The 104,659-nt window shown below is 34.7% G+C and overlaps 1 protein-coding gene across 1 annotated transcript; it reads right to left on the bottom strand.

Moving 5' to 3' along the window:
- Nucleotides 1–14,706: 14,706 nt before the first annotated feature.
- On the bottom strand, nt 14,707–104,365 carry PAWR (pro-apoptotic WT1 regulator). Its single transcript, XM_069490244.1, has 6 exons — nt 103,802–104,365; nt 46,355–46,486; nt 36,451–36,485; nt 18,528–18,675; nt 16,798–16,902; nt 14,707–15,049 (listed from the first exon to the last, which is right to left on the bottom strand). The coding sequence occupies exons 1-6, from the start codon at nt 104,309–104,311 to the stop codon at nt 14,963–14,965; spliced, it is 1,017 nt and encodes a 338-aa protein (XP_069346345.1). The 5' UTR covers nt 104,312–104,365; the 3' UTR covers nt 14,707–14,962.
- Between the last annotated feature and the right edge of the window lie 294 nt (nt 104,366–104,659).

Genomic DNA, 104,659 nt, shown 5'->3' on the forward strand with positions numbered 1-104,659 from the left:
TTTATAAAAGGAGAAAGAAAAAACACACCTGTGGTAATTACAGTACCAGGACAAAACAGTAAAAAAATTACAACTATCTTTCAGAAAAGGCAGTCTAGTCACCCATAGAAATCTATAAATTGGTCAGAGAAGATCTATTGAAAATATACACAATCCTTACAAATTAGGAAGAAACATATGAAGTGGGTAAGACAAAGCATATGTGAAAACGATACCAACAGTTCTGCACTTACTATGGGACACACACTGGTCAAGGCATTTTTAAATCTATTATCTTACTTAATCCTTACAAACGCTAGATCATTAAGAAATCTTGCAGGTTCTGTAGGGCTGCAGTCCCCAACCCCCAGGCTGCGGACCATCCTGGTGTGGCCTGCTAGGAATCAGCCACAACACAGGAGGTAGGTGAGGGGCGGCCACAGAAGCCTATAGCCACTCCCCATCACTGGCATGACCACCTGAGCTCTGTCTCCTGTTAGATCAGGAGGGAGGCATTAGTTGCAGGAAAACAAGCTCAGGGCTCCCACTGATTCTGCATTATGGTGAGTTGTATAATTATTTCATTATATATTACAATGTAATAATAACAGAAATAAAGTGCACAATAAATGTAATACGCTTGAATCATCCCCAAACCATTCCCCCACTCCGCCTCCCATCCATGGAAAAATGGTCTTCCACCAGTCCCTGGTGCCAAAACAGTTGGGACTGCTGCTAAGGAATTAATCTCCTCTTTCTCTATTGCTTGTTCACATTATGTCTATCCTTTACTTATATGTAAACTTACTGAAGACAGAAACAATCTGACTCACCTTAGTATTGCCTTGGGCATTTAACAGTGCCCTGCCCGAAAAATAGTTTAAACGATTTTCAAACTTTGGGTGTATAATTATCACCAGCAGACATTGTTAAAAGAGCAAATCCCTAGACCCTACACCCCAGAAGATTTGACTCAGTATGGATCTAGTGGTAAATTCAAATATTCAACATTTATTAAGTACCTTATGTGGTAGGTTATTATTGCACTGCACCTTCCACAGAGCTATAGGTATAGAGTTGGGGTAGGTAAGCATAGTAACCAAGGTCTCTCATTCATTCATTCTTGTATTCACTTATTCAACAGGTATCTGAATACCTCCTATGGACTTTCAAAAGGGAAATGCATTCAAACAACAAAAGCCAATTTCTGTACCACTGGCAGATAGTCCTGAAAGCTTCCCCCTAACAATGTAGCACTGGAGTAGACACCAGAAAGGGCGCAAATCAAGAAGAAAAAAGGGATGTTCTAGTTTTATTTCTAGAGATACCTGTATTTTAGGAATGGCTTTTTTCTTTGGACACTAAATCTTTTCCAAGGGCAAATCATATTTTAAAAGGTATCTTTTTAATGTCTTTTTCTGTTTAGTGGCTTAGTTGGTCATCTTTTAGCTGTTCAGAAAATCCATCTACCTCTTTAAATCTGTATTATCTTTGGTTAGTTGAACAGATTCTATTGCCCACTCTAATTTTCCTCTTCAACTTCACTCAAAGGGGATAGAAAGTCCCTACTATTTCTAAACTGTATTTACACAGAGATTAAACTTTATTTCTTATAATCCATAAATTTCATATACTCACAAGTAAATCACTCATGCGTAAGCTGTGCAGAATATTGTCCTATTTTTATCAGATATGTAAATGTGGTCTAAGAATGGACACATATAAGATCCAATACATTTGAAGAGAAAATACAACACACAGAAATTATCCTGTGTAATTTCAAATTAATACATATAATTGGACAAAAAATATCCACATTCGAGTTAAGAGTCTTTTTCTAGGTCATAAAACAAACACTACTTTTAAACTTGTGCAATTCAGCAGGAAAAATGTTTCATTCTAGACCCTTTCAGGTGCCCCTGTGGTCTTCTCCCACAATGATCAAAAAAAAAAAAAAAAAAAAAAAATCATCCTACTGCCAACAACTATAACTGCTGTCCTGTTTTGCTGCCTTAAGCACGCACACCAAAATCAATAAAAACTGCTTCTCATTATACAGGAGCAGATCAGTAGATGATCTCTTTTTTTGGTGTGTTTCCTATCTTCTGCTATCAGGACATACTGGTAACTAATAATCAGATTCACTGCAAAAACAAGAAAAGAAATAGAGAAAGAAATTGACTGTTGCCAGCCAAACTAATTCACCCTGTTTAGTTCCCGTGTCAGCTTGGTTAATGATAATGCCTCAGAATATATTTGTTCAGGAGTCCAGGCAGAGACATTTCTTACTAGGAAAACAGGCCCAGGTTTAGCCTGGAAATTTGAGAAAGAGAAACCTAACTGGGAAAAAACTCTGAGCTTCTCAAGTAAACTAACTCAAGAGGCTCTTTCTTTATAAAAGATGATGTCCTTTACCCAAGGCTTTGTTCAATGTTTCTTGAGTAGCTACAGTATTCCAGGGTTTGTAGAGATTACAATACATCTGTGTCAACACACACACTACATTCTTTTTTAGGATAGAGTTCCGATTTACTTCAACTGGGTTTCTAAAGACAGAGAGCCTTTCTAAACAAGAGGACCCTTAAGCCCAGATGGCAGTTTTATTAATAATCCAGTAGCTTCCTCATAAATATTTTTCTTTTAATTTCAGAAAAGACAACCATTGTATCTTCTCAACTTCTTTGTTGGTACAAACCACATTACCTGTGAACATGCATTATGTCACACAATTTACATGCATTATCCCATTTATTCCTCACAATGACCTAACCAAGTTAGGCATTACTTTGTCCTTCCTGTAGATGAGCAAACTGTAAAGCAACTTTTACAAGGTCACACAGCTGGTAGTGGCAGAACCAGGATTTGAATTCAAGTAGGTCTAACTTGGAAGCTATCACTTCTCTCAGTGCTTCTTGTATAGAAAGCCTTAAATGCAGCACTCAGGTGTAATACCATGGCTCATCAGATGTTGAATATGTTTTTTTAAATATTTCTACGACAGATACCAATCTTTACATCCCAATTCCTTCAAAGCTTGCCTTAGATGTTAGACGCTAAAGAAGTCTCCCTTCGTCCTTAAAGGAAGTGATATCTTCCATCTCTTTGCCTGTGCACATTCTACTCCTTAACTATATATAAGTTTTGAGAACAGAAAGAGTCTGATTCATTTGAGTGTACTTATGGAGTCCAAGGGATTCCTGATGCAGGGGTAGAAGGCCTATCACACTTAAAGAAACACGTCTCCAACTGTTGTAATACTGAACTGAAATCATAGAGTCAAAAATAATTATGAGTTTCTACTCTGTTCAAAAATAATTTTTATAACTTCTTTTATCTTATGGTTTTATAGTATTTTGTAATCTCTAATCTTTCTTCTAAACAGACCTGTGTTGCAGACACCTCAATTTTCAGGCACTGGCAGATACCTGATTCAGTTTATATCATCATGTGATCTCAAGGTAAATAAAAGAACTCCCTCAGCTTTGTTTCCCATCTATAAAGAGATAATCAGCTTTTTAAAAGTTAATGAAAAAGATGTCACAAACTCATTTGAGATCAAATAAGAGAAACTTCTCAAATATCCTGGGGAGGAGAAATATTTACAAACTTAAGAGTTTTAACAAATCAAAATATAAAAGGCTAAATGCTATTCTAAGTTAGTAAGTGAATCAGAGGTAAATCCCCCAAACTGGATCTAATTCCCACACTGATGTCCTTCCCAAGTGAAATAAATCTTTAGACAAAAATCACAGCAAAAGAATAAAGTGTCCTGATCACTCAATTCCCCGCCCCGCCAAAAATAAAAGGATGATGATCTCAATCATAGTGGGAGTGTTTCTCAAGTAACTAGATACCAAGAGTTTGTAAAGTACACTGTACTTAGTTCCACCTCAATTGCAGACGTCAGAAGGAAAGAAAAACATAGGAAAAAATATTTTTATTTAATCGTGAGTGACTTTGGGAATTCTATGAGCCATAGGAACACAGGCGTTTGGAAATCCATCACAAAATTAAGCACAGAAACTGTCTCTGAATAATTACAAATTCTTTAGATGATCAGAATGTACAGGAAAATGTGGGATTCTGACCACCCCCCCCCCATGAGGACTTAATAGCACTGGCCATTAAAGACATGACTTCTGGGCAAAAATACAATTCATACAACAAATGAAATGATTGGAAACACAAATTTGTGTTCCAAATCCCCAATCATACTCAATTTCTCAAGGGGAATAAATCTGTCTTTTCCAAACATTAGACCTATCAACATAATTTTTACAACACAAATTATGGCCTATGACATGTACTCATGCCACCTTTGTCAAAAAATAAGTGGAGCTCAGGCTGGATGTGGTGGCTCACATCTGTAATCCTAGCACTTTGGGAGGTTGAGGTAGGAGGATCCCTTGAGCCCAGGAGTTCAAGGTTGCAATGAGCTATGATGACACCACTGCACTCCAGCCTGTGTGACAAAGACCCTGTCTCAAAAATTAATAAGTGGAGTTCAATTTTTATCTTTTGGGGAGGGCCAAGGAACATTCTGAGGAACAACCACTCCTCAACCCCATGTGAAAACTCTTTCACTGGATCACTAAAAACTAAACTGCTATGAGCTGGAATTTGTCTTTTTATTCCCTACTATGTTCCTAGTACCTAGAAAAGAACACAAAGTAGGCACACAATAAGTATTTGTGAACCAATACAACAGACAAAATCCAAGGATTCTAGGCTACAGCTGCATTCCATATTTTGGAAGAAAACAGTGGATGGAGGTATTGGAGGGAGGAGGCGAAGGGTTCTGCCAATCTTACAAGGTGGAGTCCAAGGTGATGGCTGCCAGCAACTGGGCTTTATTCCAAGCACTACAAAGACTCTTAGTAGCTCCGTGAGTCAAAGGTTAACTTCACAACCTGCTTCGAGCCATCATCCAACACTCTTTCCTCACCAGGACTGTCTCACAACCAGCTATGAAAACTTACCCGTGACTGGCACCTCTGCATAGACCCTCACTCAGATGAGACTAGAGATGAAGTATCTAATCCCTAACTAAAATCATACTATGAATTTGGGTTAAATTTTAGTGGGGGGTTGTGGGAGCATAATTTGGGCACCACTTTTAATTATTTAACTTAATTGATACAGCTCTATGTCTTTTCACATCTAACTCAATGAATACCTGTATGTTTTTACATAGTTATATGGCTATATCCTAATTTGAACACGACTTTAAAGTGCTTTTAACTACTCAAAAAATTGACTTTTATAATCAATCTCTTGAAGTTCCCAACAGACATGAATAAATTTTTAAAGAAAAATCAAGATACAGTTATCTGTTGGTATCTGTGGGGGATTGGGTCCAAGACCCCCCCATGAATACCAAAATCTGCAGATGCCCAAGTCCCTTATGTAAAATGACATACTATTTGCATATAACCTATGCACACTCTCCTGTACCCTTTAAATCAGCTCTAGATTACTTATAATGACTAATACCATGTAAATGCTATGTAAATAGTTGTTATGCTATATTATTTAATTTGTATTTATAATTGTTGTATTGTTAAATTTTTTTTCCTAATATTTTCAATCCATGGTTGGTTGAATCCAGATTCAGAACCCACAGATAGGAAGGGCCAACTGTTTAAGATCTTCCCACCATTTGCACAGAAAACAAGTGAGAAAATAAATTAGAAAAGGCAAAGAAACAATCAGTTTTCTGTCATTGTCTTAAAAATTTTCAGTAAACATACAAGTTAAAAAATGTTTCAATGTCCTTACAGACTCTGGTTTTTATATCATCTAGTAATTTAGATGGCTATCAAGGCTTTAATTCTATACCAAAGAAGGTAGCTCTTAATTCCAGGTCCTGAAAATGATATGTACAAGATGAGACTAGAACATCTTATGCCAGAAAACAAGGAAGCTATTGATAACCAAAAGGATACAGGAGCCAACTTGCAGGGGCTTCCCCTGGCAAGGATAGGACAATCTAGGGCCTAAGGGGAGTGCTTGGATTTTGGGGGTCGATACCTTATAAATGGGTTGGTGCCATCCTCGCGGTAATGAGTTCTCCTTCTATTAGTTCCTGCGAGAGCTGGCTGCCCAGAGCCCCCACGTCGCTCCTCTTTCACCATGCGATCTCTGCACACTGGCTCCTCTTCTCTTTCTCCTTTCCCTTCTGCCATTAGTGGAAGCAGCCTGAAGCCCTCACCAGAAGATGCTGGAGCCATGCTTCTTGCACAGCCTGCAGAACCATGACCAAATAAACCTCTTTTTCTTTATAAACTATCCAGCCTTAGATATTCCTTTGTAGTCACACAAATGGACTAAGACAATTATGGATTAAGACTTCTTGGCCAATGACCCTCCTGTACACATTTTGACAGCTCTCCTGACCTCCTCTAGCTCCCTCCCGAATTTTCCTCACCAGTGTTTCCCCCCAGTGAATTTCACAAATGCTTGCTTCTCAGAAAACCCAAACTGAACAGATAATATTAAGGAATTAGCATTCATTTGCTCGGTATGATAGTATTGTGGCTATTTTCTTAAGTCCTTACTTTTAGAGATACATACTGAAATATGTACAGGTGAAATAATAGGACATTAGAATTTAACTTTAAAATACCTCAGAAAAAAAGAAAAAGACAGATAAACTTATATTGACAAGATATTGATAATGATTTTCTCTACTTTTGTGTGTATCTGACATATCCATAGTAAAGTGAAAAATACTGGACCAGTAATCAAAACTGCCAAAGGCATCAAAAACAAGGAAAGTCTGAGAAACTGTCACAGCCAAGTTAAGCCGAAGGAGACGTGACTACTAAATATAATGTACCCTGGATTGGACCCTGAACAGAAAAAGGATATTAGGGGAAAACTTAGGAAATCAGAATCAAGTAGGAACTTTAATAAATATGGAGGCACATGAGAACTCTCTGTACTATCTCCATAATAATTTCATAAATCTAAAAGTGTTCTAAAGTTTTTAAAAAGTAAAAAAAAAAAGTAAGCCTATTTAACTACTGCATCATATAAGAAAATAATGAGCCTGAATCAAAATAGTCTTTTATCTTTACTCACTGGGACACAACATTGTGGATTTCTCCCCACTGATCAATCAGCTAGAAAATGCTATTCTCTGAGCTGACAGAGAGTAAATTTTAAAGATTCAAATTCCTCAAGGGCCACCCCAGGGGCCATTCATGCAAAATAAAAACAAAAAAATTATAACTGATGAAACATAGATTTATTTGTTCCAATCAAGTTTTAAAATTTGACAAAAATGCATAATTGTTACCAAAAACCTTCAGGCAATAACAGAGATAAACCTTAACACAAAACAACAAAGACTTCATTCCACAGTCTCTTGGACTTTTGAAACTATCTGAGTTCCAGAGATAATACTAAATTAATGGGGTTATGTCAGGCTGCCAATGTCCATGCTGAGGCTTTTCCTGATACAATCTTTTGCAATGTAAGCAACAAAGATCAGGTTTTTTTTGTTTTTTTTTTTTTTTTTAAAAACAAGTCCATGTTATTTATACAACGTCCAAAAAGACCAAGATCTTCGCTTAAAAATAGAAATGCTTAGCACAGTGGTTTGAAAACTTAACCTGCATCAGAATTATATAAAGGGCTTGTTCAAACAGATTGCTGGGCCTCATCTTCAAAGTTTCTGATACAGGTGTTGGGTGGGGCCAAAGAATTTATATTTCTAACAGGTTAAGTGAAGCCATTGCTACTAGTGTGGGGAAAACACTTTGAGAACCACTGGGAAAATAACAGCACAATGACTATGTCATAAAAATGAGTATAACACAGCATAAAAAACGCTTTGCAGTCAGAATAGCTTTGGGACACTGGACAAATTACTCTCTGAAGCTGTACATTACAGAAGTTTTAAAGAACCAAATAATACATAAAGCACCTAAAACACTGCCTGGCACAGATGGCCACTGAATTACTAACGAATGTTACTATGCTGTAATAAATTAAAGTTATGCTCAAATTGTTACCTGACTTGCTAAGCTTAGCTGAATCTGAGGTATACTGATCTTATTAATAAGGAGGTTGCAAGAAACAAAATGTATAAAGGCATCCTATAACCATCTTTAGCATTTATAAAGCATCCATTTATTCGTCCCATTTAAAATTTTCACTGATTTACTGATTTAAATAATGGTTAAACATCACTGGAATAACTTTATAATTTTACTTTAAATTAATGATGTTGTCTATTGTCCTAAGCCACCCATAAATAGAATTTTCAATCTGCGAAGGAAAGCTAATATTTTTCTAACTTTTCTTAATACTATCAGATGAATGTATTCTTACCAAAAGTTATTTACATGTTCTTCAAATGCAGATTTCCTGTACCTCTGACTGACAGCTTTGTTTATACTTTTATACTACAGCAATGAACGAAATCATTTTTCTATTCATTTTTAATAATTTGCTTCTTTAGCTAAAGTGTCCACAGATGACATCATCTACCTTTGGTTAACCACAGTAAATAGTTCACATTTTAAAGGAATGCAAATACTTCTTTGGATAGAAGCCTGTAACAATGTAAAGACTGGAATTTCATGTCCCATAGTAAGTCTAAACAGGGATAGCAACAGATTATATAAGGATTAAAACTATATAGTGAGCAACTGAGTACATTTTAACATCAAAAACACTATATAGAAGTCAAAACTCGTATTGTTTTTCACATGTATAAAGTTCAATCTACATTTCATAACTGGCTCTAATTAATTTTTTTTATGTTGCTCAACTACCTGACAAAAAAAAAGAGCTTTTTCTTTTACCTAAAAGTATTTGGAGTCAGTCATAGGAGATTTTTGAGAGAGCAAAATTATGCATTAAGGATTAAGAGAGAAGTTTTGCTTTCTAGCTTCCTTTTTAACTTTTATCTGGTTAGACATCAAAATCAATGGATGCATTGTAAAGGATATTATAACCAGTCCTATCCCTTTAACATGAAGGTCCAACATTACATAATTATTTCCAAAAGTTGACCAGGAATGAAATGTAACCTCTTGTGGAGATGAAGAGAAACTGGAAGAATGAGATTAAGAAAATATGTGGGTAGTTTACAGCTCCTGACAGAATTGTGTGCACGCATGCATGCACAAACACAGAGTGAATCTAGAAGGGAAAAAAATAGGGATTTGATGAAGTCTAAGATAAAAGGTTCCAGTTTCAATTAAGACTGTAAGACCTTGCAAAATTTTTTCAGTAGGCTTGCTAGTGGAATATGTTCTTATATAAGGACTTGAGACATTTATCTAAACAGACTGAGTTAAGGATATTTACTCATTTGTTAGACATGTATGACATTACTGAGAAGATTAATTTAGAGTTCTGAGTAAAGAAGACTGACAAGCTTGTGTAGTTGTGTCAAGAAAGACACATTAGACAAAAGGTTACATAAACCACTTACTGAAAAAACAAAGATTTGCACATTCTCAGACCCCTAGTTACCGTTTTCAAATTATGAAGGACCTGATATTCTCTGAACATCATCAGATTTAGCTTATGATAGCTCCAATTTTGAATTAAGTAATTATTGATTCAGTCTTAAAACACAAAGACAAAATTTTCAGTCAGGTTGAACATATGTGTACTTATTCAAGAAGCCCTTGGCCGGGCGCGGTGGCTCACGCCTGTAATCCTAGCACTCTGGGAGGCCGAGGTGGGCGGATCGTTTGAGCTCAGGAGTTCGAGACCAGCCTGAGCAAGAGCGAGACCCCATCTCTACTAAAAATAGAAAGAAATTATATGGACAGCTAAAAAATATATATATATATATAGAAAAAATTAGCCGGGCATGGTGGTGCATGCCTGTAGTCCCAGCTACTCGGGAGGCTGAGACAGTAGGATCGCTTGAGCTCAGGAGTTTGAGGTTGCTGTGAGCTAGGCTGACGCCACGGCACTCACTCTAGCCTGGGCAACAGAGTGAGACTCTGTCTCAAAAAAAAAAAAAAAAAAGAAGCCCCATTAATGTATTCAGATCTTAACACTAAATTTTTGTTTCTTATAAAACAATATTCTTTCTAATATAATATACCAAATAAAGATTTTAAAAGTACTGTATACTGTTTCAGTAAGAGGCACATAAGCTAATTAGATTATTAGTATTATCCTTTAACTTCAGAAGTAAAACTCAGTCAGGATTTTTATTGATAGTACAGGAAGGGAAAAAAATAATTAACCAATGTTGAAAAATAAATGAAAATTTTTTTATTGAGTATTTATTTTTTTACATGCAAAGCATATTTATTAAAAGTGAATCTATATAGTCTATTCCACAATAAACACCTATACAGTGGAAATGATCAAAGCTGTCTACACAATACTAATTTGTTCAATAATTTATGCAGATGTTTTTCCACAAATATTTGGATTACCTGAATTAGCTGATTTTTTAACAAAACATTTAAGTTTTAGCTTTCATATGGTTTTTGCTGTTAGCAGCAGCCACCTGCTACTTAAATTTAGAAGAAAAACACAAGAATAAAAACCCTGAATAGCATACCCAAATCTTTCAAGAAACAAGTTCACCAAAAAAGTAAAATATACCTATTCAGTACCAAGAGGGGAAAACAATACAAAACACAAGCATTTAATCAATGTCTATCAGGTGATCATCACTAACGTTCTATTATTTCCAGAGCCACTGCCAATGTGAACTGTAGATCAAAATAGTCTTAAATACCTAAAAACAAACCAGTAATCAATAATGTATATAGAAATACTAACTTGAAATCACATTTAAATACCATCAACGGTTTGGTGTATCTGGCATACATTGAATTCTTTTCACTTCATACTGCTATAAATTTGCTAAAAATGTTCTTTTCCTAATGCATAATTATCTTTAAAAAATGGTAAGATATTTCCCAATATGCATCAGTTCTTTTACTCCACTGTTCAGTAAATGTTGCAACAAATTAAACAGTACCTATTAACTAGATCTAAAAGACAATGGTTAGATAATTAATACAAAAAAAGTACTTTTGAGTGAACTATTCAAATTAGACAGGATAATGATAAGAGTGTACTTTGTGCTATATAGATTGTACACTGCTAGATGGAAGGTTGGTCCATGTCTATTCATTTAAAATTTCTGTAATACCTGTAACATTATATCCAGTTGACTAATAAATACTTGCTCAAATAGGCATGAACATTTAATGCAACTCCCATATACATATTCCTCTCACATACACATAATTATTTTGGGGCCGATGAATATATGACTTTAACATGCTATGAGATTCTAGCTAGGTAAAATAAAAACAATTTGGGCTCAGGTATTCTTGGGTAATGGTTCAAGTTTTTAAATTGAGAATGAAACAACTAACTTTCATACATAAGGAAAAACAGCATGGGGACAGATGCCTTTATAGATGCACCTGAGAAGCAAACTGTTCGTTGTCTATTAGCATTGTGCTTTCAGTTTGATGGAACACAAGTGTCACATGAGTTCTCAGATAATATAAATTATAATTTTAATTGATGGGATATCTTTTCTTTATGAGAACATAGTTCCAATGCAAAAGTCAAGCTTCACTTTTACATATGAGAATAGGTTCAGATAAAAATATAAAAATGTTTAGCATTAACTTTAACATGTTAAAGTTCTCATTCCTGAATGCTAGCTCTTTCTCAATATACTCCCCCTCCCCAATGAAAAGCTTGTATGTCTGGTCTCTTATATTTCTAGAATCAAAATTATGTCTGAATCCTGTAAAACGTTATTAACAAAATCATGAAGTTATTAAACAAGTGCCAACACTGGATGGAACTTACTGGTCACCAATGCAAAATTATAAAGCTACCAAAAAAACCAAAAAAGAAACATGACGAATATTGTCCAGGACATCAGATCAATTATCAAATCCAAGGTCTTTGCTCTTTTGTCTTACACTGCTGAACATATAGATGTTTCTATTACACTGACTTGTACTGTTTTCAACAAAGTATTAAGCAGACTCAAAATATTACATTTTATTTTCTAATTATAAAAATCCAGATAAATCCAGAAAACATAAAACCACATATAACTGAGGTAGGTTTTCACTTTAAGAATACATTGCTTCTACCACAATTAAAAATTTTTAAAATTATCAAGAAAAAAAAGGAAAGACTACATTGCTTCATGTACCTGCTCCTGATACTTAATTTTCTGTTTAGAACTACTTAAACAAGTGTGCCAGTGCTATCTACTGTATTTAGTAAATCCCTTAGATTACTTAGAAATACATACTCAAAAGCCTTTCCTTTCCTCTCTAATGGTAACTGTCATGTGATAAAATTACCAACAATTCTAGAAAGATGAAATAAAGATTACTAATTTTTAAGTTAAATCATTTCAGAAATCAAGGAGGCAAGTCATGTTCATTTTAAAGATAATAAACTTATTGTTTTGAAAATGATCTCATAAACACATTAGAACTTTGGATGTACTTTATTATGCCACAAATTCCCAGGAGATATAAGAAATAATATTTCTGAAAAGGACTAATAATTTCACAAATAACTGCACTTTATTGACAACAGCCAAGTTTTCTAGAGTAGTGCACATGTACTTAAGCTACCTTTTTAAAATCTAAACACTTTTTACAAATGTTAGGGGGAAATTGTAGCAGATTCTAGTTTATTTTTCAATAGTTGGTGTAAAAATCTGTTTGTGAAATAAATACACATTTCAAGGAGATGGGGAAGGGCTGCATGTGAAATGCTTTGTCTAAGTTGTAAGGCTCTTGTATTTTTATTTGGTATCATTATGTTAAAAAAGCAAAAATCATGGCTGGAAATGTTCCAAATAAACTGAAAAAAATTTTAAACCTCTCAGTCTTTAGAAGCATTAAAATTGATATAATTTTAAAGTGAAATGACATGTTCTTTTATCTATATATTAAGTAGAAAATTCCAATTAATTCTTTTAATGAACAACCAATATACTAATATATCTTAAGGTTGGATACTGGCAGCATTTTCACAACATCCAAAGCGTGGATGAGGACCAAGGCAATAAGGACATTTTTGCCATGTGCCTAAGGGTAACTAAACTGAGTACCTCAGTGGTGAGGTACTGTGACTGGCATACCACCCTTACTTGTGGGCAGATCACTGTTCCCATGCAGAGCAAAAGTCTCCAAGAAGGAAGCCCTTATGTAGTAATTCTGCAACTACATCAAATTTGGTAATCTAACATTGAACTTTTTGTGAGCAGTGAATATATATAGAAATTATGGACATATGAGAACTGCCCCAGAGACCAGAATAATTATTAAATAAACTAAAAGGGCAAAACAAAAAGGCCAGGAGTTAAAATTATGCCAATTCTGGGTTTTCAATAGAAGATACCTCTGGGAATAAAGACACAACAGCAGCTGTTTCCAAAACTAGCTATGATTGGAATCATTAGACGATAAGCTTTAAAAATTCTAGAGTCTAGGGTCTCAACATAAACCTATCTAGGAGCTATAGCAAGGGAATTCTTTTTAACTTCCTCAAGTGATTCTGATGATCAGCCAAGTTTGAAACTTCTGAACTGGGGAGTGGGTAAAGCTAACCATTTACTCCACATTTTTTCCTAATTGTCTTACCTTCTCTATTTTTCTAAGAGTGAATAACAGCTAATGAAGGAAAAAGTCAGTAGCGTAGCCAAAATGGATTTTACTATGTTCAAGCCACTTTCATACATTAACTAGATAAAAGGATATTAGTGCTGCTGTTTGAGATTATGCTATCAGGCAAACATTTTATAATGTTTATTTGTTTTGTTTTGTTTTGGTGGGGGGGGAATGCTAACTCAACATGAAAATGTAATATAAAACAACCCTAAATACTAATGATAATTATTACAAGAGAAAATTTATATAATTCTTTAAAAATAATTGTTTTAAAAAATTCAATGTTAGGAAGAAAATCCTTTAAATTTGGGATAAGGGAATATGCTCTCATGTAAAAAATAGTTACAATGTTATCCAATTTAGAAATTAGGTGAAATATTTTAGAATTATCTCTGCTTATGTACTTTTTGTTAATATATGTGCAGGTGTTGTAAGTGTGGATAAAATATTTTGGTTTTGATTTTAATGCATATGGTAATATAATAAAAATATAATTTTTTTCTTATGCACTGAAATTGTACACATTTTCCAGGCCCAAAGAATAAACAACTTTTAAAATATCCCATGTTCACTAATAAACCTTACAACAATAAAAAAAAAAAAGATAGTACCTACATAAGAAATTTTACATTAAAATTACAATTGTATGTCTTTTAGAAGTAAAAGTTATTTTAAAGTTTTTTAATATTCAAACACAAAATAGTAAATTTTCATTTACTATACCACAATTCAAGTATTCTCTTAAATTTATATTTAGCTAACAAGAACATGATATTAAGTGACTTTTAAAATAGTTTTCTTTTAAAATATTGTTATACAAAGTAGTGTGACTATTACTCTAAATTGCTTAGAATAAGTGGAAAGAACAGTAGCCAAAAACCTTTATGAGCAAGTCATCAACATATAAAAGGTTGCACCCATCAGTAATAAGGCATTTACAAGTAACTCCCCAAAAGTATCTGAATTCATGTAAACAAAGACTATGTATATTCCTTCAGGGAGAGAATGTGCTACCAAAGATAAAATATATTTAAAGGGTTGTGACTTTAAATCATGTGTTATTTGAATACCACACAAATCCAAAAAGGTATTACCTATCATTTTAATAACTGAAAGATATTACTTATTTGTGAAATAAAAAGGGTAGATAGTTTTTTTGAAACTAATAAGGAAAATGAAATATTTTGAAAATAAACATCCATCCGTTTTCTAGAAATAAATATACATACTTCGTTATTTTAATGTATTGCAGCATAGGAATATCGTCCTAGCATTGACCATAACATTCAATCAGTAGTTTTAAAATATTTATTCCACATTGAGCCTTGAATCTTCTACCTTGTCAGCTGCCCAACAACTTTCAAAAGAGTTTTATTTTCCTGCTTTAGCTGTTCATTTTCATCTTCTATGTCATCTAGGTCCTTAAGGAAAAAAAGGAAAATAATACTTTAATACTTTAAAGATATTTAAATATATTCTAAGGGAGATAAAAAAAAAAAAAACCTTTAAAAATACACATTCAAAGATAATTCATCTAACCAATTAATTTTGAAATGAAGGTAAGTTCTGAAAATAACTTTAGATAGAATCTGTCCCACCTAAAGCAACTCCTGACTTCATTCTTATCACAAATATGTGGGCCAACTCTTGCTAGAACTTTCAGATTTTCAAAAAAAGGCAGAAGTCAGAATTTCTAAATTGTAAATCTTCCAATGATCATAAATAAGTTAATTTTTTTAGTTAAAACCAAACTCCATTCCCCCTCCCTAAAATGGAAGGCTGAACAAAACACATATGCTGGCCATAGGTGGTATAGGGCCCCAAGTTGCAACCTTGTGTCAAATTGGGCATCAAAAGGTACAAGTTCACTTTGTGTGATCTTTAAATGTATACACTTGGGGATGAGACCAGGGATACGAACTGAGGCATACAGAAAAGAGGATCTGGGGCATACAGAGTTGATCTGGTTCAACTAATATGTATGGGCTTCTTCATGACATTTTGAGGGAAAGGTTTTAGAGCCAAAAAATAATTCAAAGCCACTAAAGTAGGCATTCACTCTCCAGCTTTAAAAGTATATGATCCAGCTCTATGTTCCCTGTATTAATCCTAGTTCCAAATATACAACCACCTGGTTAAAAATAATTCACTAGAAGTTTTAGTTAAAAAATATTATTTCAAGGTCAACTAGTTACTAAATGTTAGAAAAGCAGACATTTATAGATTTATCCTTGCAGTCTAAAATAGTAAAACTTGATACAATCAATTTAAATCACTGCTATAGTATAGCAACATTCTGATAAATTTTGTATACTGCCTTTCGACAATTAGGTAAATGATTTCAAAATTCACAAAATCAGAATTTGCATTTATTAACAAAAGAAATGAATGGTAGAAAAATCTGTTGAAACAACAAAAATACGGGATTTCTAAAATTACAACTGAGATCTACCTAAGGTTTGGAATTAAAAGATAAAATACATTCCTGAATCATTACTAGATTATAAACTCTATAAGGGCAGGAGTTTCATCATTGTTTATTATGTCCATAGTGCCTAAGACAGTGCAAATACCTCATGGGCATCAAAAATATTTGTAGAATTTCTTAAATCAAATTCTAGTACCAATAGAGGAATACTTGTGTTTGAATCAAGATGAAAGGCAGTCCACAAAGAATGGACTACACTGAAGTAGAACTGTCAAATACTGGCTTAGTCAATCGCTAAACCTGAAGCTGAGGATGTATTAAGTACAAGGGAAGAAAAAAAGTGATGAAAATACACACAAAGACATCAGACATCTGGAATTTCTTATAGTGATGAAGTACCAAATTTTAGTTCTTTATTGGGGCAACTCTGTGCCAGTACCCTTTTACGTATGGTAGTCACCGAGTTGTCTCTCATCTCCAAACTCTAACAAAACACAGAAAAAAATCCATTCATCAGTCCATCTCCAAAAGAATAAAATTAAGTTTGTTAAACTGATAATTGCCCAGAGGAAATCAGTTTGTGGAATGAAATGATGGTTCTTACTACTACAAATTACCATCTCATTAACAAAAGAACAAAATAAATAAGGCAATGAAATTTCTTCATATTTACATATTTTCATCCAATTCTCAAAAAAAAAAAAAAGGAAACCCTAGAACTGAAATATGTGAAATACTTACTCTATTTAACAAGTCGATTTCGTCTTTGAGTTTTCCGATCATTTCCTCTTTATCTTGCATCAGTCTCACAAGTCTTAGGTTTTCTTGCCTTTCTCTTACTACTTCCTGGTAGATATAATTACAAAGCATTAACTGAGAAGAACTGGTTGTTTATAATCTTCATAAATGGCATACATCTACCAAGTTTAGTAAAGTATCTTAGCTATATGAAGATACCTAATGAATTCCTTAAGACACTTGGTGAAGGAATGCAGAATCCACCACAGGAAAGAATCATAGAGTAAGGGTAATACAGGAACTGTAAACACACGTTTACACAAGTCTTTAACAAATATTAACAGACTCTATGACTTACCTTCTTTAGCTTCTCACCACTATTAAGTCAGGAATTATCTGTTTTTATAGATAATTATCTTGTTTGAGGTAATTCAAAACTTTTATTAAAAATACAAAATTTAACAAAAGGAGAGAGCCCAACAGAAAATCAATGGTCCTCAATTTTAGTTCTGGCTCTGCCAGTTAACTGACAATGGATAAAATGAAGGAACCGAAGTACATTACTGATTTTTAAACTATTTTTCTGTAAATAATGCAACACCTCTTTCCAAGAAATCTTATTTAGAATCCAGGGCCGTGGGCTGAGTCAACCACCTTGGGAGCAAGAAAAGGCAAAGCTGAAAAGGTCTTGCCCAGAACTTGGCTTCTTTCCTACCAACCCTCAGAGAAAGCAGCCAGCCAGCCACATCAATCAGCTGCTGCCAACTATGAGCGACTCAGTCCAAACTCTTGTGGAACTCCAGAAGCCTTTTTGAGGAACTTCCTTGAAAACTATTGGACTATGTATTTTCTAAAGTTTTTAACCCTGTAAAATAATGATTCCAAATAGAAACTAGCATAACAGCTTAGATGTGACTTCAAAATAATCATAACGTTATAAAATAGAAACAATTTTTTAAATTAAATCTCTTTACATTACATATATAAATTAAACTTTATATCACAGGGAATAATTTCAGTTCAGTAAACCAGAACCTATTTTCAACAATCAGAAAGAAATTCAGCGCTATTATCAATTTTAGGGGTTGAACGTCTATGGAACAAACCTTAGAACCTATGGTTAATAAATTTATGCCAATATTCATTTGAGTTGTTCTGACAGATACTTTTAAACAGGTTTATTCTTACATAAAATTGTTTCAAACACCAAAGATGGACCTAACTCAGAATTACTCTTGAATTTGGAAAGTTACAAATGGCAATCTGTTCAGGCAATATAAGAAACACACAGTAGTATATATTGCCAACTTAGACTTCTAACCACTTCAAAGACTGTTTTTGATATATTAAAGATAACATGTGGCAGAATAAGAATGTACATTAAATATTAAGGAATGTAAGAATTGGCTTCATTTCTAAAGTTTTAACATCAACAAAACTATTATAGATAGGAAAGTACTACGAAAATTTTTAAAAATATCTAGCTATGTAGCTATGCATACAGAAACTATATACTATGTAAGACAGTGATTAAAAGCTATTTGACTACATATGGAAATACTGATTACCAGTGATGTTATCTCCCATTAGTGCCCCTCATTCTTTTCCATTTTTTGGCACTGTCTCTCCCCTACAAATTTCAACTTATTTCTTTTCTCATCTGCTATGAAACTGAAAAAAGAATCCTAATTATGTATTAATTCTATCAATCTTAAATAATTAGTAATTCATACCTTTTCAAGATCTTCAATTTTCTTTTCCAATGTGCTACTTGAGGCCAAATTACCTGAAACATTTACATCCCTGTTATATCTAGTGAACCCACTTCTATCTGTTCGCGGGTATCTACTTGAGATATCTTCTTCAGAGGCAGTGGTTGTACTGTGAAAATAAAAACACGTATTTTATAAAAATCCCTGGCACTCAGCAATAAAAATGCCAAGAATATTTTCTGTTCAATCTAAGCAATTAACATTCCCCAAAGACATATGGCTATAGTAGCAACTTGTTTACAACTACAGAAGGGAATCATTATTCCAACGCCATGAAAAAAATGTAAAAGGAATATTAATTCTTCCAACCAATATCTACTGAGCAGTTCCTAAGATGTAACAGCAAACATAGACATAGACTCTGCCCTTCATAGAGCTTTTAGTTTAACAGAGAATATAATCAATTGTAATAAAGCAAGATGATCATCACAATAAGGTCAGTGTAAGGTACTATGAGAACTCTGACAAGATAGATCCCCTAGACTATCCGTGGTAAAACACCATTTTCCTTTTTTCTTTTTAAAAATTCCAATCCCTCATGGATCAATACTTTTGTAAAATAAAATAAAAAGAAACTGCTAAAAACTTAAAGGAAAAAGGACCATATAAAATACAAGTCCAAGTGTTTTTTATTAGATTCAGACCCATAAAATTATAAATATAATTAGAATAGAAAAAAAAGAAAAAAATTACAGAAAGTTACAAATTTTTCATTGAAAGTATACATAAAGGCAACTAATACAGAAAAAACTATTACACTAATAACTTTTGTCATTCCCATGATTCTAATTTAACCAAAAGTTATGATTGAAACAGCAATTCCTCAATTAAACACCAATTCATATACTATGAACTAACAGCATATGTTAATAAAGTTTTTAATGTAACAAATAAGTTTGCTTCTTGTTTGCTCTATTAATTATTTATTACTGCACAAAAAATTATTCCAACACTTAGTGGCTTAAAACAACACAGTTATTATCTCAAAGCTTCTGTTGGTCAGGAATTCCGAAGCAGCTTAGCTGGGTGGTTATGATTCAGGGTTTCTCATGAACTTTTAGTCAAGATGTTGGTTAGGGCTACAGTCATCTGAAGACTCCATGGGGTTGGAGAATCTTTTAAGCTCACTGGTGTGACTGAAGACAAAAGACCTCCCTCAGTACCTTGTTATGTGGGCCTCCCCTCTGGGCTGTTTACCACATGGTAGCTGGCTTCCAAAGAGAAAATGACAGAGCAAACAAGACAGAAGCTGCAATGTCTGTTATAATCCAATCTCAGAAGTGATATACAATCACGTCTGACTTATTCTATGGGTCACACATATCAACCCCTGTGCAATGTGAGAGGGAATTACACAAACCTAAACATCAGGAGGTAGGGCTCATTAGGGCTGTCTTTGAGGCCAACTACCACACTTAATTTATCTAATCTAGGTTGGACTGATGACAATGCTACTCACAAGAGATAATGTGTATCTAAACCATTTCTATGCTTTGTTTTAATAGCACTCACAATTAGAGAAACTAGTCTCAAAGAACAGGAATAGAAGAGATTTTAATGCAATTTCAGCAAGCTCAGATATTTATTTTTTTTAAACTTTTATCCAAAATGCAGAAAATTTGCTTTTCAAAATTTATTTCAACCCCTCACTGGTAGCTAGCTCCAATAATTTATCCAGCAAAATTATAGTTAAATCTAAAATTACTTTTGATTAAAAAATGGATTCCTGATCTATAAATTTCCTACCCATGGATTTTCTTTTGATGTAAAATGAAATTCAAAGTGTCCTATCAAATATGTAAGGTATTTGATTATAACTTTTTCAAATGTGCAATATCAAGCTCACCTCCTACTTTACTGATAATTGTTACTATATTGCTGAACCCATCATAACAAGCTATAATAACTTTTCCCTCAAATTTCTTTCATTTTTGTCCTTTGATCTTATCTGCCACTAAAAAGCATTTGACATTCCTTCCTTGCATGGAAGGCTAAGATCATTTAAAAAAAAAAAAAAAAACAAACCAAAAAAAACGAATGAAGTTATCAGACAAATAAGTCTAACTCAAATATTTATTTTTATTTTTTATTTATTTATTTATTTATTTTTTTGAGACAGAGTCTCACTCTGTTGCCCGGGCTAGAGTGAGTGCCGTGGCTTCAGCCTAGCTCACAGCAACCTCAAACTCCTGGGCTCAAGCGATCCTCCTGCCTCAGCCTCCCGAGTAGCTGGGACTACAGGCATGCACCACCATGCCCGGCTTATTTTTTGTATGTATATATTTTAGTTGTCCATATAATTTCTTTCTATTTTTAGTAGAGACGGGGTCTCACTCTTGCTCAGGCTGGTCTCGAACTCCTGACCTCGAGCGATCCACCCGCCTCGGCCTCCCAGAGTGCTAGGATTACAGGCGTGAGCCACCGCGCCCGGCCTAACTCAAATATTTAAAAAGTTGAAAACCAAACTGGTTTATCTTGCAAAAACTCTAAGAGTTATCCCAAAGTTCTAATACTCTTGACTGAAAATTTACCTTTGAAAACCAATGTATTACACCTTAGCATATGAAAACAGTTGAGCAACTCAACTGATCCAATCAACTCCCAAACTGCACTATCATTTAATTTTTTAGAAATTCAAATATAATGAACTGGTGTTTAAAAATTCACACTTTTCATGAACTACTTTTAATTCAGCTGATATAGCAAGCATATTGTTTAGTTCAGCTGACATAGCAACACTTTCTCAGTGAAAGAAGCAAGACATTGATTTATACTCTGGCACATGTTCCAACATGTTTTTCTTGTTGGTGTCTCTGCCTAATTAGAATATACTCCTACAAAAGCAAAGCAAAACTCCAAACCACATTTGTTGATACTACAACACTTTAAAATGTTATATACTTCAGAGCAAGCTATACTTGTCAGCAATGAGGCTGAAAAATAAATTCTTACTTCCTATCATTGTCATGTTAACAAAATCAGTGTGGTCACCAAATTGTAACAAAAACTCCTTTGTTACCCTTATTTGTCTGAGAATTGCCCTTCTGTATCATTATTCCATTCTTAAATATATCAAACTATGGTGTTGCTGGAAAGTAGTACATGAACTACCTTCTTTGCTATGGATTCATCCAATGTTTCCAAGCAAACATATTTTGTCATTTGTATATACTTATTTTCATTATTATTTCAATAGATTTAGGGGGTAAAACTGTTTTTTATTACATGAACTGTATAATGCTGAAGTCAGTGTAACCATCACCAGAATAGTGTACGCTGTATCCGACACCCTCTTTTCTTAATTTCCAATATCCATCATACCATTTTATGAACATATATACCTATTGTTTAGCTGCCACTTATAAGTGAGAATATATCATATTTGTTTTGCCATTCCTGAGGTGCTTCACTTAGGATAATGGTCTCCAGGTCCATCCAAGTTGCTGCAAAAGACATTATATCATTCTTTTTAACAGCCGAGTAGTACTCCATGGGGTGCATACCATCCACTCCTCAGCTGATGGGCATTTAGGTTGGTTCCATATCTTTGTAATTGTGAATTGTGCTGCAATAAACATACCAGTGCACGTGTCTTTCTGCTATAATGACTTATTTTCCTTTAGGTAGATAGATACCCAATAAGGGGACTGCTGGATTGAATGGTCATTCTACTTTTAGTTTTTTGAGGAATCTCCATACTGTTTTCCATAGAGGTTGTAGCAATTTACATTCCTACCAATAGTATGTAAGTGTTCCCTTTTACTGCATCTGCACCAACATCTGTTTTTTTTTGGGGGGGGGGCATTTTAATAATGGCCATTCTGAGAGGGATAAGGTGGTATCTCACTGTGGTTTTAATTTGCATTTCCCTGATGATTAGTAATGTTGAGCATTTTTTCATGTTTTTTTTTTTTGGCCATTTGCGTATCTTCTTTTGAAAAATAACCTGTTTGTGTCTTTTGTCTACTTTTTAATGGTGTTATTTGTTTTTCCTTCCTTGTTTGTTTGGGTTTTTATAGATTCTGGATATTGGTCTTTTGTCAGATGTATAGTTTGTGAATGTTTTCTCCAATTCTGTGGGTTGTGTATCTGCTCTGTTGATTATTTCCTTTGCTGTGCAGAAATGCTTTAGTTTAATTAAGTCCCATTTATCTATTTATTTATTGTTGCTATATTTGCTTTTGTGGTCTTACAAGAAAGGAGAAGTATAAAACACTGATGAAAGAAATCAGAAATGACACAAATGGGAAAATATGCCATGTCCACATGGATTGAAACAATCAATATTATTAAAATGTGCATACTATCCCAAGTAATTTACAGATTGAATGCAATTCTCATCAAAATACCAATGTCATTTTTCACAGAACTAGAAAAAACAATCCAGAATTTCACATGGAATCAAAAAAGAGCCCAAATAGCCAAAGCAATCCTAAGCAAGAACAAATTTGGAAGCATCACATTACAGGACTTCAAATTATACTTCAAGGCTACAGTAACCAAAACAGTATGGTTCTGGCATAAAAGTAGACACATAGATCAATGGAACTGAATAGAAAGCCCAGAAATAAAATTGTATAGCTACAACAAACTGATTTTCAACAAAGGAGACAAAAATATACACTGGAGAAAGGATGCCCTAGTCAACAAATGGTGCTACGAAAATTGGAGAGCCACATGCAGAAGAATGAAACTGGATCCTTATCTATCACCATACACAAAAAGTAACTCAAGATAGATTAAAGACTTAACTGTAAGACCCAAAACCATAAAAATTCTAGAAGAAAATGTAGGAAAAAACTCTTCTGGACATTGGCTGAGGCAAAGAATTCATGACTAAGATGTCATTTGTATGTAAGTTTTTTAATGTTAAAAACCTCAAGTGAGACTTTATAAGAAACCCACAAAATCCTAATGATTATATGGTGAAATCTTAAACCTCTACTTCTGTCAGTTTTTTAATGTAATATTCTTTCTTTCAAATAATGAATTTGGTTTTGAACATACTTATGTCATGCATATAAATGCCAATTAAATTTTTATGGTTTTATTGTTTTATTAGCCAGTGTATCTCCACAAATAACTATGGTTTTAGCACATCCCTATCAATTATAGTTGAAAACTAAATTCAACATAAAACAGGTAATACTTCTCAGCAAACCTAGTATAAACTCTTTTGGTCTGCGTGTCTTTGAAATTATTTCCATCATCATCATTTGGTTTACCACTACTGTCACATTTAGAAAAAGTGTATGTTCTTTTCTCATCAGAAAGTCCAATAAAGCTTGTTTTGTCACCAGTAAATTAGGGTTAAAAATAAATAATATAAATTTTACTCCAGGATTTAGATAATTTTTAAAAACAGAAATTTAAAAGAATGAAAAAAGTTTATGCTTTATTTTTATCTAATTATTATATATTTACTTTTTAATTATTTTATTTATGGGACAAAAATAAATCTGATTAAAATTAATACAAGATTTTAAAAATAAATAAATGTATACATTTTCTTCAATTCTTATGCATTTTTGTGTTACAAATGACTAACTTGACTAATGACTTGGCATAATTAGCATGCAATTCACCATGGCACTTGGACTAGTCTGTATCCTGTTCACATAGTCCACTGATCATGCACTTGGATGAGATAATGACAACATCAAAACGCAATTCAAGTTTCTAAATGCTTACTCTCAAGTTCTTTTTTTATCTTGTCATGGAGTGTTAGCATACAGTTCAGGGACAATACTTTGAGTAGCACTATGCTAGAGAAGGTTAAAACATCAAAGTCCACTTAGACAAAAATTCAAATTACAGTATAGTGCAACATGCACAGAAAGTGAACAAAGCATGCTTCCCTCAGGATACCTTCAGCACCAAATGACTATTTGACATACAGAGCAAAGAAGGAATGACTAAATAACGATTACACAGTACTAGCTTTTAAATATAAATGTCCTAATATTTTTCAGATAAAAAAGTAACCATAAATAGAATTCTAATATTAGGTTATTAATACGAATTGTCCGATTTCCTTAAGTACTAAGTTTGACAGTTGATATCTCTGAAATTTCACTTTGATACTTCTTGTTTTATTTTTATTGTGAAGGTACATTCTCATTCTTTCAAATATATGGTTTGGCTTGTGATTATCTTTCAAAATTTTTTTTAGAGCAATTTTTGGGAAACCATGGATAAGTCAAAAATTCATGTTATTTTCGTATATGAGTTCCATTGTGGAACCAGTGCAGCACAGACAGCTCAAAATATCAATGAAGTGTTTGAGAAGGATGTGGCTAATGAACGCACAGTATGTCAGTGGTTTAAGATGTTCCTTTCTGGTGATTTTAATCTTGAAAATGAGTCGTGTGGGCAACCTGAGACCAACGTGGATAATGATGAGCTGAAAGCTGTAGTGGAAGTGAATCCATCTCAATCTATGCGTGAATTAGCAGCAAAGTTTGATGTTACTATTCCAACAACATTGGACCATTTAAAACAAATTAGCAAAGTAAAATGAGCTGTAGAGATGGGTTCTCTATGAATTAAATGAGACTCAGAAGAAAAATTGTCTCGAAGCTCATCTTTCTTTGCTGTCACAACATAAAGGCGAACCATTTCTACACTGTATTGTCATGTGTGATGAAAAATGGATTGTTTGACAATTGCAAGCATTTGGCACAATGGTTGGATAAAGATGATGTGCCAAAACACAGTCCAAAACCGAATATTAATCATAAAAAGCTAATGGTGCCTCCTTAGTGGTCCAGAGCTGGTATTATCCACTATAGCTTCATGGCACCTGGTCAATCGATTACAACAGATGTCTACTGCAACCAAATGGATGAAATGACGAGGATGCTTGTGATTAAGTGGCAGAGATTGGTCAATAGAGACAGGCCAATCCTCTTGCAAGACAACACTCAACAACAGGTTGCACAAACAACACTGTTCAAACTACATAGGCTGGACTCGGAAACTCTCTTGTCATCCACCACATTCACCAGAACTTGCACCAACTGACTACCACTTCTTCAAAGCTTTGGACCACTTCTTGTAAGGAAAAATATTTAATTCTCAACAAGCTTTTTTGATTTCGTCGCCATTTACTCTCCAGGCTTCTTCGCTGCTGGCATAAACAAGCTACCATTAAAATGGCAAAACTGTGTCAATAGTTTAGGCTCATACTTTGATTAATTGTACTACTTCTTGCTTGAGATATAATAAACTAAACTTTTGATTCAAAATCAGACATTTAATATTTAATGACATAATTTTTTTCCTCCTGTACTCTAGCAGATTATCTTATGCATTATTACACTTTGGAAACCAGTGCTTTAGACATCATTTAAAGGAAAACCATTAAAGCAGGAAAAGTAACAGGATCATTTTTACAAAATGCATAGAAGATAAGCCACACTGGAGGCAGGAAGGCCAGTTTGGAGGCTACTGTAATCATCTATGTAAGTTGTCCTAGACTGCTGTGGTATCAATGAGATGCTCAAGAGGTAAACTCAGTAAGACTTGGTGAATGACTGGATACGGGTGAGGTAGTGAGGGAAAAAAATAATTGTCATAAACAATAGCTAGGTTTCCAGCTTGAGCAAAAGTAGATGTTGATGCCAACTACTGAAATCCATAGGGTTTCACAAGTTTACTTTTGAACATCTTGAGTTTAGCATGCGTCTGAAATATCCAAAGCATTTAATAGTTGTTGGTTACACAGGTATGGAGCTAATGCTTTGGAGTCATCAGCATATGTATAGATAGTAACTGAAGTCATTGAAGTGAATCAAATTTCTAGCACAAATACACAGAACAAAAAGAGAATAAAGTCTGCAATAAAAAGCCAAGTAATACCAATACATAAAGAATAAGTACAGGAAAGGAAGAACTACAAAGACGACTGGGAAATACCAGCAAAGTGGTAGGAAGAAAATCAAGAGAATAAGGTATCACTAGAGTCATGCCATATTATAGAAGAGCATTAACAACCATTTTAAAGGACCCCCTTTTTCACTTAAAAAAAAAGTCCAACTTTTTGCATCAACCATAAGATTATTCAGGTAGAAACTATAATGCTGACAGCTACAAACGAACAAAACACCCAGCAATATGGGTATTCCTTAATATTCTTGTATTTGCTTGATGAACAAGTTTAAAACTATTTCAAAAAAGTTTAACCAATTAACAAGTTAAAAAATTCTTCACATTACGCTTGTCAATATATAAATGGTATCATTATGCTAATTTAAGCAAGGAATAATTATTAGTGAAAAACAAAATCAGTGCTTTATCCCCAGCACATACTATGTTTATAAGGACTATTGTCATAATTGTGAAGAACTGTGCTGCTTGATCCTATTGCCAAATATAGCTGTTTATTCTAAAAACAGAAATGTTTTTAACCTATTTTGAAGGCCAGATTTGCACTGTGCAAAATATTCAGACTAAAAGATTGTTTCATTAACTCTAAAAAGTTTGTAACAGCCTATTTAGGAATGTTAACACAAATCTCTAATATAATCCAAAAAGAATTCTCCTGTCCTTAACTACAAAGATATTAACTATAATGTTCAGAAAAGTGAAAACAATAAACAGTATAATCAAAGATAAATACCACACTTTACTGGAAATTTTTTCCCCTCTGGGAATTTTCACATCTTCTGTGGAAGGACCAGGGGATGTTGTGTTCAGGAAAATTACACTGTTATTCTAAAACTATCATGAGAATGAGATTGGCAGCATTAAGAGATTATAGCTAGAGGAATTTTCCACTAAAATAGACATTTTAAAGCTCAGCAATTAGAAAAAATACAAGATTCATGGGCAAAATCCCACACTTAGAATAGATATCAAATACTGAGAAGTATTGGCTATATTGTGAAATTCCTAAATAACCAACAAGTACATGATTGGCTTCTATACTTCCAGTATCATTTACTACCCTATTCTCTCCACCACCCAAAACAGTCCTTTGGCTCTATGTAGGGTTTCTCTCTCTTATTTCTTTAAATACAAATACATACATAAACACATGCATCAACAACTAAAACTCAAAATCCACTCTCAGACTTTATTAAAATTGTGATATCCATTGTGAAAAACAGAAAATATTAATGAGTATCACCAGTAATTCCACTAACCCAGAGATAACTACCATTAACATTTTATAACATATTAATAGTTTTTAACCTTTTTGGATCACAGATTTCTTTTAAAATCTGATGAAAAATACAAATCTATTCCTAGAAAAATGAACATTATATTCTTTTACATAGAATTTTATCAGTTCGTCACATCAATAGACCTCAGGTTAAGAATACTTTATATATATTATGATAGACTGTTTTGTATCATACTTTTTGTAATATACTCTCCCTCCTCCCCATTTAAGTAGGTAATAATTTTCCTATTAATTAATATTCTCCTATAGCATCATTTTAATGGTTGCATTATAACTTTTTATACCAATATGTTATAGTTTATAACCTATCTCACTGATAAAAATTTGATTGTTCCAGTTAGGGAGTATCATATCACACATGCTCATTTCTGGTGTAAAAAATATAGAGAATTATCCTAAAGAGATGAGCGATATCTGTTTGCTCAAATATCACTACCTGAAAGCTAGACAAAACAAATCAAGAGAAGAAAATATTCTTCCAAATGTAGTTCATTATATCCAGTAAGAACAGCTAAAATTAACTCTCCTCATTATTATCTTAATATGAGTCTCCTAAACAGGCAAGCAGAGTACCTTGCACCTCAGAACTATTCAATAAATAGCTGACATATAAATGTCCATTTTGCTGTTTTGGAAAAACCTTCGACTAAGCAATATGAAAAACTTCTGCGTACTAAGAATAAATCGGGCCGGGCGCGGTGGCTCACGCCTGTAATCCTAGCACTCTGGGAGGCCGAGGCGGGTGGATCGCTCGAGGTCAGGAGTTCAAGACCAGCCTGAGCAAGAGTGAGACCCCGTCTCTACTAAAAATAGAAAGAAATTATATGGACAACTAAAATATATATATACAAAAAATTAGCCGGACATGGTGGCGCATGCCTGTAGTCCCAGCTACTCGGGAGGCTGAGGCAGTAGGATCGCTTAAGCCCAGGAGTTTGAGGTTGCTGTGAGCTAGACTGACGCCACGGCACTCACTCTAGCCAGGGCAACAGAGTGAGACTCTGTCTCAAAAAAAAAAAAAAAAAAAAAGAATACATCGGTTCACACAAAAACTTGTACATGCATGTTCATTGCATAATATATATAACAATTCATAATAGCCAAAAAGTATAATAAATAGTCCAACATGTCCATTATGTTAATCCAAATGGTTAAACATAATGTGGTATAGCCGTGCATGCTACAATATGCATAAATCTTGAAAACATTATGCTAAGTGAAAGAAGACAGACACAAAAGGCCACATACTGTACAATAACATTCAAATGAAATATCTAGTGTAGACAAATCTATAAAGACAGAAAACAGATTACTGGTTGCTAGGGGCTTGGGAGAAGGGAAGAACAAAGACTGACTGCTTCATGGGTATAAGGTTTCCCTTTAGGGGAGGAAAACAAATTCTGGAACTAGAGAGTGGTGATGGTTGTTTAACACTGTGAATGCACTAAAAACTGAATTGTACACTTTACAAAGGTGTGTTTTACGGTATTTGAATTACATCTTAATAAAGCTCTTTAAAAAAGAGAATAGGAAATAGCATGTTCAGTTTAGTAATTTTCAAAAAAACTATACATAAAATGCACTTAAAATTACACCAAATATTATTACATAGTTTCTCTTTCATAATTATGAAGATACTTTACATCTTCTTAAACCTAAAGATCATAATTAAGAACAAAAGTTATTTTCTGCTACTGTACAATAGCTAGACAAAAGTAAAGAGAGCCCTGAAATTCAGAGCCATACATAGATAAGTTACTTTAAAAAAAAAATAAACAAAAAAAAACCTATGTAAACAGAAAAAAATTCAGTTACCGGTACCTTCCAGTTACTTGGAGTCTAAATAAGCTAATTAAATCAAATGTCCACATTGTACCCATTTGTCATCTATACTAGGCAAAATAATACCACCGTGAGGTGAAGTAACATATACTGACAAAATGTGCCTATTAATATACGCTTAATTTCACATGAGTGATTACATGTCACTGTGCCTCAATTTCCTTATTTGTAAAATGGGGATAATAAAAGCACCCCCTTCATAGGACTGTCAGAGAATTAACTGTGTGGCAAGTACTTTGAATAGTACCTGGTACATGGTAAATATAAAAATCTTAGCTAAGAATATTTACGACACAGGAAAGTTCACATATCCACCAGTCCACCAAATGTACCAGTATCCCATCTTACTTTAGAATATCATTTTGTGACTTCCATTTCCTTTTCCAAAATCCATTAACCAAAAGAGACACAGCTATTTCCATGCATGACAGCATTTGGTAAAATATAGAACATATGTCAATATAGAAATAATGGATCTTGAAAAGGCATAGATTTCTTAGAGAGTGTCACATGTAGCCCAAGAAAACTCTCTCTCTCCAACTACTGGGAGATACATTTGGTCCTCTTTAGTCTGGATTTCTCACTTTAAAGATTTTGGCTGATTTTTCTGGTGTGACCTTTAACCAACAAACCAAGGAAGTTTCTGTCTACTTGGTAGTTCTCAAAGCATATGTGCAAACAAGAACTACTGGTCTTAAAACAATATTATAAATAAAGTTCCATTTAGAAAAAAGTTGACATAATTGTGTTGCAAAATCTTAAATTAAAATTATGTTTCTAAATAAAGTAATTCTCTTTCTAAACTTAAATAGGTTCAATTCAATTACCTGTGAAAGAGCTTGAGAATCAAGTGAGAACTAAATGTCTAAACTTCTCTGCATACTAGTTCAAAAAGAACAGAGTTAAGATGATAATTTAAGATACAGTATCTAAGTTTTAAAAGTAATCCTTCTCTAAACAAAATGTAGAATATCAATACAATGAATGGAATATTATTCAGCCACAAAAAGAAATAAAGTCCTGATACATACTAGAATACGGACAAACCTTTAAAACATTATGCTAAGTAAAAGAAGTTAGACACAAAAGGCCAAATATTGCATGATTCCATTTATATGGACTGTCACAAATAGGCAAATCCATAGAGACAGAAAGTAGATTAGTGGTTGCCAGGGGGCTCGAGGAGGGTAAATACAGAGTGACTGATTTAAAAGGACAGGATTTACTTTTGGGGTGATGAAAAAGTTCTGGAACTAGACTGGTGAAAGTTATATATTAAGAACGTACTTAATACCACTGAATTGTGTACAATAAAATGGTTAGAATAATGCCCATTTTGCCATATTAAAAATTAAAAACATTTAAAAGGTGATCTTCTCACCATAGAATCCTGTCTAATTTAAAAGGTGATCTTCTCACCATAGAATCCTGTCTAATCTCAGCAGTGTCTGAATCAAGCTGGCCCTTTCACTCTCTCCACAGCTTACATCCTGTCAGAAACCACACCCATTATTCTGACACAGTGCCATCCTTTCCACCAGAAAGCATTCATCAATTGTCCCTCCATTTAATTCTTCCAGGTGATGGTGTCTCAAGTTAACCCTTACCTGGTTTCACATGCCTACATGTTAACATTAATGTGACTGTTGGCTTAGATAGGAACAGAGTGGGAAATAACCTATGCAGTGTTATCTGAGAATGTCATGACGTTTAATTTACCCCCAAATCTCTTCCTATTCTAACATTTGTATGATTAGAGCATTGCACAGTGTCTCAAATGAAATGCGATTCATGCTAAGTAGAAGTCTTCCCATTTACACAATGGCAAACCACCTACCCAGAGTTAGTTCTGCTAAAATATAACATATGTGTTATGCAAAATCACTCAATAAAAACACAGGGATTATAGGAGAAATTGGGCTAGGGGCACAATGCTCAAAAACTTCATCAGTGAGACAGTAAAGAAAAAAAATAGGAACCTAATAAAAAATGGCAGCACAGTTTTACCCATGTTAAACAGTTAAGACATAAATATGGCAATTTATCTTGAAGAAGAAGTGAAGTTCACTTTTGGAAGTTGGCTGGCATCAGAAGGGTTGCAGCTTGTAAGTTATTTTTAAGTGTGAGTAGGAAGGAGGGTTATCTGAAATCAGACTGGAAGCTGTAATATCACATGTGGAAGGAAGGCTCTGGCTCATACTTGGATAGCTGGTAGATGTTTGCAGTGTGTGCCTGAGAGCATTTTGTGCATTCCTATGTAGCTTGGTTGAGCTGGGTACAGCTTTCTACATCCACTTAGCGTTTCTTATAAACAAAATTGGGCATAAGCAAAGGCAAAATTTAAATGAGGGTCAAATTGTTCCCTAATGTATCAACTGGGACAAATTTGTATTTTCAAAACAAGTATTACTACAGAACTGACTGTGGAAGAGAAACCTGACCCTTAAGAAAAAGAATCATGGTCACATTTTATTCAAAGAAAGAAATTATTGGTCCCCAAAGAAGTGATAGTGAGGATCTCTGGTATATTTATGCTACACTTTATTGAAAAGGCAGAAATCCCTCAGTTGATATCAGCCATTGTTTAGAGAAATTAAAAGTTGAAGATGCCTATGTTACATTTGGTGAAAAGAAAACCAGAATGTGAAACTGTACATCTATAATGCTCACAGTTATATAAATAAAAAGCCCAGAAAAATAAATTGCAAGTAAAAAAGAAAAATAATGCCAATAGTATTTCACTTGGGTGGTCGGATTATGGGTGAGTTTTTCTAATCCTAATTTTCTATATTTCTCAAATTTTCAATGATTAGTATTATTTTAAAATAAAGGAAATAATTTTTAAATTGTATAAAATTTCTATCCTGATTATTTTCAGTAATTGAAAATATTATAAGAAAAGTCCTGATGAAGCTACGTGAATGATAGAACCACAATAATAATGTGAAACATTGCAGATTTGAAATAGGGTCTGCATCTGTATTTTGGCTAAGATAGGGTTAATTTTTTCTAACATTCACATCTTGATGTGTCCATGCTCTTTATAAAAAAAAAACTAGTAATATTTCCTCTCCTGTAACTCAATCAATTTCTGCTTTGACGGAATATGGCAAAAGAGTTCACTGAACTAAATCCTTATTTTCATCAGGGAGAGAAGATGCTGCCTGGCTGCTGTCTGATGAGGCTATTGTTGGGTAAGGTACGTGAAGGTTTTTTACAAAGTATTATATCTATTAAGGTTACTTGGGTAGGTGGGTGGGGAGTGCTGAGAAGCACTTATTACTTTGCATAAATGTTACTTAATAAAATAATCCTGATTTAAACATATTTGTGAAAACATAAGAATCAGTTAATTACTACGTGAGAATGATAACACTTAGTATTTGTCTTAACTTGTTTTCCCCATTCTTTACAAATGGTAAATTATATACCCTGGCTAATCTGGCCTTTTACAAGTCTTTAAGTATTGTCTTGCCTTCTTTTTTTTTTCTTTTTTTTTTTTAATTTTAACCAGTGCACTATAAACTTAACAAAGTAAACATCCTGTTAAGAAAATTACACATGGAGAAAAAAAAACTCACAAATATATGACACTGATTGATCTTTACTAAACTTTGAGTTTCAGAAATTTCATGACCCTTACCTCCAAATATTTCCCTTAAGTTATTCAAATACTTTTTAAAAAGGAAAACAGTGAATCTATAAAATATATTCTAAACAAGAGTCAATTCAGTTTTTAAAATATAGCATAACTAGATCGAGCACTTCATAGTCAGTGCTGGAAAAGTACATTGCTGATATTTGTGAGAAAAAATTAAAAACTAAATATAAATTCAATTCATAAGAACACGCATACAAACTAGTCTTCTGGGTGCTTGAATCCACTAATGACCTTTTAAAAGTTATTTCCAGCTGTATATATATCATAAGTCATTTGGTTTAATGAAAATATTTTCTAAGAAAATGATGCCAAATTTCTATCTTTTAGCCCATTTCTCTTTTTTAAATCTCCATTACTCAGCAGACACCATCAGCAAGAAGCATCCATTCTGTAGTCACTGCTACAACTTGCTGACAGATCAATGAAAATAATGAACTGTTGATATGAAGCATAACACATTTCTACTAGATAAGAAGTAGATAGTTTCAGATATAGATTCTAGGCTTTGGTATTTTATTATTTTTGTTTGTTAGTGTTCTCTCTCTCTTTTTTCTTTTTAGATGGCATTAAAACAGTTGCTGTGAATCAATGAAAAATGACTTGGGCCGGGCTTGTAATCCTAGTACTCTGGGAGGCCGAGGCGGGTGGATCGCCCAAGGTCAGGAGTTCAAGACCAGCCTGAGCAAGAGCGAGACCCCTGTCTCTACTAAAAACAGAAAGAAATTATTTGGACAGCTAAAAATATATATAGAAAAAATTAGCCGGGCATGGTGGTGCATGCCTGTAGTCCCAGCTACTTGGGAGGCTGAGGCAGAAGGATTGCTTGAGCCCAGGAGTTTGAGGTTGCTGTGAGCTAGGCAGACGCCACGGCACTCTAGCCAGGGCAACAGAGTGAGACTCAGTCTCAAAAAAAAAATGACTTGAAACTTTAAAATATTTGTAACAGTATTAAACGGGGCTAAACTTTTGAAAGCTGACAAGTAACAAACCACATGCTGTAGGCCAGCAGTCCCCAACCTTTTTGGTACCAGTTTGCACTAGGGACTGGTTTCTTGGAAAAGAAGTTTTCCATGGGTGGTGGGGGGTGCAGAGTTCAGGCAGTGATGCCAGCGATGGGGTGAGGCACTGTAAATACAGATGAAGCTTTGAAGCTTCGCTTGCTTGCTTGCCGCACAACTCCTACTGTGCCGTCCAGTTCCTAAATTTCACAAAAGACAATTTTTCCATGGGGGGTGGGGGTAGAAGCTCAGGCAGTGATGTGCACCCCGGTTCCTAACAGGCCTACTGAGCCACGGCCTGGGGGTTGGGGTCTGCTGCCCTATAAAAAATTAAAGTACACATATGCGAACATCTCATAAGTAAAACAATGGTCTCAAAAGCTTAAATATAAAAATTTATACAATTGGAAACAGTTTTCTTCCTGATTTAACAAAGTGACATGCAAATAAAGCCTCTAATCAGGATTTATAAGAAAATTATTCCTCTATTGATTCTAATTAAAATACACAAATCTGTAAAGTCCCATTCATAATTTTAGGCTTGTTAAATATTATATTATATTCAGTTTATTTAACAAGAACTGAATATCTAAGATTGATACAACAAACCTGGTAAGTTATCACAGTTTATCTTTACTCCCCAAACCAAAAACTGATGATAAAAATGTTTTTGGTGTAAGAAGTAGTCTGGGAACAGGCCAAATAGAGGCTATTTCACAATGATTTCTCGCAAAAGAAACAGGATTCTTTTCAGTTTAAACTATTCATGGTAAGAAAAATTATCAAGCAACATACAAATGTCAGATAAGCTTAAAAGAACAGGTGCCAGAAATGGTTTCAGACCTATTTACTCTTGGTGATTATCCTGGCTTCCTTATCTTTCTCTACTGTTAATAGATACTATGACCCATGATAAAAATAAAAATCTTATTTATATATGACTTAGTATTAAAATTAGTGTTCCTGTTAATTAATAAAAATTTTAAATGGAATATAATAACCAAAGTATTCTAAACTTTGACATATAAATAGATAAAAAACAAAAGCTTTATATCTATAAATCCAGGCAGATGATCTTGTATAGTTAGTAAGCATGTAACTTCTGGAGTCAGGCTGCAGTTCAAATCCTGATTCTGCTTGGACTAGGTTTGTAATCCCAGGGAAATTATTCTACTTCTTTAACCCCACTTCCCTCATCTATAAAATGGAAGTAAATATTGTTACCTAATTGAATGAAAGCTCTATGTAAAGCATCTTAGACATTATAAGCACTCAGTAAGATTTATCATTCTATGATTATTAGCAAAAGTATGACCACATGCTTCTGCAAACTTAATGGCCTCAACAGAAAAGGAATCTAATATCCCAGACAGCTTCACTGAAAAATTTCTCATGCCTAATTCTGATTTTCTTCCTATACATGTATACACACAGACACATTCTCCGGTAGGAATGTTACTCACTGTGCAGAGGTGGCACAATGGATTGAATTGTGTCTCCACTAAAATTCAGATGTTGAGGCCCTAACCCTCAGTATGATGGTATTGGGAGATGGGGCCTTTGGGAGATAATTACATTTAGATGAGGTCAAGAGGGTAAGGTCTTCATGATAGGATTAGTGCCCTTTATAAAAAGGAACATCAGATAGCTCACCCTCCCTCTGTCACTTTTTCTCTCTCTCCCCAACCCTCTCTGCCCTGTGAAGACATAGCAAGAAAGTGTCCATCTGTAAGCCAGGAAGAAAGTCCTCACCAGAAAGTGACCATGGTGGCACCGTGATCTTGGACTTGCAGCCTCCAGAACTGAGAGAAAATAAGTTCCTGTTGTTTAAGCCACCCAGTCTATGTATGGTATTTTGTTATAGCAACCAGAGCTGACTAATACAGGTAGTCTACTTGTATTTTCAATGTTTATACATGAGAAAAAGCAATTCTAAGTTTTTATTTTGCAAAGTTTATCAGACCCATGCAAATTCATGATGTGGACAGTTTTCACAAACTGCAGGGTGTATCAGAATAAGCCTTGTCAGACAGATATTACACTTTTGCATATAACATAATTTCTTTTTAAAAGCACAGTATTAACATTTCTTACTTTTCAAAGAGCTGCTTTAAACAGTTCTAGTTAAGTCATGGTCAGACAGATATCATATTCATGTCTACAATATGCCGCAAATCATAATGTAAGGATTCTTACCTCTTGTATCTGCCTGAAACTGTTCTGGATGACTCCTGTAAAGTAAAAATAATGACAAGTCAGTTGGTTGTATATGTACACAATTTCTGATTATATAAAACAGTTGATAAAGAATATTCCATTTTGAAAGAACCAACTTAAAGCAATTGTTATTTTTAAAAATTCACATTGCTTGTTAAAAAAAAAAAAAGGCTCTGCATTAGGTTTTTCAGCCCAAACCAATCACTTTCTTACAATTTTTTTTAATATGGAAGTATTTTAAAAGCTTGGAAAATGGGCAAGGAGGGAATCGTTCATTAACCAGTCAGCTTAAATCCTTTTGGAAGTCAATCGGCATTAAAAAATACAACCATTATATTCTTTATGTAGCCCCTTTGTCTTTTTTTTTTTAACACCCTCAATTTTAAAAAAGCTACAATTCACATACACATAGTGCCTAATGCTTATCTTTAAAGACTATATGCACAGCTAAAAGTGAAAAGAGAGAAAGTATGTTTCATTGTGCTATTCTAAGCTACCAAAAAAAAAAAATTGCTGAAAGCTAGCATTAACCATTGGGGTGGAAAAAGTATTACTTTGCAACTAAAACTAACTAGGTAGTCGTTTTTCTTTTCAGTCTTCTGATAGTCTGGGCTCTACAAATATTTTTGTATTTTTATCTTAATAAAACAGGTCAAACTCAAATGATGAGTCTTTAAAAACTGATAGTAACCTTTTTTCCTAGTTAATCATTAAGTCTCTAAGAGAGATCTTACAATTAAAGAATTTCTGATCTGGTTAAAATGAAATTACACAAAAGTTCTAACCAGACAGGCTACTCAGTGGCTGTAAGTCTGTGGGTTAAACTTCTATCAGTCTCTGTCGCCTCATCTCTAAAACAGAATAACAGTGCTTATTTTATTGAGTTACTGTGGAGATTAAATGTCATAAGTAAGTAAAACAATCAGCATAACCCCTTCACAACAGGCTTTCAATTTAATTTGACAGCTAATACAACAACAAAACCTAACTGGGATATGGAATTTTAATAAGTCTATTCCAAGTCAATAAATTCCCATTATAATAGCCTAAATCACTTAGTTTAATATATCTAATTTTTTCATGTATGTGTTTTATGTTCTAAGTAAAATATAAACTTATGGCAGACAAGGAGCCCCCCCTTTGATTTCTTTCCTCCCAAAACCCCCAGGTCACCTGGTATGCAATATATATTGAAAACTTAGGGAAATAACTTCCTTAGTAATCTACAGTTACAGAAAAAGCACCACTTGGGAAATAACCAGTTGCTGGAAGTAACCAGGTGACAGGATACTAGAGGGTCCACATGTGTGGGCTTGACCTTGCAAACAGGATCACCTCTAGGGAAGCCAAGCTTTGACAGTTTATTTTAACTCTCCCTGGTCATCCACTATTCTTATAGCAGGGACAACAAAACCTAGTTAGTAAACTTTAAATAGATTTTTTTTACCTACTTGTGATTAAGGAGGTATCCCCTAAATGATGAGGAGGCAGATGAATCTTTGTACTTTGTGTACCAAACACGTAATACAGATCCCCCATTTATTAAAATATAGTGTGTCTAGCGAATAAGAGCTAAGAATATATTTTATAAAATCTAGTTTTTAAATTATTCTTGAAAGCTTAACAGCTAATATGTTTAATTAATGGTGATTTAGATAAAGCAAAAAGAAATATTAAGCTTCTGTATATTTACTCAAAGTACATTTTATTAAATGTAGATGACAATGATTTCATATGGAACTTTTTCTCCTAGAGTTTCCCAAATAGTATTTCAATTAACATTTTACAGAGATTTTCTTTTACAAAATTCCCTAATATTATGCAATATGAACTAAAACTAACGCATACTAAAAAAAAAAAAAAAAAAGAACTAGGGTATATATCTTAAATGATGTCTGTTTATGCATAAGAAAAAATGCTAATAATGCCAGAATCTCCAAAACATCCTCTCTCTCTCATTTTGGTTATATCTGAAATATTTCTGAACATGCCATAGCAGCTTGATTGCCCATATCAGCAGAATTGATAAATGAGAGAAGCCGTTACTGGACTGACTGATTTTCATTATCAATTAATATGGTATGAATACCTGGCAATGAACACTTCTGATGCTTGAAATAGGTTATTTTCCGTAACATGGTAAAACTTAGACTAATACAAACGTACAGCAGGATTTTAACAAATATAGATATATGAAACAAAGGGCATTTTCAGCAACACTAAACTATAGTGGCATTATACAAATTTACACATTGACCTAACTATAAATGACTTAAAGACAGTATCAGACAAGTTTCGAGTTAAGTATACTAACAGAAAGTTATGTAATAATATCAGATTTCTACATTTTACCGTTTTTTTTTTTTTAAACAACTAGTCATTTAAACATGCCTTTATTAAGTTTTATACAGTATTTCTACACAGCTGACTTGGTGCAGCTGATAAAATTAGAACTCTGACACAGTTGATCAAATCACTCCATGTCATGTCTGAGATATATAAACAATGAGAACTTAAGCTACACTTATTTCAATAGTTAAAATTCTAAAGCAGGCAGACAACACTTAAGTTTATTCTTTATTGGTAGATTGGAACATGCTCTTTTATTAGAGACTATGCATTTTGTAGCTAAAGAATCTACTAATCAAATTATAAACCTTAACAATGGAATGTTCCCCAGCTTGGATAACCAATATTATATGAGTATTACACATGCTTCTCATGTATATCCAAAATTGACAATTACAGATGTAAAGTGATCTCTATATCTCTGCCAAAAAGATAAAACTAAGCATGTCTGAAATTAGAAATATTAGTAGAAAAACCAAAATTATCCCATATAGTGCATCAAAAGAGTCCCTTATATTTTTATTTTAGTTTTATTTTATTTTTAATTGACAAATAATAATCGTGTATATTTATGGAATGTAAACAGATGTTTTGAAACATGTATACAGTGTGGAATGATCAAATTAAATCAGAGTAATTAGCATTCCATCACTTCAAATATTTATCATTCCTTTGTGGTGAGAACATTTAAAATCTCCTCTTTTAGCTATTTTGAAATATACATTATTAATTATTGTCACCTTGCTGTGCAATAGAACAGAATTTATTCCTGTCTAACTGCAACTCCTGTCTAACTGCAACTCTGTACCCATTGACCAACACTTCTCCTTTCCCCATGTACCCACATCCCAGCCACCATTCTACTCTCTAGTTCTGAGTTTGACATTTTTTAGATTCCACATACAAGATCATTTGTGACAACATGGATGAACCTAGAGGACATTATGTTAAGTGAAATATAATTTTAAGGTAGAAAGTGACATTCCACAAAACTCTACACAAATATAAACTCTACCTTAGATTTATTAACTGGAAACCTCTATATTTCTGTGGCCACAAAAATTTCTAAGCAAAAGAACTTCACTATATAATTACTTGAGACTTTAATAATTACTATAACTGTTAAAGCTGACAATTCCATTCTAAATGTAGAAAAAATGAAGAAATACAGTAGTCCCTCCCCCCTTATCCAAGGTTTCGCTTTCTGTGGTTTCAGTTACCTGTGGTCAACCTCACTATGAAAATACTAAATGGGAAACTCCAGAAATAATTCATAAGTTATAAGCTGTGAACCACTGTGAGTAGCATGATGAAGTCTGGTACCATCCTGCCCAGGACATGAATCATCCCTTTGTCCAGCAGATCTGTGGTGGATACGTTCCCCGTCCCTTAATCTCCTAGCAGCCATCTTGGTTATCAGATCAACTGTTGTGGTATCCCAGTGATGGAGTTCAAGTAACTCTTATTTTACTTAATAATGGCCCCAAAGCACAAGAGCAGTGATTCTGGCAATTCGGATATGACAAAGAAAAGCCGTAAAGTGTTCCTTTAAGTTAGAAGGTAAAAGTTCTCAATTTAATAAGGAAAGAAAAAAATCATATGCGTAGGTTGCTAAGATCTATGGTAAGAACTAATCCATTCAAGAAATTGTAAAGAAGGACAAAGAAACTGATGCATAGTATATATAGAGTCCAGGGGAGATATGGGATTTCAGGCATCCACTGGGGATCTTAGAACATATCTCCCTTGGAAAAGGGGAACTGCTATACCAGTATCACTGAAACTGCTTGTAAAAAGTACAACAGTTAAGACTGACACTGGTCATAAAAGTTTCAATGACTATGTAATTAGATCTTCCAATAACCCTGAGTCTGTTATACAACTGATTTTAAACACACTTTTCCTGAAATAATCTTCCTTGCAATGGGATGGTTTATATTACTGAAGGAAAAGGGAAAGACCTATGTAAAGCTCAGAAAATGTTGGCAAAGCACACAATGTTTTGTGTAAGATCAAATAAAACATTCTGTTTTATTCAAGCTTATAATGGTCAATAAGGAAATCCCATGAACATTGTCTTTACAGGTGCAGCAGATCAGAGCTTGTAACGTATAAACAAATATAATAGCATATGTGAAACAAGATCAAATACAAGCCCAGTAGAACATAGCAAAATAATACTGAAGTTATTCAAATAAACTAGCAACAAAGCTATAACCCTCAGTAAAATTACAGCATAATATGCTAACTGGCCTTCAGGACTAACTTAAAATATTTATATTGGTATGCATAATTTATCATGTTACCTTGTTGAAGATGGCTACAGAACAAAATTTCTATAATGTATAATTGATGAAATAACTAGGAAAATAAAAAATAAAACAAGAACTTTATCAAATTAACAAAGATTTTAAAAGGAAAAACTCGTCTTTCCCCTTCCTTTCCTGAATAAATCAATCCTAAAGCCATTAGGTGGGGCAGAGAAGGTGGGGAGGAAACAGTGGCTCAGACCAGGGTATCACCAAAATACTGGAATCCTACATAAAGAACAGCTGCTTGGCATAGACAGAGTTCAAACTGGGGAGACTGCTCATACAGCAGAAGGACTTGGCCTGGCCTAGGCAACCTAAGCAGAATGAGGAGGGTGACTAGGGGAGAGAAGGCCTCATTCTTGGGGCAATGTCAGAGAGGGAGTCCCATGAATGGTCAGCCAGAGTCCCAAGTGATGTGTGATCCACTCAGGAGGGTGGCTCAGAATGCAGCATTAGAGCTATAGAAGGGTAAAGAATATGTACCCTTAGAGAAGCAGCCTGGCATGGGGTGTTCTATGCCAGAGCTCAGGCGGATGAAGCGAATTGAATGTCCACCTGGAGTGGCAGTCTGGTCTGGAGATGTCAAAACCTAAATCAAACTGAGGAGGGTTCCCCATGGAGGAGCAATCCAGTATGAGGTCTCAGAGTCTGAGCAGGAACAAAGAGAGGCCCTAGGGAAGAGCAGCTTGTCAAAGAATGGCAGAAGTTATGCCAAGAAAAGGACATCCTGCAGCCTGCCATGAGATGCCCAAGCCCAAAAAAAATTGAGGAAAGTGTTCATGCACAGGCAGAGCCAACATGTGACATCAGAACCCACTTGTGGTGAGGAAGGCATAAGTGTGGAAGAGGTGGCAATGGGAGATATGTTACTATTAATACATATAGAGAGACTGAACAAATAAGAAACATATTAAAGATAATGGGAAGCAAGTTTCTCAATGTCACAAAAAGGACTTACAAACACTAGAATAAACCCTGTGATATTAGATTAGAATTGGAAGTAGAGGTATAAATTTGTTTCAATACCTACATAGATATAGGTAGGTAGGCAGGCAGAGAGCAGATAGGTGTGGGTGTGTGTAAAAACAGGCCATATTTTGTAGGTCTATGGAGAGAGAGGGATGAGGAATTGTGATATCCCAAAAACAACGAAACTGAAGTATCCAAAATCTAGAGCCCAGATTCTTGGCTTCAAAAATATCATTTTCCAGTAAAAGGAATCAGGGCTTCTAAGAGAAATGGCTGTTTCCAAAGCCAGGGTTGAAAAGTTATTATGCCAGTAAACAAGAAAGTGCTCCAAGATTGATGAAGATATGGCAAAAGATACAAAAGTCTAAAGAGGCTACCACTGGCCAAATATGGGACAATTTTAATATCAATAAATAATGATGGTGTGCTAGGTAGAATAATGACCCTCAAAGATGTCCAAGTTCTACTCCCCATAACCTGCAAAAGCAGAATTAGATTTACTAATCAATTGACCCCAAATAGGGAGATTATACTGGATTACTTGATGGGCCCAATGTAATCACAAGGTTTCATTAAAAGTGGGAAAGAAGGGCAGAAGAACATCAGAGGGAGATGTGACTTTGGAAGAAAGGCCAGAATGACGCAAGGTGATGAGGACTTAATCCGCTGTTGCTGGCTTTGAAGGAGGAGGGGGGGCCCTAGATCAAGGAATATGGGTAGCCTTTAGGAGCCAGCAAAGACAAGGAAAGAGATTCTCCCTTAGAGCCTGCAAGAAGGATGCAGACCTGATTTTTGCCCTTTGATTTCAGCCCAGTAAGACTCATGTCAGATTTCTAATTTACAGGACTGCAAGATGATAAAGTTGTGTTGTTTTACGACACAACTTTGTAGTAATTTATTATGGCAGCAATAGAAAACTAAGACAGACGGTAATGGGGTATAACCTGTCAGATAATACAGTTAACAGCGAGTCAACACAGACAGATATACAAAGATGGACAGATATAGAGAAAGTTTGATGGTTCAAAGCACTTATCCACAAAATACTTAAGAAAGGGAAAAGGATAATTTTATAGTGAAGCCTGGCAAACACCACCTTAATCACATGACCAAAGTTACCATCACAGCAATGGAACAAATTAAAATCGTGATTTGCAACCTGATATGATGCAACAGCATCAATTCTGTTATATGCCTAACAAAGATATATAAACTGAATCTAATTATAAACAAACTTGTTATTTGGTGATATATCCTTCAATTGGAGTAATGTTTGTTTATAATTAGATTCAGTTTATTCCAGTATTGTTTATAACAGTAAAAAAATTTAACCACTGAGGATTTCCATTAATGGAAAATTTGTGTTGACCATTAAGCACAATTAAAAAAGAAAATTCTATGCCACTGAAAATATTAATACACAAAGAGTTTTGAACAACAAAACAATGCTCGTGCATACCTACAAAGAATATTTTAGCTATGTCAAAATTACAAATGCACATTTCTTTTCACCCAACAATTCCAGTTCTTGGATTTTATCCTACAGATTCACACACACATATGCAAAAGAACATGTTAATTTTTTCACCACTGCATCGCTCATAATAGCAAAAGATTACAAAGAACCTAAATGACCATTGGGAAGAGTCAGTTAGAAATATTATGGTATACCTATAAACTGGAATATTCTGCATTTGCAAAAAAAAAAATAATAGGGAAGCTCTTTATGTACTATTGTAGAAGTCTCTCAACAATGTCAAGTGAAAAGGGCAAGAGGCAAAACTTACACTGTTTGAATAAAAGTTGGTGAAAAAGGAATACACATATATAGATAGAGATACAATTTTGTGTATAGACTAGTTCTGGAAGGATATACAAGAAAAGAAAACATTAGTTGCCTCCAGGAAAGGTAAGCAATAGCTGAAGAAGATTTTTTTTTACCATACACATTTTACGCCTTTTACATTTTGTACTATGTGACTGTATACCCTTTTTTGTTAAATAAATTAAGCTTACAGTTTAAAATTTAATAAATATTATAGTTCACAGAAAAACAAAGTAAAAAGATCAAGAAATCAACTCAAGTAATTTGGCTTTTCTTTACATGTTTTATTATTTTCCAAATTTTTTATTGATCAAGTATTTAATCAGAAAATTAATTTTTACTTTAAAAACTGGCATAATTATCTAGAAAAAATGTAAAAATGCATAAATCATAGCTAAAAATATAAAAAAACTTTTTAAATTCTCATTTTCTATTATCACTATTCCATATTATTTTTAAAAACAAAGCAGAAACTTAAAATTCTCTAACCTTCCACAAAGCATACTGTTATGTGAAACTCACATGCTCATTTTATTCTTCATTTTTAAAGATGTGTCACACTGAATGGCTCAGATTCATAGACAATACTAAGAAACAAAATCTTTCTCTCTGTCCTATTCAAAAAAAGCCTTAAAGAAACCAATGATGCCAATATTTTCTCTGTTGTTTTTGAATTTGGAGTTATAAACAAATACTTATCCTATATGAGTAATAGAATATGTGAGTTTAGATAGTAACTCAGAGAGGTCAACTACGCAGACAGAGCAGTTTCTGTTCCCATTCCAACTCTGACAAGACAATTTGGAGGCCTATGCGGAGAGTTTTAGTCTCACTCTTATCCTAAGCAAATATCCTGGCAAAATAGACACTTGAAGCCAAGGTCACCGATGAGTCACTTCCCTGTTACTAATCAAATAAACAAACAAACAAACAAACAAAAATGGGAGCAATGAAGAGTGGGCCTGGAAAGAGATGAGAAAAGCTACAGAAAAGACAACAAACTGGATGAGGCAGAAAGCTCTTTAGAGAGCCCAGATCAGCTGAGTTCAGTTTCATAGATATCTATACATATTTAAGAATAACACTAGACTGTGAGTGGGTAGAACCCTCATTCTACCGAAAGAAATCCGCCCTCCTTCTAAAAGCCAGGACCCGATGTTTTTCGAGTATACCACTATTTGGGTATGACAGAGTAAGTGGCATGACCAAGAAATGAAACCAGGTCTAGACTCTTAATCAAAATACTGTATTGTATTAATTCCCCAAAACTAAGCACTCATCAGGTGGAAAATCTTCACTAGAATAGGCTCAGATTTAATTTCAACTTTACTAAACAAAGAAATTTTAGATTACGAACAGACACAATGTTGCTGAGAGAAAAACATTGCTTGTAGGCTTATACCATGTTATAATAGGCTATTGCTTTTCCTAGAAGTGTGATGATTACTATCTGTAGTAGCAGCAACTTGGGGTTTGGGGTGGCCAGATAAATCTACATCATTCTATGAATCTTCACATCAATACATCTGCCCCTAAGAGCAGAGGAAAAATTTTTGCACCCTCATTTCCTAACTACTTTAAAATATTCTGCCTCTCTCTGCCAAATGCCTTCATAACCTTGCAAATTAACAGATAGGTCTACATTTCATCTTTTTCCATCACTAAAATAGGGAGATGGGTGTAATGATGTGAAATTCCTTATAAAATAATAGCAAAATAAAATGCATTTAGAAAGTCAAGACTAGAACTCTGAAAAGACATGAAGTTAGCTTAAGATCTCAAAATGCTACAAAAATAATTTAAGACTAGATTACACCAAGAACATTCCCAAATTAGTTTCTATAAAATGATTCTGTAGTGATTTGCTTTATACTGAGGCATCCCTAATACCATCAACTCCAAATTTTCTATGCACAAGAGCCCAATATAACAGCCAATTTGAAACTGAGTTAAATTTTATTTTTAAAAGTATTTTATAATTACACAAAAATGTAGATATTTCTGCCAAGTCACAGTATTATATATTGTATTTTATTATTACGTTTAAACATTTAACTTTGGAGGAACTTTCTGTTCAACTTTTTATTTGCTATGTAATTCTAATGTAAATATCAGCCTAGAGAGAACTGGCCACCCACTTCAACTTACTAATTCTTAAGGAGGTAATTATTTTTCTTGGCTATTTTTACATTTGATACTGCTTAAATGTGCTTAATCAGTCAGTCATCAAATATTCATTGCTCAGGAACTAAGAACCAAACACTGCTTAAGTCAGAAAGTATTTGGACACAGACAATCAAGAGTTAATCCACTAAAAATATTTAACAGAAGCTGATGCTACCAAAATAAGACTAGAAAAATTATTAACAGTAACTTAAAAATTGTTGTTAAAATAGCTAGTGACTTCCTGGTATTTTTAAATACTCACCTGGAGTAGATAGGAACTGCCTGAATCCAGTAAGCTCGAGGCCTCATTTTGCATTGTGTTCTGCTGCGTAATTGCATCTTCTCGTTTCCGCTCTTTCTGCCCTGCTTCATCATCTTCATACTCATCTAAGCACTGAAAGAAAAAAGTTTCCATTTTATTTTCACATGTAATTTATAGAATGTTTTGATAGTATGTAAAATATGTTTGACAGCATTAAAGAAATACTTGTGCATTCAGAAATGGGTTTATACAATAAAGGTGTTCCTTTCAGCAACATGTACCTTTAACTCCTATAAATTAAATTATCTGTATAAACTCATACCTCCACATTTCACACCCATGCCAACATATCTTTTCCTTAACCTTTAACTACCAGTGACAGAGTTTTCTCAAACAGAGGGTTCATTCACTCAAGTAAACTGACAATGTCTACCTTAAACAAGACACTTTTACAGAGGGTAACAAAAGATACACTACAGATATGGAATTTATAGCCTACTAGGGAAGATAAGACATAAAACATAGATAACTTAGTGATAAAGTCCACTTTCTAGCTTAGTACGGCCTATAAGAGTATAAAGGAAGAGTATTTTCACCTGGAGAGTTAGGAAAGACTCTATGGAAAACCTTGTAATTTAAAGGATGGTTGTAATTTGGAATTGCAGATATAGAAAAAATTACAGATGGTAAAAACAGCATATTGAAAAAGCTTACAAAGGAGGACTGCTCAAAACTGAATCGACACCAGCAATTATTTACCTCCAGACTTTTTACATGAAAAAACAACACAGAAATAAATCTTTATCCATTGTACCCATTATGGGATGAGTTACCTGTTTCTTGCAAGTGAACACATTCTTAAGCAATACATTGCCCTAAAGGGTTCTGGGAGAGACCCAAAAAAAAAAAAAAATCTCTGCAGGCACAGGCACTGTTTACAGACACACTAAGACACTGATCAAAGCACAGTAAAGCAGGGAAAACAAATGGAATCATGCATAGAGAAAAAATCATGCATAGACAAGAGAAACACCAAGGCTGCCACGCAAACCAAGAAGGGTCACTGGAGCCATCTAAAGGTATGAGGAACATAATGGAAGGAGTGCTAGCTTGAAGCAGCACATTCAAAGACAAGGTCAACAATGGGTGATATGGAAAAAAGCATCTGTCTGAGATGGAGTCTTACAACATTAGGATGCCGTTGATAGGAAGTTCGGAGACAAAATGGAAAGGGCAAATTAAAAGAACAAGCAGGCTGAGATTCCAGAGAATGTTCAGGGTCTTCTCCTGAAATGCAACAGACTGCTTATACCTGGCCCTCATCCCATCAACCTGTGGCAACTGGGGCCTGGGGAAACAGTACAAGAAAAATTACGATACTGTGGCTACTGCTACTGCTTTGAATCCAAACTGTTCTTGACTAACTCAGGAGACTAGAGTTTTCTGCCAGGATCCACAGGCTAACATTTTAGCTTGCAAGCAGGGTAAGATTTCAGAGCCTTCACAGTTCTTGACGGAGGTAAAGACTGGAAAGGCATGTGCTTTGATCACCAAGGAACATAAATAATAAATAGCCTGAGAAGTTTAGACTTTTCACTACATAATATAGAAAGCTGTTACAGTGCTACAATTCCTAGGAATATAACACGATCAAAATTCTTTTTAGAAAATGAACCTGGTATAGCAATTCAGAGTACAGATTAACAGGAATAGGGACCAAAAGTTAAAAGACTAAACAACATAGTAGACAAGCTGATCCTATGAAAAATGATATATCCTAGGTGTAAAACAAAGTCAATGAAAGAAATCTAGTACAGGGCACAAAGAAATTAGTCCTAACTAGAAAAAGAATCTGTCTTAGGACTTTTAAAAAAAACTTTCTCAAATCAATAGACAGTGTCATGTTTAATGACAAAATACAAGCAAAATTTAGAAGTAAAATCAGACACAAGACATTGACATCCACTACCAACATAACAGATAACATCATTCTGTGTCAGCCGATAAAATTAGGTAAGAAGAATAAGAGATTTCAACATTAGAAAGGAAGCAAAAGTACCATTATTTTTGAAGATATAATTTTATCAAAAAACCTTAAAAATATTTTAGAATTCCTTAAGATGGTTTTTCAGTAAGTATGCAAAAAATAGCTTCCCAAAGTAACATCAATAACCAGTTAGAAAATTTTTAATAGCCATAAAAATAAACTAAAAAACAGATAGTACCTGTATGAAAAAAAACTATAAAACTTTACTGAGGAATACAAATTGAAACTTACTCTTAAATTAAGAAAAACCTAATACTATGAAGGGATGAAGGATCTGTTAATCAATGTATAAACTGAATGAAAATTCCAATCAAAATTCTAATGGAATTTATTTAGAAAGCAGGGGTGGATCACTTGGAAGAATAAATATGTAAGACATCCAAATAATTACTTTTTTAAAAAAAAGAGTTATAAAAGAACACTCTAGTTAATATCAAAATGTACATAGTCTGTCGGTATCCATTGTTAATATAACAAGAATGCTTACATGGCTGGATACTTTCTAGACAGCCCTCCAGAAAGTGGTTTATTGTAAAAACACAATAATGAAAAACACATAATAGAGGTCCTAGAGCAGAAAAGAGAATGAGGCCGGACTCAGCGGTTCACATCTGTAATCCTAGCACTTTGGGAGGCCAAGGCAGAAGGATTGCTTAAAGCCAGGATTTTGAGACCAACCTGAGCAAGAACAAGACCCCATCTCTACAAAAAATAGAAAAATTAGCTAGGCATGGTGGCGCATGCCTGTAGTCCCAGCTACTCAGGAGGCTGAGGCAGGATCCCTTGAGCCCAGGAGATTGAGGTTGCAGTGAGCATGATGATGCCACTGTACTTTAGCCTTGGCAACAGCGTGAGATCCTGTCTCAAAAAAAAAAAAAAAAAGAAAGAAAGAAAAGAAAAGAAAAGAAAAGAAAAGAAAGAAAAGAAAAGAAAAGAAAAGAAAAGAAAAAGAAAACAAAAGAGAATGAAATAGCATAAAAAGCATTTTAAAATCAAGCAGTTCTTCAATATAGCACTGAGATAAGGGGTCAATCATTTAATTTACACTGGGGCCTAAGAAGCAAGAGTACAAGATCTGGAAAGAATAAAGAGTGGTCTCATCTCTAGTCTTCTACTCTGTGAAAACAATCATCTCTCATTCTCCAGCATGTGGACTGCAAAAATCCCTTGCCATAGAATGCAATGTCAGTTGCTTAATGTCAGAATTTTTAAATCATGGAGTAGTGTAGATAGAAAGTAAAAGTTAAGGCAAGTATCCAGGAACTCCCTCAGCAATGCGATATTATTTTGTTCATCCTTGTTTTCATTTTCCGAGATGCAGCCCTTCAACACTAACCTCCTCCCTTCCCACTTGCTCAGTAAATATAAAGTTCCTTATCAACACATTAAAAGAAAGAAAGAGGCCAGGTGAGACAGCTCACACTTGTAATCCCAGCACTTTGGGAAGCTGAGGAGGGAAAATCCTCTTGAGGCCAGGTGTTCAAGACCAGCCTGGGCAACACAGCAAGACTTTGTCTCTATGAAAAAGAAAAAAATCTAGAAAAAATAATTCTATGCTTTGTATGGGAACTAGAGAAGACCCCACATAGCAAAAGCAATCTTAAGCAAAAAGAACAAATTGGGAAGCATCAGTTTACCAGACTTCAAACTGTAATACAAGGCTACAGTAACTAAAACAGCATGGTACTTCCTGAGCAGGTTGTTGACTTCTTTAAGCTTGGTGAATAAATTAAGTCTACTGGAAGTGATAAACATGTTGTGAAGAAATGATTTGACTGACATGTGCTAGGTCTTTTGCAGCAACATGGATGGAACTGGAAGTTATCTTATTTCAAACAAGCCAGGTACAGAAAGCCAAATATCACATGTTCTCACTCATTAATGGGTGCTAAAAAGTGTGTGCACGTTGGTCATAAAGAACAGAATGATAGATAATGGAGACGCAAAAGAATAGAGTCGGGGTGGGGGGGGTGGATAATGAGGAATTAGATAACAGGTACAACGTACATTATTGAGAGACGGATCCCCTAAAAAGCCTTAACTTGACCACTACATAATCTACGCAGGTAACAAAATTGCACATGTAGCCCATAAATTTGTACAAAAACTAGAAAAAAATTAAAAATAAAAAAAAATACAGATTTTTCCAGGAAGACAGCTATTCCAGAAAACCCAGGAATATCTTTGCAATCTTATCTGTTAAAAAGTTGGCTGGTATTTTGGAACATGTCACTAACAGCAAAACTATTCATGATATTTGAGTCACTAATAAAGTACATTTTTATCTGTTCAAAAAAATTGAAAGCTACTGTACTATGTTTTAATAGTCCTAAGACTTTGTTTGAGGCAATAGACTGCACCGTCACAATATTAGCATCACCAGAGTATTTCAAACTCCTGTTATGATATAAAACACACCATATATTATACATACTCAGTAGGTGTTTGAACTAAATACTAGGGTGTTTGGTGGAAAGACTAGAGTGATTCAACCAGATTACAAAAGACACTGAGGCTAAGTAGGAACTGGAATGCGAAGTCATAAATACAAAGAAACCAACTAATCATGATAATTTCTTGAGCAAATATGACATAATGTACTCCTTTTCAAAGACCAACCTTACAGTAATATGTATGTTAAAAATGGAAATAAACTTGACTTAGTAATCTTAAAGGTAGTAGCTTCCTACTACTAAAATTTCTATTACTATAGCTCCAAGGTTTTTAATATATCCCAAAATTTTACAAGTTCACAGCCTGAAATAACTAAAAAGAATTCATTTCACAGTAGCTTTTTCCTATCAATTTTATAAAACAATTCCACAAAATTCAGGAGTTCAGAAAAAACAATATACCATTTGCCTATTTTAAATGCAATTTGTATTAACACATTTTTAAATGATTCCAATATATGTAGAACAGTTTATTCCGTAGAACTTTTTACTTATAGTAGTAAGAATTCTTGGACAGTAGGAATAAACCTAAGCACAAATGACAATCATCACTCACAGCTATAATTTATCTAAATCATGTATACTGAAGTAAACAAGAAAATGCAATTTTAAAAAACATTTCAATTTAAATATTTGAAATTATTAAGTTTTAATAAAATGCATGTTTAAGCCAAGTTTTGATATTTTCACAGCTTAAAATATATGACATACTTTTTAGTTCTTCGAAGAGTTCAACTAGATATTGCTTCACATTCCTTTCTTTTTTCACATTTGTTCTCCTCCATAAGTAATGAGTCTTACAAATGAACATGACAACTTACTCATCTCCAAATAGACAATACTGACAACAGTTCATAAAATCCTTTAAATGATACTGACATTCCTATTCTGCTCATTCCTTTAATTTTCAAAATCCTTAAAAAAATTTAATGTCAATCTCTTCTATCCAAATGCTTCAGTTTACCTAATATATGCATATCTGATTTTAATTTAAAATTCCTAAGGTGTTTCAGTTTTTCAACAAGTATTTACAAATATAATTCTCTACAAAGCTCAAACAAACTAAGGGAAATAGGGTAACATTTTTTTAATATAAATCAAAATGAATAACAGAACTACCACAGAACTAAAATGAAATGCAAATTTTAAACAGTTAAGTTCAATTACATTTTTGTACCATAAATCATATCAATATGGTTCAAAAAGCATGACTGCCCATTGCATTTAAAAGACAATCAAGTAAATGATCTTAGCAAAGCTTTTAAGGGAAACAAAACAAAGGAATTAGAGCTCCATAACAGGGGGGAAAATCTGTACTGGGGATCACACAATTCAAACCATGAATGTGAATTAAGTGTCTGTGCTTTCCAAAATTAAAGTTACTATATCCATGAAAGGTATTAGGGGAGTTAAGAAAGATTCCACTCATTTTCTTCAGGGAGACCATGTCAATCCTATCAGAACTGCTGCTTCTGTATCTGTCTCCTTCTCTGGTAATACCATTCTCATCCTTCATTAATCTTTTATCTAGCATATACCATTCTGTCATCACTCAACTTCTGCATAGCTTTTCCTCACTTTCTATCACTGCTCCTAAGCCAAAATTTATTTAGAAATGATTAAACAAGCAAAAAAATTCTAACATAACAAAAGGAAAATTGAAGTAAGATCAAACTCATAAGCATCTCTATGTGAAAAGAACTGGGCAAAGTAAACAAATGGCATCTCTGTTCTAACTGTATAGCAGAAAAAAGCTATCACGTATTATGTTACAATGAATAAAAAACTGCTACATACACACACACACACACACACACCCACACCCCAAACTAGAAAGTCTGGGAACTAAGTGAATAAATTAAAATGTGTGAATTTTCAAAACTATTAAACATCCTGATTAACTTTGTAAATTAGCAACCAATTTGATTTATCACACCGAATTAGTTATACTTTATAACAACTTGGTAATATATTCATTGTAGCATTTAGATTTCATGGATTTAAAAGCTGAGTCAGCAACTTGGGCAACACAGTGAGACCCTGTCTCTACAAAAAATTAAAAAATTAGCCAGGCACAGTGATATGCACCTGTAGTCCCAGCTACTGAGGAGGCTGAGGCATGAGGATCACTTGAGCCCAGTAGTTTGAAGCTGCTGTGAGCTATGATCAGGTACTCCAGCCTGGGCAATAGAGCAAGACCCAGTCTTTAAAAAAACAAAAACAAACGAAAAAAGGTTGAGTCAGCAATAACAGAAAAAAAATAGTATTTTAGACAAAAAAGAAATCTTACTTATAAGGAATCTGAAAATCTAACCTTCCAAAAACAGGAAATGAAAACATACAGAATTTCATTCTTATACAATTTTTAAAGCCCCTCCCCCACCATTAAAATTCTATAGCAATACTATCAGATATAACTCAGCCATGGTCCATGGTTGATATCCAACCATACTACCTCTTCCTGGGATCCCCTCAGATCTAAGGGCTAAACAATGTCAAGTTCTCTAATTAGCAATATTCAGATTAGAGAGGCAGCACTCTCACTCATCTGTTTCAACAAATAGTAAACTGTAGCTAAGTACTTTTTAACAAAAATATTGTTCCTAATTACAAAATTAAATTCTTCCTAATTATAAATTATATTACAAAAAACCTTAAAAACAGAAAAAATGAAAAATAAAAATCAATCTTAATCTTAGAGTAAACAGTTATTGTGGTACAAATGTTTCTACTAGAACTTTTTTTTTTCCAATTCAGATAATTGTGGCTATCCTGTTCTAAAATGTACTTAGATCTCTCTGTTTGGAACAAAAATTTTAGTAGCTGCAGCATAGCAGCGCATCAGATCATGGATACAGCCTGATTTGTTTAATCATGTCTGTGTCATGAGACATCTAAGTTAAATAGCCTTTCATGTAAATTTTTGTGTACTTTTTTTTTTTTGGAGACAGTCTTGTTCTGTTGCCCTGGCTAGGTTATAGTGGCATCACCATAGCTCACTGCAAACTCAAACTCCTGGGCTCAAGTGATCCTCGTGCCTCAGACTCCCAAGTAGCTGGCACTATAGGCGCATACCACCACGCCAGCTAATTTTTCTATTTATAGAGATGGGGTCTCACTCTTGCTCAGGCTGATCTCAAACTCCTAACCTCAAGCGATTCTCCCACCTTGGCCTCTCAGAGCACTAGGGTTATAGGAGTAAGCCACCCCGAGTGGCCAAATTTTTAGGGTTCTTTAAAGATACTGCCAATTTTCTCCCAGAAAGGTTGTGTAAGGTTGGTCTCACCCCTATTTTTAATAATGGTTTCACTGAATCCTAGTTAGCAAGATGAACTTTTGTCATATTTTTATTGGCATTACGTATTTCTTTATGAATTTTCATTTTCTTCGCTAATGTCATCTTGTCAATTTTTATATCAGTTTATTCCTTTTCTTAGTATTTCTAAACTTTAGAGATTTTTCTCTTTTTTACACTAAGAAAAGGTTTTTCCCACTCTAAGATCTAGTAAACCCATATTTCCTAATTTTTACTATCTCATTTTTAACTCATAGCATATTTAACTTATCATATATTAAGGTTGGAATCTATGATTTTCTCTTTTGATAACAAGCAACTATTCTAGCCAAGTACCCAGAATCATCCAGGGCTGCAACACTGACAGTGGGTTGCATGAATTATGGCTCCTATGGGAGTAGCACTTCCTACCCTCTTCCGGGTTCGTACCAGGGAGCTCTAAATCCACCTCCTCAACATTAATTCAAAATGCTAGCTTTGTTATATATTTTTATATATGGGTATTTTTTAGCCTTCAATTCTGTTCCTCGATATTAATATTTGAGCCACCTTATTTTTATCAGTGTAATATCTAATAATATCAAGCAGCTCCCTTTCTTATTATTCATTTTTAAAACTCTTAGCGTATCCCAGCCAACATATTTTCTTAGCAGAAAACTTATTTCAATACATTTCAATTCATGTATAAATTATTTGGATTAAACTACTGACATTTATTAGTGTGACCTTACAAAATAGGGATCATAGTGGTGTCCATGTAATAAGGCTACTGCTGAATAGGTTACCAATGAGTTAGAACTAAGGAAATGAAAGTAGATATGGACATGGCTAGACTTACAGCAAACATGGGTAGAATCTGATTGGATTGAGGAGTGGCAAAAGCAGAAAAAAGACAGCTGTAACAAGATGACATCTACTTTACTAGCTCATGATGTTATTCATGTAGGTAGAAAATTTAAGAGAGGAAATGATGGAGTTTGGTATTGAACATTTGAAATATTGGTGGGCTATACAAGATGAAACAAAGGACCGGAGGTACAGAAGAAAGGCTAAACTTCTTCCACTAAAAATGCATGGAAAGTTCTTAAGATGAATTTAAACACAGATAAGTTAGATAATACAGGCAAACGAAAAACTCAGTTCTAACTGAGCATTCTCTAGTTTATCTGAGAAGTAATTGTGCTCCTCTGCTGACAATCATGGATAGAAGTTTAGGATAAGGTAATGAGCGTGAGGCAGCTTAAAAGTTTAAAACAGATATTGTAGGAAACATGAAACTAAATGAAATAAAAATACGTAAAAGGATTTCCACGTAAGTGCTGAAGGCCTGGCTCAGAATGAAGACTCTAAGACTTCAAATGGCACTAATTAATATTAGCTGTTACTAATTTAAAGATTATTACTGCTGTGAGTTCAATTCTACTATGAAAACTTCTTCATCAATAGTTTCAGCAAGTTGTCTAATTATTTTTGGAATGAGTATGGTGGAGGGCCATTCCATATCCCTTAATTGTTCTAACAGGTGACTCAGAAACAAATTTTGACAAGCAGGATATTAACTGTGCAATTACTATTGAACAGAACTTTGTTGATACCATTTTCCACCAATATTTGATTTTTTCTCCCCACTGGAATTTTTTTTCTTCTGTTACTAAACTTAGTAAGAAAGACTCCAGGATCATACTAATTTTAGGTGAAAATTCTTTCCTCAGTTTTATATTATAAAAGCTTTTATTACCCACCACCCCATCTCAACCTAATTAGACTTGTTTTAATACTTAACAGTTGAGAGTAGTAAGCCTATTTTTTTTTTTTTTTTTTTTTTTGAGACGGAGTCTCACTTTGTTGCCCGGGCTAGAGTGAGTGCCGTGGCGTCGGCCTAGCTCACAGCAACCTCAAACTCCTAGGCTCAAGCAATCCTCCTGCCTCAGCCTCCCGAGTAGCTGGGACTACAGGCATACGCCACCATGCCCGGCTAATTTTTTCTATATATATTTTTAGTTGTCCATATAATTTCTTTCTATTTTTAGTAGAGGCGGGGTCTCGCTCTTGCTCAGGCTGGTCTCGAACTCCTGACCTCGAGTGATCCACCCGACTTGGCCTCCCAGAGTGCTAGGATTACAGGCGTGAGCCACCGCGCCCGGCCCTAAGTATTTAAAACATAAAAATTCTTTAACATGAGTCACACAAACAATGCTAGGAAAACAAAGTAAGCACTAGTATAAGAAAAGAGATTATCTTCAGAAGGAACTATCAAAATAGGCAAATACCTAAAATACATTTTATCTTAAGTATATCAATGATGGCTTTTAAACAAGCTTAGTGCTGAGGTTAGAAAAATACACATCACTCTTTTTACTTCAGTAACTCACAAATTATTAATTATATCTCTAGAGAAGCAATAATATGAATAATCAAAACATAACCTAAAATATCTATATTTAGCTTTCAACTATCATATTTAAATAGTCCAGTATTCACAGCCTTTCTTCAGCTACATTAATCTGGTCCCTCTCAAGAAGATTTACATTCTTGTTTAAATTTCCTTGTCCCTTGGGCTTCTATGCAAATCCTCTCCCTCTACCCATATATTTTCTAAAATTAATTTAAATTTATCATGTAAATCTTTCATATAATATATACTTCCATTTTTAAGAACTGTTCCCCTCACAAGAAATCAAAAGTTTGTGTCTATAAAAAAAAGTAAAACTGACCTTGAATGTAAACTAGCACTTAGCACAAAGGCTGGCACACATCATAGGTACTTAAGAAATAACAAGAAAATGAATGAACAACTTTACAAGTTACTACTTTAGCCTACACCCTGCTCCCCATCCACCGAGGGAAAGACTCCTTATTTTCTTTCCTTAGAACTCCCTTAGTGCTAAATCTTCCATTTCTCTCCCATCCCTCCACCTCAAGACTCAAGGACTCAGTCTTTGCTATACCTTCTTCTTCTATCCCAGGTCTGCAATCATACTGTAACCTAAGTAGGCAATTCAACCTTTATGACCACAAGGGATTCTGCCTCCTCAAGTTCATTAATACTTTGGATACACACACCTCTGGCAGGCAGAAGAGAAAGGAACTAGAAGAAAACTGATTAGTTGGGAGCACAGGGATGTAGATTAAAGAAATTTAATCCTAGAATAGTTTGATGGTTTAGAGTTTGTGAGTGTATGTGTATATATTATCTGAGAGTCTGAGGTTAGGGGAATAACTAAATTGTATATTCTATTACATTAACAGTGGCTAAAACTAAAGAAAGGGAACAGAGAACTAAAAATTTAATCCTAATTTTATCTAATTACCATACAACACACCCATCATTAAATGTTAGGTTCATTTAACTTTAAGTTTCTTTAGATAACATTAAATGCTATTTGTACCCTTAATTCTCAGGTTTTGTTAATTATACAGAAAGACAGTTAACTGATATTTTTTTTTTTAATTTTAAAGAAAACACTACTCATATTAACTCAAATATAGGGACAATAACAAAGCAGCTAACAACTGCATAGCACCTGTGTGCCAGGACTATTCTAAGTGCTTTTCACAGCATAACTCTTTTAATCTTCACCACAACCCTGTAAGATAGGTACTATTATCCCTCTTTACAGATTTGAAAGAAGTTAAGCAACTTGCCTAAAGTTAGACAGCTAACAAATGATAGAACTGTGATTTGAACTTAAGACAATCTGGCTGAAGACCCTATGCTCTTAACCATTAGGCCACATTTACTATTTTATAACTAGCTTGTTCTCTACTTTTAGTGTTACCACAAGGTCTCAAATACAGTAAATATTTTACACATTGTTTATTAATAGGATTAAGAAAGTCAAATGATTTGCCAAGGGAAGCTGTATAACAATTCCTTTCATGATCATTGTGAAGAATCACAAATTATTTATTTGAATGCTACACAAGGGGAACTGGGGTGGAATAAAAATGGAAATATGTATTTCACTGGATCTAAGATGCCACTGATTGAAAATATATCACTATTCTACGTACTACTGAGAAAGCAAACTCTGCCAAACTATAATATGCTATCATTTCTAAATACACTAGGATACAAAAAGTAAATAAAAATATAACTAAGTCAATGAACTACAGTCACTTACCTAGAACATCTTTAATATATGGTTGCCTAATATTAATAGATGAGACTATGTAAAAGAAAATAAGCATTTCTTGAAATCTGCTACATCTTTCCGGAAATCTGTGTATTTGGAAGAAATAAAGGACTTAAGAACTGCCTAAGATTGAGGTATAAATTGTAATTGTAGAAAACTTCAAGGCAACAAGAGAAATTCATTTACCAAATATATGCCTAGATTAGGGCATATGTATTTATTTGCTATTGCTGCCATAGCAAAATACCACAGACTGGGTGGGTTGAAGTACTCAGATTTATTTTCTCACAGTTCTGGAGGCTCCAAGTCCAAGATCAATGGTGCTAGCAGGTTTGGTTTCTCCTGAGGCCTCTCTCCTCATCTTACTGATTCTCCTCTGGCCTTTTCTTTGTGTACATGCGTGTGTGTGTGTGGCGGGGTGGGGGGGTGTGCGTCTGTCTGTCTGTCTGTCTCACTGCTCCCACTCTCCTTATAAGGACACCAATCATATTGGATTAGGCTCCCACTCTCATGACCTCATCTAACCTTAATTAACTATTTAAAGGCTGTATCTCCACATACAGTCATTATTGGGGGTTTGGATTTCAACATACGAATTTGGGAGGTAAAACTTAGTCTATAACAACATATGACAGCCGATCTTATTGCAATCAAATACAAAACATACATCTAGAATATGGAATACAAAACATCATATCTGTTATAGCAAGGTACTGCTGAGGTAATAGTATTCAACACAAACTCACTTGTACATTAGAATCAACAATGCAAAAATAACATAAAACAGACCAGCTCTTCATTTGAAACTAAAATAAATCACCACATAGGATTTTTTAATATTGTTTAAGGCTCAAGAAAGTATTCTTATTTTTAGTTCTTGCTACATTCTTATACTAGAATCAATTCACATTTTGTATTACACAAAGGCAAATCTTGCTTTCAGGCACTTTTTGCATATTATAGTCTACATTACTTAAGAATAAAAATCACTGTTTATCTTTGACCACCAGCACCTTGCAAAGTTCCTGGAATATAGTAGCTGCTCAATAAATGTCAGAGGAGGGAAGGAGGGAGAAGGGGAGGGAAGTGAGAAGACAGAGAAAGTTAGATACTTATAAATTCAGGGTACAGCACTCTTAATTCTTATCTGCTTTAGTTTGGTACCCTGCAGATTATTTGAACCAAAATACTTAACATTTGAAGAAAGAATGTAAATATACATAACAAATTTAAGGTATAACACAAACTTCAAGTTGGTTCTTGGCTTCATGTCACAGCTCATGAAAGTATAACAGAAAGCAAGAAAATCTTCTCAACGAATGTCCAGCTCCCTAGCATTTAAATGCTATTTGAAAGCAGAAATATAGTTTAAAAAACCTTTCAAAGCCTATATAATTGTCAGAAACTCTAGTAATACAGTTTTTAAAGCCAGTTAATTCTGATAGTTCAACAAGAAATTCTTCCAAAATTTTATCCCTGGCCAGGCACAGCGTCTCATGCCTGTAATCCTTGAACTCTGGCAGGCCAAGGTGGAAGGATCCCTTGAGGTCAGAAGTTTGAGACCAGCCTGAGCAAAGATTAAGACCCCCATCTCTACAAAATATAGAAAAATTAGCCGGGCATGGTGGCCCGTGCCTATAGTCCCAGCTACTTGGGAGGCTGAGGCAGGAGGATCACTTGAGCCCAGGAGTTTGAGGTTGTCTAGCCAGGATGACAGAGGAAGACTCTGTCTCAAAAAAATAAAAATTAAAAAAAAATTTATACCCTCAACCCAAAAAACTTCGTAAAATATACCAGTTACATACATAACTACTATTGTAAATCCTAGATGTTCAGAAACCAACCACTAGCTCATTAAGGGTTTCTTTATATTTGTGGTTCCAATCTACAAAAGAAAAAGTAGAAGCAGAGTAAGCTACAGCTCCATGAAAAGAGATATTTTTAAATGGCTACCTGCTATTTTTCAACTGTCAAGGAATATCAGTATTTTACATAGCAAAAATAAAGCAAATCTAAATGTTTGGTTACAGTCTTAATCATATGAAAAATATTTCAACAGCACTGGACTAACAGCTACATGAACAAAAATGGATTATTTTCGGTCTACTATTTGATTTGTGTCCATGCTTCTCTATAAATTCACACAATTTAGTATGAAGCAAATGGTAAGATAAAAACACTACTTTCTTGATTCAGATGTTTCAAATCAAACACTAACATACAACAATTACTTAGAAGGGAAAACATTCCTTTAGTATAAATGTGCTTATTATGTGGTTTCTCTTCTTTATAGCTGAAATGTAAGATTTATTTAAATTGCCAAAATCTCATATCACTGGGTCTTAGTTTATTTTAAAAGGATCCAAAGTTCTTGATCTCACATGTCAGAAGGACAGGACTTTTACAATGAGGAAGACAGAAAACAAAATGTCTACAGATACTAAATTTTGTCTCAATTTTGACATTTATTGAAAAATGCTCTTCTACAGCATACTTTTCAAAGCCTTTTGAAGAATGATAATATGCCTTTTCCATTACATAATTTAGATCAAATTATATGCCTAACAATTACAACCCTGAAGTATTCATTTACATACCTTTTTTCAGTGTTCAGAACACGTTTACTATTGACCAAATCACTTAAGTGCAAGATATAAATAGGACACTAGATAAAAATTATATTTCTCCACACCCCAGTTGTTTTCCTATTCCCTTTACCAAATAACCAGTATTTAAATAGTACCTTGCTTCAGAAAGTTTAAAAAAAAAAAAAAAAAAACCCTCTTACTTGTATCAATGATTCCCTTAAAAAAAAAAAAATCTGTGAACAAAGATAAGAAGCTTTGTGTTTTTTAAATTTTGTTTGCAAAATTATTTTCAATTTAAAGACTAAAAACCCATGGTAAAGAAAAGACAACTTTACCTGAGGTCTAGACTGAAACTAGGATATAAAATTTCCACAGATTCCAAACAGATTTGAGTTTACATGTCCTAACCCTAACAATTCTGAAATAAGGACGATAGTTTCCAAACAGCACATCAAGAGTACAGTGAACTCACAGACAACTCAAAAGACAGTTTGAGGGAAGCAAAGTAATTTTAGGTATCTGTGGAATACTACATGAACCATTAGCTCAGGATAGTTCAGGTTCAAAATTAGATGCTGTTATATTCCTTTCCATGCTATCATATTTTTGCAACACTGAGTCTGTAATTAAGAAGCAAAAAAGAAAGAACCATGCTCCCTCCAACCCCCAAATCAATGTGGAACAGGAAATGAGGGTAGAGGTTCCAATCTGATTCCAAGGTTTAACAAGTTGCACAGTACCCAAGAGATGTACACATCCCATTAGAAATTTTGCCTACTTAAGAATGAAATAAAAATATTTCTTCAAATAATTCATATATATTATCAATTCAAATGGCTACTAAGCTGATAGATGAACACTTATGTTGTTTAGACCTAACTAATAAGTAAACGAAACTATCTGGTTATTTCTTTAGATCTAAGGGCATCATGAAAAAATTACTAACCCACTAAAACTGTAGTGAACTGAGAAAGTTTGGGAACCTTTGGATCTGAACAGAAACTGAAATGCCACTGGGGCTATAACTAAGCGAAACATTAACTGACTACTTGGCTTACAGTATGATCAAAAGGCTGTTAGAGTTGTGTAAGAGCTAATATACTCCATATACAAAAGTCCTCACACCTCTCAAAGAGCATTCTCCACCACTGCTGTTGTTTCCTTAACTGAAATCCAGTTCTGGCTTAATGAGTCTAATTACTCTGCAGCTCTTTCTAGGGGAAAATGCTCCTCTGTCCTCATTTGGGCTTGCACAAACGCATCTTCCTTTTTCGATACTTTTAGGAAAAACATCTAGTATTCTCATGATAAGGTCAAAACTCTTAAATTAACACAGTCTTGGTAACAACATACACCTTATCAACAGTAACATTATTAAGATTATACAGAACTTTTCCAAAATACTTTCACAACTACTAGTTCCAAATACAGTGTTTCATTGTATAATTTGAAGGCCCACTGAGCCAGTTCATTGTGATCTGGTTATAACAAGTCAAGGAGGCAGCAGCTTTCAGTAGACCAGACCCAGGAGTCTCAATTAAGAACAAGTAGTTTCATGTCAGATTGTTACTATGTTCACATTATTTAGGCAAATCCCTCAATCACCTCAATCCCAGTCTCTTGAACCATAAAAAGAGTCAATTTTATATATAACTACAAGTTCAGCATCCCTTATCCAAAATGCTTGGAACCAGAAGTGTTTCAGATTTCAGATTTAGAAATATTTGCATTATACTGACTGAGCAGCCCTGATCCAAAAATCCAAGATCAGTAATGCTCCAATGAGCATTTCCTCTGACCATCACATTAGCACTCCAAAAGTTTCACATTTTGGAGCATGTCAGATTTCAAACTTTCAGATTAGGAATACTCAACCTGTACAGTTTAGCGATGTTCAAAATGACATTACGCTTATTAAAGCTATTCATAAAATGTTGTTACATGAACAACTTAATGGGTACTTCATTCTCGCAAATATTTATATAAAAGACACTGTGTTTGCTCGTGGGGATAGAGTAGTAAGACAGAAATAACTCCCTTCTCATGGAACTTAAGATTCCAATGAGGGAAATAAAATACTAATCTCAGTTCCCTTCCACTAAAATGACAATGAAGAAATTTTTAAAAGATTTAATTAGCACATAATGACAAAAAAACCTGTAAGTAACAGAATGAAAGATGACCACTAAATTTTGGAATATAGAAGGCAGATGGACAATTGCTGATTTAGCAGAGCTGAGATTTCCGAGCACTGAAATCTGTACGCTAACCAAAAAAGGGAAAAAAAATTATTCCAAGGAATTGGACAAAAGGCTTAGGAACTGGAAGTATCAGAAGACCCTAAAAGCAAGGGGAAAGGGTGGACAAAAGCTGAAGGAATGATAAAAAGTCTATATAGAAAGAAATAAGGCTACTTCCTCAGCCAGGCAATTATCCCATCCCCATGTTAATGGCTTATTCTCTGCAAATACTGAACCAAAGACATGTCTGACTCTGGGACATCAGTAATAATTAAGGGTGGAGGTGAGCAATGAACCATACAAGAAACAAGAAGTCATATATAAAATAGTAGCATTTCCAGTCCCCTATCCCATGGATCTCAAAACATTAAAATGAAAAAAGTATAACAAATATTCCCTGTATTTTTAGATTTATCAGATTTGCTATGTGCAGTAAATATTTATAAAGGTTCCTGTCCACCAAAAAGCCATATTTTATCATCAAAGAAAAAGATTTACTATGTTCAAGTTTTATATAGAAAGAAAGAAAAAGGAGAAAGGAAATTATTTTCAGAGGCTAAATGATCATCCTGTCAGGGATGCTTTAAGCAATAAATAAAGGTAATTCAATAAAATTTTAGGTAGTACACAAAACAAAATGGTTATGTAGTTATTTTAATACACATTAGAAAAAACACAGCTAGGATATTTAACCTGTAATATCACAGATATTGTTTAGTCAATAATAAAAATTTTAAAAATATTAACACAAGTATTTTGTAGAAATGGTAACAGTATGTGAATGTCTAAACTTTGAGGCACAGTACTGCAGAGACAATTACTAAATTAAGTGGGAAAGCTAAGCCAGATAAACTATAATTTATTCAAACTTCAAGGATTCCTCCTTCAAATGTGATTCCAGAAATTTTTTTATATTTATACACTTTAGGAAGCAAATCTTTTTTGGATTTATATTGACATGATGTAGATTGACCAAAGATACGTTTTTTCAGGGACATTGTCCCAGGACATTAAGTAAAATAATTCTTTGAGCTATGATAATTTAAAGTTCTAAAAACAATATAATAGACTAGATAAAGAAATAAGAAAGCACTTAGGTAAGATAGAAAAGAGGATAACTAGCAGTTATATTGATAGAAACTACCATTTTTTGAGCTTCTACTATGTGCTAGGCAGAGTTAGACAATCAAAACAGGTAGTCTTTACACAAATCCCCCTTTTGCAGATTAAAAATCTAAGACTCAGAAATTAAGTCATTTACTGGTGGTTCCAGTCATGGGGAAGGTAAAGTCAAAGGGGAAAAAGGTGTGACCTAACGGTAAAAAATCCTTTGATAACCAACTAAGTACCACAATCAAATTTCCGATAAATTTTCTATCATTCCTATAATTCCTGAACATCCTTATAAAATCCATAAGGTAAATAAACTGACTTAAGACTGGTAAGTAAACAGATGGAAAATAAATTAGATTTGGTACATTTAGCATTCCAAGGAGGTATTATGCTCAGAAAAAAAAAAAACATGAATTTGATAGGACAGATTCATTATGTTCATCTTATCCTAGGTGAGGACTTAATTACATTGCTCATTCACTAAATGAAGAATCACAGCAAAGAAAATACCTAAAACTTCTTTTTTGTTTTTGAGACAGGGTCTTGCTCTAGTCTCCTGGGCTAGAGTACAGTGGTATCATCATAGCTCACTGCAACCTCAAACTCCTGGGTTCAAGCAATCCTCCTGCCTCAGCCTCCCAAATAGCTGGGACTATAGGCGTGTACCACCAGTCAATTTTTCTATTTTTTTGTAGAGACAGGGACTCACTCTTGCCCAGGCTAGTCTCGAACTCCTGGACTCAAGAGAGTCTCCTGCCTCCCAAAGTGCTAGGATTACTGTGAGCTGCCATGTCCGGCCCTAAACTTCTTAGATGACCACATTTCCACTTTTCAATTAAACAATGATAGAAGTTATTGAGTAACCTAAAAACAGCCACCAAAAAACCACACACAAAAAACTTGGCTATATGCTTTACACTTTCATGATTTGTATCCTTAAAAAGTCAAAGAACATTTAAACAATTAAACTTAAATTCTCTTGTTTTCGGAAATCCTCCTGTATTTGCATTATCATAAAAAGCAGTAATTTGAGAAACCAAAGGAAGACTCTACTATTCACGCTTTTAAAATGTGCTTTTAATTTCTCTGACTACTAAAAGCTATAATAATGTCACTTGGAAAACAGAAGGCTGAGTGAGCATCTGAGGGTAAAAGGAATGTTTTCACAGGCACAGTTGGTAAATACCACTGGCTCTAGCTGAACATTCTTCCTTAACTGGAAGCCAAACACAATTTAACTTTAAAAATCTCCTTGTTACGTAGTCACAGAAAACTCAAGTGTTGAACTAATACTTTAAGAACCATCAACATCCATTTCTTTTTACTGTGTTTCTGAGTCCATAAGGAGAGCTCCAACTTAGTTGAACTAGTCAACTAGTTCAGATGTTAGTCTAGCATGGGCACTACAAAAGGTAAACTTTCATACTGCATGCTTTCATGTTTGTGCAACTTTCAATTTACAAATTACCATAAAAGTGCTTTATGGAAAGAATAATGACTTATGGAACCACCCAACATAAAACTTTAATGTCAAAGCAGTCTTCACTGCATTATAGCATAGCAGTGTGAATAAGGCCAGGATAATGGTAAGTAATAATGCTACACAAATGCATCCCATAATAATAAATCTGCAGTCAGTAAGTCTACTTGGGTGCTGGAATAAATGACCTTGAGCAGAAAGAACTAGGTAACTGGGAAATGCATGAGCATAACCACATGGAATAAATTTTAAAAATTTTAAACAAAGCAAAATACTATATTTCTGACATTTAAAGTGTTTGTCTTTCTTCACACTTAAATTTTTACTCTAAGTGACTAAATTAAAAAAACACCATAAACATGAACAGACAATTCAGAAAAGAATACAAATACCCTGTAAATATGTGTAATAAATATGTACAATCTCCAAGAAAAGCAAATTATAACCAAAAGAGAGAGAATTGGTTCAAAAAATTGTGGAACATAATTTGCATTTGAAGCTTTCGCTTACAAGCCTAAATCCTCGATCCCAGGTCTTAATCGTCCATATCTCAGTTCAATCTCTCCAAATACAGCTGCCTCATCAGGTGTTTCAGTTTAGATCTGGCCAAAGGATCAGGCTATTCTCATATCCAGGATGGGCCAGTAAAACAACTCAAGTGACGAGGAGAAAACCAAATAAGAAAGGAAAGGAATAATTCTAATGCTTAAGTCCCTTGGTCCTTTCTATAGTGGATTTCTGAACCATTTGTAAGGCAGAAGGTACTGACACAATCAGTATTTACAATCTATGCCATAAAAGGAAAGAAGAGGAAACAATCCAGTGTTCATCAACCTACCAATGAATGGATAAACAAATGTGTTGTAGACATACAATGGAATATTATTCAGCTTCAGAAAAGAAGGAAATTCTGACACATGCTACATACAATATGGATGAACCTTCGAAGACATTATGCTAAATGAAATAAGCCAGTCACAAAAGGACAAATATTATATGGTTCCACTATGAAGTACCTAGAGTAGTCAAATTAACAAAGACAGAAAGTAGAATGGTGGCTGGAGTTGCAGGAGATGAAGAGTTATTATTTAATGAATATGGAGTTTCAGTTTGCTAAGATAAAAAAGTTCTGGAGATGAATGGTAGTGATGGCTGCACAACAATGAAAATGTACTTAATGCCACTGAACTGTACACTTAAAACTTTTAAAATGGTAAATTTTATATTGCGTATATTTTACCACATTTAAAAAAAGGAAACAAAAGATGAAAGCAATGAAGCTTACAACTGCAAAGAGCCTAAAAGGCTTTCAACAGCATTATGGGAATTTAAATATTAAATTTACTAAGTAATGCAAAAAATACTTATTGGCTAAATATACTTTGCAACATAGACTACAACCTGATGGATGTGAGGATTTGAGCTGATTAAAGAAAGGCTTTCAATACATGTCAGTTTAAAGCTTTTATAAGAAAAGCTTCAAATTTCTGATTCTGAAGGGTATGTCTTTTCAAAAGCTCTCTGGAGAAAGTTCAATCATAAAATAAGATAAAAATATGAAGTATCATGCATTTATTTCATTTTCCAACCTCTGTATTAACCTGCTCCTGAAACGTATTTACAAAGAATGCATATTCTGCAGCAAATCTTTTCATCAATCACCATGTGAAAATCTTTGGCAGGGACACTGTGCATTCCTGGGAGGATTTAAATTAGTTTGTGAGGGACTGAAACCTGGCTTATAAGCAAAGAACTGGATTTAGGACTCAACAAAGAGTTTCTTTTCTGAACTTAAAATGTTCTATAAGTTTTTCACATTTATGTTCTTCATCATTAGTAAAGGAACAAAATAATACAGAACTTCAATTAAAATCATCTATTGGTAGTTTTCCACATATTTCTTGTGTTAGCTTTATCTGTCTACAACATTGTATTTGAAATCACATTTCTACTTTTAGCAAGAAAAGACTAAATTAAATATTCCAGGAAATACTGTTTCAATTAATTTAAAAATTCTTAACTAGTCTATTTTTAAAGAACAGTTCTCTAATAGAAAACAAAATAATTTTTAAACATTGATGCAATTTCAATCTCCTTAAATATTTTTCATTTATTTTCAGTGCTTATTTTTTAAAAATTTGCCCCACACATTTTATTTTTATTTCAAATCCAAATTCTTGGTTTTCTTCAAAAATGTTAGACAAATTATTTTAATTGTAGACAATGGGAACCCATTTAATCCTACAAGTTTTAGTTTGGGCCTAAAAACTCAAACTCATTTAAGACATTCTTATTTGTATTGCAGTAAATAGCAAAAAAATCAAGCAGAACTATAAATAATACTACTGCATCTGAATGATATGAAATGTTCCTCTAATAGCCAAATTGTCAGATCAGCTTAAATCAAGTAGTGAAATATGTTAAAATGGCTGCTACCTGAGAGAGCATGATGAAAAGATTAACGAAAATGAATTAACAGTCCTTAAAAGATAGGAAAAAAACCAAAAGATTTTTGTCAAAATACTGGAAAAATATTCCAGTGCTATGACTCAGGGAAAGAGCATCCTTATTGACACAACAGTGATTAGAATAATGGGTGGCTACCCACAACATGGGCACCCACCACTCAATTAGCATAAATATGTTTGGATACACGTGATTGCATTTAAAATTTATCTTAAATACAAATACTATTCCACCAAAGCACCAGCAAAGTGGGGGGGACAAGATATGGACCGGTCAATCCAATGGTTATAGTGTGACCAAAAATAATAATACGGCAATACATGTGATCTATGTGTGTGTATATAAAAAGATATATATAAGTATACATAAATATATTTATTAATGTATGAAGGGTTGTGCTTCTCTTAGGTAGACAGTGAGGGATTCCAGGTCTCCTAGGGACTATATTGGGACCAAGCCTAATAAATTTTCTAACTAAATTTATTTCATCCTGCCTAGAAGCCAACGACAAATGGTTCTACATTCTCTGCCAGCCCTGGCGCCTACCTCCTCACCTACAACTACAACAATCTACTGATACTATATACTGAAGTTCCCTGGAGAGATCCCCAGAGAACCTACTAGAGGTCACCCTAATAGGAAATCATCACCCCTTACTCAGCACGAAGCAGCCAGATGAGTCAGTGCCCCTACCCAATGATTTGTGCCCCTACCCAATGATTTGCGCCTCTAGAATAGAGAGTGGGGAATGTTAGGTAGATAGTGAGGGATTCCAGGTCTCCTAAGGATGAAAGTGGGTGCTGTTGCTCCCATCTTGGTCATGTCCCACCCTAATCCTCCATTCCTGGGGAGGAGGGAATACCCTATGAATCTGCCAATCAGAACTTAGTGTACCAGCTGCAAGAGAATGCAGAGGACTCTCTAGCCCATGGGCCAAGCCACATGAGTACCATAAAGTACAGAAAGTGACCTAGAACCCATATGCATAGTTAAGGCTCAGGTCATGTGACTCCCAACTGTCCAATTAAAGTGGTCCCATGGTGACTTCTGAACCACGAGGAAAGTCTCTATGGAGGCACTATAAAACAAGATACAGACCATAGCCAGCTCTCTCTCTTCGTCCTTCCTTTTGCTTGCCCTGCTGTGACAACAGGTACGGTCATCATCTGTGGTGTATGTACTGTGCTCTGTATATATCTTCCTCTTGCTATCTTTCTCTCCTCAATAAACCACATTATCGTGCTTGCCTAACTTTGGCATGTCTGGTCATTCCTCGACCATGGGCACACCAAGAACTGATAGTTTCAGACTAAAACCTAACACTTCCATATAACAAAGTTTTGCATCAATTCTAGCTCAATGGTTCAAAAGATATCAAGTTCTTTTGTTCCCTGTGCAAAAGCACTGTGCTACTCCTTCTCATAAATCAACCAACCTCTAGGAAAGTTGGCTTCCCCTCTTAACATAGAAAGCGGCTCATAAAGCCTAGTTCTGTAGTAGTGTTTTACCACCCCATGGGAGAGGGAATTAGTTACCACTTGTGTACTGGAGATTGCCAGCACTTAAATGCCTTTATTCTGTTCAGTAACAATCAAGGAATCTTTTCAACTTGCTAAGGTGCCAGGTACTGCTGCTGTATTCTGCAGGAAAAGTTAAGGAAATAGAAGTATGTACATATTTGTTTGTTTTTATTAAAATCACTAGCATCTGTATTAGTTTTCTAATGCAAGGCCTGCAAGCTGGTTAAAAATGCAATCTCAAGCCTTTAAACAAATCCCAGACTCTTTAAACAAAATCTGCATTTTAACAAGAGCCTCAGGTGATTTGTATACACATGAAAATCTGGGCACACTGGTCTAAAATGGCCACATCTGCCAACCTGACATACCCAATTAGCCCCAGGCTTAATTACATATCACCACTCTCCAAACATTCAAGCTTTAGCAGCTCAAAATCTAAATATGAACTGACACTTTCTCAAAATTCCAGACTAAAATGAGAAAGGATTTAAACTAAAGAAAGCATAGACTCTTATTCCTGGCTTTCCTTAGAATCCCCTAGGGAGCTTTACCAAAATGTAAGTGCCCAGGACCTATAGCACAGGATTAAATTACATACTGGGCATCAATTGCCTAGGTGATTTTAACATGTAGCTAAAAAAGATTAACAAAAACTACAGGATGGCTTCTCAAACTTTAAGGCACCCATGCATCACCTGTGTATCTGTTAAAATGCAGATTCTGATTCTGTAAGTCTGTATTGAGGCCTGAGATACTGCATTTCTGATATTTTGAAAAGCAGCAGCTCAGCCTCTGCCCTTGTAATCCAAGAACTGAGGAACAGGTTGTCAAAAACAAAGATTTCAAGTTTTGCTCTCAACTCATCTTTATAGTCAAGTATGAATATGGTCTCCAATTCAGAACATTCATGTGTCATACTATTTTAGATAAATACAAAAATTAATATGACACATATAATGTGACACATATTTGTGAAAGATACAAATAAGCAATTAAAACAGAGTGCTGATAGAGGATACCTACCTAATCCAGATCTGGGATCAAGAAAGACTTCACAAATGACATGTGATAAAATAAACACACTCGGGATGGAATTCCTTCAGGCAAAGAGTAGTACATCTTAAGATCGGAAGGTGAGGGAAAACATATCATATATAAGGTACCCAAGTATTTCTAAGGTCAAGAAATGTGAAGGATAGACTATCTGAAAGGAAAGACTGAAGGGGCAGAGTGAGCAAAGGCCAAAACAATGAAGAATCTTGTGAATCACCTTAAAAAACTGTGGACTTTTCCTAAGGACAACAGGAAAATTATAAGAATAGCCTTGTGTTTTGAAACCTAGCTCTAACTGCAATATGAAGAACAGACTTAATGCAGGTAAATTAATTAGGAGCTACTACAGTGATCCAAGTGATTGATATTGTTGGCCTGAACTACTGTGGTAGTAATGAGGATAGGAGATAAATGAATGAATCTGAACAATATCTAGGAACTAAAATTGACAACATATGGTGAATGAATGCATGTGATATGTGGGTGAGGCAGGGAAATAAGGAAGACACTCATGTCAATGACTTGGAAAAACTAGCTAGATGGTGGTACTTCTCACAAGTTAGGAAATACACGAAAAATAAGGTTTAGGCAAGAAAAACTTACAAAGTTTTAGAAAAAAGCAGAAATGTCCAATAGGCATACTGGCACACAGGTCTCAAGCTCGAGAGGAAAATATGGGCTACAGATACAGATTAGTAAATACAATGATGACATATCACTTCTGGGCAAATTGGAATATTAGGGACCAGATTTACCACCCTGCCTGAAATACAACAAGAAAATAGATTAAATATATAAAATAATGGTTTTCAGACACAGAAAATAAGACAGCATACAAAATGACCCCTGACACACAGAAAACCAACCAGGTGAGCTCTGCAATTAAGGCAGCACAACGAGGAAGAACCTGGGCAGAGCCCAGCAATCTCCCTGAATTGAAGAGATGATACTGGCAGTTCAGGAAGGCCAAGGTAACTGGAGTTTGCAGGTCAGAATTCTGAAGAGGAAATAAGAGCGGAGATTTCTCTTTAGATTCAAGCTAAGTATTGACCAGCATATCATGCACATGAGGAAATACTCCAAGGCTGGGGAGAGACCCCTCTGAAAGAATTAGAGGGAATAAACCTAAATAAAGCTGATACAGGCCACATGGATGAATCTTAAAATAACTGTGCTGAGTGAAGCCAGGCAAAAAAAGAGTACATCATTTATGATTGAGTTTATCTCCATAAAATGCAAAGTAATCTATCTCCTTTCTGTGCCAGAAAGGAGATCAGTGGTTGCCTAGGGCTGGGGGAAAGGATTACAAAGGAGCCCAGGTAAACTTTTGTGAGGGATGGATTGTTCATACAGTATACTGGCTGTTTTGATGGTTTCATGGGTATATACATGTGCCAAAACTTGTCAAACTGTACACTTCAAATAAATACAGTTTATTGCATGTCAATTATACCCCAATAAAATAAAAAACTATCAGCATACATACAGTAACTGAAGTTATGGGAATAGTTGAGATTGCTGAGAAATTCTATATAGAGCCTAAAGAGGGACTAGAATAGGATCATAATGAGTATCAACATTTAAAGAAATAACAAAACAAAGAGATTGCAAAGTAATGTCCAAAGAATTAGAAGAGAAACCTGAAGAATGTGGCATCATCGATGCCAAAAAAAAAAAAAGTTTTCTCTCAGGGAAAGAAAATGAAAGAGAGATCTACCATGTCAAATAAGATAAGGCCTAAAAAAGTTCAGCATAGAAAAGGGAGGAAGATTATAACGTAGGTATCACGGTGTAGGATAAAGGCAAGCTGCCCTTATCATTTATCCAATAATTTGAGTCACTTTACCTAGAAAGTCTAAAAAATCTAGAGAAATTTTTATTTTAGATTTGACAGTTAAGAAAAACCATGAATCCTAGATGCCAACAGATTCTGGCATCTGGCATTAGCACCTTCCTGTTACAACATTCAACATAAATAATAATTGTTTTTAACTGAGTCTTTTAAGAGAAATAAAATCAAAATTAAGAGTTATTAATGCATACACTCATTAAGCATGAGGAAAAGTTCAAGTTGGAGGTCTAGCGTCTCATCTAAATTTAATAAGAAACTAAATACTTGAAGTTCTTCCAGCTTTTCTCTTTTAATGAGTAATAGGGTTGTTTATGTCCCTCTTATCAGACAACCACACAGAGAAATAAGACTTTCTTGCCTTGTGTTAGCATAAAAACTTATGTATACGTACAGATGTACATCATCAGCATACATGAGAATTTAATTCAGTAAATTAAATTTAGCAAACAATCTTCAAAACAAATGCAGATTTGTGTTACATAACACTAAAATTTCAAGAGAATAAACTGATAATCTTTCCAAGTAAATACATATAAAAACGCTATTTAATTGCTTATTCTAATTGTTTACAGATTCAATTTACTAAATATTCCAAAATGAAAAAAGAAGTTCTAAACTAGATTCTACCTATCAAGTTTCTTGACACTTAGCATACATTTTTTTAAAAATCTAAACTCAAGTTAAAAAAAATCCCTGAAATCTATTTTAGCAGGGGTTTTTTAGACATTGGATGAAATAAATAAATGCAGAAGGCCAAATATAATTTCACATAGACTGGCTTTATTTGTTCTGATCATTAAAAACACTGCCTCTGACCTCTACCTCATGTTAGCAGCTCAATCGCCATTTGTACAGAAGTAGTATGACTAGAAAAAGTCCACTAGTCCACATATTATCCAAACCAAGCAACTCCTAAATAAGTCCAAAGTGTTAAGACAATCTTTCCACAGTAAATTCTACTTTACGACTATGTACGTTTCTACCTCTGCAGTCACTCACAATATTTATTGTATTCTTATACAACTAAAGAAGAAAGTAAACTACAGTAGCTTGAGAGTTCAGATCGAGTAAAAATCCTATCAATAATAAAAAACAACATCAACCAAGTTTTTAAAAATTATTTTGTGATATGTGTAAAAGATTTGTCTGTGGCCCATCCTGTTCGCATTTTTTTTTTTGCTTTTCTTATATTTAACAAAAGAAAATATTTGGGTTTCAAAGACTACACACTCCCCAAAAGTAGTTTTTATCTAAAAGAAGAGGTATTAAGGGTGTAGGGGAAGAAATGAAGACATGGGAAAAAAAAAAAGTTTCACCCTTCTTAACCATGTTATTAGACAAGACTGCACGAAATAATAGCAAAAAGAAAATGCTGAAAACAATATATCCCCTCACTATGTTTAGTGAGAGGCCCATGTTAACAGTTCAGTAGCATAACTAGCCATTAAAAGATATTCAGCAAATATACCGCAGACAAAGTGGTTTATAAACGTTAGTAGCACTTAGGCCGGAGCGGTGGCTCACGCCTGTAATCCTAGCACTCTGGGAGGCCGAGGTGGGCGGATCGTTTGAGCTCAGGAGTTCGAGACCAGCCTGAGCAAGAGCGAGACCCCATCTCTACTAAAAATAGAAAGAAATTATATGGACAGCTAAAAATATATATAGAAAAAATTAGCCGGGCATGGTGGCGCATGCCTGTAGTCCCAGCTACTCGAGAGGCTGAGACAGGAGGATCCCTTGAGCTCAGGAGTTTGAGGTTGCTGTGAGCTAGGCTGACGCCACGGCACTCACTCTAGCCTGGGCAACAGAGTGAGACTCTGTCTCAAAAATAAATAAATAAATAAATAAATAAAAAATAAAATAAAAAAATAAATAAAAATAAGCGTTAGTAGCACTTGGAGCTCTGCAATCAGCTACAGTGAGCCATCTAAAGTCTCTGACCAATTTACCCATCAGGAGTAGCCAAGGGAAATGAAATGAGGGAAACAGGAAACTGCACAGATAAAATGCTTTTTCCTTGCATAAACTTCATAGTGGCATTGACAGGAATCTGGTCTTTTCCCGATCAACTGAAAATGTTATGAGGCAGAGAATGAAAGGAATTATTAAGTGCCACACAACAATTCATGATGACAGAAATGGAAACAAACAGAAGTGCTAGGTCTCCTTCTTGCACTGAGAGGAGAAAAAGAGGGAGAGAGGAGACTGAAAGAAAGCAGAGCTTAAAAATCACTTCCTCAGGATAACCTTCATACACACACTACAACCTCCACCACCATCACCACCACACCTCACCTTACAAGACAAGAATACCTCCCTCTGTTATAAGCTTTCATAACAGCCTATACTAGAGGTTCTCAAACTCTAGCATGCATCAGCACTACCTCAAGAGATTGTTAAAACAGTGGGTCTGGGGTAAGGCTCAAGAATTCGCATTTCTAACAAGTTCCTAGGTAACTTGTTAGATACAGATAGACTCAGAACCACACTTTAAGAAGCATTGCTCTTTTACTACCCTTTTCTAACACTCATCCCACTCACGACCACTTATTTAATGTCTGTCTTCTCAGAGGGAAGAGACTCTGTTAAACCCATCATTGTATGCCTATCACCTAGCACAGTGCCTGATATATTGTAGTATCCAAAAGTTATTTACTGAATAAAGACCATTGTGAAACACAACGTATATAAAACAGAAGTGGGGGGACAGCTAAAAAGGGAAATAAAAGTACAAAGACCCAGCAAGAGAAGGCACAATACAAATTCACAAGTATTTACAGCAAGGACCGCCCAAGCCTTCATGAGAATGACAGTAACTAAACACTAATTTCATAGGGAGGCCACAAACCAGCGAAATGCATGTAACAATGAGGCAGAGAAAGCCAAAAAGTTACAAATTTAAGAAAAAAAAAAATCCGTGAAGGTTTTTTTTTATATATCATTAAAAAGCTGGTATTTCAAAACAAAAAGTGTGAATTGAAGTGGAAAAAATAATTTGTTATAGATATACTGTCATTAGATATCTAACACTAATCATCGCTAAAATTCATTAAGTTATCTATGAGTCAGATACTACATTATTAACCCAGTTACATTTAACCAATCCCTCCAAGATAGCTATTCTACGTTTACAGAGAAGCAGATTAGGCTGTAAGTGATCAAATCATTTGTCTATGTAAGTCAGAAGGACCAAGGCTTGAATCTGTTTTTCTAACTCACCTCCTAGCAGAATGGCCTTATGTGAATATTTTAACCTTTTAACTTCTTGTTTAACTGTTGCTCCTTCCATTAAATCAGTTTTTGTTGTTATGGCTTTATTTTTAACCCATCATTTAAAGAGCACCTTGTGGGCTAAATAACATAGTAGTCAAGGATATTAGGGTATAAATTCAATGAAAACAGTAGTACATGGGCCTGAATCCCAGATGCAATAATTTCTTCATTAATGAAACAGGAATAATAATAATACCAACCACAATGGGCTTAGAATGTCTGTAATAAAACCTAGCTTCTATTACCATTGTCATCATTATTAATATTAATGCATATATCGACACAGATATCAATATTAGCCCCATATTACAAGTGAGGAAATTAAGGCTGAGAGATTAGAACCTGGGATCTGCAATGAACTATACCTATTTAAGTATTTGGTGAATGTGGTTATTTTAGCTATACTCAAAGTGCTGTTAATTAAAATTTGTTTTTAAAAGTTGCAACTTATAAACCCCAAAGCAGCGGTCCTCAACATTTTTGGTACCAGGGACCAGTTTCATGGAAGATAATTTTTCTATGGATTGGGATGGGGGGATGGTTTCAGGGTGATTTGAGAGAATTACATTTATTGTACATTTTATTTCTATTATCACGTTTCAGTATGTAATGAAATAATTATACATCTCACAATAATGCAGAACCTAAAGCCTCCACTGATCTGACAGAAGACAGAGCTCAGGTGGTGATGCCAGCCATGAGGAGTGGCTTTCATTACAGATGAAGCCTTGTTGGCTCACCCTCGCTCACCTCCTGCTGTGCAATCCAGTTCCTAACAGGTCACAAACTGGACCCAGTCCGTGGCATGGCCCAGGTGTTGGGAACCCAGGTGTTGGGAACCGCGGCCCTTAAACTTTTGTGTTTGTAATAGGGATTAGGGTAGGGGGTGTGGAGAGATACTTTGTAACAGAATTAATCTCCAAATAAGAATAGTTAGAGGTAGTATACAAGAGGAGAAAAGCAAACAGGGTGCAACATTATCTTCTCCTATGGTATGTTCAGAACTCATAAAGCAGGCCCTCAAAATAGCCTTGATTTGATAGATTTCCACTTTCTCAGAAGCTGTATTTCTCATGGTTACATATGGGTACCGTTCTAGGAAATACACCATGACACCATGGTTTGCAGACGCACAGTATTTATATGACATATTCCTTAGAGCACTAAATGTATTCAAAAATGGGGGTGGGGGTGAATAGGAGACGTCAAAGAATTAAGTGACCATGCTGGCACAACTCTAGTCCCTTGGGATATAGAACCATATCCTCTCCGGCTCAGCAGGGTTTGGCAACAGTTTGAAAAGCACTGGTTCATATAACAGACCTATCAATGGCATAAAACTAAATCTTTTTCCACAATTATCAAAAATGAGGATAATATCAAATCAGATACCGCATATGCATATCATACTGCCAAGCCCCACCTACATAAATTAGTATTAATGACTTTTTTCTAAACTATGACTCACCTTCCTAAGGAAAGGGCTCATGTAATAAATGGCTGTTTTTCTTTCCAAATAAAAAGTTGCTTTTATAATCAACATTTATAAAAGAATTTCTATCACTATACTAGAATACCTACACAAAGTGCTTTTGCCATGCAATTTTTAATAGGCTTATGTCATCTTTGTATAATATTATATAATTCATATCTAGTTCACCTTTTTCCTTCCATACAGAAGTTTTTCATCCACTGATAATTGCTGGAATATTAGAAGTTGAATGTTTCCATTGAGATTTTCTTCCCCCCAGACCCATGTTGTACAATAGAAATAAACTATAAAACATACATGTAATTTTAAATGTCCTAGTAACCACATTAAAAATGTACAAAAAAGCGGCCGGCCGGGTGCGGTGGCTCACGCCTGTAATCCTAGCACTCTGGGAGGCCGAGGTGGGCGGATCGTTTGAGCTCAGGAGTTCGAGACCAGCCTGAGCAAGAGCGAGACCCCACCTCTACTAAAAATAGAAAGAAATTATATGGACAGCTAAAAATATATATAGAAAAAATTAGCCGGGCATGGTGGCACATGCCTGTAGTCCCAGCTACTCGGGAGGCTGAGACAGGAGGATCGCTTGAGCTCAGGAGTTTGAGGTTGCTGTGAGCTAGGCTGACGCCACGGCACTCACTCTAGCCTGGGCAACAGAGTGAGACTCTGTCTCAAAAAAAAAAAAAAAAAAAAGTACAAAAAAGCAAAATTAATTTTAATATTTTATTGAATCCAATATATCAAAAGTATCATTTCATGGAATTCATATAACATATTGAGATGTTTAGTACTTTAATTATATTTAACTTAATATTGATATTTTTTCATAGAAAGTCTTCAAAATTCAGTTTGTATTTTATATCTTATAGCACATCTCAAGGCTAGTCACATTTCAGATGCTCAATAACCACATGTCGTAGTAGCTATGGAACCAGACAGGGAAACCCTATATGGTCGCCATAAACAAGGGTTTCACTTAACTGGAGGCTACAAATTCCTGACATTCATGCCTACATAATCTGCTAAAGTGATTAAAAGAGAAGGCCTTTACTCACTCCCCTCTTTTATTGTGTATTAGAGTGAAACTGTGAGATTCAACATTAAAAGATGTAATTCAAAATAATAAAAACAAAAAGCATAAACCTCTGCATTAGCAAAAGTAAAATGATTCAATGGTACATCATCAATCCAGAAACCACAAAAGATCATCTGGTGGAAGTGACAATTCATTAATCGGGTACCTACTGTGTCTAGCATTCATCTATAAAAAACACAAATACTTGTAGCAATCAATGATTCTTGAACACAGCTGGAATTCAAACACAGGCAAACTGAATTTAGAATTGGGAAATCCTGCTTGCTAGCACCTTTTTGCTGGTACCATATTCTTTTTATAATAAAAATGATGATTTTCCCTTTTGCCAATACCACTCCCATCTCCCCTTGCCAGCTTTAGAACAGAATAATTTCTACTGCAACCCCTTCCTTCTGCCCTCAAGGCAAGCACACATAACTTTAAAACTCTGCTTTTCATTCCTCAGGAACTTCTCAAATTCTTTAGTATGTCTGTGTGTATTCTGAACTTAATAGAGATGATATAATACACAGGATTTTTCAAATTTATTTATCTAGCTTAACCGTTCTCCTCCTCCAGGTCAGGACTTCACCCACATCTACCCATTGCCTACATTAACTAAACATGCTCAGCACTCAGCTGAGCTCTTTTACATCTAAGCTACCTTTTTTTATATCTCAGCTACCTCTCTAGGTAATCTGTCTATCCTCACATGGTTTGAATAATGCACATAACTAGTTTTTTAAGTGTGATCTTCAGAGCAGCATCAGCATCACTTGGGAACATGTTAGAAATGCAAATTCTCAGACACCAACCCAGACTTACTGAATCAGAAACTGTTTGGGTGGACTCCAGCAATGTATTGTTATAATAAGCCTTCCAAGTAACCACTTGCACTGAAGTTTGAGAACCACTAGATAGACTTACTAGCTCGAAACCACTATACACAGGCTAGAACTCTTCCCTAAAATCCAGACTCAACATATCTAGTAGGATGGCCTAAAAACATTTTATTGTACTTTTAAAAAAGATGTAATCATACATACTACAGAATTTAATATAAAGAGTAAATACTTGTAGCTAAGAAAAAAGTCTGCCCCTAAGAACTTATAATTCAAACTCTTAGCCATAATACTTCTTACTACAACAAAACATTTCAAATTCATTTTGATGTTAACAACCTTGAAAGAAAAATCTCTAGGGCTATCCACAAATATCTGTTGGTAAAAGTAGAAAATATCTCAGAAAGGATACTTAAGAAAACGATCAACAAAGGTAGTCTGCACTATTTGAAATTTCATCATGGGCATGTAACTCTTTTAAGAAATTAATATTATTACATTTAAGATAATACATCTTTTTAAGCTATAAAAAGTTAAGTTTTCTTATTTACTTTTAAAATTTTTTAATATTAGTAACATGTAATATTTAAAGCCCTATTAAAACTAGGAACAAGTTTGATTATTTCAAAAAACATCATTGTGTACGTTACACCAAAACCATCTCCTTTCAGCATGTTGCCCTCATCCTCATTAACACTTATTTCAGTAAGTGTCTATGAAAAGCCTATGTGTCATCAGTAAATGATAATATGATCAGTCAGGGCCATATCCTAAGTAGGGTTCAGAGATTATTCAGTTTAATGAATTATAAGAGGGTTACAGCTGGTTAATCATAAAGTAAAATGGAAAAGCAGCAAAAAGTAAAAATATAAATACCTCAAACAATAACCTAAAAGTTATCTCTTTAAGAAAATGCTAAAAAAGTTTCTCAAACTAAAAAATAGTCTTTTCTAAAAGCCCTATTTTAACTTGGAATTCAGGACACATCTGAATTACAGAAAAATCTCAGTCGATAAGCACAGTAGTGCTTAAAAGATCCAGAACATTCAGGGCAGGAAACAGTAATATAAATCATTTGTAGGGATAACACTTTACATTTGACAAAATAGTTTTCACAGATAACATGTTGTTTGATCCTCACAATCACCCTGGGAATAGGCTGTGATACAGTCTAACAAATAAAAAAAAAAAATCAAGGATCAGAGAATTTAGGTACTTTGCTCAGAATCATAAAGTTACAGAAAAGTCCAAGATCTTTTAGTCCTTGCCCTGTGAATTTCTACTGTATCTATTATATGAGGAAATCTGGATATCTTGCAATTATTAATCTCTTGATTTCATTCATATTCTAGTTCTGGACCCGTTACTACTGGACCTTATTGCCACACTGAAATAGAATTCAGTGCAGCTTGCTTCCCTCTGAGAGGCAAAAGTATCATTCACACATGAAGCCCAGCTCTTTATGGGTTCCAGAGCAGGAAATCCACAAAGGCTAAAACTAAATCACATAAAGTCCATTCACATATCTGCAAACTCTAAGTAATAAAATGGCACCCATTCCCATCAGGTCTGTTCCTAGAGAGCAGAGAAGAGAAATACAGAAGTAGTTCCAAAATGTGTCAATCAACACTTAAAACTATAGGAGAGCTAAGAGAAAGGGGCAGAGCACCAAAAAGAGTCTCAGCAGACTTCCTTGTCTCGTTTGCAAAAACCTAGTAAATACAGAGTAAGTGATTGGGGTTCCTTGGTCACACCAAGGGAGAAAGCCTCACACTACTACACTACTTTCCCATTACACAAAAGTTGAAGTTGATGGATTTTGGAGTAAGTACTTATCTGTTGTGTAAAATTAGGCAATTGTACAGGCTTCTCATTAACATAATGGAGCTTCAACCACCTACCTTTAGACTTAGGATTAAATAAAAGCACTTATCCACAATATCTGCCACGTAAGAGTTCTCAAGTAAGGGGTAGCTATTTTTATTTATAATGTCAACATGTCTACATAGTATCATTTTCTTATTAATGATTAGCATTTTTTAAACAGCATGTTCTTAATGTCTCCTTATTGTATCTTCACACACCAAATGCCAAGAGCTTAAAAACTCTAATGAATGTAAGAAAAAGTCGGGTATTTAAAATAAACGTTTAAAAAAAAAGATTTGAATTAATTTGTTTTAGCTAATATGAAGCTATCAATAAATTCCATAAATCAATGTTTCTCAAAGACATTGTTGATGGTCCACTTAGACAAGAATTGCCTAGGGAGATTTTTTTTAAATGCAGATTCATCAGTCCTATCACAGACTTGCTAAATTTCCCTTAGTGATCTTAGGCAAATAAGGTTTAATAACATTTGTTTTAAATAGCAGTGTGAACTTCTGACACAGACACTTAGAAATAAAAATTATACTATATGTTGTAATTTACTAACATCCCAGTTAAGAAGATAAGATTAACTGGGCTATGTGCTTACAATGCAATAAATTGAAATAAAAAAAAATCCAACTACAAAGCTTATGAAAAATACACATTTTAAGAAAAGTACTAAGTGTTGGCAAGTATGAAATTGTCAAAGGGAGTGTCCATCTTACACTCCAAACAGAAATTTGCCCATTAAAAATAACTATACATACTGAGAAATGTTGGACGACTTACCTACTTTTCATAAAGATTATTTTCTTAAGAGCTATCCAAAGCAAATCTTAAAATAGGGAGAAGACCACCAGTTCAAGGGTTGGGGCCTGCTACTATATCCCAACTTTTTTTGAAGTTTTCATTATGAAAAAGGATTTAGAGATAAAGGATGAGAATCAGAGTGATCCTCTTCTTTCACTCCACCTCTGCAAAACCCTCCCTCAATTTTAAAAAAAATTATATAGTAAATTAAACATTCAAAAAGAAGGTTTCTTTACTGTCTTATTTAGAGTCTTCTCTAATTTTTGGCCCTTCAGGATCATGCCATGCTTTCAGACCATTAATTACCAAAAACTTTAATTACCAAGTTTTAACACTAAACCTGTATTTACTGGGACATGCCCTGAAAGAGCATTTTTATGTTTTTAAACCCATGTCATTATCTTGTTTTGGGTCATATGTTGTTATTTAGGAAGCCAACATTTTAAAATACAATATTAAAAATAACATGCTAAATGTGTTATCAAATTATTTCAAGGTCAGAGTAGACTTTTTTGTAAGGTCCAAAGTGTATACTTTAAAGGAAAAAAATGGTAACAGAACATAGTGATAACTGTGTAAGTATAGTCAATGTGTGTCTGCTATGTATGTAAGCCAAAATCTTTTAAAACTCTGAAGTAAACATTCAGTCACTGCATTCATCTTTTATAACTAGAAAACACGTCTGCAATTTCCAATCTGAAAAAAGGGGCACATTCACTAAATCTTTTTCCAAAAGTCAACAATACTTGTAAGTTAGGGTTCAACTGTGAAGAGGTTTACTACATACCCCCAATAAATATGGAAAAACAGATTAAAACAATACAAGAAAGGTTTATTTTCTTTTCTAAACTATGTTTCCATGGAATGTTGGTGCTTCACCTAAGATTCTCAAAAAATCTGATTTTGCTCTGGGAGGCCGAGGCGGGTGGAATTGTTTGAGCTCAGGAGTTCAAGACCAGCCTGAGCAAGAATGAGACCCTATCCCTATTAAAAATAGAAAGAAATTAGCTGAACAACTAAAAATATGTAGAAAAAATTAGCCGGGCATGCTGGCGTGTGCCTGTAGTCCCAGCTACTCGGGAGGCTGAGGCAGTAGGATTGCTTGAGCCCAGGAGTTTGAGGTTGCTGTGAGCTAGGCTGATGCTATGGCACTTTAGCCCAGGCAACAAAGTTGAGACTCTGTCTCAAAAAAAAAAAACAAAAACTGATTTGTTTAAAGAAATTTTATAAATATAAAAATTTTTTACCTTATAACCTACAAATATATAACTAAAACAGACATCTTCAAACCATAACTACATTAAGCTCCAATCTCTAAAACAATTTTCATCAGGTCCAAAAACAAGAGAGTAAGTCTAACTGGAAAAGATTTATTTTGCTGACAGATTATTCTATTTGGTTCAGCTTCCTTCCATCCTTCAACTCATATCCTTCTCACTTCTAACTCACATTAAATAACTATTTAAACTGCCAAATATTTTAAGATCTACAGATAGTTGGCTCAATAAACTCGTCTCAACATATTTCTATTGTATCATAAAAATTCCAGAAGTCAATTAAAATAAAAATTCTTAGGTAGAAGAAAACTGACTTCACATTTCACCTCAAGAATACATAAGTAGGGAATTAAGACAAGCTTCTCTTTTCATTTGTGTTTAAGAACAAGAACTGAAATGTTATTATGCCTAATTAATCTATTGCTTACAGTACTCTGACACACATCTCCTCTCTCCAGACTTCATTCCATTCCAAGTCTTAGTCTCTGGGTTTTATCGTTTATGACAGAGTACAACTCCCTGTCTTGCTTCAAGAGTGCTCAAGTTTTGGAAGCAATTCGGGAAACAGATGAGACAGTTCAGTTTTCTAAAATCAAACTGCAGCAAAACTCAACATCTGGTAACACAGCCTGTATTTTTTCCTTCTATGGAGTGAACAGTAATATACTTCACAATGAACAAGTATTTTATACCTTCACATTCTGTTAATACTTACAGTATTTCTATAAGGAAACAGGTGAAAGCATCAGATAACTTGGAAGCTTCCAATCCTTTTTAGAACCCTGAAGCAAGTTCCTTAAAGAGATTATGTTATTTGATATACTACTAAAACAAGTAACCTGTAAGATACAAACTGCATCTTAATAATTTAAAAAGGCAACTCAAATGTATTAGCAGAGGCATTCCTTTCACTTGTAAGTGGAAGTGGTTTCAATTAGTACAAAGGGGGCTTAGTGGTCCTCTTTTTATCTCTTTCTCACACGGTAAAATCAATGCAATAAAGCTTCTATTTTCCTAAGGAAAAAGAATCAAGCATTTAGCCTACCTTATTTGTACAAAATGTATCTCAGGATAACTAAATAGTAGGTGAAAGGAAATTTCTCTTTATAAAATACACCAGGTAATAAATTACAAAGAAATAATAGAACTAGAATATCACCATTTTGCAACCACTAATAAAACAGGTCTAGACCAGCAGTTCCCAAACCATGCTTCAGGCACCCCTGTGGGTCCACAAGACCCTTTCAGAAAATCTGCAAGGTCAAAACTATTTTCAAAATAAGACGAAGAGGTTACCTGCCTTTTTTGCCCCCTCATTGTCTCATCAGTGTATGAAATTTCCAAAGGCTACATGATATGTAACATCACAACAAACTAAATGGTAAAGCAGATATCAAAAATCCAACTGTCTCTTCAGTTGGACAATAAAGAGCTTTACAAAAATGTAAACAATGTCAATCTTCCAAATTTTTATTTTGGAAAACAGTTTTCACAAAAATGTTACTTATGTAAACATGCAATGGGTTTACTATTATTTTTAAATTACTAACAGGTATTTCTAAAATTTCTTGGTTTTAATTTCTAATAAAATAAACACTAATAGATACAATGATATTTACACACAAACAAAAACCTTTTAGGATAATCAGTAATTTTTAAGAATATATAAAGATCTTAACACTGAAAGTTTGGTGACAGCTGATCTAGGCAATTCATCAGTGATTGCTAACATCATAGAAAGAGAACTGACCACACTTTTATACCTCCCGATGGAAGTACAAAAAACCACACGTGAAGTATTCTTGCCAAAAAAAATTGAATGAATCTGATCAAACCTCTAGTTTAAATCTAATTCTAACAATTTATAGGAAATAAACGGGTCACAGGATGACATTAAACAACACTATGTAGATGCATTCAGCAAAACCAGACTGTGAGAAATACTATAGGACAAATGACAAGGTTTACTCAACAAATAAATTGCAAAAATAAAAGAATGGAAGAATGTAAATATTAAAAGAAAGTTAAGAGACATAGCAACCAATAGAGGTGTACAGACTTTACTTGGACAAATATTAAAAAATATGTATGACATAATCATGTAAATTTAAACACTGGTTATTTGATATTAAGGAATTATTATTTACATGTAATAGTGATTATGGGGTTATCTTTTTTAAAAAAGAGTCCTTGTATTTTATAAATTCATACTGTTTACAAATGAAGTGATATGACATCCAGGATTGCCTCAAAATAATGGGAATTGGGGGAAATAGATAAGATTGGCCATAAACTGGTAATTATTGAAAGTAATTAATACTTTCATATATACGGTTGATTATACTATCTTGTTTCCCTTTGTTTGATTTTTCTATAAAAGTTTTTTTTAATGTTTCCAGTTAGAAGAAAATTTATTTCTACAGTAGTTAAGATAAATCATTTACTCTTAAGCCTAAGGACATTAAAACCACTGTTTCCACTAAGCCACCTGATGAGGTGGTTGGTGTTTCACCCTCACAAGGCAGCCCTGAGTAGTTTGTCTTTGGCCTTTTAGCATCTTCTGAACTCTTCACTTCATATTAAAACAATAAAATTAAAAAACTGGTAATAAAGGAAGGTTATAAAGAAGACAAATACAAGGAGAAGAATCCAGGGAAGTTGGGGACTTCACACTAGAAGGAAATACTCTCATCTCAATCAAACAAATACAAGCATATTTACACACATGCACTTCTGATTTTGTGCTATTACAGTCCAGGCCCTGAAATGAAGGAACAGTCCAAAGTAAACAAAGCCCAGGGAAAGACGAAGGGAGTACATTTTAAAATAATTTCGTATTTCTTCTTCTATTTCAGATACATCGAAGACATTTATTAGCCTTCACATTTTGGTTTGAACGTCTTTAGTTCTAGAGATAGAAGACAACTAGCCCTAAAAATTGTTGGCTTGCACTATGCCTATGATTCTCCACACAATGGAGGGCTATGTAAAAATTAGGGATGTAAGATCGACACTTTTAAATTGAGGGTTTCTTGTGCAGGATCTTAATATTAATAGAACTTTTTAAAAAAGTAATTTGTATAGATTTATGAATCACATTAGCCTCAAAACTTTCCTTGAATGGGTAGGAAAGGGTAAACCATATCATAGAGCAAGGCCATGTCTATTCCTCCAGAACCATTCAAATTCCAAATATACTATACCATCATGTCCTACTGTCATAGTGTCTTATACTCGGATTACCAGTTTGGGAAATATGATTATCATATCCACAGAACTTAAATAAGAAACATACCTAAATAACACCTCCCTTTCTAATAACCATCTGAAATTACATGTACTTCATTTTTAAGTCCTCCAAGGAAAGCAACTGTCTAACGAGTATCTAGGTGATCAATCCTTGGTAACTCTCAAGTGTTCTTTAAAAAAAAAAATCAAATGCTACATGGAAAAAAGATAAAAAAATGCACTGAAACTGTTAAATAAACAGGGTTTTTTGGTTTTCAATGGGTTATTCTTCTAATAAAAATGTCAATTATTTTTAACCTATGTGTGTACAAAATGCTAAAGATAGGTATATGTTTGAAATAGGAAATTAATAAAATTAATCACACTTTCATTCCTTGTACCACAGCAAGTTTTCACTCTTTCCCCATTTAATGAAAAGTGTAAACATTTTTAACAACAATGACAAAAAGTTTTAAGGAACTAACTGATAATATAGAAGCAAAGTCCAAGAGAAAAATGCAAGGAAAGTTACTAAATTACAAAAAGAGTTTGTTTTTTTAACTGTATTCTCAAAGACTACCATAGAATTAAGTAATATAAACTTAAAAAAAAATCAAAGTAGGAAATCTGCTCCTCGAATCAAAATAAAAATCAAATGAGTAATATATTTTACCATGAGAATACTCATCTTTTGTGTTACTATTACAAATTTTTTTTCTTGGACAAACATTCCAATAGTTCATAGAAAAATAGGTTTCAAAATGCTAAACTTTCTTATTCAATCTCATTTCAAAAATTCCATTTTACATTAAAAAAAAGTTTCCTGAGATAGTAAATGTTACAAAGAGGGTAATGTGAAAATACAAAGATAATAGCAATTACTGTAATTGACTCTTACACCTACACAAATTGTTTGGCAGATATTGTCGAGTATTAAATATTAAAACTGTAGTTCACAATAAAAAAGGGACTATCATAAGTTAAACTCCAAATTTTAAGTGTACTTCAAGATTTTGCAATTTTAAAGCATAATTCTATGGATGGAACCGGAGACCATTATCCTAAGTATCTCAGGAATGGAAAAACACATACCATGTTATCACTAATAATAGTGACAGGAGCTAAACGATGGGTACACACGGGCACAAAGAGATGTAAAGGTCACTGGAAACCAAGAAGGGGGAGGGTAGGAGAGGAAGGTGTGGGATAAAAACTTATCTATTGGGTACAACAAACACTATTTTGGTGACGGCACACCAAAAGCCCTGACTAACGCATTATACAAGGTATCCATATAACAAAAACATTTGTACCCCCTTAGTATTTTGAAATTAAAAAAAATAAAGGCAAAAGAAATAAAAATAAAGCAGAACTCTAGGAAAAAACATTTCATTTTATAAATGAAATAATTTCTCTTCTCAGAATATATTTGCCATGTTCTTCACCCTACATGGCAAGCAATGAGCTAAGTATTGAGGATACTAAGATAGTAGTCTATTTTAAAAAAAAACCAGCTTAAAAAAGAAATACACAGCCTGAGCAAGAGTGAGACCCCTTCTCTATAAAAAATGGAAAAAATTAGCCAGGCATGGTGGCACAGGCCCACAGTCCCAGCTACTCAGGAGGCTGAGACAGGAGGATCCCTTGAGCCCAGAAGCTTGAGGCTACAGTGAGCTATGATGATGCCACTGCACTCTAGTCCAGGTGACAGAGCAAGAGCCTATTTCAAAAAAAAAAAGAAAGAAAGAAAGAAAAACATTAGCTGGGAGCAATGGCACGTGCCTATAGTCCCAGCTACTCTGGAGGCTGAGGTGGGAGGATCATTTAAGCCCACAAGTTCAAGTCCAGCCTGGACAACATAGTGAGACCTGTCTCAAAAAAAAAAAAAAAAAAAAAAAAAAAGGGAAAGGAAAGGAAAAACATCACATTCAAATATTCATCTCAGATTCAGCTACAATCTAAAGTTATTTTGTGTTCACTGTTTTAAACTTGAACAAAATGAAAAGTGTTGGGGAATGTATTAATAATTGAAATCCCTTTTCTCTAATCAATTTATCACCTAAAATATTCCACAGTTTCAAGATGGAACCTCTTGTCTAGAAAAATCACGTGGAAAGATTTCATTAAAACAAAGAAAGTCTTAATCAATATACTGTTTCAGAAACACAGGCCTTATGTTCTGTGTACTTAAGGTAGCTTCTCTGAATTCAAATATATTGTCATCTAAAAATGAAGCCAGGCAGAAAGAAAATACTTAGGCTCTAAATGATTTACCCTTCTGACATTTCACTGAATCTATAAAAAAAATGAACATTCTCATTTAAGACCTTCGGAAAGTCAAAGATAGATTTTGATTTGTTTCTTTTAGAAAGCACCTGATCACATATTCAGTGGAGAAGCACATAAAAACTATAAATCTGTATTAAAAAGTAATGTGATCAGTATCTTAACATAAATATCCTAATTGACATGATCAAAAAAAGACTATCTTCTCAAGCTTCATATACACCTTATAAAATTGCATGCATTTTATAAAAAAACTATCATTAACCAAAACGTTCTCAGTTTCCCTCTTTTGGAATTTCTTTATTGCTTTAGCATATTCTCTTAAACAACTGATGTTAGGTTTTTCTAGATATTCTTGGTCAAACTGAGGAAGTTCCCATCTATTCCTAATTTACCAAGCGATCATAAATGGGTGTTGGACCTTGTCAAATGCTTTTTCTGCATCTATCAATATCATCATGTGATTTTTTTGTCTTTAGCCTGTTGATGTGATAGATTGCATTAATTGATTTTCAAATGTTCAACTAGCTTTGCATACTCAGGATAAATCATACTTGATCGTGGTATATAATTCCTTTTATACTGGGCAGATTTTTTTTTTACCATGGTATTATTCAGTTTGCCTTAATATGAGAAACATGAGGATAATAGTACCTAGTTCATATCATTGTTGATGATAACTAAATGAGTTAATACATTCAATGGACTTAGAACAATGCCTAGCATATACTCAACATGTTAGATTATATATTAAAAGGCTCAATCACAATTTATATAAAAAGGGTGCAATACTGCATGACATTCTTTTACTACACAGTGGTATAAAGCATTGGTTACGTTCACGGCATCAACATCCACCCAAACACCTAATTATCATCTTTGATTGCTCTGCTTCTCACAGAAAGCACTGTCAGCTCTACCTCCAAAATATATCCCCACATGTAATCCCTCTCTCCCCTCCCTCTTCTTCTCACCTGGTCATTCTCCCCTGTATGGCTGCAATGGTCTTTCCTCTCTCTCCTTTCTACACAGAGAACTCACATAGAACCTAAACAGATCTTTCTGAAACAAAAATTAGATCAAGTCCTCCCCCTGCGTCAGCCAGTGAGGAGCTCCCAATTTCACTGAGAATAAAATCCAAACTAACATGACCTGCCTATCTTTTCTCATCTACCTCACTTTAGCCGAGGCACACCTTTTTGCTCTAAGTTAAACACTTCGAGAACCTAGGAAGCCTCAAGGTCTTAGCAATATCTGTTCTCTCCACCTAGAACATCTTTACACTTAGCTCCTTACCCTGATTTTTACCTGACTGGCTCCTTCCAAAATTCAGACCCAATTATTATAAACGCCTTGCTTCAGAGAGGCCTTCTCTAAGAACCCTAAAATTCTACCACTACTTTGCAGCCCTCACTAGAGAGCCTATATCCCTATTTTATCCTCTCCACAGTACTTATTACAAGGTTTACTGTCTGCTTTGGATCACATACTCCTCAACTAGAATTGATTTTATTAACTTGAATGTATCACAAAAAAAATGATTTTAAATTTCTTATTTGTGAAAATTTCAAACATATATAGCAGTAGAAAAAATAAAAGGAATCCTCATGTATCCATAACCATAATTTCAACAAGTCACTAGCATTGGCTTTAGAATTTTAATTCTCTTATATCGAACATAAAAATTCAGGTCTTAACACAGTGATAGTTAATTTCAGATTATCTGTATATGGATTAAACATGATAAATTATACTTTTAGTTTTCCTGGGTATTACAAATTACCCACTCATTTTTTTAAGATAAATAAGGCTTTTGATTTATTCTCTCACATCTAATTTTTAACTCAGAATAAACAGGAAAGAAGACCCTTAAAAATACTTAATTAAAAATCTAAAAGTAAGCTTAATATAAGGAATAAAAGGATATCAGTTTTGCTCAGGCTAGTACTAAAAGGTGACACTGACCCTACTATAAAGTTGAAGCACGGGGGGGGGGGGGCAGGGAATCCAGAGTGGAAGCAAGGGCAAAGTTAGCAACTAATTCCTCAAATCAGAAATTCAGTATGGGTTATCCTCTCTGTGCCTTGCTTTCCTCATCTGTAAAACAGAAATAATAGCACTGACCTTTCTAGAGCTATTCCAAAGATTTAATGAGTTAATGCATTGTACATAAAGGGCTTAGAATAATGTCAGGCCCACTAAGCACACAAACATTATTATTAATATGGCTTGCTTATTCAGAAATACAAATACATTTGTTTACCCATAATCATAATAATAAAATATTCTAAAAACCAGTTTGTAGTATAAGTGATTCTGGTTTAATTACTGTTTCTGAAATTATCATGTAACTCAAGATAATAATAAGCTCCCCTATGTACTACAACTGACGACACTGACAGTTAAATAGACATAAACTGAAAACATGTTAATAAACTATATTCTACTACAGTGTTCCAATGGTCTCACATTTGTTGCCATACTCTCCCCAACTGGAGTATGGCAACAACCTCCCAACTAATCTCCTTACCTCTATTTTCTCTACCACTGCCGAATAGCTGATCCTATCAAAATACTGCTCAAGTTCTCCTGTAGCCTGACACATAAAGCTGAAAATCTTCAGCCTTGTTTTTACGATCCTTCACAATTCTGCTCCCCCAATTTCACCTATTAATATTATTTCCTAATATAAATCCTCTACCCCAATCAAGCTGCTAATTTTCATCTTTGTACCACTGCCTTCTATATTCTCACAGCCTGAAATATGACTCTCTTCTTCATCTGTCCATTTCTCATTAGTCCTTTAAGATCCAGGTCAAATCTCACTCCCTCCACAAAACTTCCTGGCCCGTTCAGTCCTCTAGGGATCTTTCACTTCTCTGTACTTAGAGTATGACCTAACATTTTATTATATACACATTTTTTAATGTTCCATATTTGTCTTATATAATCTTATTTCTTTAGATTACAAATTACTCAAGGACAAAAATTACAGTTTGCCAAAATCCTGGCAGTGCTGGTAACAGAACAGATAAATCAACTCAGATGTTCAAAAAGCTTAGTACAGCATCTAACATGTAAAATGTACTAAGAAGGTAGTAAATGTATGGTGGCTATATTAGAATATCCAAATTATGGAATATTCTATAATCATTAAGAATAACAACACAGCTATGATGTTTATAAGATGTTGATAAAAAAGTTATAAAAGTATGTGTAGAATGATTAAATTTCAGGATATATAAATGTATTTATTTTATGTGCATGCCTAAAAATAACCACAAGAATTGTATTCCAAAATTATAAAGTAGTACTTTTCATTGGATAGTAGAAAACATGTTTATAAAGCAAAAAAATGTGATAACATTTCTGCTTTAAAAAAAAAAGCTTAAAATGAAATAACATTCGTGGCATAATCTCAAGTTTAAAGGTAGGTTATAAAAACATACATGGAATATAATCCCAATGTATAAAATAAAAATGGAAAAAAATGTATCAAATTTATAAACAATAACCTATAGCTAATCTTTGCACAATCTTAGTTTTGCTGTTTTTTTTTTTTAATTTTCTAAACACTATTCTTAAAGTATGGTTTGGAGAAGCATTTGAGTTCCTCTAAGATACTAGTGAGAAGGAGGGAGGTAGACAGGAAGAAAATATTTGTACAAGTTGAATGAACAACACATGGGAAAAGATTCAAAAGTAATATCCATCCTTTAGCACCTGTATTCTAAGATGAACTGGAAGAATTTGAGAATGGAATAAACATCTATTAATACATAAAGTGCAGAACAAAGTCCAAACTCAAGGATAATATTAAGCTATAAACTCGATGATTACACTCAGACCAAACTCTGGCAATTTAATTTCATCAGAGTTCCCCACCTCCACTCCATCTTCCCCTGCACCCCCAAAACGTCATTATCAAATTTCTTCATTACAGAATTATTTTTGTAATCAAAAGAAACCACTTGGTACAACTTTATTTAGATCCTATCCTCTAATTTCTTTTTAACCCATGTGAAAATTTGGATTTATTCTATTACGTGAGTATTACTTTTACTGTATTTTGTGCTATCACTCCTGAATAGATGTTTCTGAACAAGAAAAACCTTTTAATGATTTCTAATCAGACAGGCAAAATTTTTTTTCTTTCCAGAGCAGTTAGAGTTATTGTACAAACAGGTATGGACAGAGGAAGGAAGTGCCCGGCCAACAATACTAACAACAGACTAAAGAACAGCAGAATAAAGTCTGAATTCCTTGGCATAGCATTTGAATCTTCCACAATTGGTCCGTATCATTCCTCTTTAACTGTTCTCCATTTACTCCCCACCAAGGATTACTCTGCACATCAGTTTCCTCTGTTAGCACATATCCTGCTTACTTCCCACAATGATAACCAATGTGTGGGCATTGGCACCCAAACAGATCTGGAGTCAAAGTCAACCTCTGCCAGAATGGCCTTTGGGCAAGTCACAGCTTCTTTGAGGCTCAACTTCCTCATCTTGTAAAGGATGAATATAAAAAACCTACCTGGTGAGTTAATGTGAGGATTAGGCAGAATGGATGGAAAGCCCCGTGCACAGTGCTGGGAATGAAGTAGGCTTGCAATATAAAGCTATTATTTCCCAGCTCTGTGCCTTTGCACATTTCATTGGCAACTGGAATGTTACTGTCCCCCTCTCCACTTGGAAAATACTTCTTACCAATTAAGACCTAGAGCATAAAACCACTTCATCTGATGTAAGACCTTCCTTGACTTCCTTAATTAGTGGCTCCCTTTTCTACACTAGTTCAGTACTTTGTTCTTTCCTCCATCATAGTTCTTATTATATTACATTGTAATTATTTGTTTTCTTTTTTTCCCTGAAAGAAGACCGAAAGTTCCTTAAAGACTTAGTGAATACCTTTGTATCACCTAGCACTGAGCCTGGGGCACACAGCAGGCACTCAAATGTTTCTGAAAACACCAACTGAAAGGGAACCTAACAAAATGGCACGGCATACAGGGGAGAGGAGGCGGGAGGGCAAATGCTACACAGAAACCAAATAGGATGAAAAGCCAAAAAGAGCTGTCACATTTGGCAATTAGGTCGCAAGCAATCAGAGAGATGAATTTCAACAAAGTAGTAGGAACTGAGCAGTGAAAGAGGAATCAGCAGGTGAAGATGCTGCCTTTAAGAAACTGAGCAATTACGGGGGAAAAAAAGCAAGCTGAAAGTGAAGCATAATTAAGGGAATATCTCTACATGGTAAGATAAAACAAGAAGCTGAGTATTAAGAAGGAATAAACAAGATCCCTGATGGGAAGGCAGTGTTAGCTGGGAGAGGTTGGGGGAGAGGAGATAATGCTAGACTCAGCTAGAGGTTAAGAAGGTTGAGGATGGCCCGGGCGCGGTGGCTCATGCCTGTAATCCTAGCACTCTGGGAGGCCAAGGCGGGTGGATCGCTCGAGGTCAGGAGTTTGAGAGCGAGATCCCGTCTCTACTAAAAATAGAAAGAAATTATCTGGCCAACTAAAAATATATATATAGAAAAAATTAGCCGGGCGTGGTGGCACATCCCTATAGTCTCAGCTACTCAGGAGGCTGAGGCAGTAGGATCGCTTAAGCCCAGGAGTTTGAGGTTGCTGTGAGCTAGGCTGACGCCACGGCACTCACGCTATCCCGGGCAACACAGCGAGACTCTGTCTCAAAAAAAAAAAAAAAAAAAAAAAGAAGGTTGAGGATGAAATGCAACTTAAGTTTTGGGGTAAAAGTCTGAAATGATGACGATAATTTTTTTAAACAATGGACTAGATTATCTCTAAAGACTTTTCCTGCTCAAAACATGGAGTTATGTAATTTTTAATACCAATGAAATACCTCCCAAATCTACCCCTTCATTTTCTACCACCATTGCAACCATTATCAGATACTCACATGAGTATTCTCACTTCTCTGCTCCCTATCCCTGTCTCTGTATCATTACTTGATCTTCCCAAGCTGCTGCTTTGTTTTTACAATGTTTTTCATATTTTAGACAAATTAATGGGGATATAGATAGATATGTACAGTTATACACACTATAACATTTAGAAAATGTGGATTTGTTCCAGTGCAACTGATACGTTAAAGTTGAACAAGCTGAGCATAACACTGATTTTGCCTTTGTTCATATGCAAATGCAAGAAACACTAGGTAAGCACAGAAAACTGTAACCCAGCCACACAGAAATACATGCATACACACCTCAAACAACTGCCAGTCACCTCCCTTCACTGTTATGAGCCACACCCATCCACATCTAGTGTAACACTTTTACTTTAATTTCAGATCACCCTCCTTCTATTACACTTCACAATAACTCACAAAGCTGCAACCCTTTTGACACCTACTTTTAATTAAAAAACTTTGGGTCTTTTTCAAGGTAGTATCATATTATTGTAGTATTTATGTACGTTCTTAACCATTTAAACTGCGAGTCTTTACTAGGTTTCTACCTTTTTACATACCAATCACAAAGATTTTGAGTGTTATACTCCCAAAACTCCATTTTCACATATGCTCTAAAGTTTTTACCTTGCAATTTTGAGTTCTAGGAACGTATACATTGAGTTATATAGCATACATACATTTAAAATTACTGCACCTCTGACCACCAATTTCCCAGTGAAACCAATGGTTATAGAGGAGGTTAAAAAGGAAAAAGAAAAAAACAACTCTGGTCACCCTTCACAATTATTTGAAGCTCCTAGTACCTAGGAGACTCCTTGAAAGACCCAAATACTTAAACAATGTTTCAGGAAACATGACATATGAAAAGAGATACATAGCTGTTTATCCAAGACAACTTATTTATCTGCCAATTCAAAAGCCACATAACAGGGCAGAGAAGCAGTAGGGTCCTTTCCAAATGTGAAGCAATGCTTAAGTATTTTAATATCAAACAGCACAAAGCACATCCATCCCTATTTTAAAGTAAGAATAACATCATAAAAATATTCATGATGAGTGGTTAAATATACCCACAAATCTATATTTATAGTGTGGTTCCATTTCTTATGTAGATTGAAATGAGATTAGAAACACAAATATTAATATGTGTGACAGGTTTTTCTCTTTTCTTGGATTTATTTCCACAAGGGAACTACAATGAACACATTACCTTTTTATCACATTACTTTTACCAACAGAAAAAAATTAATTTAAGATTATATAAATTTGATTTGGACCAACTTTTTCTTGCATTATAGGATACAGAAGTCTTATCAAGAATTCAAAATCTAAAAATAAATTCTTTGTTTCAATATAATCGCACTTTTTATTAATATTCCTCAAGCACCGTCCTCTGCATATCAATTAATCCTATTCTATTCTTCATAACTGAGATTTACATTCTTTTTAAATACTACTAAAAATATTCTGAAAAAAACTCCAAAAATAGAAGATCAATTCATACTTTATATAACCTGCAAATTCTCTAAGAAGTAATTATTAAGTAGTTTGTTTATATGCCAGCAGATAAGCTTAGTCTGAAAAATCTTTTTCAGTTAGTTTTATTACAAAACATCTGTTTTAGCTTGTATTTCAAGTTGTATATTTTATTTTTGTTTATCTTACTCACTTAGTCCCCTCTAGAGTTTATTATAAAGAGCCTGAAAACAAATTTTTAGCTGTCACAGAACTGTAATCTACAACATTAATTCTTTTATTTCAGCAAACCCTAACAAAATATAACTTTTCAGAATACAACTGCCCTATTTCTTTAAATTCAACTACATAAAACGAGACCATTATTGAAAAATACATTGTGACTCACAAAAATTTGTTTAACAGAATTTCTAAAAACTACCACAGGCCGGGCATGGTGGCTCATGTATGTAATCCCAGCACTTTGGGAAGCCTAGGCGGGAGGATTGCTTAAGAAGCCTGGAGTTCGAGAGCAGCCTAGGCAACATAGCTAGACCTCATCTCTACAAAAATTAAAACAAAAAAATTAACTGGGCTTGGTGGTGCATACCTGTAGTCCTAGCTACTCAGAAGGATGAGGCAGGAGGACTGCCAGAGTCAGAAGTTTAAGGTTGCAGTGAGCTATGATCCCACCAGGGCACTCTAGCCTAGACAACAGAGCAAGACTCAAAAAAAAAAAAAAAAAAAAAACCCACCGCAGAATAAACATTTACCAGTCAATTGTCAACTCACTGCTAAGATTTGAACTTACTGGAGATATTTCTACTTTTGAAGTGTATAAGCATCAAAAACTTTCAGAAATTAAATATTCCTATAATTTCATTCACACATGGTGCCCAGTGTATTTTTAAATAACCTAAGGACAATGTGACAGCTGGCTGAGGCTTGATTCTACATCAGTAGGTATATGGCTATAATATAATTGCCTAAGACTTAAACTGCAAGTTACCTCAGCAGTTAACCAAATATGTTTAATTCCCAGTCAAGGACACCTGCAGGTCTAATATGTAAAATTTATAAACAAAAGGAAAAAAAATTCTTGTACTTGATAAAAGTTTGCTAAGACAGTCAAAAAAAGTTTTAAAAGTTTGAATTGCTAATTATTAAATACAACTGATAAACATAAGTATATACTTTCTCTAAAAAATGTGTAAAAATTAAAAACGAGTGAAAGTAATATTCTAATTATACATTAAGTGTTAGAGGTGTTTTTCTGTAGTCTAGGTTTCTAATAAACTTTGGACAAGAAGCAAGGCAGACACAATATTTCGCACTAAAAGTATGTCATTACATAAATGTTTAAAGTGTTTTGAATTTCAAAGTAACTCAAGTCAAAATATCTATAGTTTTTAACTGGAAGGTAAAAGTGAGACTGTTTACCAGCCTCGTAAGAAATTTCCACTAGACATCAACAGTTACCAATGTAATCTATACAATAACTACAATTTATCATTTGGACATTTTTATAACATTTTCACAAACATTAGTTTGTTTGATTTATATAAGAATGCTGCTAGATGATCAGTATCATCAGTAAACTAGTACAGGGTATTTAAGTCAGTTCTTTGCCCATTTAGTGTGTAAAATAATCACTTAAGAACATGTTAAAACGCAGTATCAAGTAACTCCCACTGAGGTGGATCCCAGAAATCTGCAATTTAAATAAACAACACAGGTAGAGCTTGGTGGGGGTGATTCTCCCCCAGCCCCAGGCACAACTTAGGACACTGATTTCAGTAATATGAATAAGGCTGGGCTGTAAGCAGTCTAAAAGTCCATTTTTTTACTCTGTATCAATGTTCTCAAATGTTTAGGTGATAGAGCTTTGCAGATCTTCATGAAAGAGATGAAAGTAAAAATTTAAGTAAATTTAAAGTATTATATCCAGTTAAATTAAATACCTCTTATACTAAACTCTAGTACAAACAGATGATAGTAGGTATCCAAGTTTTAAGAAACTTAAAATTGGGGAGATCCTACCATTTCATTTTCTCTGTGAAATGTGGGAAAAGCTGATATTAAATTAGTTTCTCATAGTTTGAATACCACCTCACTTTACTGAGTGAGGAGCTAAAATGTAGATACTGCAGGTTCTAGGAACATAATAAAAAATTAAGACGTAAACATAAAAGCACTTAGAGCATAACTGTGTAAATACACTAAAAACCATTATATACACTTTAAAAGGGTGGATTTTATGGTATGTGAATTGTATCTCAATTTTTTAAAAAAGAAAAAAAGCACTGAGAAAATTTTTCAAACCCTAATATTTAAACATTGTATCAACATTACTATTAAATAGTATAGTTATTTTCTGGCCTACATCATAGGTGCTGAAAACCAATGTAGACATAATAAAGAGCATAAACAGGCCACCAGCTTGATAATGATTTTAAATAAGAATTTTAATGCCACTGTCTATGTTTATTTACTCTTAAATTTTTCCAATAAAATCCTGTATCATTCATCTTTTATAAATAGAGCTATTTTTTAATTGTACAGTAATACATTGACACCTTACACTTTACCACTAAAATTATCTTTGTATTTCTTGAGACAGAGTCTTGCTCTGTTGCCCCAGCTAGAACGCAGTGGCATCATCACAGCTCACTGCAACCTCAAACTCCTGGGCTCAAGCTATTCTTCTGCCTCAGTCTCCCAAGTAGCTGGAACTACAGGGTACATCACCACACCTAGCTAATTTTTTCTATTTTTTGTAGAGATAGGGTCTCACTCTTGCTCAGGCTGGTCTCACACTCCTGACCTCAGCCTCCCAGAATGCTAGGATTACAGGCCTCAGCCATCTCACACGGCCTCTTTGTATTTCTTAAACTAGATATATGGTATATAATACATCGAAGTACAATAAGATAGTTATTAAGCACCAGACTGTGAGTGCAGACTATCTGTAGACTTATTACAAATATGACCTCAAGCAAATAAGTAACTTACCCTCTCTGCCCCAACTTTTCCACAGAGCTACGGTGAGAATCAAATGCACCAAAATATGTAAAGTGTTTAGAACAGTGCCTGGCACTTAATAAGCACACCATAAATGTCATCTACTTTAATCATGTAATTATTATTTTTATAAGAAATGGCATCCCAGCTCAGACAACTCATTACAAATCCTGAAAAAATTAAAATTTCAATTTACTTTACCAATGAGCTCAAACATTTATGAACTTAGGCTTAATATCTTATTAAGCAGCCTCAGTGTTTACACTGTAACTACCCATTCACGAGTCAAATTTCTCCAGCTCTGAGTCATTATTAGTTTCTCTCCTGACTCATCACATAGAAAGGTAGACAGTCTGGAACATAATGGGAATACCAAAAGGTATTTCTCAATCTACCTGGATTTAAAAAGTTTACTAAGTGGAACTTGTCCTATATAATGTTCAATAAATATACTAAATAATTATGACCTAAACTGTGCTCACTTAAAAGTGCTTTCTATGTATTAAATGCTCCTTTATCCTCTCTTTTACTAACCTGAGTTCAAACTATGGAGTAGCTGTTAAAACACCATCTTGACATAAAAACAACGTATCACTTAAGTAAAATCTAAGATCCACGTTTTTTGACCACTAGCCAAAAATAAATTTACATTTTACTGATGGCCTGGTGTTGAAAATTTTGCCAAGTAAAGTACAGAGGGTCAGAAACAATCTCTGAGCCTACAAATTTGATTAATTTCTGTTCAATTCCATACTTTCACTGTTTTCCTTATTCCGATATTGAAATTATTTAAGATAGCCTTTAATAAAAAGTTATAAAAAACTCTAGGGAAATATACTAAATAAGGCAAGTAGGTCAATTCTTAAAAACTCCCCTTTCCCTAGATGCACACATACACAAAAAACACAGAAACATTTAAAATATTATTCTGTCACTTTCTGTGTAATCTTGAGTCATTTAAGCTCTAAGCCTCCATTTTCTCCTCTGAAAATGGGGATAGAAAGAGTAACTGTAACTACCACATGGGATTGCTGTGAGCATTAAGCACTATGCAAACCGAAGTTTTAGATACTGTATATGTTAACTTTTATAATTAAACCAAAACTTCAGTGCCACCCCTGCCTATTTAAAGATATTTTCTGTGGTAACCACCTCCATTAACCCATTCATGCAAACTTACCCAATAAAATAACTTCACACGCACTCTGAGAATAGGTATACAACTGTCTAGGAAGCTTTCCTTAACTATTCCTCTTCTTTGAGTTAGGTACCCAGCTCAGGGACTAAGCTATATCTATCCCTCCACTTATCATATTTCCTTGTACCATTTGAGAGCACTCTGTAGGCAAGGTCTTTGTCCTATTCATTTCTGTACCCCACACTGCAGCCCAACTTCTTAACCCTGACTCACATTAGAATCACATGGGGAGCTTATAAAAACATTAATGCCTGGGATCTATCCCAGACCCATTAAATCATAAAGAGGGGAGGGGAGAAAAAGGCAAGAAGTCAGCATGGGGAAGCAGTTTTTAATATCCTCACATGGTATCAATGTGCTGCCAGAGTTAAGAATCACTGCACTGATAGGTAAAATATATAGTTATGTATACATGTACATATGTGAGAATATATGTATAAATATACACGTACAGAAAAATATATAAGACTCAGGACAAGACTCATCCTCAATAGCTTCTCCCAGCCCAATCATCTCTTCCCTTTAAACACACATTTCTAATAAATAGTTATATGCTGCATTAAGATAGTTTTTAAACTATTAACTCAGTACATAAGTTTTTTCATGTAATTATGTCTTATCCTTCTTCCTAAATTACAGCCATGCTCCTTGAGAATATATACTGCCTTATTCTCGTTTTCTCCAGTGCTTAGGATAGTGCCTTAAACACAGACATATAATAAATATAATATTTGACCTGATAAACAGAAAAATTACTGGCAGGAAGTATGTCATGACCAAATTATCCAATTCAGGCTAATTACTACCAAAAAAGTAAAAATTCAGAAGTTTTTTTTTTTTTTTTAAATAAACCTCTTAGTAAATGAGAACTAAAATTTATCCCCTTAAAGAGCATCTGGATATTTGAACTTTACAGACATCACATGCAGCATCCACCCAGTTTCCTACCTCCCAAATCAGCCTGTTTCAGTTTTTGCCCCGCTTCCTTGCTAAAACTATCTTCTAATTGATTTTGGTATCTTTAGTTGTTGTCAGGTACCTTTATAACAATATTATATAATGCTTTGTAACTGGTTAAACGAGTTAAAGTCACAATGCATGTATCACACACATGTTTAATAAGTATTCTTGAAGGATCTTAAATGTTTATCAACCACTAAAATAGGCTCCCTCCATACAAACTACATGTTAATCTACTAAAGTAAACTTGGTTGGGAATACCATCTGAAAATAAGAGCCTTATTCAACATTAGACAAAATACAAGTCTACTCTTGAATACTGACAGGTGATTTTCATTCTTTTACAGTATTTTCATACCTGAGAAGTTTGTAAAATGTAATGTTACTTTTTAAAACAAGAGTCTTAAATTGTATTACACAAGAAAGTCCACAGCAACTGGCATTCCCACTGTTGAAACTACTAGGAGAAATGGCACACAATTCTAAAAAAGCAACAATCTAAAGACATGAAATGGTTTACCTTTATATATATTCTACCACCATTAAAAGAGTCTAAAAGACTTAAGTTGTTTTTAAAAAACTGAAAATATGGGGAGGCACCCAAGAAGTATGTCTGTTAATTATATATGGTAGTAAAAGATTACCACGTTTTTTGGGGTCCTACAGCTTGCAACAGATAGAGCCATAGTTACCACTAAAAGAAAGCTGCACTCAATTCCCTATTCAATAAAAAGGTTCAAATTCCACAGACAAAAAAAAAAAAATGGTACCCTGGGTTGTTTATTTTTAAGAAAGATTAAATTTAGGAGTTGCCAACACCCAAACGAAAAACATTCCAGAGTATTAGACTCAATTGTAGTAGGGAGTCATCTACATTCTCAGCACTAAGTTCCCTTACCCAAAGCAGGAGTGTTAACAAAGGATGTTTCTTAGGATCTCACAAGATACACCCTACTTATTTCACAAACACTATAAGAAAAGTTTTTAAAAAATAATTTTAGAACAAGCAGCCAAAAAAAGTGAAGTTTAATATCTGCCAAGATATTTCCCAAAATAAGACCCCTGTCAGATGAACAATGAGGAAAACACTGAAAATGACAAATTCTTTTATTTGGACCATCAGCTACTTTTAAAAATAAAGCTGAGGAATGTAGCTTTTCCAAAGCCTTGTCTTCAATTTCCCCTTAATGTTCATATTTTTAACAACAACAAAAAAAAAAACTGGTAATTTGATTACCACTCTTATGAATTCCTTTTAAAGCAATTTAATGAATAACAGATCTTTTGTGCAAGTAGCAAAACCGCAGAGGACAGTTTTTCTGGCTGATAAAAATCTCTCTGAAACACTCACACAAAAATACACCCTAAAAAGACACACATTCATTTTCCAGGTATGGAAATCATATTAATACTAAAAATATGGGCATATTTGATTCACACCCTATCTTACTGAAAATACTTTTACTTAAACTACAATTAAAGTTAGTAAATTCTTAATAGTTATTTACTAGGAGGCGAAATTGAGTAAATTAGAAAGCCAAGAGTAACCAAAAAAAAAAAAAAATGAAAACCTAAAGAGCCAATGAGAAAAAGATTCTGCTACTTTGGGTCAAACAGGGTAGGTGAACCAATTCCCCAAACCGGTGAGCTATTAATAGTAACCAACACTTGCTTGGGATTGTCTTGTTTCTGGTAGAGGGAGGTGTGATTATACACTAAGTGAAAATTTTTACCAGTCACTCTATTAGGAAGATGCTGCTGCTCAAAAATACCAAAAAACAAAAAGAAAGAAACAAAAATCCTCAAAACTCTAACACAAATGTTTTCCAGATACAGTACTTAAATACTTGAGGAGATCGTCTTAGGAAACAGAATTGTGCGTTGCTACAACATCCCTATTGTCCTAATTATCACTCAGGAAAAAAGCTGTGCGTTACTGGAGAGCACAATTTGTAAACAATTTATATATAAATTAGTGCATACATTCATTTGGATATACTCATTTTGGGTTCACTGCAAGATAAACCTGTCTTGGCTGTTGCTAAGGCCACATTTTCTTACAGGTGCTATTAAACACTGTTAGGAAAAAAAGAGATAAACTATCTGATAACTTGAGACCAGACACGTGGGAAACTAGAGTAAGTCGTCATCACCATTAATCAATTTTTCTAACTGATCAAGCATAAACAGACAAGTCTAGGTAGGCAAATCCTAGAGTCACAAGTTGTCCTTCTAACACGGTAAAGGAGGATCCTGGGTCTGAGACCTTAGCCAGGAAGCCTGAAAAGCACGTGCCCTACTTTGGATTTGGGGAACTTCCCAGGAAGCATTTGTTCAGAGTAAAACTTCATCACCCTCTGCCTGCCGAACTCGGCGAAAGGATAAAAAGCACGAGCCAGAGTAGGAAAACTCTGGGCCCCGGAGAGTCGGGGAGCGCCCGGGGCGGGGGGAGACGGAAGGAGGCGGCCCCCGCCCGGCTCACCTCCGCGGCGGGGATATTGACCACGCCGGTGGAGCGCCGCTTCTCACGCAGCTTCCTCTTCTCGATCTGCCCCTTGCCTTTCCTGGCACTGGGGCCCGAGCTCTTGCCCTTCTCCGAGGCGCCGTCTCGCTCCTCCTCATCGCCCCGGGGCGGCGGTGCCCCCGAGGCGGCGGCGGGGGGCTCGTCCTCCGGCCGCCGCGGGACTGGGGCTGCGCGGGTCAGTGCGGCGGGGCCGACCGCGCAGTTCACGCCCCCGGGAGCGGGGGCGGCAGGTGCGGCCGCGCCGCCCGGGAGGTTGTTGTTGAGCTCGTTAGTCGCGGCGGCCGCCGAGGTACCCAGCGCGCCCGCCGGGGGCTTCCCGGAGGAGTCGCTGCTGCCCCCTCCCGGGGCGGCCGGGCCCGGGGGGTTCTGCTTGGCGCGCATCTTCTCGCGTTTCGCCTTCCACTCCTCCAGGAAGTCTGTGGTGCTGCCGCTGAGGCCGCTGCTGGTCCGGTAGCCACCGGTCGCCATATTCCCAGCGGGGCCGGCCGGGTTCTCACCTCAGGCTGCCGCCCCCACTCCGGCTCCGGCCGCTGCCGCCTCTTCCTCTCCGCGGCCCGGAGGATGCGAAGGAACGACCTCCGGGCGCGGGGCGGCCGCCGGTCCCCCAGCAGCCCGCAGGTCTGAGGGGAAAGACAAAAGGGGGCGGGTAGGGGAAGCGTAAGATGTTGGCCCGAGGGTCTGCCCCTCGGCCGCTCCCCTCGTAAGCCCCCCCGCCAGAGCGCGCCCACTCGTCCCTGCTGGCGGTAGCCGCCGAGTCCCACCCTGCAAAGTTTCTCCGACGCACCTACACGGCGGGCCGGACGATCGCCGCCCCTC

Source organism: Eulemur rufifrons, chromosome 16, assembly GCF_041146395.1.
Source record: "Eulemur rufifrons isolate Redbay chromosome 16, OSU_ERuf_1, whole genome shotgun sequence".
NCBI classification, from domain to species: domain Eukaryota; kingdom Metazoa; phylum Chordata; class Mammalia; order Primates; family Lemuridae; genus Eulemur; species Eulemur rufifrons.

Coding starts and splice junctions, on each gene's coding strand:
- PAWR (XM_069490244.1), bottom strand. CDS start 104,311: ATGGCGACCGGTGGCTACCGGACCAGCAGCGGCCTCAGCGGCAGCACC. Junction 46,487..103,801: donor TCAATATCCCCGCCGCGGAG/GTGAGCCGGGCG, acceptor TTTTTCTTTCAG/TGCTTAGATGAGTATGAAGA. Junction 18,676..36,450: donor GTTTCAGGCAGATACAAGAG/GTAAGAATCCTT, acceptor TTATTTTCACAG/TACAACCACTGCCTCTGAAG.